General features: G+C 43.6%; 4 protein-coding genes and 1 pseudogene across 5 annotated transcripts; 4 read left to right on the top strand and 1 right to left on the bottom strand.

Annotated features, from left to right (window-relative positions):
- Positions 1-36,616: 36,616 nt before the first annotated feature.
- On the top strand, positions 36,617-37,648 carry LOC121538918 (B2 bradykinin receptor-like). Its single transcript, XM_041847078.1, has one exon. It carries the CDS (start codon positions 36,617-36,619, stop codon positions 37,646-37,648), a length of 1,032 nt encoding a protein of 343 aa, XP_041703012.1.
- Positions 37,649-41,339: 3,691 nt separating this feature from the next.
- Positions 41,340-42,401, top strand: LOC121538917 (B2 bradykinin receptor-like). The gene has a single exon (XM_041847077.1). It carries the CDS (start codon positions 41,340-41,342, stop codon positions 42,399-42,401), a length of 1,062 nt encoding a protein of 353 aa, XP_041703011.1.
- A 9,573-nt stretch (positions 42,402-51,974) lies between these two features.
- On the top strand, positions 51,975-52,598 carry LOC121538915 (annotated as a pseudogene).
- Positions 52,599-63,361: 10,763 nt separating this feature from the next.
- LOC121538914 (psychosine receptor-like) lies at positions 63,362-67,570 on the top strand. The gene is made up of 2 exons (XM_041847076.1): positions 63,362-64,285; positions 67,448-67,570. Exons 1-2 carry the CDS (start codon positions 63,362-63,364, stop codon positions 67,568-67,570), a joined length of 1,047 nt encoding a protein of 348 aa, XP_041703010.1.
- A 29,920-nt stretch (positions 67,571-97,490) lies between these two features.
- Positions 97,491-143,818, bottom strand: LOC121539464 (potassium channel subfamily K member 10-like). 2 transcript variants are annotated; one of them, XM_041847980.2, is made up of 7 exons: positions 143,556-143,818; positions 129,621-130,033; positions 101,237-101,354; positions 100,447-100,607; positions 99,262-99,454; positions 98,691-98,833; positions 97,491-98,345 (listed from the first exon to the last, which is right to left on the bottom strand). In XM_041847980.2, coding segments are annotated over exons 1-7 (1,629 nt in total). In that variant the 5' UTR covers positions 143,557-143,818; the 3' UTR covers positions 97,491-97,745. The 2 variants fall into 2 exon arrangements, with proteins under 2 accessions (XP_041703914.1, XP_041703913.1); XM_041847979.2 differs by lacking the exon at positions 143,556-143,818 and adding an exon at positions 142,916-143,221.
- Between the last annotated feature and the right edge of the window lie 361 nt (positions 143,819-144,179).

Raw genomic sequence — 144,179 nt, 5'->3', positions numbered from 1 at the left:
GGGCATTGACATCCGAGTCTGACTAGAGAGCATAAGTCAATTAGATGTGGGAGAGACCACTTACAAGTAGGACATACAATCATACAGTTGAAGTCGGAAGTTTACATACACTTAGGTTGGAGTCATTAAAACTTGTTTTTCAACCACTCCACAAATTTCTTGTTAACAAACTATAGTTTTGGCAAGTCGGTTAAATCAAGTCGGTTAGGACATCTACTTTGGGCATGACACAAGTAATTTTTCCTACAATTGTTTACAGACAGATTATTTCACTTATAATTCACTGTATCACAATTCCAGTGGGTCAGAAGTTTACATACACTAAGTTGACTGTGCCTTTAAACAGCTTGGAAAATTCCAGAAAATTATGTCATGGCTTTAGAAGCTTCTGATAGGCTAATTTACATAATTTGAGTCAATTGGAGGTGTACCTGTGGATGTATTTCAAGGCCTACCTTCAAACTCAGTACCTCTTTGCTTGACATCATGGGAAAATCTAAATAAATCAGCCAAGACCTCAGAAAAAAAATGGAGGACCTCCACAAGTCTGGTTCATCCTTGGGAGCAATTTCCAAACGCCTGAAGGCCATGTTCATCTGTACAAACAATAGTACGCTAGTATTAACACCATGGGACCACGCAGCCGTCATACCGCTCAGGAAGGAGACGCGTTCTGTCTCCTAGAGATGAACGTTCTTTGGTGCGAAAAGTGTAAATCAATCCCAGAACAACAGCAAAGGACCTTGTGAAGATGCTGGAGGAAACAGGTACATCCACAGTAAAACAAGTCCTATATCGACATAACCTGAAAGGCCGCTCAGTAAGGAAGAAGCCACTGCTCTAAAACCGCCATAAAAAAGCCAGACTACAGTTTGCAACTGTACATGGGGACAAAGATCGTACTTTTTGGACAAATGTCCTCTGGTCTGATGAAACAAAAATATAACTGTTTGGCCATAATGACCATCGTTATGTTTGGAGGAAAAAGGGGGTTGCTTGCAAGCCGAAGAACACCATCCCAACCGTGAAGCACGGGGGTGGCAGCATCATGCTGTGGGGGTGCTTTGCTGCAGGAGGGACTGGTGCACTTCACAACATAGATGGCATCATGAGGAAGGAAAATTATGTGGATATATTGAAGCATCATCTCAAGACATCAGTCAGGAAGTTAAAGCTTGGTCGCAAATGGGTCTTCCAAATGGACAATGACCCCAAGCATACTTCAAAAGTTGTGGCAAAATGGCTTAAGGACAACAAAGTCAAGGTATTGGAGTGGCCATCACAAAGCCCTGACCTCAATCCTATAGAACATTTGTGGGCAGAACTGAAAAAGTGTGTGCGAGCAAGGAGGCCTACAAACCTGACTCAGTTACACCAGCTCTGTCAGGAGGAATGGGCCAAAATTCACCCAACTCATTGTGGGAAGCTTGTAGAAGGATACCCGAAACATTTGACCCAAGATAAACAATTTAAAGGCAATGCTACCAAATACTAATTGAGTGTATGTAAACTTCTGACCCACTGGGAATGTGATGAAAGAAATAAAAGCAGAAAATAAATCATTCTCTCTACTATTATTCTGACATTTCACATTATTAAAATAAAGTGGTGATCCTAACTGACCTAAAACAGGGAATTTATACTAGGATTAAATGTCAGGAATTGTGAAAAACTGAGTTGAAATGTATTTGGCTAAACTTCCGACTTCAACTGTACGTCAGTAACGTCTCATGTTTTGTGGTCACTTATTTGGAAGACTGATTAGAAAAGTGCTCAGCCATTCTCCACTCCACAGCCAGATGATTCATGCACTCCAACTCTTAATGGAATACTTCCCTAATACACTTTAGTTTTGAGTCATAAACAGACTAATGACTCCATCCATAGGAAGAGAAATGTTTGAGAAAAAGACTGAGAAAGTCCCTTTCAGACATGATGTTACCCACTTTCCTCCAGCCACACCCAGTCTGCTAAAACACAGTCTACCCACAATGCTAGTAAAAAGCTGCTTGACATTGCTTACAGAAAGTTTCAGTTTCACACCATCTTGGAAGTTCCAGTAATAGACCTCCCAACATGATTAACCTCTTAAGGATCGGACACTTTTTTTTTCAATTTTCGCCTAAAATTACATACCCAAATCTAACTGCCTGTAGCTCAGGACCTGAAGCAAGGATATGCATATTATTGATACCATTTGAAAGGAAACACTTTGAAGTTTGTGGAAATTTGAAATGAATGTAGGAGAATATAACACATTAGATCTGGTAAAAGAAAATAAAAAACTAAAAATAATGTGTTTTCTATTATTTTTGGGTTCCATCATCTTTGAAACGCAAGAAAAAGGCCACAATATAATATTGCAGTTTAGGCACAATTTAGATTTTGGCCACTAGATGGCAGCAGTGTGTGTACAAAGTTTCAGATTGCTCCAGTGAAGCATTGCAATACTGGACTATTTTGTATCAAGTTTGCCCAAATGTGCCAAATTGGTCAATTGATACATTTTCAAGTACATAACTATAGAGAACATACATAAATGATATGGTATGTCATACATGATGGATCATTAGCTTATACACATCTAGATGGCCTGGCGGGGTGGGTGTGGAGCCAGAGACAGCAGGGGTTCAAACTGTAGAACCCAGTTCCTACATTTGAATTTAAAAATGGATTTTATCAAACAAAAACTATGCTACAATTTATCTCTGGGACCCTTAGGATGACAAATCAGAGCAAGATTACTGAATGTAAGTACATTATTTACCTTCAGAGGTGAATGTATCAAACCAGTTGCCGTGATAAGTTTTGTTGTTGTTGTGCAATCTCCTCAAACAATAGCATGGTATTTTTTCACTGTAATAGCTACTGTAAATTGGACAGTGCAGTTAGATTAACAAGAATTTAAGCTTTATGCCCATATAAGACATGTCTATGTTCTGGAAAGTTTGCTGTTACTTACAACAGTCATGCTAATCACGTTAGCTCAACCGTCCCGTATAAGGGACACAGATCCCGTAGACGTTAACTAATATATTTCTAATATAGTCTTGAAGTTGATCTTGCAATGCTGGTATGATAAAGATTTAATGTCAGTGTCAAAAGAGTTCTAAGATCACATGGAAAATACCACAGAGGCAGACCAAAGTACAGTCAAAGGTTCTTTATTATAAATTCAGCTTTTACAACAATGACAATACTGTCACACCCTGATCTGTTTCACCTGTCTTTGTGATTGTCTCCACCCCACTCCAGGTGTCACCCATCTTCCCCATTATCCCCAGTGTATTTATACACAGTATCATTACAGCCCAATGGCTAGAATTTATGGCTGTAGGCTAACTATGTACACCGGGACAAACTAACACAGCAGTTGATGTGTTTAGAAATTATACTGAACAAAAATATAAACACAACATGTAAAGTGTTGGTCTCATGTTTCATGAGCTGAAATTAAAGATCCCAGAAATGTTCCATACTCACAAAAAGCTTATTTATTTACATCCATGTTAGTGAGTATTTCTCTTTTGCCAAGATAATCCATCCACCTGACAGGTGTGGCATAAAAAAGCTGATTAAACAGCATGATCATTACACAGGTGCATCTTCTGCTGGGAACAATGAAAGGTAAATCTAAAATGTGCAGTTTTGTCAAACAACACAATGCCACAGATGTCTCAAGTTTTGAGGGAGCGTGCAATTGGCATGCTGACTGCAGGAATGTCCAACAGAGCTGTTGCCAGATAATTGAATGTCCATTTCTCTACCACAAGCCGCCTCCAATGTCGTTTTAGATCATTTGGCAACCGCAGACCACGTGTGACCATGCCAGCCCAGGACCTACACATGGCTTCTTCACCTGCGGGATCGTCAGAGACCAGCCACCCGGACAGCTGATGAAACTGTGGGTTTGCACAACCGAATAATTTCTGCCCAAACTGTCAGAAACCATCTCAGGGAAGCTCATCTGCGTGCACGTCGTCCTTACCAGGGTCTTGACCTGACTGCAGTTCGGCGTCGTAACTGACTTCAGTGGGCAAATGCTCACTTTCGATGGCCACTGGCACGCTGGAGAAGTGTGCTCTTCACGGATGAATCCCGGTTTCAACTATACGGAGCAAATGGCAGACAGCGTGTATGTTGTCGTGTTGGCGAGCGATTTGCTGATGTCAATGTTTTGACATGGTGGCAGTGGGGTTATGGTATGGGCAGGCATAAGCTATGGACAACGAACACAATTGCATTTTATCGATGTCAATTTGAATGCACAGAGATACCGTGACGAGATCCTGAGGCCCATTGTCGTGCTATTCAGCCGCCGCCATCACCTCATGTTTCAGCATGATAATGCATGGCCCCATGTCGCAAGGATCTGTACACAATTCCTGGGCGGCAGGTAGCTTAGTGGTTAAGAGCGTTGTGCCAGTAACCGAAAGGTCGCTGGTTCTAATCCCCGAGCCGACTAGGTGAAAAATCTGTAGATGTGCCCTTGAGCAAGGCACTTAACCCTAATTGCTCCTGTAAGTCGCTCTGTATAAGAGCGTCTGCTAAATGACTTATTTATTTAAGTTGAAAATGTCTCAGTTCTTCCATGGCCTGCATACTCACCAGACATGTCACCCACTGAGCATGTTTCGGATGCTCTGGATCAACGTGTACTACAGCGTGTTCCAGTTCCCGCCAATATCCAGCAAGTTCGCACAGTCAATGAAGAGGAGTGGGACAACATTCCACAGGCCACAATCAACAGCCTGATAAACTCTATTTGAAGGAGGTGTCGCGCTGCATGAGACAAATGGTGGTCACCAGATACTGACTGGTTTTCTGATCCACAACCTTTTTTCTTCTTTTTTTTAATGGTATCTGTGACCAACATATGCTTATCTGTGAAACCCATAGATTAGAGCATAATGCATGTATTTCAATTGACTGATTTCATATGAACTGTAACTCAGTAAACTCTTTGAAATTGTTGCATGCTGTGTTAATATTTTTGTTCATTGTATTTTGGGGAGGGAGGAGGTGATAGGGAATTGGCAACAGCTGTCTCAATGTCACCTTTGTCCATGCCAATCTGTGGAATCACAGCACACCATGCAAGCAACCAAAACAGTCCATGCGATACAATTCGATTTCACATGTGCGAATGTAAGAAATTAAGTGAAAGGCAGTCGTTGTAAACAACACACAGCACACATGATCAAAAGGCACTCATAAATAGGCATGATATCAACAAATAAGACATGCTGATATGTAATATAAAGAGAATGGCAGTCTCTAGTTTAGCAAGAGTCAGTGTCACTTGTGACATCAGTGAACCATTAAGGTAAGGGTTAAGTTAGGTTTACTGGAAAAGAGGCCATTCTTTATCAGTATCATATTCTATGTCAATCAGGTTTAGATTATAATAAATACCACCAAATACAAAATCCACCATCATCCAGACAAATTGTGTGTTTGTTTGGATATATCCAAGTATGTTTGTGTAACTATGGTCAACCTGTTCATCAACATCTTGGGATTCACTGATCATTGTTTAGAGGAATATGGACAACAGCAAACAGACAGGAAAATAAAGAAGACTGGACATTTAAACTCTGAAAACACTTCTCAACCACAAATCTCAACCACACCACAAATATCTAATTGTCTGCCCCCTCCATTATCCTCTAAAGCAGTGAATTCATGGCGGACCATCTGATATTTTCTAATACGTTTCTGATAAGTTTCAAGGGTACTATATAAAGACACAACAATGAATTAAGTTATATTTATAGAAGCCATTCATAGAGAGGAACATAAAGAGATACACTACATGACCAAAGGTATGTGGACACCTGCTTGTCGAACATCTCATTCCAAAATCATGGGCATTAATATGGAGTCTGGGAAGGCTTTCCACTAGATGTTGGAACATTGCAGCGGGGACTGGCTTCCATTCAGCCACAAGAGCATTAGTGAGGTTGGGCACTGATGTTGGGCGATTAGGCCTGGCTCGCAGTCGGCGTTTCAATTCATCCCAAAGGTGTTCGATGGGGTTGAGGTCAGGTCTCTGTGCAGGCCACTCAAGTCCTTCCACATCGATCTCGACAAACCATTTCTGTATGGACCTTGCTATGTGCACAGGGGCATTGTCATGCTGAAACAGGAAAGGGCCTTCCCCAAACTGTTGCCACAAAGTTGGAAGCACATAATCGTCTAGAATGTCATGCTGTAGCGTTAAGATTTCCCTTCACTGGAACTAAGGGGCCTAGCCCGAACCATGAAAAACAGCCCCAGACCATTATTCCTCCACCAAACTTTACAGTTCGCACCATGCATTTGGGCAGGTAGCGTTCTCCTGGCATCCGCCAAACCCAGATTTGTCCGTCGGACTACCAGATGGTGAAGCGTGATTCATCACTCCAGCTTTACAACACTCCAGCCGACGCTTGGCATTGCGCATGGTGATCTTAGGCTTGTGTGCGGCTGCTCGTCCATGGAAACCCATTTCCATGGACGAGCAGTTTTTGTGCGAACAGTTATTGTGCTGGCGTTGCTTCCAGAGGCAGTTTGGAACTCGGTAGTGAGTGTTGCAACTGAGGACAGACGATTTTTACGCGCTACACGCGTAAAAAGTCCCGTTCTGTGAGCTTGTGTGGCCTACCACTTCGCAGCTGTGCTGTTGTTGCTCCTAGAGGTCTCCACTTCACAATAACAGCACTTACAGTTGACCGGGGCAGCTCTAGCAGACAGAAATTTGACGAACTGACTTGTAGGAAAGGTGGCATCCTATGACGGTGCCACGTTGAAAGTCACTGAGCTCTTCAGTAATGCCATTCTACTGCCAATGTTTGTCAATGGAGATTGCATGGCTGTGTGCCTGATTTTATACAACAGCAACGGGTGTGGCTGAAATAGCCAAATCCACTAATTTGAAGGGGTGTCCACATACTTTTGTATATATAGTGTCGTGTCTATTTGTGCAAATGCTTGCAAGTTGCCGCAGAATTGGTCACAAGTCTGGAAGAAAGTACTGCATCTCTATAGCAGTGTCAATGGGGCCTGCGGGCAGTGCATAGAGTTACAGTACACTATCCATGGAAATGCACCATTTACCTTGTGGCTTCTACCATCTGTTTCAAACATTGTCTTGATAAAAGGGTAGCACTTAACAGGAACAAGGTGTTTGAGTCACCCTTTGACGTTTTAGCTCAACAGTGTGGTGTTTGAGACATGCACTCTCTAGGACATTGTTATTCAGACAATGTTTTCCCCAGTTGATATATGCAGTGATTAAGTGTTTTTTTCACCACATACCATATGTGTGTTGTTTTATTACTGTGTTACTCATGGACACCATATGGTCACCTGCAGAGCGCAAACATAAATATAATTTAATCATATTGCACATGGAAGACTTGTTAGCCAAAACAAACAACATAACATTAGGTGGCTGAAAAAAAGTAGCCGGTTGGTCTCAACAAAGATTGCTAATTCATTTTTAAGTGGGACTAATAAGGGGAAGTGTCATGCGGTTGCTGCATTTGATAGGGAAATGAGTGTCCGTTCCCTTGCAAAGTTGAGCATTTATTGACGGCACTTAAAGCACGGTGCTCCATTGGATGTTTTTTATGCACTGAGAGCATGCACTAAGCACAGTTTATTGACTTTTCTCGCAATGATGAAGAGTGTTAAGTATTGCGGTCATTTTGAAAGTCAATGGATGAACTGATTGAAATTCACTACTTGAGAAACCCTTAGACATTTGGCAATTTCCTGATATGAAACTATGATCAGCGTCTTAAGAGGATTTCCAATCAAATCACTGTAGTTGCTGGCATAAAATGTGAGTGTTTGATTTTCAGGTTTCCGTCAACTTTTGTGAAGATCTCATTTCGAAAGGAAAGGACAGAGAAAAGTGGAGGAAATGGTTGCCAGACCAGGAAGAGTTGTATGTCACCAGTGAAATATTACATTGTTGAGTGGCAGGTTGAAGCCTACTGTGGGCCCACCACATGTAGGACCTGTCACATGAGACAGGAGCAATGTTCCCTCTAAGCTGCACGAGTGCGAGGGGGATGAAATATCAGCATGCAGAGAAGCACGAGATTGAACTTCACTCAACTTTCTAGAGTTTTCGCCTTTAGTTAACACTATCAACGTTTTGCTCTGCTGTGAGAATTGTGCTCGAATCAACACAATATTAGCAACTTTCAATCAGTGGCGGTCTGTGCCGTTTATGATGAGGGAGGATGATTTTTATTTTCATGAGCATGGCCTTATTTATTTTACAGCATGTTGGATGACTGTCATTCATATTCCATTCACCCAGTTCAATGTAACCTCGATAGGTTTATGCTACTACATGATACTCTAATTTTCCCTATACCCATCATGAGGTTGCTACAACCTAGCCTATGAACGAACGTTTACAACGTACACTACCGTTCAAAAGTTTGGGGTCACTTAGAAATGTCCTTTCGAAAGATAAGCATTTTTTTTGTCCATTAAAATAACATCAAATTGATCAGAAATACAGTGTAGACATTGTTAATGTTGTAAATGGCTATTGTAGCTGGAAACGGCTGATTTTTTTATGGAATATCTACACAGGCGTACAGAGGCCCATTATCAGCAACCATCAGTCCTGTGTTCCAATGGCACGTTGTGTTTGCTAATCCAAGTTTATCATTTTAAAAGGCTAATTGATCATTAGAAAACCCTTTTGCAATTATGTTAGTACAGCTGAAAACTGTTGTGCTGATTAAAGAAGCAATAAAACTGGCCTTCTTGAGACTAGTTGAGTATCTGGAGCATCAGCAATTGTGGGTTCGATTACAGGCTCAAAATGGCCAGAAAAAAATAACTTTCTTCTGAAACTCGTCAGTCTATTCTTGTTCTGAGAAATGAAGGCTATCCCATGCAGGAAATTACCAAGAAACTGAAGATCTCGTACAACGCTGTGTATTACTCCCTTCACAGAACAGCGCAAACTGGCTCTGGACAAATGCATTAGAGTGTCTAGTTTGAGAAACAGGCGCCTCACAGGTCCTCAACTGGCAGCTTCATTAAATAGCACCCGCAAAACACCAGTCTCAACATCAACAGTGAAGAGGCGACTCCGGGATGCTGACCTTCTAGGCAGAGTTGCAAAGAAAAAGCCATATCTCAGACTGCCCACCTTAATCTTGTATTTTTATTGGCCAGTCTGAGATATGGCTTTTTCTTTAGAACTAATAGAACTAATGTGTTAGCAAACCCACTACAATCATGCAGTAACGTTTACAGTGTATAGTCAGTAAGCAGTTAGACCGGCGGGCCCCGGTGGCAATAAATTAATAAAACCAAAAGCTTACCTTTACTTGGAAGAGTTCCAGTGTTGTGTTAGATAGTAATCGCCAGCTAGCTAACATAGCATCCCTCTGTTTGAGCCGGGTGTTTGAGTAACTAAACTAGTCAGCTGCATTTGCTAGCTAAGTAAGTGAAACTGAAAATGAAAATAAATGACAAAATCTCTCTCTTGCTCTCTCTCTCTTGCTTGTTTAAAACTGTTCAACTATTGTCACGGATCCCCCCGTTACTGCTGCTCATTCCATTCACCAGCTCCGGAGGTCTACGTCACCGGCCTTCTAGGTGTCACTGACATGGATCATTACCACCAACCCCGGATTGTCTTGTCTCATTACGCACACCTAGTTCTCATTCCCCCTGATTAGTGTATGTATATATGTGCCCTCTGTTCCCCATTGTCGATTATTGTCCCATGTCCGTTGGTCTCGTGAGTACCGTGTATTGTGCTCTTGTTATTACGTGTCTCATCCATTTAGAGGTTTACACCTCGCTCTTTTGTTTGGGTTACAGCCCTATGTTATACAGTTGAAGTCTGAAGTTTACATACACCTTAGCCAAATACATTTAAACTCAGTTTTTTACAATTCCTGACATTTAATCCTATAAAAATTCCCTGTCTTAGGTCAGTTAGGATCACCACTTTATTTTAAGAATGTGAAATGTCAGAATAATAGTAGAGAGAATGATTTATTTCAGCTTTTATTTATTTCATCACATTCCCAGTGGGTAAGAAGTTTACATACACTCAATTAGTATTTGGTAGCATTGCCTTTAAATTGTTTAACTTGGGTCAAACGTTTCGGGTAGCCTTCCACAAGCTTCCCACAATAAGTTAGGTGAATTCCTCCTTGACAGAGCTGGTGTAACTGAGTCAGGGTAGAAGGCCTCCTTGCTCGCACACACATTTTCAGTTCGGCCCACAAATGTTCTATAGGATTGAGGTCAGGGCTTTGTGATGGCCACTCCAATACCTTGACTTTGTTGTCCTTAAGCCATTTTGCCACAACTTTTGAAGTATGATTGGGGTCATTGTCCATTTGGAAGACCCATTTGCGACCAAGCTTTTTCTCCAAAAAGTATGATCTTTGTCCCCATGTGCAGTTGCAAACCGTAGTCTGGCTTTTTTATGGCGGTTTTGGAGCAGTGGCTTCTTCCTTGCTGAATGGCCTTTCAGGTTATGTCGATATATGACTCGTTTTACTGTGGATATAGATACTTTTGTACCTGTTTCCTCCAGCATCTTCACAAGGTCCTTTGCTGTTGTTCTGGGATTGATTTGCACTTCTCGCACCAAAGTACGTTCATCTCTAGGAGACAGAACGCGTCTCCTTCCTGAGCGGTATGACGGCAGCGTGGTCCCATGGTGTTTATACTTGCGTACTATTGTTTGTACAGATGGATGTGGTACCTTCAGGCATTTGGAAATTACTCCCAAGGATGGACCAGACTTGTGGAGGTCTTACATTCTTTTTCTGAGGTCTTGGCTGATTTATTTTGATTTTCCCATGATGTCAAGCAAAGAGGCACTGAGTTTGAAGGTAGGCCTTATAATACTGCCACAGGTACACCTCCAATTGACTCAAATTATGTCAATTAGCCTATCAGAAGCTTCTAAAGCCATGACATCATTTTCTGGAATTTTCCAAGCTGTTTAAAGCACAGTCAACTTAGTGTATGTAAACTTCTGAACCACTGGAATTGTGATACAGTGAATTATAAGTGAAATAATATGTCTAAACAATTGTTGGAAAAATGACTTGTGTCATGCACAAAGTAGATGTCCTAACCGACTTGCCAAAACTATAGTTTGTTAACAAGAAATGTGTGGAGTGGTTGAAAAACGAGTTTGAATGACTCCAACCTAAGTGTATGTAAACTTCCGACTTCAACTGTATATATATACGTGTTTGTTTAGGGCTTCGTCCCCGTTGTTTGTTATGACGTGCCTTGTGTTGGGTGGAGAAATAAAAACCCTAATACGTATTCCTGCGCCTGTCTTCCTATCATTATACTACGTGACAGAATATTCGACCCATAAATGGAGACAGCGGGAAAGGCCGAGCTGGCGACCATCGCAGAGACAGCAGCATCACGAGAACTGTCTCTCCAGACTCGGCAGCGCTGGACAGACTTGGACAGCGTGCTGGCAACCATCCTGCGGTTGGAGGAGAATGTGCAGTCTCTCTAGTCTCTAGCACCGGTTCCGGCATCAGTCCCCACACAACCACTACCTGCCTCCATCCCATCTGTGCCGGTCCGCGGAATACCCCTGTCCCTCCCAGAGCGCTTTGACGGCGCGTCAGCGAGATGCAAGGGATTCCTTCTGCAACGCGACCTGTACCTCGCTCGCTACGCAGAGGCTGTCTCCGGGAGAGACAGGGTTGCCACCATCATCTTGGCACTGACCAGACGGGCCCTGGACTGGGATGCCGCGGTCAGGGTAACGGGCGGACCCGAGATCGAGTCCTACGAGCGCTTCACCCTCCTCTTCCGCTCGGTGTTTGATCATTCTGTGGAGGGCCGAGAGGAGGGTGAGCATCTACTCCGACTACGTCAGGGATCTAGGACCACCTCGGAGTTCGCCCTGGAGTTCCGGACCATTGCGACCTCCACCAGATGGAACGAGTCGGCTCTGGTCACCGTTTTCCGCAGTGGACTGCAGGAGGATGTACAGATGGATTTAGCTTGCCGTGATGACAACCTGTCACTCGACCAGCTCATCAGCATGGCGATCTGGTTGGACAACCTCCTGCGGTCCCGACGAAGACCTGCGCGGAATCCGGAGCCCATGGCTACACCTGCTCCGTGGCCAGAGCCGATGGAGGTGGGCTCTGCACATTTGGCTAAGGCAGAGTGTAGGAGAGGGAGGAATCTGGGCCTCTGCTCCTATTGTGGAGAAAGGAGTCCTTCCTCCCCGACCTGCCCTCTATCCACTAATAGGTGAGGAGGTGACAAGCCAGGGAATTCCCTTGCTACAACCCAGATGGGATGCAAGATCTCCTCTACTTTTCTGTCAACTCAACCAGTGTGTTTTCCCATTAAATTCCCTGAATAACCTAGCCCCTCACTCCCATTAGCTCTGATTGATTCCGGAGCTGCCGTGAATCTTTTAGATAGCACACTGGCCACTGCATTACGCATCCCCTACAGTCACCCATTCCGGTTCGAGCCCTGGATAATCGTCCAATAGGGACTGAGCTCGTACATCACATCACTGTTCCCGTTTCTCTGCTGACCCATGACACTCATTTAGAACAGATCACCTTTTTGATTATAGACACCCCCACGCACCCCGTTGTTTTAGGTCTCCCCTGGTTGAGTTGGCATAACCCTGTTATTTCCTGGTCTGAGAGGAGACTGCTAGGTTGGTCGCAGGAGTGTAAGGGGAGGTGTCTCACGGTGTCTGTCAACGCCACTACGGTGGAAAGTCCGGACCACGCTACTCAAGTGGATTTACCAGAGGAATACCAGGATCTGCACCGGGTTTTCTCTAAGACCCAGGCTACACACCTGCCTCCTCATTGCCCCTGGGACTGTGCCATTGACCTGCTATCTGTCACAGCCCTCCCGAGAGGACACGTCTATCCCCTCTCCTGTGCGGAGACCGAGGCCATGGAGACCTACGTACAGGAGAGCCTCCGGCAGGGTTTTATCCACCCCTATATGTCACCAGCCTCCTCAAGTTTATTTTTTGTTAAGAAGAAAGATGGGGGACTGCGCCCCTTCATTGATTATAGAACACTGAATAAAGCCACCGTTAAGTTCAGCTATCCTTTACCCCTCATCCCAACCATCATCGAACAAATGCACGGGGTGCAGTACTTCACGAAAATTGACTTGAGGAGCGCCTACAATCTGGTGCGCATTCGTGCAGGCGACGAATGGAAAACTGTATTTTCCACGACCACGGGGCATTACGAGTATCTCATAATGCCCTTTGGCCTGTCTAATGCTCCTTCAGCCTTCCAGGCCTTTTTTTAACGAAGTATTTCGGGACATGCTGGGATGGGGCGTAGTGGTTTATATAGACAACATTTTGGTCTATTCTGCTGACCGAGCCAAGCATGTCTCGTTAGTCAGGTCTGTGCTGGGAAGACTGTTGGAGCATCATCTCTATGTTAAACAACAGAAATGTTTGTTTTTCCAGCGGAGGGAGTGGAGATGGAGGAGCAATGCGTCAGCGCATTCAGGTCATGGCCCATCCCCAACTCCGTGAAAGCTGTCCACCGATTCCTGGAGTTCGCCAAATATTTCCTGAGGTTCATCCGGGGCTTCAGCACGGTGGTCGTGCCTCTTACCTCCCTGCTGAGAGGAGGTCCCCAACGGCTTCGTTGGATGGTGGAGGCGGAGAGGGCGTTCGAGACGCTGAAGGCTTGCTTCACCACTGCTCCTCTGCTGGTACATCCCGAACCCTCACTCCCATTCATCGTCGAGGTGGATGCCTCCGAAGTAGGAGTCGGGGCAGTGCTGTCCCAGTGCACTGGAACCCCTCCAAAACTGCAGCCCTGCGCCTTCTACTCCAAGCAGCTGAGCCCCGCCCAGAGGAACTACGATGTAGGGGACCGGGAACTCTTGGGGTCAAGAAGGCTCTGAAGGTGTGGAGGCACTGGCTGGAGGGGTCCAAACACGCTTTCCTGGTGTGGACGGACCACCGCAACATCATGGCAGCGAAGAGACTAAATCCAAGACAGGCCAGGTGGGCTCTATTCTTCACCAGGTTCCAATTCACACTTTCCTATAGTCCAGGCTCGAAGAACGTGAAGGCGGACGCCCTGTCTCGCCTCTATGACACAGAAGAGAGGCAGGGAGATGAGACCCCCATCATCCCTCCGTTCCGTATCATCGCGCCAGTGGTGTGGGATGTGGACGCCGACATACGGCAGGCCCTGCGTACGGAACCCGCACCTGCACAGTGCCCGGAGAACCGTGCCTACGTGCCAACGGGTGTGCGGGACCCCCTCCTTTCCTGGGCGCACACAATGCCTGTGTCGGGTCATCCTGGGATAGGCCGTACCATCGCCTGCCTGACTGAGAAGTACTGGTGGCCCACCTTGGCTAGGGACGTCCGGTTTCACGTCTCTTCCTGCTCCATCTGTGCCCAGTTTAAGACACCCAGACACCTCCCTTATGGAAAGCTCCTTCCCCTGCTGGTTCGACAATGAGCCTTGTCTCACCTCTCGGTGGACTTTGTCACTGACCTTCCCCCCTCCCAGGGGAACACCACCGTTCTCTACGTTTTGGACCGGTTTTCCAAAGCTTGTCGCCTCCTTCCTCTGCCTGGACTCCCGTCGGCCATGCAAACCTCAGAGGCTCTTTTTACGTACGTCTTCCGACACTACGGGATCCCGGAGGACATTGTGGCAGATTGTGGCCCTCAGTTCACCTCACACATATGGAAAGCGTTCATAGAACGCCTGGGGGTCACAGTCAGTCTCACCTCTGGGTACCGTCCTCAAGCTAATGGGCATGTGGAGAGGGTCAATCAGGAGGTGGGCAGGTTCCTGAGGTGTTACTCAGGACCGGCCAGGGAAGTGGGCAGATTTTCTACCTTGGGCTGAGTACGCACAGAATTCCCTCCGCCACTCCTCCACTAACCTCACTCCTTTCCAGTGCGTGTTGGGGTATCAGCCGGCCCTGGCACCTTGGCATCCGAGCCAGACCGAGGCCCCTACGTTGGACAAGTGATTTCGGCGCGCTGAGGAGATTTGGAACGATGCGCACACTTGTCTCCAGCGGGCAGTGCGTCGGCACCCCTCCAGGTGTCGCCCATCTTCCCTATTATCCCCAGTGTATTTATACTTGTGTTCTCTGTTTGTCTGTTGCCAGTTCGTTTTGTTTCGTCAAGCCTACCAGTATTTTCCCCCTTGCTTCTGTCTTTTTCCAGTTCCTGTTTTCTAGTTTTCCCGATTCTGCCTGCCCTGAGCCTGCCTGCCGTTCGGTACCTTGTCACACCACCCTGGATTACTGACCTCTGCCTGCCCTTGACCTGTCGTTTGCCTGCCCCCTGTTTTTGTAATAAACTTTTGTTACTTCGACACTGTCTGCATCTAGGTATTCTCCTGAAACGTGATACTATATGCAAATAGCCATTGCCATATATGGATCTGTGCCATTCACTTTGAACTGGACAGCATGAGCGGTCATGAGTAGATGCGCTTCTTTTGAGATCAAAGCGAGAGCTGCATGTAGCCACCTGTGCAAATGTGTTCATATTCTTTGCTAGTTAGTGAGTTATTAGCCCAGTTATAGCTAATGTCTTGTCAACAGTGGGGGAGTGGTTGCTTCCTACAAGAGCACAAAATGTGTGCATTTCTAGCCATCTTTGGAAAGCAAGTCAGGTAAAGAGCTTTTTTATGTCTTAAAGAGGCAGTTTCCATGTTAAAATGTTATGGGATGCATTTTTCTCCATTGTTTTTGATGGTAGGCCACTCTGGTAGGCCTACATTATAATCAAATAGCCTCCTTGGCCAATGTTAAAACTGTAACTTAAAGCGGGTACAGACTCAGTGTTCACAGTAAACGCGCGCCGGAAGTTGCACAGAATGTTTGATGTTCAAGTTTGCACTCAACAGACCTGAAATTTGCTCAGTGCCAGAAATTGTTTTAGGGAACATTGGACAGGAGGATGGGAAATAAGGTCCCACTGGGCACACCACGTAATTTAAATGTGGAGAATTGGGTAATATTTGGTTGATACGTTGATCAATGAGACTACAGCCTATTTTCACCAACTCAAAAAGATAGTCAAAAGTTTGTTGAAATCCAAATGTGTTATAACTATGCTTTCAACCATCTAAAAGCACAACAAAATTCCAATGGAAAATCAATGTCAGATTCTTTGTTAAATTGTCACCTAAATGTGATGTCACTTCGCTTTCAACCATTTAAAAGCACGACAAAGTTCAAATGGGAATACAATGTTAAATATTTTGATTATTTATACAACTTAATGTGTTATCACTGTCCTTCATGTACTAGCACAGACCTGTGACATTTGCATTCTATCTTGAACATGCACACTTTCTATGATTACATAAGACATTTATTGTTACAGTAACCTCAAAATGTGGCCAGGGAGGTGTTACTAATTTTTAAGTTTAATAAATGCTGTTACATTGTAATGTAGTGAACATTACGCCATAATCCAGTCCGTGTATTCATACTGTGGGATTCCAGTTTGACGTTTTACAGTAGCCAGAAAGCGGGCGTGATATTAATTAATTTAATTTCTAATTTAATTTGCCATTTAGCAGACGCTTTTATCCAAAGCGACTTACAGTCATGTGTGCATAAATTTTTACATATGGGTGGTCCCGGGGATCGAACCCACTACCCTGGCGTTACAAGCGCCATGCTCTACCAATTGAGCTACAGAGAACCACCCATATGCCATGTGAACCATGTAATGCCAGCATACTTCTGAGTAAAGTTAAACTAAAGTATATGAACGCCCCGACCTCAGTTCTTCTAAACATAATATTGAATTGTGTTTGGTTGACAATGCAGCAAAAAATCAACATTTAAAGGAGATGTATCTACTGCTTGGATAGTTCCACCCGAGCCACTGGCTTAATAAACTGTGAAATCGGGGAGGGGACTATGTCGAGAGTGTGCAAAGCTGTCATCAAGGGTGGCTATTTGAAGAATCTCAAATATAAAATATATTTTGATTTAGCACATGTTTGGTTACTACATGATTCCATATGTGTTATTTCATAGTTTTGATGTCGTCACTATTATTCTACAATGTAGAAAATAGTAAAAATAAAGAAAAACCCTTGAATGAGTAGGTGTGTCCAAACTTTTGACTGGTACTGTATATATATACAAAAATGGCACTAAAACTACTTCCATATACTTCCATTCATATTTTAAACTGGTACCTTCAGACGAGTTCCATGATGCTTGTGCTCGTGAGAGTCTCATCTTTCCACAGAGTGGTCATATTAGTTTTATAGGCCAATCCGTTCGGACACTACATACATTTTCGTGAGAAGACCAATTTTCAGGATGTCTCATGGTCTGACAAACACCGTTGTAGCTCGTCCACCTTCCACCGCAGTTACGGAAGGCCGCCATTGGTGGATGCGGTGGATTGAGATGCAGCCCATGCAAAAACATTGATACTGTATCTCTAGCTTAAACAGACAGATTTTGATGGGATTTTTTGTATTATACAAAATAGCTGTTGATGACTTCCCAAATGCTATATAGGCCTGAATAGCATAATTGATTATATATGATTGATAAAGTATGGTTACATTTCATTTGCTCTGTTAAACCTACCCTTTGGAATGACTTTGATAGCAACAGTGAATCTATTAAGTGGAGATTTCTCAACTATCATTCTCACGATAAAAGGGAAAGGGGGATACCTAGTCAGTTGCACAACTAAATGCATTCAACTGAAATGTGTCTTCTGAATTTAACCCAACCCCACAGTCGGTGACAAATGTCAAAGCTAAGCAGAGCTGGGCTTGGTTAAAACCCTGAATGGGAGACCAAAGGGTAGCTGTAGATATATGAACTCTCCAGTAGGAGGTGCTGCCCAGCCTTTTGTTTTTTTCTGATAGTGGATATAACGTTGAAGATCTGACGTTGTTTTAAAAGATACAAATTCAACATATTTTATACAGGGTTTGTCAATAGAATGTGTTACCATGATGACATAATCCTGTGGTTGAAATTTCACCCTCATAACAATGGACTTGTATTCCATGTAGATTCCACGTCACAATATGTTGACAAATTAACAACGTTGACTTAACCAGTTTGTGCCCAGTGGGGTGGTGTCAAGATCCCTGGTGACGTGACAGAGACGCCTGTTAGTGTGTTAGAACCATTGGCCACATGGCTCCCCTTCTCATGTAGGGGACAGCCCCCAGAGGTTAATGGCCACTCTCTTCTGGCACTGATCATTACTCACACTGACCACAATCTCACATGGGGGAAAAAACAAGACCATTCTTGTTCAAGGTCATGTGTTATTGTTTGATGTCAAATTTGTAGTGTGTGTAAGGGGTATTTTTCAACATGTTCTTCAACTGGTGATTTAATGTACTGTACAGTAAATGTGACTTGTATTGGGTGACACAATAGGTCTTGCATCTACATAAATCGCGTCTGACATTTTTATTTGTTTTAAACACACCCATAAATAATTGTTTTCTTAGAGACCACTACCAGACAGTCTGTGGTTACGCTAATTGCTGGCTATATTTGCACTAAGTGCTGCAGCAACATTGAGGCGGAGAAATACCAAGATCACTTTGCTTTGGGTCAATATCAAACCAATTTAGTCTTAGTCTGCTTGGTGCCCATGCATGGATAAAGAACAGCACAAGTACCATGGTGAAAAGCACTTAGGGCTCTATTCAATCTGCATCACTGAAGTTCAGCTTTACAGCGTAAGTGAAATTTAAAGGCAATGTTCCCGGTTTAGCATGTCGGCTCAATCAGAAATTACCTTTACATTTCTATTGCGGAATATGTAATGCGTCAACTTTACAGAATTAACAAAGCCCTTAGTATTAGATTAATTGGAAGTTTCATGACAATTTAATTCTGCTGCTCTATAGATTGCTCCATATGGAGAAGAAACGTTAGTGGGCGTGGTGTTTGGGAAACGTTTGTGAGTCCTGAGCTCGAAAAGATCAGAATTGGGGTGCCTGTGTAAACGCAGCCATAGAAACTTTCACCAGGAGAGTCAACATCCTTTCTCAGGTTTCCTCAATATCTAAGATGAGTAAAAGTGAAAATGTTCAGGTCGTAGGCTGTGGTAGGTTGAATCAAGCTTCTTCTTTGGCTTCTGGAAACAAGCCAGCTACTAAGCTAACATATGGAATTGTTTTAAGATGGTCATACCAAAGATAATTTAGCTATTTGATTTTAGGGCCCCTTTAGGTATAAACAAAAAAATATATATTTTGAATAAAACATTGAATTTGGCCTTACTGCTATTAGCTCATAGAAATGCCTTCATAAGCACTACATAAATGTGTTACAAAGCATCTATAACTGTATCTCATGCTTTATAAAGGGTTCATAAATGTGGCATAACTGTGTGAAGACATCACCAATGCAGAGCCATCATCCCATTTAAATACCTCTCACACCCTACAGTAACCTGTGGATCATGAGAGAACCTTCATAAATCAGCAGAACATTAACCTATTTATTGACACGTTAATACTTAGTTTGAAGTGAGACACCTTCGGTCATTAATAACACATCCATAAAGACTATATCACATGACGCTGTACTTAATTTAAAGTCAGACCCCTTTGGTCATTTATAACACATGCATAAATGCCTTGTATCATATGACGCTGTACCTACTATAAAGTCAGACACCTTTGGTCATTCATGACACATACAGAAAGGCTTAATGATGTAAACACAAATGTATTAACACTTAAGTATTTGTTTTATCAGCTAAAACAAATAAACATTAAAAACATGTTTAAACCATACATTTTATTTTATTTTTTACATAAAACAATACAAACACATTAACTTTAAAAAAGTCCAACAATGCAATTACATTGAACATTACACAGGGCTGTGAACAGTGTAGCTTGTCCCTGAGCTGGCGGACGAATGTTTATTGCCTTTCTGCCTACTGGAGGTACTGCATGTTGGTTTAATCCTTAAAAGTAACAACAAAGAAAGTTAGCAGGTCTGTTAGGAAATCCCTTTGTCACACCATCTGGATAAGTGCATTTCTGTGCTGTGCCGGAATTACTCTAAATGGGGAGATGGGACACTCCATTCGATTCCTATTATTACTGTAAATTCCTCTTTCATTTACAAATCTTATGATGTGACTATGAGACATGACTGTATAGACGTGTTGGTTGTTTAGTAACAAAACCGACGCATGCGCAACTATGGGTCAAAACAGACGGGGTTGATTTAAGCTGAAACCACACAGAGATAAAATGTGCATGCGAGAGTAGAGAGCGTAAATTCACATACACTGCATAGTGTATGCTTAATTGTCATGAGAATCCATAATAAACAGTTGTATTTGTTATGTTCGCTATGTAGCCCTTGTGAATTATTGTTGAGTGTTCCTTTTGACTCAATTTATGTCATATGGGAGCCACCGTACCTGCCTCCTGCTTTGTTGGCACTCGAACGTGAGGGGAGTTGTAGCTCATACACCATAGTAGTTTATAAAGTATTTAGCTAATCTCGTTCTTCCTACATAACAGTATTCTCTCTTGAATGGAGGTCCTGGAGTTTCCCAGCTGTAGCCTGCCTAGGCTGTATGCCTGTACTCAAAATCAACAAAGATAGCCAGAAAAGTATTGTTTTCAAATATGTATTATTGGCACTGGCAGCTAAACTTAAACACTAAATAGACAATTTTTAACTATAAATGTCACAATTCCAGATGTAACAATGCACAAACAGTCTATTAATACTGTAAAATTAACAGATGTACAGAAAACTCATGTGAAGGCCAAATTACAGAGGAGGAATTTCTTGATGCAATTAAAGCCTTTAAACCCGGGCTGGATGGCATCCCAGTTGAGGTATACCAAACCTTTTTTGATGTACTCAGAGGACCGTTATTATAATGTTTTAACCATTGTAGGCTGATGATTCATGTTTTATTTTAAATCCACAATTTGGATCTAGATAATTTTTCTAACCTCTCTGGATTACAACCAAATTATGATAAGTGTACTATACTTTTACATTACTGTGTAGTTTACGAAGAAAATGGTCTGACGGTGAAGTGGACATTTTTCCCTTTATTCCGATTACAACCTTTCACTTGAAAATGAAATAATCTCCAAAATATTGCTATTTTTAAAACAAGCCATAGAAAGTTGGTTGCAATTTCAGTTTAATCCACCAGAAAAGACAGAACAAATATTACAACAAATATTTTGGATAAACTCAAATATACTAATTGATTAGAAAAATGTTATTTTTGGAAAAAATGTTTATAAACGGTATAGTCTTTGTAAATGATATCATAAATAGGACTGGTGGAGTTATGTCACACATGCAGCTAACGAAAATAATAATTTAGGCAGGTTACCTTTGCTTCCTTGGGCACAGGGACTATGGTGGTCTGCTTGAAACATGTAGCTATTACAGACTCGGTCAGGGAGTAGGATTCAATCTTAGTCCTGTATTGACGCTTTGCCTGTTTGATGGTTCGTCTGAGGGCGTAGCGGGATTTCTTACAAGCGTCCGGATTAGTGTCCCGCTCCTTGAAAGCGGCGGCTCTAGCCTTTAGCTCGATGCTCATGTTCCCTGTAATCAATAAAGGAAAACTACACAAAAAAATCTAAATTTCTTAGTTTTTCCCAGAACTCAAAAGTCGTCCTCTGATGTGGTTTAAGAATAGTTGTGAACACAAAAAATCTAATTTGGTTGTAATTCTATATGAGAAAACGTGTGAGGAAACCAGCATTTTTGGGGGTGGGGAAATCCAAAACGTAATAACAAAACCGAGAAAACGGAATTTGGGAAAAAATAACAGAATTAGGCAAAAAACTTCAACTTAAACTAAAACATTTTTTTTTGCTGTGCATGACTGTACTTTAGATTGTGTGTCATCCTGCAGCACAGCATTTTGGGAAAAGTTGGAAGTCAGGTCCAATATTGGCTATATACCCAAGAGGGAAAGAGGTTGGGCAATCCTAGAAACGTTTATATAACGTGTAATATAATATACATAATTTAGCAGATGCTTTTATCCAAAGCGACTTACAGTCATGAGGGCAAAATGTTTTACTTGTGGGTGGCCCCGGCAATCAAACCCACTATCCTGGCATTGCAATGCTCTACCAAGATGCATGACAAGGTTATAAATGCTTTGCGAAGCCTCAATTTAATATGATTTATAAAGCCTTTATTAAGCGGTGCTTATGCCACCCTTTATAAAGCACAGGTTTATGTCATATTTGACATAGTGAGTTATGTCACATTTGACATTGGTGGTTATGTCACACAGTTATGGCACATTTATTAACCATTTATAGAGTATGACATACAGTTATAGATGATTTGTTGACACATTTATGTAGTGTTTATGAAGGCTTTATGAAGCCTTTATAAGCTGCACATAATTTAAAGCGGGACCGAGATGGTCAACAAGACAAACCAGATAATTTCAAGTGTCTTCATATTTCACAATCAAGTGATCTTGTTTGAATTTAGGATGTAAAAAAAAATGGGGAAAGATGGAAGAAAAAAGTGCACAGATTTAGTGACATCACTTCCATTATGGACTCCTTCCTCCTTTAAGAGAGTGAGTTGGTGCCGACCACAGGGTAGAGGAGCCTGGAACACTGTGGGGAAACATCTTGACTGGACTGACCAGACGCACAGCACATCTGGATGTACACTTAGTCTAGAGGACTCTCGCTCCAGCCAACAAGGTTTGTAAGATTAAGTACTGTAAGTTTTATATGTCAAACATGGGCTAGTGTTTTTCACTAGTGTAAGAACATTTATAAATATTGAAGAACTGCCGATATAATCACAGTAAACTGTTCGTTTTGATCATATTTAGGGTAAACTTAATTGAATTTCTGCCTCTCCTCTCATTTTACAAAAGAGAGGATTACTGTGTGAAGGTTTATTTTGTCAGACTTTTAATCACTTTCCAGACTTTTCTTTTAGTTTTGTCTGTTTTGTCATGTTGCAGCTGATGAGGATACTGGTATGTGAAACAATGACAACAGGATAAGGTGTAAGCCTACTAGCTGCTTGTATCATAATGCTTAGAACAATTATTGAACAATGTTTTGGCTCCCAAATGTTTCCATAACAAGAAACACTGATCATCAAATCAGATTGATGCGCCGAATACAACAGGTGTATACTTTACATTGAAATACTTTCCCAACAATGCAGAGTTTAAAAGTAAGAAAAGATGAGCAAATCAAAAATGTTTTACAAGGAAATAGTAACACAATCAAATAACAATCATGATGCTATATACAAGGAGTATTGGTACCGAGTGTGCTCCTAATCTCAGCTCATTACCTGTATAAAAGACACCTGGTAGCCAGAAATCTTTCTGATTGAGAAGGGGTCAAATAAAAATGCAAATCAATTCATAACATTTTTGACATGCGTTTTTCAGGATTTTTTTGTTGTTATTCTGTCTCTCACTGTTCAAATAAACCTACCATTAAAATGATAGACTAATCATTTCTTTGTCAGTGGGCAAACGTACCAAATCAGCAGGGGATCAAATACTTTTTTCCCTCACTGTATGTTGTTGTAGCCTATATAGGATCTTTTCTTGTCCCTACATTTTTTTTTACAATAGGGTAGCTTTTCAAGCTGCATACCCGGGGACTGGGAGGGAGCACACTCAGTGTAGCCACGGGAGCGGACATAGTGTAGGCTATCTATGATTTCGTTATCTGATCAACTTTTTTCTTTCTTTCGCTGTGTAAATTGACTGGATATTCACTGCAGTATTAAGCCTAACATTGAGCTTATGAATTATGGGCTAATATGCATAAGCTTCTAACTTCGGCTATAGGCTACATCCAGCGCTGGTCCTTGCCGTTCTGCCTCACTAGGCGATACCAAAAAATGCAACCCCTGCTAAATTAGAATAGTCCCAGTAAGCAAAATTACGTTGAAAATACTTCTAAAATACATATTTCCCAGACATTGAAGTTAGGTTCAATTTAGGTTCTGAACGAAAGGTGAAAATACCTATTTTCCGTACATTTAAAATACATATTTTCCAGGACGTTGAAAAGGCATCCTTTCCGGATGTTGAAAAATATGTATTTTCCGGAAGTTGAAAATATGTATTTTCCGGATGTTGAAATCAGGCTAGTTTTTGGCTCTGAATTAAAGTTTAAAAGACGTAATTTATTGACGTCTATGTTTGAGCCAAATCAAGGCTGGCCCATACCGGACAAAATCTGAACCAAACATAGACGTCTATGATTGGTTCAGATTTGATTCAGTCTGGACCAAAATCAATGTCCGTGGAAGTTAAAATCAAGGCCGGTCTGGACCGCACCAAAATAATATGCCCAAAAGGCGTCGCCGTCAGTCCGGTCTGGACATGACCAAATAAAGACGTCCAAAAGAAATCGGCTAGTGCTTACCATGGAATTTTATGAATGCCCATACATGTGGTAGGCCCACCATTTGTGAAACAGGCCATTGCATTGGCTTTATTAGTCCTGATTCCTGTGACTAATCAATTTGGCTATTTAGGTTGTGAATATCAGCTACCCAATTTTATCAGGAGTTATCATGAGCCTATTTGCAATGTGTTTACACAGCAGGAAATGCAGCAGTATTTTCTTTTTCGCTATGATCAACTTGTCAAAAATGGATGGATACAAACTTGACACCACTGATCATTACAATGGGGTGAAACTCCTGAAACAGTTGTGATTGTCTATTCCATATTGTACATATACGGGACACCGATCCCGTAGAGGTTAAGAATAGTCTGATGGGTGATAATATCAGCCTATCACTTGTGAATGATGTATTATCACATGTGAATGATGCCCAGCTTGTGCATTTTTGTTGTTGACTTTTTCAAATCATAGTCGCACACCTCATATATCCTAGCCCATAGGCCTATATGTTTTGATAAGGTTTGTATCACAACTAAAGTGGCCAAATAACTTCTTAAAATGTAGCACATTAATCCGCTTTATAACCGGTGTCGAGCCTAACTGGCGTACATAGGCTGTTCATGAGTTTCAAGTTTGGGGAAGATAATTTTCACCATAACAATGCACCTTTATGCATTATCGCATTTGCCGTCACTTTCCAGAACAGTGTTTCCCCGCTAATTGATTGCATTTTGGAACATTCACACTTATAGCCTACTGCTGTGTACGCATTGCTGTGCTTATAATGTGAAAAAAATTGCCTAATAGTTTATCAACATTTTAAGCTAAATGATCAGCCTCATTGCATTTAAAAGGTTTTTTGATGCGAGTGGTTGTATTAATTTGGGATCTATCGCATCCCACAACTGGCAGTATGTTTGGAATATTTATTTATTGCACAGAAGGACAAGTTGACCAATAGAATAGGTCAACTTTTATACTACGGGGATAGTAGATTGACATAGGCTAGTGCTTTTGCTGTTCGTTAGGCCTAATCATCTTGTTGGCTGACGAAAAGTAGGCTAAATATGGACAGTTCTAACATCAATATGCGCCTCCGAATTCGATAAGAGGGACGCGCGCAGTTGCGTCCCCAATGTGTCACGTGACGGCTACATCTGAGAGAGCCATGTGAGTGAGAGGTGCTTCGGAGCACTGCAGCCGGGAGAAGGGAATTATAATTAGCCTATTATATTCAGCCCAATGGCACAACGGCCACACCATTTTTTAGGGGGCATTATGGCCACACAAGGGGGATGCCACAGGGAAATTTGAGGCTTGGTGAGAATATTATCAAGTGCTTGTCAAATTCTAAATGAGAGACTGATGATGTGTGTGCAGCTTGCGACTTTTTTCAAATCATCATTAGTGTCCCATCATGCAGCCTTGTATTAACCTCTACGGGATCGGTGTCCCGTATATGGGACGGTTGAGCTAACGTGCGCTAATGTGATTAGCATGACTGTTGTAAGTAACAGCTACCTTTCCAGAAAGCTTAAATTCTTGTTAATCTAACTGCACTGTCCAATTTACAGTAGCTATTACAGTGAAAAAAGACCATGCTATTGTTTGAGGTGAGTGCACAACAACAAAAAATGTATCACAGCAACTGGTTTGATACATTCACCTCTGAAGGTAAATAATGTACTTACATTGTCACGCCCTGGCTCTGGGGACTCTTAGATGTTGAGCCAGGGTGTGTAGGTTCTATGTTATAGTTTTCTATGTTTTGTTCTAGATCGTTTAGTTCTATGTTGGCCAGGGTGGTTCCCAATCAGAGGCAGCTGTAGCTCTTTGTCTCTGATTGGGGACCATACTTAGGCAGCCCGTTTTGCACTAGTCGGTGTGGGATCTTGTTCCGTAAAGGTTTGTGTATGTAACCTCAGGACTTCACGTATCGTTTATTGTTTTGGTTCGTTGTGTGTACAAGTAATAAAGATGTACGCTTACCACGCTGCGCCTTGGTCCGTGTCTTCCGTCAACGATCGTGACATACATTCAGTAATCTTGCTCTGATTTGTCATCCTAAGGGTCCCAGAGATAAAATGTTGCATATTTTTGTTTGATACAATACATTTTTATATTCAAATGTAGGAACTGGGTTCTACAGTTTGAACCCCTGCTGTCTCTGGCTCCACATCCACCCTGCCCGGCCATCTAGATGTGTGAAAGTTAGTGTATAAGCTAATGATCCATCGTGTATGACATTCCTGGGAGTGTGTAAACTTAAATTTTATATTACCATACAATTTGTGTATGTTCTCTATAGTTATGTACTTGAAAATGTATTCACTGGATCAATCTCAAACTTTGAACACATACTGCTGCCATCTAGTGGCCAAAATCTAAATTGCGCCTAAACTGCAATATTATATTGTGGCCTTTCTCTTGCATTTCAAAGATGATGGAACAAAAGAAAATAAAAGAAAACACATGTTTTATTGTTTGTATTATCTTTTACCAGATCTAATGTGTTATATTCTCCTACATTAATTTCCACAAACTTCAAAGTGTTTCCTTTCAAATGGTATCAAGAATATGCATATCCTTGCTTCAGGTCCTGAGCTACAGGCAGTTAGATTTTGGTATGTCATTTTAGGTGAAAATTGAAAAAAAGGGTCCGATCCTTAAGAGGTTTTAAGAGGTTAAACATCAAAACATATAGCCCAACATTTGTATCACGACTAAAGTTATATAAATAACTCTAAATTAAGCATATAGGAGTACCTATTTCTTTGTTAACCGTTCAACACAGAATAGCCGCATGTGTGCACTCCCTCAAATCTTTTGGAGAAAATAACCTTTATATTTTATAAAGCTATGTTCAATTGTATTCTTCATACTATAAAATAATTTTAAAATAATGCCACAGAATTCTAAGAAATTCTTGTTTGCTATATGAACTAGTGTAGGCCACAGCCATAGGGCATAGCCAGATCAGGGCCTAACACAAGGACAACTCAGAGTATGCTATTCTGTTCTTCTGAAATAGACTACATTTTCTTCATATCATGCTTCTTTAGACCTCTCTAAAATAAATAATGGATGTATTGTGATGGTGTAGGCTATATTAAATGGATTTAGACTTTTTTAAATGTAGATGTTCTGAAGGTCTGCATCAGTGGCTTGTAGCCTATGTGTGTAAGCCAGGAGAAGCTACACTTGTTTATGCTAATTAACGGTCAATTACCGTGAGACCGGCAGTTATTTGCTTGACAATCACCAGCTGACAACATTTCATGACTGCCACAGCCCTATGTAAATCAAGATGTTTTTTCTATTTGCACTCACACACTCACACACACACACACACACACACACTCACACACACACACACGAGAGAGAGAGAGAGAGAGAGAGAGAGAGAGAGAGAGAGAGAGAGAGAGAGAGAGAGAGAGAGAGAGAGAGAGAGAGAAATCAGAACCATGGAAAGCCACATCATCTTTAGCATACCTTGATTGGACTAAGTTGTTTTTGATATATTTTTGTTGTCACTGTATTAGACTAAGCATAGGTGACTTGATGATGTTGAAATGTTGAAGTTGAAATGGTGCTGGAATAGTGGAGGCAGCTCCTGCTTTCTTTGGGACTTGTGGTAACTCTCCGTGGTTCTAAATCAATATTTGTTTAGTGGTCCGAAAATGTTGGAAAGATTAACTTGCTTGACCATGCTGTAGGTCATGTAACGGTTGCTCTCTGCTTTTGTGATGAAACAAAGGTATGGTTGAATTTATTCTGCCACTGTGTCTTCTTATTGTCTCGGCCTTAGGCCTATATATCACAGATGCAAGGCTTATGAACTAAGAGGTTAAACAGCAAACAATGCAATGAATATGTTAGTTTTTTTCTGGCTTGGCTTCCCCAGCAATTTTACCCACACTCCGCTACTGTACACCATATGAGTGGCCTGCTAATGTACCTTTCTGGAACTTCTAAACTGTGGAGAATAGACCCAAACTGATCCAAATGGTTGCATAATCAGGCCCAGGCTGTTGGCCTGTGCAGTTATTTCGGCATGAAACAAAACAGGACATGTGAGCGGTTATTCAAATTCACTAGATAACAATAATAAATTCCTCATTGCACTGTGTTGTTTTAGCCCAGTTATAATCCTTTTCTTGTCTAAAAACGGAACGTAGGCCTAATCAATAGTGATTCTTTGCGTGCCCGGGGACCACAGAGCGCAGCCTGGAGGAACGCACTACATATCTGCCATTTCATAATCTGTTAATTTATTTTTCTTGCACTTTGACAGGTAAATATTTAGCCCATAGCCCTAATATTTAGAATCCTACAGGACTGGTTCCAAAATCTGATAGGGTTTTTCTATTGGATTCTTGTATTGGAATCATATAGGATAGAATCTCATAGGAGTCCAATAGGACTGGTTCCAAAATCTGATAGGATTTTTCTATTGGAATCCTATAGGATAGAATCCCATAGGAGTCCAATATGACTGGTTCCAAAATCTGATAGGTTTGAATCACTTTCATATTGTGGTTGTGTGTTGAAGAGGTTCAGAATCTCAGGGAATTATCACTGGTGTGAGTAGGCAAAGAGATGGAGATTGTGCTCCTGCGAGACATGGGAGAAAGATTCAATACCAGTAAACTGAAGAACAATCTTGATTGCAGTTTAACATAAATGTTCAGGTTTCTGTGCCATATTTAGTTATGAGATTGTTCAATAAAGCTACATATTCTATTATTTCAGATTATTTGCCTAATTTCCTTTACGTGGACAGTGTGTGTTACTAAATTCCACAACCTCACGTTGATAAAATATAGAATTTGGCCTTTACTAATATAGCCCAGAGAAACACATTGAATAACACATTCATAAATGGCAAAAATGACAGTGAAAAAATAAAACATAAGAAACAAGGTTTTTTACGTGTTTGTCCTATATCTAGGAGATATAAGAAAGCTCAGGAAATATATATATTTTTTACACATATTTAACCACTTTTTGGGGTAGGCACAAAACTACCTTCATACTTCCATTCATTTTTAAACCAGTATCGGTTACCTTCAGACGAGTCCCGTGACACTTGTTTGGGGGTCGTAGAGCAAAACGGAGAACATCATCTTGTTCGTGAGAATCTCCCCTTTCCACAGTGGGGTTACATTAGTTTGTAGCCAAACGGTTTGAACGCTACAAACTGACGTTCGCACATCAATGCTACCGACTTCAGATGAGTCTCTTGACACCATCGTGAGAGTTTCCCCTTTCCGTAGAGTGGTCATAATAGTTTGTAAGTCAAACCGTTCGGACGCTACAGACGTTTTCGTGAGAAGACTGATTTTCGGGATGTCTCATGGTCTGACAAACACCGCTCTAGCTCTGCCACTTTTCACCGAAGACGCAGAAGTGCGACATCGGCGGATGCGGAGCATTGAGAAGCATCCAAAGCAAAAAAAATATCTAGCTTAAACTGACGGATTTTTATGGGTATTTTTTTATTATGTTACTTAGATTGACTCACCAGTGCGTCAATCTACTCTAGGGAGCTAAACTAGCAAGTCTGTTTGTTTGCTTACCACATCAACTACTGTAGCTTTCTAGTAAACTTGCTGACTACTTCAGTGGATGTGGAACACATTTCTACCGGCAAATGAACACACAAATGAACACATTATAGCCATGGTATAAAAGGGATAATCAACTCAGGGCTCAACGCGTTCTCTGGAAAATAATACATCTCTGTGGAAGGTCAGTTCCACTCCGCTAGCCCGTCATGGAACACACCTTCTACATCATTCATTATTTTCCATAGAATGCATAGACCCTCGTTGATCATCTCTTCTTGTTGTATTGTACTGGAACTTATGACAACAAACTATAATTAATTGGGATCAATTAAGAAAAACGTTCTAATAGAATTCTGATTGGGGTGACAAAATCCTGCAAGACTTTGCAAAAAACTATAGGATCCAATTGGATTACTTTTGATTTTCATTGTGGGAAAAAAGTAGTCCAAAAGGATTCTGATAGCGGTGACACCAAATCCTATAGGATTGTGAGAATCCTATAGGGTCCAATAGGATTACTTTTGATTCCCAATAGGGAAAAATAAGTCCAATAAGATTCTGATACAGGTGACACAAAATCCTATAGCACTGCTAGAATCTTATGAGATCCAACAGAATAACTTTTTATTTCCAATAGGAAAAAAGTAGTCCAATAAGATTCTGATAGAGGTGACACAAAATCCTATAGGATTGTGAGAATCCTATAGGATTCTATTGGAAAAATCACTAATCCTATAGGAGCTTTGGACTAGGGCACCTCCAATGTGTCTGTGCTCCCAGGGTTATGTGGGAATGTCCCTCCCCGGAGAAAGCCACAGATAAGGTGTGCTTGACCCCTGTGTTAGCACACAGTTGGCCAACCATCCAAACAATGTCATAAATCAGGATTGAGTCATCACACTGGGCCTCAGCACCTGCAAGTCACCTTCTATCATTCTTCCACTACACCTCTGACACCGCCTGGTATAGAGGTCCTGGATGGCAGGGAGCTCGGCCCCAGTGATGTACTGGGCCGTATGCATTACCATCTGTAGCGCCTTGCGGTCGGATGTCAAACAGTTTCCATACCAAGCGGTGATGCAGCCAGTCAAGATGATCTCAATGGTGCAGCTATAGAACTTTGAGGATCTGAGTGCCCATGCCAAATCTTTTCAGCATCCTGAGGGGGAAGAGGCATTGTTGTGCCAGCTTCACGACTGTGTTGGTGTGTTTGGACCATGATAGGTCCTTAGTGATGTGGACACCGAGGAACTTGAAGCTTTCGACCCACTCAACTACAGCCCCGTCGATGTGAATGGAGGTGTGCTTGGCCCTCCGTTTCCGGAGTCCACATAGATGTTGAGGGTGAGGTTGTTGTCTTGGCACCACACTGCCAGGTCTCTGACCTCCCTGTAGGCTGCCTCATGGTGTTGGTGATCAGGCCTACCATCGTTGTGTCGTCGGCAAACTTAATGATGGTGTTGGAGTCATGCGCGGCCACGCAGTCATGGGTGAACAGGGTATGCGTCCTGGTAACTTTCATGAATACTACATTTCTTTCTCTACCTGTCTTTTAGTTCCTGTCCATATGATATTTACAAGATATGCACATAAAGATATGCATAAGGAATAACACACTGAAGCAACCACTTAGCCACTTGTACTGTTCTCTAATAAGACAACTTCCTGATGATGACTTTCAGACACAGTATCTCTGACTAAATAATAAAAAAGTCACAGGGAACAGCAAAGTTCAATATTGTGCCGAGTTATTAAAGCACGACTGCCACTATAAAGCAACTAATCCCTTTGAAAACGGCCTATGTGACATCGATATGAGTCAGAAACATTTATTCTAGGGTCAAAATTGACTACAAAGTGTAAATAGGATAATTTTGGTCATGAAGTCAGTCTCGTCTAAAACTAAGTTTGGAACCTCAGTGTGTCACAACCAGTAAATGAAGGTTGGGTTTGGATCACAATTATGTAGACCAAGCCTCCACAGCCAAAGTTGTATGGTTTGCATGCCTTGCCGAAGGACATTTTTTACATTTTAGTCATTTAGCAGACGCTCTTATCCAGAGCAACTTAGCACATACATTTTCATACTGGCCCCCCATGGGAAACGAACCCACAACCCTGGCGTTGCAAGCGCAATGCTCTACCAACTGAGCTACAGGGGACCTTAGTATGCAGAATCAGTTGTTGGAGTTCATCGGTCCCCATGCCTGCACCAGTAATGCTAGCTTGGTGTGCAACGACCGGGGGTGGTGAGTATAACCAAAGATACTGGAATATAATGACCTCTGGTGTAACTTAGCTAACAACGTTAGATAACGTTATTGCTGGTTATGTAGGTAGCCATCTTTTGATAAAGCGAGGCAGGCTAGCTAACGTTAGCGTACCTCATTACAACTTAGGTCGTAGCGCATACAAGTTTGTGTATTGTCTAGATACTGCTGGTTATGTAACATTATCATTTGATAATGCTAGCGGGGCAGGCTAGCTAGCTAGCTACAAGCTAGCTAATGTTGTGAAAAGTTATATTAAAAAATACCTGGTTTGATAAACTAGTAGGTAAATTACCCAGCTAAGCAGATACAAGTAGTAGAGTAATTTTGGTTGTGAAGTGCATTATCAAAAAGCTTTGTCCTTTCTTTTCAACAAAATGCAATTTACCACTTGGCTGTCTATTGTATCACCCTGTCACAGGCCCTCCCAGTCAACACCACCTCCAGTTTCCATTGATCATCCATTAGATGTTTCTACAACAGGTACACACCTGCCTATGTAAGGTCCCACAGTTGACAGTGCATGTCAGAGTAAAAACCAAGCCATGAGGTCAAAGGAATTGAACGTAAAGCTCAGAGACAGGATTGTATTGAGGCACAGATCTGGGGAAGGGTAGCAAAACATGTCTGCAGCATTGAACATCCCCAAGAACACAGTGGCCTCCATCATTCTTAAATAGAAGAAGTTTGGAACCACCAAGACTCTTGCTAGAGCTGGCCGCCCGGCCAAACTGAGCAATCGGGGGAGAAGGGCCTTGGTCAGGGAGGTGACCAAGAACCCGATGGTCACTCTGACAGAGCTCTAGAGTTACTCTGTAGAGATGGGAGAATCTTCCAGAAGGACAACCATCTCTGCAGCACTCCATCAATCAGGCCTTTATGGTAGAGCGGCCAGACGGATGCCACTCCTCAGTAAAAGGCACATGACAGCCTGTTTGGAGTTTGCCAAAAGGCACCTAAAGACTCTCAGATCATGAGAAACAAGATTATCTGGTCTGATGAAACAAGATTGAACTCTTTGGCCTGAATGCCAAGCGTCACATCTTGAGGAAACCTGGCACCATCCCTAGGGTGATGCATGGTGGTGGCAGCATTTATGCTGTGGGGATGTTTTTCAGCGGCAGGGACTGGGAGACTAGTCAGGATCGAGGGAAAGATGAACGGAGCAAAGTACAGAGAGATCCTTCATGAAAACCTACTCCTGAGCGCTCAGGACCTCAGACTGGGGCGAAGGTTCACCCTCCAACAGGACAACGACCCTAAGCACACAGCCAAGAAAACGCAGGAGTGGCTTTGAGACAAGTCTCTGAATGTCCTTGAGTGGCCCAGCCAGAGCCCGGGCTTGAACCCAATCTAACATCTCTGGAGAGACCTGAAAATAGCTGTGCAGCGACGCTCCCCCTCCAACCTGACAGAGCTTGAGAGGAACTGCAGAGAAGAAAGGGAGAAACTCCCCAAATGCAGGTGTGCCAAGCTTGTAGCGTCATACTCAATAAGACTCGAGGCTGTAATTGCTGCCAAAGGTGCTTCAACAAAGTACTGAGTAAAGGGTTTGAATAGTTAAGTAAATGTAATATTTCAGTTTTTTTTATTTATAAATGTGCAAACATTTCTAAAAACCTTTTTTTTTGCTTTGGGATTATAGGGTATTGTGTGTAGATTGATGAGGGGAAAAAACAATTTAATACATTTTAGAATAAGGATGTGACGTAACAAAATGTGGAAAAAGTAAACGGGTCTGAATAGTTTCCGAATGCTCCGTACATTTTGGCTTCTCCAAGTTTTTGTCAATATGACATGCCTAAAATGAGAACATATTTTTTCATTTTAGTTTATTTTCATTTAAATACCGTAAAACTTCAATTAATAGCCCTGGCGTTTCTTTGCTTAAATCACTGAACACAACAGGGTTTTATTAGAGACAGGCTTCTATTTGAAGCAGGCGTCTATTTCCTTAATGCACACAGCTTTTGCTAATTTGTATAGTTCCAGCATTCACTTCCAGCATTTTAATCAATTTCTTCATTTCTAGCACTAATGTGTTATCATTTACACACGGTGTCATGTTTCTTTCATCTTAGTATGCCTCCATTTCAAAAACAAAAATAACTTGACAGAATAATTATTCTCCTCTTTGACTGTGCATTTCCGGCAGTTCTAACTTTCACCACTAGAGGGTGAGTGGCCTATTTCTAGAGGTCTGTACTCCCGAAATTGTGTTTGTGCTTGCCAGTTAGCTAGTAGTTCTCAGCTGTTAGCAGCCAATGGCTAGCAGTTTCTTACTTGCGATAAAACCGGATGATTGTCATCATTTTTTCAGAGTCATTACTGAATTATTTAATGTAACAAATCAAACATTAAACCTCAAACAATTAATGGTAATTCATGCTAACAATTAACTTACACTGAGGGAAAAAAGTATTTGATCCCCTGCTGATTTTGTACGTTTGCCCACTGACAAAGAAATTATCAGTCTATAATTTTAATGGTAGGTTTATTTGAACAGTGAGAGACAGAATAACAACAAAAAAATCCAGAAAACGCATGTAAAAAATGTTATAAATTGATTTACATTTTAATGAGGGAAATAAGTATTTGACCCCCTCTCAATCAGAAAGATTTCAGGCTCCCAGGTGTCTTTTATACAGGTAACGAGCTGAGATTAGGAGCACACTCTTAAAGGGAGTGCTCCTAATCTCAGCTTGTTACCTGTATAAAAGACACCTGTCCACAGAAGCAATCAATCAATCAGATTCCAAACTCTCCACCATGACCAATACCAAAGAGCTCTCCAAGGATGTCAGGGACAAGATTGTAGACCTACGCAAGGCTGGAATGGGCTACAAGACCATCGCCAAGCAGCTTGGTGAGAAGGTGACAACAGTTGGTGCGATTATTCGCAAATGGAAGAAACACAAAAGAACTGTCAATATCCCTCGGCCTGGGGCTCCATGCAAGATCTCACCTCGTGGAGTTGCAATGATCATGAGAACGGTGAGGAATCAGCCCAGAACTACACGGGAGGATCTTGTCAATGATCTCAAGGCAGCTGGGACCATAGTCACCAAGAAAACAATTGGTAACACACTACGCCGTGAAGGACTGAAGTCCTGCAGCGCCCGCAAGGTCCCCCTGCTCAAGAAAGCACATATACAGGGCCGTCTGAAGTTTGCCAATGAACATCTGAATGATTCAGAGGAGAACTGGGTGAAAGTGTTGTGGTCAGATGAGACCAAAATCGAGGTCTTTGGCATCAACTCAACTCGCCGTGTTTGGAGGCGGAGGAATGCTGCCTATGACCCCAAGAACACCATCCCCACCATCAAACATGGAGGTGGAAACATTATGCTTTTGGGTGTTTTTCTGCTAAGGGGACAGGACAACTTCACAGCATCAAAGAGACGATGGACGGGGCCATGTACTGTCAAATCTTGGGTGAGAACCTCCTTCCCTCAGCCAGGGCATTGAAAATGGGTCGTGGATGGGTATTCCAGCAAAGGAGTGGCTCAAGAAGAAGCACATTAAGGTCCTGGAGAGCCTAGCCAGTCTCCAGAAAATCTGTGGAGGGAGCTGAACGTTCGAGTTGCCAAACGTCAGCCTCGAAACCTTAATGACTTGGAGAAGATCTGCAAAGAGGAGTGGAACAAAATCGCTCCTGAGATGTGTGCAAACCTGGTGGCCAACTACAAGAAATGTCTGACCTCTGTGATTGCCAACAAGGGTTTTGCCACCAAGTACTAAGTCATGTTTTGCAGAGGGGTCAAATACTTATTTCCCTCATTAAAATGTAAATCAATTTATAACATTTTTGACATGCGTTTTTCTGGATTTTGTTGTTGTTATTCTGTCTCTCACTGTTCAAATAAACCTACCATTAAAATTATAGACTGATCATGTTTTTGTCAGTGGGAAAACGTACATAATCAGCAGGGGATCAAATACTTTTTTTCCCTCACTGTAGACCCAGCATTTATTTTAAACAGGCGTTTATTTGCTGAAATATGTGCAGTTGCACGGCTATTAAAAGGGACATGCGGCTATTTAAGACTGCGTTTAATATAAATTTTACGGTATCAGTTTCAAGTGTTACATTTAACCCTGCAACCACTTTCGGTTGAATTGTAATCAATGGGTATGTCCTAAAATTGGAGATACAGTGTGTAATGGTAGCTGTGATATGTATGTTGTTTGTATAAAAATATTATTAATCTAAATCAAATTATCTTTTCAGAAATAAGCAAAAGACTGAAAGTGTTACTTTGTGCCCTGGTCTCCCCTTTCTACCATGTACCCCCGTCCCCCTCCTTGAACAACCACTGTTACATTTACACAACATATTCTCTACAGCTCCAAAATGGACATCATCACCAACTCCATAGACATGACTGGAAGCAACAGTACCAACACCAGCCACTGCCCTTACGCTGAGGAGTGGTACTGGCTCCACACCATGCAACCGGCCTACATCCTGGCCACCAGCATACTGGGGATTCTGGATAATGTCTTTGTCCTGTTGGTGTTCTGCCTGCATAAGAAGGCCTGCACCGTAGCAGAGATCTACCTGAGCAACCTGGCTGCTGCTGATCTTCTCCTGGTCTCCTGTCTCCCCTTCTGGGCTGTCAATGTGGCCAACGGCTTCGACTGGGCCTTTGGCCCCCTGCTGTGTCGCCTGGTCAACGTGGGCATCAAGATGAACGCCTACAGCAGTATCTACTTCCTGGTTCTGGTCAGTGTGGACCGCTATGTGGCGCTGGTGCATACTATGAGCCACGGGAGGATGAGGAGGCCCTCCTACGCCAAGCTGGGCTGTTTGTTAGTGTGGGGCTTTGGCCTGTTGCTGGGCACCCCTACCATGCTCTTCAGGGCAGTGAAGTGGTTCCCAGACATCCAGGTGACCGCCTGCTTCTTGGACTACCCCAGTCCCAAGATGGAGGTGGTGTTCGACGTGATGCTCATTGTGTTGGGGTTTGCCATCCCTGTGTCAGTGATCTCCTACTGCACCTGTCAGATCATCCACGCCCTGAATAACCAGGCCATGGAGAGGATCAAGGCGGAGCACACAGAAAGGAAGGCCACTCTGCTGGTGCTGGCTGTTCTCCTGACCTTCCTGCTCTGCTGGGTGCCCTTCCACCTAGTCACGGCCCTGGAAGTCCTCCAGAGGGCGGGCGTAATCTCAGGCTGCCACCTGAGCAACAGTCTGGAGATCTGCAAACAAGTGTTCACCTACCTGGGCTTCTTCAACAGCATGCTCAACCCAGTCCTCTACGTGATCGTGGGGAAGAACTTCAGGAAGAAGGTCAAGGATGTGTTCAAACAACTGTCTATGAGGAAGAAATGGCCACCAGATCACTACGATCGCAATAGTCATCCACACTCAAAAAACTGACTTGAGTTTAATGCACATGAAGGGCCGGTTTCCCGGACTAAAAGTTTGTTCAATGGAAATTCTCTTAGTCCTGGACTAAAAATTATTTCAGTCCAATATTAGGCTTAATCTGTTTCTGGAAAACCAACCCAAAAGGGAACAAGTTATAACTTTTACCTCTATGACCGAAATTGACACTGGAGCACTCAGCCCTCTGTTGAGTTGACTGCATTCTATTTAAGTATACTAATTGCCTTCACAGTATCAATGTGCTTTAACTTAGAAACCATGCTTCAGTTCAGAATGTATTTATCAACACTGTATATGTTATCTAGGATGGCTGGTTCTTTTAATTTTGTGCAATATATATAAATACTACACAGTATATTTGTGTTCTGTCAAATATGCTGTGTAAATAGGAACTTATTGTGTTCTAAAAATGAGTCAGTATTTAGTAGAAATGTACATTGAACAGTTTTTGTAAATGGAGCGGTAGTGGCTAGTAAGCCGGTGACGACGAACGCCAAAACCTGCCCGAGCAAGGAGGAGGGGCATTTTGTTACTTTTGAGAACATTATTTAACCCCCCTAAGGTCAATGTCCGGGCCTCTGTGGAAATCTAATTAGCATTAAAAATAAAAATAAAAATATGTCAGTTTAAACTAGAGATATCTGTTATTTTGTCTCAATCCACCACATCCGCCTATGTCGCACTTCCGCATCTGCAGTGAAAGGTGACAGAGCTAAAGCAGTGTTTGTCAGATCATGAGACATCCGGAAAATCGGTCTGTAGCGTCCAACCGGTTTTGCCTACAAACACGATGGTGTTCTCCGTTTTGCCTACAAACACGATGGTGTTCTCCGTTTTGCCTACAAACACGATGGTGTTCTCCGTTTTGCCTACAAACACGATGGTGTTCTCCGTTTTGCCTACAAACATGATGGTGTTCTCCGTTTTGCCTAAGACCTCCACAAGTTTCAGAAGACTCGTCGGAAGTCGGTACAACCGATCTGCCAACATGTATGTAGCGTCTAAACTGTTGGGGCTACACACTAATATGACCCCTCTGTGCAAAGGTGAGACTCTCACGAACATGTACATGTCGGTTGTTGTTGTGCTCTAGGACGCCCACAGGCCTCACAAGACTCGTCTGAAGGTCCCCATGTACCAGTTTAAAAAAATGAATGGAAGTATATGGAGATTGTTTAATGTAGATGTCCAAAAATATGGGCTTAAATACATGTAAAAAAAAAAAAAAATGTTTCATGCTCTTTCTTATACCTCTCAGATATTGGAGAGACACTTCAGAACAAACTTCCTTTTGGTATATTTTTGGGACTATCTGTTGTACCATGTAGTGAATCTGTTATTCAATGTGTTTGTTTGGTTTAATAGCAATAAGGCCCAAAATAATTTGATCAAATATTGTTTTTATATTTTATTTCATACTTCAAGGGATCTTAAAACTCTAAATCAAATAGTTAAATGATGCTTGGTATGACCTTCTTAAAACAATTCCATATAGCTTAGTAGAACCCTCCTGCTTGGACAGGGCTTAGGCTCTGCTGGGTTAAAACAAACCAACTATGTCTGTCTTGTTGAATCATTTTAAATGCATGTCAATGTGAGACGACCACCTAAAACTAAACACAGAGCGGCCCAGATGAACTCTGGGTTAGTGATTTATAGTGTTTTCTTTGACTAAATGTCTGAATGGCTAAATTAGTGAATGTGTCACAGACTTTCCAGTGGTGACAAAAGTTGTGTCCCTTTGTGTGGGCAGAGAATATTACACTCTCTTATAATTTTTTCCCAAACCCAAACTTTATTGGTTAGACAGGAGCGACTGTGGTCAGGGGCCTGATAACCAACCTGATAACCAGCAACGACGAGTCAGCCAATAGGGAGGAGGTAAGTGAACTGGCATTGTGGTGCCAGGACAACAACCTCTACCTCAATGTCAGCAAAACAAAGGAGTTGATTGTTGACTTCAGGAGCAGAGGAGGGAACACTGCAGTAGAGAAAGTCAGCAGTTTTAACTTCCTCGGCATCCACATCACCGATGACTTGACATGGACCAACAACACCACCACTCTTGTCAAGAGGGCGCAATAGCGCCTCTACTTCCTAAGGCAGCTGAAGAAATTCGGCATGCCACCCCGGGTCCTCTCCACTACTACCGCTGCACCATCGGGAGCATCCTGACCAGTTGCATCACAGCCTGGTATGGCAATTGCTCCATCCACAACTGCAAGGCCCTCCAGTGGGTGGTGAAGACGGCCCAGTACATCACTGGGGCAGTGTTCCCACCAATCAAGGACATCTACTTGAAACTGTGCCTGAGGAAGTCCCGCAGCATCATCAAAGAGCCCACACACCCCAGCCACGAGCTGTTCTCTCCCTTATCGTTGGTCAGACGGTATCGGAGCATGAGGTCTGATACCAACAGGTTCAGAGACAGTTTCTATCTACAAGCCATCCGACTGCTGAACACTTGAACTGGACTGACCACCTGCACTGACTCTCCCCACCTTAGCATACACACACACACAGACACACATGCATCTGCTGTGACCAGACTCTTATTTACTATTGCTAATACTGCACAATTTAACCCATAAGAGTCTAAGCCCTGTCTAAGCCGGGGGAGGGGGGTTCTACTAAGCTTTATGGAATTGTTTTAAGAAGGTCATATCAAGGATCATTTAGCCATTTGATTTTGAATTTTAAGACCCCTTTGAAGTATATCTCTTTTTTATATATATAATGTATGATTTTTCTGGGGGGGAATTTCTGCTATTAGCCCATACAAAAGCATTGAATAACAGATTCACTACATGGAACAACAGATAGTCCCAAAAGAAAATCAAAAGGAAGTTTGTTCTGAAGTGTCTGTCCTTTATCTGAGAAATAAGAAAGATTAGGAAAGATAATTTATTTTATTTTTTTACATGTATTTAAACACTTGCCCCCCAATCACCCCTTCCCTTATACATGTGTTAATATTGTACTATAAATTGTGCCTCCCTGTATTTTATGCTAAAATGTTTATTCTATTCTACAGAGCCATTTACTTGATGTTCGTATTCTTATCTTTTCTTATTTCTTATTGGTGTTGCATTGTCGAAAAGGAACATGCAAGGAAGCATTTCGTTGGACAATGTATACCACGTCTATCTTGTACATACGACTAATAAAACTTGAAACTGAAACCATTGTGTGGGTGAAGTAATTGATGAGGCACAGAGAGGAAACATTTTGCTGCCGGGTCAAAAAAGTGTGCTACTCTTAGGTACTTCAGTCAAAAAGAGTGTGCTAGGTGTAGACAGAGTCAGTCCACAGAGAGTGTGCTCCATGTCATCCAGATAACCTAGAAGGGCCATCTGTTGCCTGCAGCACCATTTAGATGACTGTACATCACAGTGGTTTATGTAAAGAGATGAGGTGTGCTTCACAAGGCAACAGCACGCAGAGCCTGTGTACTCTCACTAATATCAATATTAGCCCTTCCATTCTCTTCCTCCCAAGTCCATTAGCACATTAGTCATTTTATTTTGAGCCAGAGGGTAGCAGTTTACTTTACTTTGAAATGAGAGAAGTAGTGGTACACATGTTCAATAGCATTGACATAATGAAAAGCTTTTGATGTTTTATAATATAAAATTGTGCTCCAACATTGACACACACAATCTCTTTTCGGTCAGCTCTCGAAATGGTCTCAAACTGGTCGGGGGACCCTCTCATGGAGGGTGTGCTCATGGCCGAGGACGAGTGTAACCACACAACAGCCTGGGAGTGGGTGTACTCCATCCAGCCAGCTTACATGTCCGTCATCTGCCTGCTGGGAATGGTGGGCAACACCTTCGTGCTGTGTGTGTTCTGCCTCCAGAGAAGACACAGCACAGTGGCAGACATCTACCTGGGGAACCTGGCTGCTGCAGACCTCCTCATGGTATCCTGCCTGCCCTTCTGGGTGGTGGCAGTCGTACAGGAGTTCCATTGGCCGTTTGGTGAGCTTATGTGTCAGCTGGTGAACATTGTCATTGGGATGAACTACTACTGCAGCGTCCTGTTCCTTACACTGGTGAGTGTGGACAGATACCTGGTGCTGGCCCGTCCCCTGTCGTCCCAGGGCAGAGGGAGAAGACCAGCCTGGGCCAGTGGGATCTGCCTGGGAGTCTGGGTGGTGGGCGCTCTTCTCAGCCTTCCAGCCCTGCTCTTCCGATCCGTCCAGTTCTTCCCCCACCTGGGGGTGGAGGCATGCTACATGGCATACCCCCACGACGGCTGGAGGCTGCGCTACAACCTGACCATCAACATAGTGGGCTTTCTGGTTCCTGTACCCATTGTGTCCTTCTGCAGCTACCACATCATCAGAGTCTTACGGGACAACCAGGCGAGCAGGGTGAGGAGCACGGCGGCAGCTGGCACGGAGAGGAAGGCTGCCCACCTGGTGCTTATCGTCCTGGCCATCTTCATCCTCTGCTGGCTGCCCTACCAGTTTGTCATCTTCCTGGATACCCTGTATCACTATGAGGTCATCTCTGGCTGCGGCTGGGTGGATGCATTAGACATCAGCACTCAACTGGCTACCTACCTGGGCTACAGCAACAGCTCACTGAACCCTTTTCTGTATGTGATTGTGGGGAAGCACTTTAAGCAGAGGGCCAAAGGGGTATGTAGACAGATGATGTGCTGTGAAAAGGGAAGGAAGTCCTATCATACTGTCAATCTAAACTCCACCATTAAGTACACAGACTCCACTAAGGTATGATTTATAAACCCTAAATAACAATGTCATTTTAAAGCACATATTTCTGCACTAGCATCACTTTTTTGTGTAACAGTATGATAATACTTGTGAATGTGTTTTGTGTTTATATTGTATTTAGCTTTTGCTACTGTGTGTTTTCTATACCTGTATCTCAAAAAGGTTTCTCAGTGATTTGATATTTTACAGGCAGGATGGTTTAGACATTTTTATACATTAATACAAATCAAACATTTGTAAAGTCCTTGATAATAATCTATTTTATATGATAAGTGAATGTTTTCTGACCAATACTGTGGAATAGTTATTGAATAGCTAAACTGCACAAATTGCAATGACTTGTTTGGTACTTACCATGAACAATTCCATGTGATATGATTGAATGTAGTTATGGACAGGTCAGAGTAATAATCCAAATATACCCTCACATTGTCATAATGTGTGAGAAAGGGATTAAGAGGACATTCTTATTCAACTCTAAGGTGATGTCTAGCCAGCAAACAGACATTGTTTGTCGTGATGAATATCGGCCATACAGTATAACAGAACAGCATGCCTTCAAGTTGAGAAGCTAAGTATGTTTACAGAGAGTATGACTAATTGTTTTTTGAGTGTCTAAGAGAGAAAGATCAGAGGGGTGTAGTCTGTACTGTATATATCTGTTCTGTACACTAAAGTGTATGTTTTGGTCTATGTAGAAATGAACCAGAGTGAAATAAGACAGACACATATCAAGTGGACCTAAAGCATGGACCTACACTGAGTGTACAAAAAATTAGGAACACCTTCCTACTATTGCGCTGCAACCCCTTTTTCCCCTCAGAACAGCCTCAATTTGTCGGGGCATGGACTCTACAAGGTGTCGAAAACATTCAACAGGGATGCTGGCCCATGTTGACTCCAATCCTTTCCACAGTTGTGTAAAGTTGGCTGGATGTCCTTTGGGTGGTGAACCATTCTTGATACACACGGGAAACTGTTGAGTGTGAAAAACCCAGCAATGTTGCAGTTCTTGACACACTCAAACCGGTGCGTATGGCACTTACAACCATACCACGTTCAAAGGCACTTAATTATTTTGTCTTGCCCATTCACCCTCTGAATGGCACACATACACAATAATAATATAATAATCTATGTCTCAATTGTCTCAAGGCTTGAACATCCTTCTTTAACCTGTCTCCTCCCCTTCATCTACACTGGTTGAAGTGGATTTAACAAGTGACATCAATAAGGGATCATAGCTTTCACCTGGATTCACCTGGTCAGTCTATGTCATGGAAAGAGCAGGTGTTCCTAATGTTTTGTACACTCAGTGTACAGTCCCAATAGAATGTTTCTGTAAAAATATACATTACAAGTACACTCTATAATCCAGAAACATTATTTTCTTGTGTTACTATTACATTTTTATCTATTTGTTAATTTTATTACTTTTTAATTGCATTGTTGGGAAAGGGCAAGTCTACACTTGTTGTATTTGGCACATGTGACAAATAAAATGTTATTCAATTTGAAACAACTCATGATGAAATATAAACAGAGACTGTTCTATGATTAAGTTTAAATCTACTTGAGAGAAAGGGGGAACAGAAAGGAAATCATAGATCAAGCCATCTACTTGGCCCTCGGCCTGCAATTATGTACAGTTGAAGTTGGAAGTTTACATACACCTTAGCCAAATACATTTAAACTCAGTTTTTCACAATTCCAGACATTTAATCCTAGTAAACATTCCCTGTCTTAGGTCAGTTAGGATCACCACTTTATTTTAAGAATGTGAAATGTCAGAATAATCCTTTCAACACATTCCCAGTGGGTCAGAAGTTTACATACACTCAATTAGTATTTGGTAGCATTGCCTTTAAATTGTTTAACTTGGGTCAAACGTTTCGGGTAGCCTTCCACAAGCTTCCCACAATAAGTTGGGTAAATTTTGGACAATTCCTCCTGACAGAGCTGGTATAACTGAGTCAGGTTTGTTGGCCTCCTTGCTCGCACACGCTTTTTCAGTTCTGCCCACACATTTTCTATAGGATTGGGGTCAGGGCTTTGTGATGGCCACTCCAACACCTTGACTTTGTTGTCCTTAAGCCATTTTGCCACAACTTTGGAAGCATGCTTGGGGTCAATGTTCATTTGCAACCAAGCTTTAACTTCCTGACTGATGTCTTGAGATGTTGCTTCAATATATCCACATAATTTTCCTTCCTCATGATGCCATCTATTTTGTGAAGTGCACCAGTCCCTCCTGCAGCAAAGCACCCCCACAGCATGATGCTGCCACCCCCGTGCTTCATGGTTGGGATGGTGTTCTTTGGCTTGCAAGCCCCCACTTTTTCCTCCAAACATAACGATGGTCATTATGGCCAAACAATTATATATTTTTGCTTCATCAGACCAGAGGATATTTCTCCAAAAAGTAAGATCTTTGTCCCCATGTGCAGTTGCAAACCGTAGTCTGGCTTTTTTATGGCGGTTTTGGAGCAGTGGCTTCTTCCTTGCTGAGCGGCCTTTCAGGTTATGTCGATATAGGACTCGTTTTACTGTGGATATAGATACTTTTGTACCTGTTTCCTCCAGCATCTTCACAAGGTCCTTTGCTGTTGTTCTGGGATTGATTTGTACTTTTCACACCAAAGTACGTTCATCTCTAGGAGACAGAACGCGTCTCCTTCCTGAGCGATATGACGGCTGCGTGGTCCCATGGTGTTTATACTTGCGTACTATTGTTGGTACAGATGAACGTGGTACCTTCAGGCGTTTGGAAATTGCTCCCAAGGATGAACCAGACTTGTGGAGGTCTACAATTTTGTTTTCTGAGGTCTTGGCTGATTACTTTTGATTTTCCCATGATGTCAAGCAAAGAGGCACTGAGTTTGAAGGTAGGCCTTATAATACTGCCACAGGTACACCTCCAATTGACTCAAATTATGTCAATTAGCCTATCAGAAGCTTCTAAAGCCATGACATAATTTTCTGGAATTTTCCAAGCTGTTTAAAGGCACAGTCAAAATAGTGTATGTAAACTTCTGACCCACTGGAATTGTGATACAGTGAATTATAAGTGAAATAATCTGTCTGTAAACAATTGTTGGAAAAAGTACTTGTGTCATGCACAAAGTAGATGTCCTAACCAACTTGCCAAAACTATAGTTTGTTAACAAGAAATTTGTGGAGTGGTTGAAAAACGAGTTTTAATGACTCCAACTTAAGTGTATGTAAACTTCCGACTTCAACTGTATATGTTCTTACACCTCTTCCAAAAAGCTCCAGACCACTTTATAGAGGTTATAATAATGTTCTAAAATAATTCTAAAAGGAAAGCCAAAGACATTCTAAAATAAATGTGTTTGTACACTTGGACAACAAGCTCTTCACTTGACAAAATACATGTTCTCTCCTTGAGTATTCGTATATACTGACTTGACCTTTGGCGCTTCAGGAGGCAAACTGAAAATGTCTTATAAACAAGTTGACATACACGGTGGGACAAGGGTGTCGAAGAATGCTGTATACAGAACCAAACTTTCCAGCAGATCTCTCCCTAACTCAGTGAGTAGCTTAAAGATGAACAACACCACAAAACTCCTTACAAAAATAAATTAACACTAGGTAAGCAATTTATTACATTACCTTAAAAAAGATGGCTTTGTGAGCCAGGCATCTGAATAAAGTAATTATATAGAGACTAACGTAGTTTAATACAAATGAATACTTATAGACCAAAACACTGAGACTTCCACTTTTTAGAGGTTATTCAACTTGACAAGAAGAAAGCATAGTCATTTGATCAGCCATCTGTATTTTTAAGGATGTTCTACACAGAGTTGCACATTATAAATATTTTATTAGTTACTAAATCACATTTTAGAAGAAATATTAATAAAAAAAATGTGTGATCAATTACTCCAAGGACTCATGTCATGTCTTTATTAAAACATCATGCTTAAATCCCTCTTTTGTCAAACAACACCAGAAATACTAAACATATCTGTGGATTCTGCATACTTAAGCAACAGCTTAAGTGACTAATGGTGACCCTACAGGGGAGTTTTGAAGAGTTTGGACTTCAGCATAATGTTTTGAAAGATATCTGGCTACAATGTTCAGGAGATTGATTACAGTGTTTTCCCCATTTGGCTTCTATTTCCATGCCAAATACAGTATCCAACTTCAGTGTCACAATATTTACATGAATATTGTTGTTTTTTAGTGGATAATAAGCACAGATAAGATATTTTCATTTATTTTCCTTTGAGCACAGAGCTGATGGTCCCCATGGCAATGCTACTGTCAGAAAACATTAGCACAATACTTCCCACCATCTAGACTCCGCTCCACAACAGAATGGATCCTGGTCCACAGCATCGTCCCTCCCTACATCTATTCATTGGTGGTCTGCCTCATCCTGTGGCTGTTTGGGCTGCTGATGTGTCAAGGTGTGCTGTAGGTGTAGTGGCGGAATCAATTGCAGGACGCAGACGGATAATCCAACAAACTTGTATTGAGCCGAAAACACGGCAAAACGGACAACTCTTGCCCGAAGGCGAAATACGCACGAAGGCGAAAACGAAACAGAACAGCGCACAAACAGGTGCGTAACTCCAGCGCAGTGGAGAGAAGCTCAACCGAGCGAAAACACATCTGACACAAAACAATATTACACAACACCTGACACACACAACGGGATCTAAATAGGACACTAATGACACTGAATGAAAACAGGTGTGACAACACTTAGACAGAAGCAAACGAACATGAAACATACAACGGTGGCAGCTAGTACTCCGGAGACAACGAACGCCGAAGCCTGCCCGAACAAGGGAGAGAGGCAGCCTCGGCCGAAACCGTGACAGTACCCCCCCCTTGACGCGCGGCTCCAGACGTGCGCTGACTCGGCCTCGGGGACGACCCGGAGGACGCGGAGCCGGGCGCGTCGGGTGTCCACGATGGAATTCCGTCAGGAGAGACGGGTCCAAAATGTCTCCCTCGGCACCCAGCACCGCTCCTCCGGACCGTACCCCTCCCACTCCACTAGATACTGGAGACCCCCATCCGACGTCTCGAATCCAAGATGGACCTCACGGAGTACGCCGGTGCCCCTTCGATGTCCAATGGGGGCGGAGGAGTCTCCCTGATCTCACTGTCTTGGAGTGGGCCAGCTACCACCGGCCTGAGAAGGGACACATGGAACGAGGGGTTAATACTTTTATATTCAACAGGTAGCTGTAATTTATAACACACCTCGTTCAACCTTCCCAGGACTTTAAATGGCCCTACAAACCGCCGACCCAGTTTCCGACAGGGCAGGCGGAGGGGCAGGTTCCTGGTAGAGAGCCAGACTCGATCACCAGGTGCGTACACCGGTCCCTCACTGCGGTGGAGATCAGCGCTCGCCTTATGACGTCGGAGGGCCCGCTGCAGGTGGACGTGTGCAGCGTTCCATGTCTCCTCCGAGCGCCTCGCCCACTCATCCACCGCAGTAGCCTCGATCTGGCTCTGCTGCCAGGGTGCCAGAACCGGCTGGTAACCTAACACGCATTGGAAAGGGGTTAGGTTAGTGGAGGAATGGCGTAGGGAATTCTGGGCCATTTCGGCCCAGGGAACGTACCTTGCCCACTCCTCCGGCTGGTCCTGGCAGTATGTTCTAAGAAACCTGCCCACATCCTGGTTTACACGTTCCACCTGCCCATTACTCTCCGGGTGGTAACCCGAGGTGAGGCTCACCGAGACCCCCAACCGCTCCATAAAGGCCCTCCAGACTCTGGAGGTAAATTGGGGACCCCGATCAGACACAATATCCTCGGGTACCCCGTAGTGCCGGAACACATGGGTGAACAGGGCCTCGGCAGTTTGCAGGGCGGTAGGAAGGCCCGGCATGGGGAGCAAACGACAGGCCTTAGAAAACCGGTCCACAACGACCAGTATGGTGGTATTCCCCTGTGAAGGAGGAAGGTCAGTAAGGAAATCCCCCGAGAGGTGGGACCATGGTCGTTGTGGCACGGGCAGGGGTAGTAACTTACCCCTAGGCAGATGTCTAGGCGCCTTACACTGGGCGCACACCGAGCAGGAGGAAACATAAACCCTCACATCCCTTGCCAACGTGGGCCACCAGTACTTGGCACTAAGACAGTGCACTGTCCGGCCGATACCCGGATGTCCAGAGGAGGGTGACGTGTGAGCCCAATAGATCAATCGATCCCGAACCTCGAGCGGAACGTACTTTCGACCCTCCGGGCACTGTGGTGGACTAGGGTCGGTGCGTAACGCCCGCTCGAGTTCAGCATCGACCTCCCACACTACCGGTGCCACCAGACACGACTCCGGCAGTATGGGAGTGGGCTCCACGGACCTTTCCTCCGTGTCATACCGCCGAGACAGCGCATCTGCCTTACCATTCTGTGACCCAGGGATGTACGTGATCTTAAAAGTAAACCTGGTCAAGAACATATTCCATCTTGCCTGGCGAGGGTTCAGCCTCCTCGCCGCCCGGATGTACTCCAGGTTACGGTGGTCCGTCAAAATGAGGAAAGGGTGTTGAGCCCCCTCAAGCCAGTGCCTCCACACCTTTAAGGCCTGTACCACGGCTAACAGCTCCCTGTCCCCTACGTCATAGTTCCGCTCCGCCGGACTGAGCTTCTTAGAATAAAAAGCACAGGGGCGGAGTTTAGGTGGCGCGCCAGACCGTTGTGAAAGCACGGCTCCTAGACCGGCCTCTGACGCGTCCACCTCTACCTGGAACGGCAAAGAGGGATCCGGATGCGCCAGCACCGGGGCCGACGTAAACAGGTCCTTCAGCCTCCCAAACGCCCTGTCCGCCTCGGCCGACCACTGCAGACGCACCGGACCCCCCTTCAACAGAGACGTGATGGGAGCTGCCACCTGTCCAAAACCCCGGATAAACCTCTGGTAGTAATTCGCAAACCCCAAAAACTGCTGCACCTCCTTCACAGTGGTTGGTGTTTGCCAATTACGCACGGCCGACACCCGGTCTACCTCCATCTTCACCCCTGACGCAGACAACTGATACCCCAAAAAGGAGACCGACTCCTGGAAAAACAGACACTTCTCTGCCTTCACATACAGGTCGTGCTCCACCAGCCTCCGCAACACTCTGCGCACCAGGGCCACATGCTCGACACGGGTAGGCGAGTACACGAGAATGTCATCAATGTACACAACCACCCCCTGCCCCTGCATGTCCCTGAAGATCTCATCCACGAATGATTGGAAAACTGACGGAGCGTTCATCAACCCGTATGGCATGACCAGATACTCGTAATGGCCCGAGGTGGTACTAAAGGCTGTTTTCCATTCATCGCCCTCCCTGATGCGCACCAAGTTGTATGCGCTCCTGAGATCTAATTTTTGTGAAGAAACGCGCCCCATGCAACGACTCAGTCATGGTCGCAATCAGCGGGAGTGGATAACTGTACTTCACCGTAATCTGATTGAGACCACGGTAATCGATGCACGGGCGCAAACCACCATCTTTTTTCTTCACAAAAAAGAAACTCGAGGACGCAGGGGAAGTGGAAGGCCGTATGTATCCTTGTCTCAGAGATTCGTCTATGTAAGTCTCCATAGCTTTCTTCTCCTCTTGAGACAGAGGATACACATGGCTCCGTGGGAGCGCAGCTCCTGCCTGGAGGTCTATCGCACAATCTCCCTGCCTATGGGGCGGCAACTGCGTCGCCCTCGCCTTACTAAACGCAATAGCCAAATCCCCATACTCAGGGGGAACGTGCAATGCGGGCACCTGGTTTGGACTCTCCACCGAGGTAGCCCCCTACGGAAACGCCCAAACATCTACCCACACACTGAGCAGACCACTCCATCAGAGCCCTCTCCTGCCACGAAATGGATGGGTTATGGGTACTCAACCAGGGCATGCCCAGCACCACCGGATACGCAGGAGAGTCAATCAGAAATAGCTGAATCATCTCCTGATGACCCCCCTGCGCACACATCCTAAGTGGCGCCGTGACCTCCCTGATCAAGCCCGTACCCAACGGACGGCTATCTAGGGCATGAACGGGAAAGGAACATCAACAGGAAGAAGGGGAATCCCTAACGCTAAACAAAACTTTTTATCAATAAAATTCCCAGCCGCGCCTGAATCTACCAGCGCCTTATGCTGGGAATGAGGTGCTACCTGTGGAAAACGCACAGGCATACAAAAATGTGCAACAGAGAGCTCTGGGTGAGTGGGCGCCTACTCACCTGGAGGGAATCCCCAGTGCGGGACCTGTCGTCCTCTCCCCTAGGAGGCCATCCCCAGCACCTAGCCGCGGTGTGTCCTCCCCGACCACAGTTGGTGCAAGGGATGGACCCCCCTAGCAAGCCGACCCCTCCTCTCTCTAGCGCCAGCACCCCCGAGCTCCATGGGGCACGGCTCGGAAGCGCTGGAGGGTGAAATGGACGGACCCCCTCGGAACGCCCGCGGGTAGCTAGCAGGTTATCCAGCCTGATGGACATGTCGACCAACTGGTCGAACGTGAGGCTGGTGTCCCTACAGGCCAGCTCCCGACGGACGTCCTCTCGTAGACTACACCTGTAGTGATCGACGAGGGCACGATCATTCCACCCTGCATCTGCCGCTAGAGTACGGAATTCGAGGGCGAACTCCTGAGCACTCCTCCTCCCCTGCCGGAGGAAGACCAGACGCTCCCCCGCGTCGCTCCGGGGATGGTCAAACACCGCCTTGAAGCGGCGGGAGAACTCGCTGTACGTGATGGTGTCCGCGTCGATCCTCCTCCACTCCGCGTTGGCCCACTCCAACGCCTTCCCGGACAGGCAGGAGATCAGGGCGGACACGCTCTCATGTCCCGAGGGCGCCGGATGCACGGTGGCCAGGTACAGCTCCACCTGGAGAAGGAAACCCTGGCACCCGGCTGCGGTCCCATCGTAAGCCCTCGGGAGCGAGAGTCGGACTCCTCGGGTTTCTGGTGCGGGACTAGGCTGACTGGCCGATGGTGCTGGCACGGAGGGTGGCGGTGGAGGCGTCCCCCAGCCTCGGATGGTGGTGATCACCTCCTGCAGGGCGGTCCCCATCTGCAGGATCTGGTCCCCTTGCTCCCGGACCCTGTCCTCCAGAGTCGCCTGGGCTGCTGCGGCTCCTGCTGATTCCATAGGTGGTGTAATATTCTGTCAAGGTGTGCTGTAGGTGTAGTGGCGGAATCAATTGCAGGACGCAGACGGATAATCCAACAAACTTGTATTGAGCCGAAAACACGGCAAAACGGACAACTCTTGCCCGAAGGCGAAATACGCACGAAGGCGAAAACGAAACAGAACAGCGCACAAACAGGTGCGTAACTCCAGCGCAGTGGAGAGAAGCTCAACCGAGCGAAAACACATCTGACACAAAACAATATTACACAACACCTGACACACACAACGGGATCTAAATAGGACACTAATGACACTGAATGAAAACAGGTGTGACAACACTTAGACAGAAGCAAACGAACATGAAACATACAACGGTGGCAGCTAGTACTCCGGAGACAACGAACGCCGAAGCCTGCCCGAACAAGGGAGAGAGGCAGCCTCGGCCGAAACCGTGACATGATGGGGGTGCTGGCGACGATTCACATAAAGGTGATGTTTGTTGATGAACTTCAGACAATGGTGTGTATTCTGGAGTATCCTGAAAACTCAGGGAAATCTTGGAAGCTGGCCCACAACCTCCTGATGAACATTGTGGGCTTTATTCAACCTTTTGTGGTGATTATTTCCTGCAGTTGTAACATCTTTAGAGCCCTGAGGAAGAGGAGGGAGAGTGTTTACATAGAGGATAGAAACTACAGGAAGGCCACAGTCCTCGTTTACGCCGTGACGATGCTGTTCCTTGTGTGTTGGAGTCCCTTCAAACTCTTCACCCTACTCGATCTACTGTGTGAAACAGAGGTTTTGGACGAGATGTGGGATCATACCCTGGATATTGGAACCCAGCTTTCAACCTACCTAACGTTTCTGAACAGTAGCCTAAACCCTGTGCTGTATGTATTTTCCGGTCTGTATTTTAGGAGGAAAGTTAGCGCCATCTACAGGAGAACTAAGAATCGCAGGAGTTCTGCTACAACTGAAAGCTGAAATGCCTGTGTATCAACCTATCACCACAGGGTTGATCAAATCAAACATGTTGTAATACAGACATGGCTTCCTGCATTTTCCTGCACATTTGTCATTTGATATCATGTAGTTATTGCACACTAAATGGCATTTTCAATGAATAACGCAATTTATCTAATGTATCCACATCAAATGTGTGCAATCTAGAACCACATTGTGTAGGCCTATCAGGTTTAGATTGTGTAGGAGATATGCTTGCAGGCACGGAAATTATAGTCTCAAAAGTAAGATAATGGCGATGTTTTCTGAAGTGTATATTGTGTACTCACAGTGTCACAATGTCAATTTGAATGCTAAATGTAACTTTTCCAGTCCTTTCTCTGAGACAAGCAAGATAGATTGTAGATTCCACTAGGGAAGATCATGGGGGTGATAGATTTGAAATGTTACACCCTAATCGGATCTGCAAACCTATAGTTTCATCAGCTGTTCAGGTGGCTGGTTTCAGGTGAAGAAGCCGGATGTGGAGTGTCAAGAGGTGAGGTGTATGTGGTGTGGAAGTCAGGCGCAGGACACCGAAGCTCAGTCCAACAGAGTTTACTAAATATCCGAAAGGCAACGATACACATAAACGGCCTCAAAAGACAAACAGAGGCGAGCAATTACGCAACCATGCGTAAACAATAAAACAACAAACAGGGAACAAAACACGCAGCACTACGGACAGGCGAACAACAACACACAATCTAACCAATACAAAACAGGGAACTTATAGGACACGTAATCAGCACACAAACAGACACAGGTGTACAAGACAGACCAAAGCAATCACACACGAAACATCCAACGGTGGCAGCTAGTACTCCGGGGACGGCGAACGCCTTTGCCTGCCCGAACCAGGAGGAGGAGCAGTCTCGGCCGAAACCGTGACATGGAGGTCCTGGGCTGGCGTGGTTGGATGTGGTCTGCGATTGTGAGGCCGGTTGGACGTACTGCCAAATTCTATAAGACGGCGTTGGAGGCGGCTTATGGTAGAGAAATTAACATTAAATTATCTGGCAACAGCTCTGGTTGACATTCCTGCAGTCAGCATGCCAATTGCATGCTCCCTCAAAACTTGAGACATCTATGTCATTGTGTTGTGTGACAAAATTGCACATTTTAGACAAAACTGCACATTTTAGAGTGGCCTGATATCGTCCCCAGCACAAGGTGCACCTGTGTAATGATCATGCTGTTTAGTCAGCTTCTTGATATGCCACACCTGTCAGGTGGATGGATTATCTTGGCAAAGGAGAGATGCTCACTAACAGGGATGTAAACAAATTTGTGCACAACATTTGAGAAATAAGCGTTTTTTGTGTATGGAAAAATGATGGGATCTTTTATTTTAGCTCATGAAACATGGGGCTAACACTTTACATGTTGCATTTACATTTTTGTTAGGTATATTTGTATCTTGATACAAATATTAATGATTCCCAAGACATCTATAAGAAGTCAATTCATAGTCATTTAATGATAACATTACAAGACCAAAGTGTGGAGAGTAGTCTTTCTAGCTGTGCTTTTTTGCTTTCCAGACTGGTTCTGGTAGCTCATGTTTGTATACATAGCGTTTTAACTTGGGTGTATGACCTCCCTCCAACCACATTCTGTAACTATTTGCATTCTGTAGGTATAGAAGTCAATTTTTAGATGTCAAGTCGTTGATCACACCCAGGGTAACCACAGTGGAGAGACGTTCCAAGCAATAAACTGCAGATGAGCCAGCGTCTTGTCTGTTGCTTTTCCTAATAGCTGTGGTTTCTACACCACAGTGAGGTTTACACCATAGCCTATGAAATAATATAATCCCCACCACAAATCAACTAAAATGTATGGCTCAGTCTCTGAAACACAAATAAGAACGCAAAATAGTATCTGTCAGTACAGTTCAGTTTCAATTCCAGGTAAGATACAAAAAAAAAATAAGAAAATCTCCAATAAATCCAGAAGGGAGGAAAGGAAAATGAAGATTGATCTTACCAGTTCAAGCTGCACAGTTCAGTAAAAATTGTCCAAAGGAAATACACAAAGCAAAAACCCCAAAAGGTAAAATAACCAAATAGTCACCAAACATTCTGGTCAGGATTCTAAGTCAGACTTATACACACAGAGTGAGCATTTGTGACTGCTGGATGCCTGGCTGACGCAGACCGTGGCTTGCTTCTGTATCCCAACCAGGGCGTGGGCGAGAGCATCCGGAACAATGTTGCACTGTCCTTTTCTGTAGGTGACATGGAACTCAACCTCCTGTAGTCCGATCGTCCATCTTACCTTCTTGAATTGGGTTTTTGATGGTTGAACACACAGGCCATGGCTGAGTGGTCCAGAATGACCTCGAACTTCCTCCCTTCAAGGAAAGGCCGCCACTTTTCCACCGCCCAAATGACTGCTAGGTACTCTCGCTCAGAAACAGAGTAGTAGACAGCAGAGTTCAGCAGTCTTGATCCATAGGCAATAACTCGCTCACCGTCATCAATCTCTTCTGTCAAAACAGCACTAAGACCAATGGCATTAACATCTGTTTGCACTTTGAAGGGCAGGTAGAAGTCAGGGTAGAGCAGCACTGGTGCTTTGGTTAGGGCCTCCTTCAAGTCCTCGAAAGCCCTCTGGCGCGTCCTTCCTGTTCAGAGCATTGAGAGGAACAGAGCGGTCTGCGTAGTGAGGGATGAAGCGATGATACCATCCTGTCGAACCTAGAAACCTCTCCACTGCCTTGACTGACTTAGGTGTTGGAAAAAACTGGACAGCCTCAACCTTCTTTGCCTGTGTCGTGATTTCTGCAGTGGACATCCCATGTCCAAAGAAGGAAATGCTCCTCTGGAACAGGTTACACTTCTTCAGTTTCACCATGAGCCCAGCTTTATGCAACCTGCTGAACACAGCTTTCAGGTCTTCCGGGTGTTGTTGCTCTGAGCGGGAGTACACCACAATGTCATCAATGTATGCAAAGCAACACTTCCCCTTCACATCTTCAAGGGCTATTTCCATGAGCCTTTGGAGCAATGCTCCAGCATTTTTCAAACCAAAGGGAAGAGCGAGAAACTCAAATAAGCCCCCCGGAGTAACAAATGCCATCTTCTGGATGCTGTCAGAGTCCATGCACACCTGCCAGTATCCGCTCTTGAGGTCGATAGTGCTGAATACTGTTGCTCCATGTAAGGACTCCAGTATTTCCTGAATTTGAGGCATGGGGTAGGCGTCAAAAGGGTTCTTCGCATTGATGCCTCTGTAATCAACTCAAAACCTTGTTCCTCCATCCTTTTCTTCACAAGCACTACAGGTGAGGCACGGGGGGATGTAGATCGTCTGACATTGCCGTTGCTCAACATGTCCTTGACCTGTCTGTCCATGAACTCCTGCTTCTGCAAAGACACTAGGTAGGCCTTCTTCTTTATGGGGACCTCATCAGCTGTTATGATGCAGTGAGAGACAAGAGTAGTGCATCCAACAGAATTTGTGCAAACAGTGGCCCACTCATGCAACAGGCTGTCAAGCTGCGCACAAATCTGTGAGCTGGTGTCCGCCCCACTAACCAGCTGCTGTATTAAGGCTTCAGATTGCTCACAGGGTGACGTGGAGACATTGGCCCACAGCTTCGTGCACAGCTTGACAGCCTGTTGCATGAGTGGCCTACTGTTTGCACAAATTCTGTTGGACTCACTCCTCTTGTCTCTTACCGCATCATAACAACTGATGAGGTCCCCAAAGTCACCTTAGAGCACATAAATATGATTTATGAACTGCAAACCACCCATGTTTAATTGTTGAGTTCACCATTCACGCTCTCAGCACACAGTTCTCTCTCTCACCTGCAGTGCTGATTTCATGTGATAGCTCAGATGAAATTTAAGACAAAGAAATGCTAGAGACTACGAATATTTGACATTCACTTCATGATGCTTAGCTAAACAGTCACATCCCTGGTGCTTGAGAGAATGCAGGTTCTTGAGCAAAAGCCATGAAATTCCTGATGAAATCTTGACTTTTAAAACCATTTAGGCTAATGGGTTTTTTCTTGCATTTTTGGGGGAGGAACTGTTCCATTTGTCATTGTGCACAGGTAATATGCATGTTAGTAAATGAATATGTAAATACAGTTGAAGTCGGAAGTTTACGTACACCTTAGCCAAATACATTTAAACTCAGTTTTTCACAATTCCTGACATTTAATCCTAGTAAAAATCACCTGTCTTAGGATCACCACTTTATTTTAAGAATGTGAAATGTCAGAATAATAGTAGAGAAAATTATTTATTTCAGCTTTTATTTATTTCATCACATTCCCAGTGGGTCAGAAGTTTACATACACTCAATTAGTATTTGGTAGCATTGCCTTTAAATTATTTAACTTGGGTCAAACGTTTTGGGTAGCCTTCCACAAGCTTCCCACAATACATTGGGTGAATTTTGGCCAATTCCTCCTGACAGAGCTGGTGCAACTGAGTCAGGTTTGTTGGCCTCCTTGCTCGCACATGCTTTTTGCCCACAAATATTCTATAGGATTGAGGTCAGGGCTTTGTGATGGCCACTCCAATAACTTGACTTTGTTGTCCTTAAGCCATTTTTCCACAACTTTGAAAGTATGCTTGGGGTCATTGTCCATTTGGAAGACCAATTGAAGACCAAGCTTTAACTTCCTGGCTGATGTCTTGAGATGTTGCTTCAATATATCCACATAATTTTCCTTCCGCATGATGCCATCTATTTTGTGAAGTGCACCAGTCCCTCCTGCAGCAAAGCACCACCACAGCATGATGCTGCCACCCCCGTGCTTCATGGTTGGGATGGTGTTCTTCGGCTTGCAAGCACCCCCTTTTTCCTCCAAACATAACGATGGTCATTATGGCCAAACAGTTATATTTTTGCTTCATCAGACCAGAGGACATTTCTCCAAAAAGTACGATCTTTGTCCCCATGTGCAGTATGCAAACCGTAGTCTGGCTTTTTTATGGTGTTTTGGAGCAGTGGCTTCTTCCTGGCTGAGCGGCCTTTCCGGTTATGTCGATATAGATACTTTTGTACCTGTTTCCTCCAGCATCTTCACAAGGTCCTTTGCTGTTGTTCTGGGATTGATTTGCACTTTTCGCACCAAATGGCGTTCATCTCTAGGAGACAGAACGCGTCTCCTTCCTGAGCGATATGACGGCTGCGTGGTCCCATGGTGTTTATACTTGCGTACTATTGTTTGTACAGATGAACGTGGTACCTTCAGGCATTTGGAAATTGCTCCCAAGGATGAACCAGACTTGTGGAGGTCTACACATTTTTTTCTGAGGTCTTGGCTGATTTCTTTTCATTTTCCCATGATGTCAAGCAAAGAGGCACTGAGTTTGAAGGTAGGCCTTGAAATAAATCCACAGGTACATCTCCAATTCACTCAAATTATGTCAATTAGCCTATCAGAAGCTTCTAAAGCCATGACATAATTTTCTGGAATTTTCCAAGCTGTTTAAAGGCACAGTCAACTTAGTGTATGTAAACTTCTGACCCACTGGAATTGTGATACAGTGAATTGTAAGTGAAATAATCTGTCTGTAAACAATTGTTGGAAAAATTACTTGTGTCATGCACAAAGTAGATGTCCTAACATGCATGAGAGCACCAGCTGTTCCGGATGACTATGTGATCATGCTCTCCGTAGCCAATGTGAGTAAGACTTTTAAGCAGGTCAACATTCACAAGGCCGCAGGGCCAGACGGATTACCAGGACGTGTACTCCGAGCATGTGCTGACCAACTGGCAAGTGTCTTCACTGACATTTTCAACATGTTCCTGACTGAGTCTGTAATACCAACATGTTTCAAGCAGACCACCATAGTCCCCGTGCCCAAGCACACTAAGATAACCTGCCTAAATGACTACCGACCCGTAGCACTGACGTCTGTAGCCATGAAGTGCTTTGAAAGGCTGGTCATGGCTCACATCAACACCATTATCCCAGAAACCTTAGACCCACTCCAATTTGCATACCGCCCCAACAGATCCACAGATGATGCAATCTCTATTGCACTCCACACTGCCCTTTCCCACCTGGACAAGAGAAACACCTACGTGAGAATGCTATTCATTGACTACAGCTCAGCATTCAACACCATAGTGCCCTCAAAGCTCATCACTAAGCTAAGGATCCTGGGACTAAACACCTCCCTCTGCAACTGGATCCTGGACTTCCTGACGGGCCGCCCCCAGGTGGTAAGGGTAGGTAAGAACACATCTGCCACACTGATCCTCAACACGGGGGCCCCTCAGGGGTGCATGCTCAGTCCCCTCCTGTACTCCCTGTTCACCCATGACTGCATGGCCAGGCACGATTCCAACACCATCATTAAGTTTGCTGACGACACCGATGTGACAGCCTATAGGGAGGAGGTCAGAGACCTGGCCGTGTGGTGCCAGGATAACAACCTCTCCCTCAACGTGACCAAGACAAAGGAGATGATTGTGGACTACTGGGAAAAAAAAGAGGACTGAGCACGCCCCCATTCTCATCGACGGGGCTGTAGTGGAACAGGTTGAGAGCTTCAAGTTCCTTGGTGTCCACATCACCAATGAACTATCATGGTCCAAACACACCAAGACAGTCGTGAAGAGGGCACGACAAAGCCTATTCCCCCTCAGGAGACTGAAAAGATTTGGCATAGGTCCTCAGATCCTCAAAAAATTATACAGCTGCACCATCGAGAGCATCCTGACTGATTGCATCACCGCCTGGTATGGCAACTGCTCGGCCTTCGACCGCAAGTTACTACAGAGGGTTGTGCGTACAGCCCAGTACAAAACTGGGGCCAAGCTTCCTGCCATCCAGGACCTCTATACCAAGCGGTGTCAGAGGAAGGCCCTCAAAATTGTCAAAGACCCCAGCCACCCTAGTCATAGACTGTTCTCTCTGCTACCGCACGGCAAGCGGTACCAGAGTGCCAAGTCTAGGTCCAAAAGACTTCTCAACAGCTTCTACCCCCAAGCCATCAGACTCCTGAACAGCTAATCATGGCACCCCATCTTTTCACGCTGCTGCTACTCTGTTAATTATTTATGCATAGTCACTTTAACTCTACCCACATGTACATATTACATCAACTACCTCAACTAGCCGGTGCCCCCGCACATTGACTCTGCACCGGTACCCCCCTGTATATATAGCCTCCCTACTGTTATTTTATTTTACTTCTGCTCTTTTTTTCTCAACACTTTTTTGTTGTTTTATTTTACTTTTTTATTTAAAAATAAATGCATTGTTGGTTAAGGGCTGTAAGTAAGCATTTCACTGTAATGTCTACACCTGTTGAATTCGGCGCATGTGGCCAATAAAATTTGATTTTATTTGATTTTATTTGATTTAACCGACTTGCCAAACTATAGTTTGTTAACAAGAAATTTGTAGAGTGGTTGAAAAACTAGTTTTAATGACTCCAACCTAAGTGTATGTAAACTTCAGACTTCAACTGTACATAAATAGAGTAAAGGACTAATCAAAACATTATTCACAAGAGTACTTCTGTTGAACTTTCACCATTCTAATGCGGGCAATTTTGAGGAAAGCCATTGTGCAAATATCTTCCTCAATGGAGCCAGAAATGTGGCACCTAAACAAATGTTGTTTGACAGCAAAAGTAAAACACACCTAGAAGAACAAGATGTTACCAAGATGTTATTTTCAGTAGATAAGAGGGCCAAATATAACACATCATTATCATTTCAATCTGTCTCTCTCTATCACTGTTGAGATCGTCTGACATGAACTTGCATGGTTAGGCATGTGTCCTCTCCAGATCTGCCACATACTTTACATCCTATCAGTTTACAAGACATTTAGGTGGGATTTTAAATCAAGTTAGGGGTTGACATAATTGCTAAGTGAGTGACATTCAATTATCTGTAATATGGACCATCAGGAGTATTAGCCATCTGGGGCTCCAACAGCTCCAACAGAGCTACAACAGCTCTGTTTACAATCATTTCACCTTGTTTACAGTCTTCAAAACCATCGCTTTGTGATGTCTGCCATTATGAAAAATGAAAGCTTTTTCTATTTTCACCCAATGCTATAGAGGAGATTAATACCATTAACAGGAAGCAAATTAGGTTCTAGTGTCCTGCTTCGTGGTTCAACTATGCCAATAGACAGAAATGTGGCTATAGCTCCAACGTAAAATAATAAATAATGTTTGTTTTAAATGTCATAAAATGTTTTCCATATTATGAATATTATTATTATTATCCTAATGTACTTTTAACAAAACATATCTGAGAAATATGTCTACTGTTGGACAGGCATCTGTGTGAGAATACAAGGCCCATCTGTTTTCTTCTCCCAACCTTTTCTCTCCTGCTGTGAGTACATGGAAAAGGTCTTAGTGTAACAATTTGCGTGATCAAATGTTGACAGAGGAGACAGAACAGTGGGTCGATGCAGTAAGGCTGTTAGTCCGCTCTACCTCAATGAAACAAAAGAGGAAAACAACATCACATTACCTTCCACAAACACACTCCTAAACAATCCATGCACACCATTAAGTTACATTATGTGTGCTTGTGGGGCCACTGTTTTTTCAGAGGCAAATCAACCAGATAAGATTCCTACTTGTCAGTTTGTCCTTTTCAGGTAAGTCTTCATGGGGAAAGGAATAGGGAAATGTGCTTCAAATGCATACGTAACATTTACAGTATTTATTTATTTATTTGGATACCCATTACTCAACTAACCACTAAATTGTAATTTAGTAGTTTAACAACATTCTAAATGTAGAACTAAAATTAAATCCCAATTATTTTGTTATTGATAACAAAATAAGTAGTGTATGCCCTGAGAACAGGTGACTACAACACAGAGCATGCAGAGGTCAAAGATGGACCCAACAGCAGCACCACACAATCAGACCAATTCTAACATGTCTGACTCCTGCATTAAAGACAACTGGGTGGACCGCCACATATACCCAGTGGCGTACTCCCTCTTCTTCATCGTAGGCTTCCCCGGCTAACTGCCAGTCTCTGTAGGTGGCCTGGCTGCTAATGAGGAAAGGCAACAACTTGGCCGTGTACCTGGTCAACCTGTCAATCTCAGACCTCCTCTTCACTATCTCCATGCTGGTGTGGATGGAGCTGGCCCTGGGTCGGCCCGTAGGGGACACCCTCTGTAGTAGGTTGTCTGTGGTGATGTACAACAGTTTCTACATCGGGTCTGGTCTCCTCTGCTGCATCTCAGTGGATCTCTATCTGGCTGTGGTCTACCCTCTTTACTGGGTCCGGCAGGTGCTTACTGCAGTGGCAGTGAGTGCTGTATTGTGGTGTGTAGAACTGTCTATCCACATCTACCTTCTTCACCACACGGGGGCGCTGCAGGGCTTCTCCCCCAGACGGTTGTGTAAGGAGGCCCACGTGGCTCTGACCCGGGTAGCTCTAGGGTTCCTGGTGTCACTCCTTCATCATGACCTTCTGCTTCCACCAGATCGTGTTGGCGCTCCGGGGCAGTGCCTCCATACTGGCTTGGGAGAGGAGGAATGTCAACCTCCTGCTGCTGCTCCTCCCGGTGACATATGTGGTGGTCTTCACCCCTTTCCAGGCCGTCATGTTCCTCAGAGGGGTGCTGGAGCCAAGGGACTGACTGTAGCATGGGCATGAAGCTCAGGGACCCATACATGATGCGAAATGACTAAAGTGCTGCAAAGATGCAAGAGGGACCAGTCGGTTAAAAAAGTGCAAAAACATTTACACAATCACATAAGCTATTGATAAATCCATATAAAGTATTTTACAGTGAAAATGTAATGTAAAAATTGCTTTATGCTATCATGATTGTTGTCAGAATTGGGACCTGTAACTAGCTTCTCTTGTATACGTGTGTGACCTCACATTGTAGACAGTAGCCTCCATGATAGAGTACTTAACCAACCTTATTTGCAGCAAAATATTCAACTGATGCCTTGTTAGGCCATAATAGTACTGTAAATGTGTTGTTTAAGCATCCACTACTCTATAAAAATGTTGTTAAAATGTTTTTTATGCAAATGTATAGCTATTCAAACCCTAACACATATTCCTGTAAAGGTACAATGCCTGAATAGTATCTGTTAATATAAAGATATGGTATGATATTTTCTACAACTCCTTAATATGGAAAACCTAAGTATATCTATGTACACACTCTGGATCATTACCCATTGTTTGACTTTTATATGGAAATTTGATTAGATAAATATCATTAGGAAGTTCCCAATATGGCTTGTTCATAATCCTTTATCACACTGCAAACAATCATGTCAACACAAGCTAAACTAATATAACCAGTCTATATTGTGAAACCAATACTGTAGGGAGAGACAGCATGTAGTTAATGGCTCAACATAGACATTTTAGCTAAAGCTACAGTGTGGTCCACTAGCCCTCTCTCTGTCTGTCATGTTATGGATTGAACTTAATATACATGTATATATATACGGTAGTAAACGTCTCAGAAGCAGTGGGTTTTTTTCTTCCTGTTTGTCTGAGCTTGTTTAGCAATCATCTGAATGATAGTACGTGTTGTGTCAACTGTGTCTGTGTGGAGGGTTATAGTTTGGGAGATACATCAGCAAATGTTGACTTTAAGCTACAGTATAAGTACGGGCCAATCGGCTGCTCTCCTGTATAAACCGTGAGTATTGCTTTTTCTATAAAAAATCAGACTGATTCTTATTTGCTTTAGAGATATCCTTGCTATGTTCCATATGCAAGCTTTAAGGGGGATGTTTACTTTCTTGAGTAAATAATGCACAGTCTTGAAATTATTTTTGCTACACTTCAGAAATAGAGTCATGTTGTGTTGTATTGTCTTGTTTCCCAAAAGGTGAGTGGCCATGAATTTCACTGTTGGAATGGAGAATTTCAGCCTCAACACCACAAATGACTCAGACAAACTGTGTTATCCAGCTGACTACCCTGAGGAGAGGAAACCCTTTTTCTTTCTGTACCTGGTCATCATTATCATCGGGATTCCCTCCAACTCCTTCTCCCTCTATGTGTCCTGGCAGCACATCAGACAGAGGAACGAGCTGGGTGTTTATCTGTTTAACCTGGCTCTGTCTGACCTCCTATTCAGCGTAGGTCTGTCTCTGTGGGTGGACTTGCAGTGGCGCGGTGTCTGGCTTCGCGGGGAGGCCGTGTGCGTCCTCTGTGTCATCTTCCTCTTTACAAACTTCTACACCAGCGATGGGCTGCTTTGCTGTATTGCCCTGGACCGTTACCTGGCTGTGGTCCACCCGCTAAAGTACCCAGTCCTGAGGAGGATGAACACGGCCATGGTGATCAGCATGGCTGTCTGGGTGCTGGTGATCTCCTTCAACGCGGCCACAATCACCTGGATAGACTCGTACGACTCGGAGGGTAAGAGGGCTGTGTGCTTTGACGTGTTCCCTCTGAGGGACAGGCTGGCGCAGGTCAACGTGACTCGCTTCGTCCTGGGTTTCCTGTTTCCTGTCCTGCTGGTATCGTTCTGCTGCCGGGGCATCTGTATGGCAGTCCGCTCCAACCGGGCCACGGAGGAGCAGGAGAGGAGACGGGTGTCAAGACTCCTGGGGGTGGTGCTGCTTACCCTGGGGCTCTGTTTCGGACCCCTCCACGTTATTATGCTCCTGCAGGGGCTTCTGGAGCACTGTCGGAGCCCCTCCTGGCTCTTTCTGCCTTATAAGATCAGCATGGTCATGTCAGCTCTCAACAGCCTGGCTGACCCCTTCCTCTACTGTTTCATCACCAGACTGGGCAAGGCCAATGTCACACAGGTGGTACACTTCCTCCAGGGGAAGAGAGAGGGGAACGGTCAGGAGGTGGTGTAGTGTAGTGATACTCAACCACAAACCAGAACAGTTAAGAGAGAGAGACTCATACTGTTTTGTGAGTGACAAATATTGACTCATTCTTTGTCAAGACTCCGTTCCAAAATGTATTATGTAAGGTGTTAGATTATACCAACGTGGATACATACTGTGCTGTGGTTTGCAAGCATTTCGCTACATTCCGCAATAACACCTGCTAAACATGTGTATGTGACAAATACAATTTGATTTGACATTTGATTTGATCATTGTGCCAGGCAATCAATACTAAGACATGTGTTTCTGAAAGGAACCGTTCAAGGATGATGTGAATGCATTCATCCCTCCTTGTGACACTACAAAAGGATGAACTTCATTCCACTTTCACTTCAGGTTTTATCTTGCTGTTAATACATTTACAGACTAGTGTTTCAGAGGTGACCAAGTATACTAATAGCACCAAAAATAGAACTTGACCACATCACTCGGTCAGCATTCTTATTTGACCAAATCCTTGTCATAACTGTCAACCTTCATGCTGTCCCAGTGTTTTTGCTTTATCATGAAAAAATGTAACACTGTTTAACAGTGACAGTAGAGCAGCATGTAAACTGTGGTATCGGAGGCCATCAAGTAGCAGCATTGGGAAAGCAGTGGGATCTCTATTTTTATGTATTTGGCACCCTCTTCTTTGCTATATGTGCAGCCACTACACACTGGCGGCAAAGACTCTAAAACAAGCTAGCTGACTGACAGCTGCTTTCAACCAAAATCATATACAGTGCCTTGCAAAAGCATTCATCCCCCTTGGCGTTTTTCCTATTTTGTTGCATTACAACCTGTAATTTAAATGGATTTTATTTGGATTTCATGTAATGGACATACACAAAATAGTCCAAATTGGTGAAGTGAAATTGAACAGATCATAAAAAAATATCAGAAACTTTGAACATCCCACGGAGCACCATTAAATTCATTATTAAAAAATTGAAAGAATATGGCACCACAACAAACCTGCCAAGAGAGGGCAACAAAGAGACAAAAGATAACCCTGAAGGAGCTGCAAAGCTCCACAGCGGAGATTGGAGTATCTGTCCATAGGACCACTTTAAGCTGTACACTCCACAGAGCTGGGCTTTACGGAAGAGTGGCCAGAAAAAAGCCATTGCTTAAAGAAAGAAATAAGCAAACACGTTTGGTGTTCGCCAAAAGGCATGTGGGAGACTCCCCAAACATATGGAAGAAGGTACTCTGGTCAGATGAGACTAAAATTGAGCTTTATGGCCATCAAGGAAAACGCTATGTCTGGCGCACACCCAACACCTCTCATCACCCTGAGAACACCATCCCCACAGTGAAGCATGGTGGTGGCAGCATCATGCTGTGGGGATGTTTTTCATCGGCAGGGACTGGGAAACTGGTTAGAATTGAAGGAATGATGGATGGCGCTAAATAAAGGGAAATTCTTGAGGGAAACCTGTTTCAGTCTTCCAGAGATTTGAGACTGGGACGGAGGTTCACCTTCCAGCAATACAATGATCCTAAGCATACTGCTAAAGCAACACTTGAGTGGTTTAAGGGGAAACATTTAAATGTATTGGAATGGCCTAGTCAAAGCCCAGACCTCAATCCAATTGAGAATCTGTGGTATGACTTAAAGATTGCTGTACACCAGCGGAACCCATCCAACTTGAAGGAGCTGGAGCAGTTTTGCCTTGAAGAACGGGCAAAAATCCCAGTGGCTAGATGTGCTAAGCTTATAGAGACATACCCCAAGAGACTTGCAGCTGTAATTGCTGCAAAAGGTGGCTCTACAAAGTTGTCACGCCCTGACTCTAGGGACTTGTATTTGTTGAGTCAGGGTGTGTATTTTCTGTGTTGGGTTTGTCCATGTTTAGTTTCTAGATCGTTTAGATCTATGTTAGCCAGGGTGGTTCCCAATCAGAGGCAGCTGTAGCTCGTTGTCTCTGATTGGGGACTATACTTAGGCAGCCGTTTGGCACCTGTTAGTTGTGGGATCTTGTTCCGTAAAGGTATGTTGTTTGTATGCTAACTTGGACTTCACGTTTCGTTTGTTGTTTTGTCGTGTGTTTAGTCGTTAATAAATATGAATGTACATCACGCTGCGCCTTGGTCCTTCTCGTTCATGAACGATCGTGACAAAAGTATTGACTTTGGGGGGGTGAATAGTTATGCACGCTCAAGTTTTCTGTTTTTTTGTCTTATTTCTTGTTTGTTTCACGATAAAAAATATGTTGCATCTTCAAAGTGGTAGGCATGTTGTGTAAATCAAATTATACAACCCCCCCAAAAATCAATTTTAATTTCAGGTTGTAAGGCAACAAAATAGGAAAAATCCCAAAGGGGGTGAATACTTTCGCAAGCCACTGTAGGTAGCACACAGGAGGACATTTTTCTCAGTTTAGATCATTTCCTTTTGAATTTCTAGCCAAATGTAAAACGTTCCTGTTTTGATTAATTTAATAGAGTGAGTTAGGTCTGCTCTATACCAAATTAGTATACCCCCTGAGTCCCTTCCCTGTTTCACACCTGGTAGTTTGGTGTATGGGACTACCAGCTCTCTGTAACCTAGAGGGCAACCAGTGGGTCCATCTCCTCTATACCATGTTTCTTGTAGGATGACAATGTCTGTATTTCTGATTTATTTGGTGAAGTCCAGGTTCCTGCTCTTTAGGCAAAAGGCAAATGACCTCAGGCCTTGGATATTCCAGGATGAGATAGTGAAGGCTTTGTGCTCCATAAAGTGTCCAATGTTGTTAGTCGTGTGGATTGGCCTCAGACCAGTAGGTGTGAGCAGAGCCTGCTGAGCATCTGGTACATGCCATTGGCTTGGGCTAGTGTAAGAGTGATTGGGCCTGTTTGCCTGCTCACGGCCTGGTCGTGTGTGACTTTCATGTTGAGGCCCTCTTTGCGGAAGTGGGGGGCATGGGGTGGGCAGGAGGGGCATAGGTCTGATCTGAGGGGGCCTAAATGGGGTGTGGGCATGGTTGACTAAGGGGGTGTTGATTGGTTGGGGTGGGGGTGTGGATGTGGCTGGTCTCTCTCATATAGACATACACACACACACTCCATGATGGTGATTTCTCTTGTCTCGTTCGGTCACCTTATCAGTCGGATACTGCGATAAAAGACAAGCACTATAGGATGATGGATGAAAAGACTGTAACCTACACAGGTGATCACACTAAAACTGCTCTGGATTTCAACAGAGGTGAGAGCAGAGAGGAGTCTTAAGAAGCTGTTAGTTAATGGTTAAAATACAAGAGACTGAATATGTGAACTAGCATTCTATTAACAATTAATCATCACTTTTTCTTATTAAGGCAGCAAACTGCCACTACAGCTTAAAGTGAATGAGTCTGGCCATTGATGCCTTGTGTCATGATTCTATTTAGATTAGCTCAGATTTGCATCGTTAGGATTACATTTATTGACTGTCATAAATGTCAAGGCTAAAAGGAGAACCGGAAAAATATGTTTTTACTCATCACCATGACGCCACTTTTAATTATTTGGATTTCAATTATGCATTACTTCTATCAGAGATGGATGACTCAGTTTCTCCATGATCCATGTTTGATCACAACAGTTGGAGCTGATGAGCATTTTATAAGGGGAATAATAACGCCTCATGCTTCTATTATCCACTTCCAGTCTCATTGCTGGCCATATTAGCAAGCCAATATCAGAACCCTAGAGTCATGTTCTTACAAGACAGAATATGATAAATATTCTAGTATTTTGTATTTTATTCAGAGCAGCAGTTACTCTTCCTTGGGTCCACACAAAAAATAAAACATGCCATAATACAGAACATCAAAAGACAAGAAAAGCTCAAGGACTGAAATACACACATTTAAAATAAGAACAATAGAACCAATAAAGGTCCTACTTACAGTTACACACATTACTGACCTCACATCAGTACATATACAGTGCCTTCAGAAAGTGTTCATACCCCTTGACTTATTCCACATGTTGTTGTGTTAACAGCCTGAATTCAAAATGGATTTTAAAACTATTTCTCATCCATCTACACACAATAGCCCATCATGACAAAGTGAAATCATGTTTTTAGAGATTTTTTCACATTTATTGAAAATAAAATACAGAAATATCTCATTTACATAAGTATTCACATCCCTGAATCAATACAGCGATTACAGCTGTGAGTCTTTTGGGGTAAGTCTCTTAAGAGCTTGCATACCTGGATTGTATAATATTTGCACATTATTATTTTAAAAATTCTTCAAGGTCTGTCAAGTTGGTTGTTGATCATTGCTAGACAGTCGTTTTCATGTCTTGCCATAGATTTTCAAACCAATTTAAGTCAAAACTGTAACTATGCCACTCAGGAACATTTAATGTAGTTTTGGTAAGCAACTCCAGTGTATATTTGTCCTTCTGTTTTAGGTTATTGTCCTACTGAAAAGTGAATTTGCCTCCCAGTGTCTGTTGGAAAGCACACTGAACCAGGTTTTCCTCTAGGATTTTGCCTGTGCTTAGCTCTATTCCATTAATTTTTATCCTAAAAAAGTCCTTGCCGAATACAAGCATACCCATAACATTATGCAGCCATGATGCATGATGCAGCCACCACTATGCTTGAAAATATGGAGCGTGGTATTCAGTAATGTGTTGTGTTGGATTTGCCCCAAAAATACCATCTTGTATTCAGGACAAAAAGTTTTGCCCTGCAACATTTTTTCCCAGTATTACTTTAGTGCCTTGTTGTAAATAGGATGCATGTTTTGGAATATTTTAATTCTGTACAGGCATCCTTCTTTTCGCTCTGTCAATTAGGTTAGTATTGTGGATAAGGCTGTTGCGGTGACCATATTACCACCACACCAGCAGTCATGAGTCATTACCACAGTAAAACCTCACGTGACTGTTGAGTCATGGTAATATCATTTTATGCACTCTGGACATGCTTTGGTAGTACCCAATTTGCTAATGACCATCGGGTCCTAATGGCATGGGACTCAGGGCTCTATTGTCCCTCAAACCAGTCTGGCATCAATGCAAATGCATTCGAAAATCACATTGTGCTTTTAAAGATGAACTGAAACTCTAAAACAAACCATGATATCATGTTATCATATATATTTAATAACATTCCGTGAAAGGAAACTTTTAAAAAACGGCAGAAAAGCAAAATATTAGACTTGTCCAACACCTCGTAAATACTTGTAAAATGTAGGTCGCCGCCATGTTGGAATGATGTATACGACTAATGTAATCGGAATGGTAGCGTGAGATTGCGTCTCAAGCCCCGCACATCAACACACCGTGGTAAATTTAAAAATGGAAGGAGAATGGGTTGTGGGAAGATGGCGTGTCGAGTGCAGTTAGTGAGAAAGATGAGTGGACAACAGTGAAGTCCAAGAATGGAACAAAAAGGGCTAAAATTGTTGTGGAAAATGAGTCTGATGAATCGTTGCTTGTTGGAGTCAGTTTTTTTGGATAAGGATGTTTATTTGGGAAACACTTTTGAAGTCACGAGGATGGTGAAGAAGGCTTTGGGGAAAATGGATGCAGTCAAAGTAACCAGGAGTGGTTTGGTGTTCATATCGTGTGTATCTAAAGAGCAAAACGGGGAGTACATTGTGGCTTGCGAAATTATTGACGCATGAAGTGGACAGATTTGATTTTCGGAGCAGGGCACCGGACAGTGGCGGTTCTAGACACATTTTACTAGGGGGGCCAAGGAGGGGCCAGTGTTTAATCAGGGGGGCACACATAAAAAAACTGGCAACACATGATATTCAAAGATTATAAACTTTATTTTACTTTAAAATCATATGACATTTATTATAACACGTATTTTGTACAAGAGTGCAGATGCAAGAGAGATAGTGCCATAAAAATGAAAAAATAAATAAATTAAAAAAATTTAAAAAGTACAGGGTACAAATACAGGGTTCATATTCAATGTGAACAAAACTCCAGGATACAACAAAGGGTACAACAATGTGCCATTTCCTATTTATGGAAGCCCCACTACTGTGGACAGTTGATTCCACATTTTGTTTTAAGAAAGAAAACTTTCTGAGTGATTTATAAACAAAACACACTACCCTGTATCCATTTAGGTAAAATAAACCAAATCAGAAAAGAAATTCAATTCAAAGAGGCTTTACTAGCATGACCATATTGACATACAGTATTGCTAAAGTACATAAACAGGGAAACGTGTTACACATTAACATCCAGTAGTCCAATAGGATGCAGACAATAAACATTAAGTTAACATTCGTTTAAAAGCAACAATCATGTCAACACAATGTAGCAATATGAACAACACTGATGGATATCAGCAACAACATGAAAACAAGAATATTACAGGTGTCTGTGTGTGTGTGTGTGTGTGTGTCTGTGTCTTTGTGTACTTCACTGTCAGTTGATGAGCAGGTGTACAAAAAAAGGCTTTACAACATATATGGGCAAGTCCATTTAGGACAGCACATTTCCACCATAGTTCACATTAGGAAAAAATGACAGCATGAATGCTCACTAAACAAACATATACTACATATACCTTTTTATACACATTTTTTTTCAGTAATTTTTTAAGAGTGAAAGGGAAGTAAGCAATCGCTCATCATAGGATCATACATATTTCAGTTACAATATTAGTTACAATATTAGTGTTAGTTAGATCATCATGTCAAAGCTGGACCTGCAAAGTCTGAACGACACAAGTGTGCAATGATTGGAGTGATTTTGTTTCTTTTTTTCTTGCTTTGCTTGTTTTCAAAAGGAAAAATCATAGTTGGTAAAAAATAAAATAAACTTTCGTTGAAAGGTATCACACTGTATAATTTACAAATATCTAAAGAGGTTTAGTGGATGCCATAAAACATCTGTGGAGCTTGAAGATTTGTAGTACATAGATGTTTGGCAGAGATAATTCAAAATAATAAAATCATAAACTCTATCTATCTATCTATCTATCAGAGAGAGAGAGAGAGAGAGAGAGAGAGAGAGAGAGAGAGAGAGAGAGAGAGAGAGAGAGAGAGAGAGAGAGAGAGAGAGAGAGAGAGAGAGAGAGAGAGAGAGAGAGAGAGAGAGAGAGAGAGAGAGAGAGAGAGAGAGAGAGAGAGTGTTTCCTTAGAGCAGTACATGCAGCAATCACTTAATGGAGTGATGTCATAATGGACCACAAAACTTTGGGGATGTGGATGGAAAGTTACAGGCAGGAGAGGGGAACCAACAGAAGCAGGTCTTGAGACATGAGTTTGCCCCTTTTTGAAAACCTCTTGAGAGAGGATTGGTGGGATATATATACATACATACAAACATACATACACTCTAGTAGTGTGTGGAACTACTGGTACTGTGAGGAAAAAAAAGATAGATGATGTAAAATGAAAAATAAAACAAGCTTCAGCTTCTTAAGACACGGTGGGTTCATCTAAGTAGACACATGTAACTTCATGTGGACACCAGACTGTCTTTGTCTACACATCTAACTTCATATGGACCCCAGACCGTCTCTGTTTACACATGTAACTTCATATGGACACCAGACTCTTTGTCTACACATGTAACTTCATATGGACACCAGACTGTCTTTGTTTACACATTTAACTTCATATGGGCACCAGACTGTCTCTGTCTACACATGTAACTTCATATGGACACCAGACTCTTTGTCTACACATGTAACTTCATATGGACACCAGACTCTTTGTCTACACACGTAACTTCATGTGGACACCAGACTAACTCCATTCATTTTACCGGTGGTATTGAGAACAGATAAACCCACCGTGTCTTAAGAAGCTCAAGCTTGTTGTTTTATTGTTCATTATATCTATTTTTCCTCACAGCGGCACTCATACGCTACTAGCGTATATATCATATAGATACACTACAGCAACAGGATACGGCGGTTGTGCTGTCTGGCAAAACGGTCCACAAATACATCAAGATCCAGAGCCTTGGCCCTTCTGGACTCTATGCTCAGGACACCAAGATCACTGAGTCTCTCATCACTAGTGGTGGACCGCAGGAAGGTTTTTATCAGTTTCAGTGTGGAGAAACTGCGTTCGCAAGAGGCTGAGCTTTTGGGTGCGCCACTCTAATTTACCCGTGTAGAACGTTGCCGTGTAGAGCGTTGCATTAGTTCCGCTTTTGGCGCTCGCGTGTAAAATAGTTATAAATTCATAATTTTTTATTTGGTCAGCACGGGGGGGCCACAGGGGTGGCCAGGGACATTTCCAGGGAGGCACGGGCCTCCCCCGGCCTCCGTGTAAAACCGCCACTGGCACCGGAAAAAGGTGTTATTAATTGTACTGCACAAGTGTCCAAGAAGCTGGACTTCATTATATCTGCAGCCAGAAGTTTTTGGGCCTCCAAGACATAACTGCAGAAGCACTGCAAGGACTACTGTCGCCAGGAAATGTCTCGCCATCACAGATTAAACAGGCTGATTTAGTTTAATTAACATTTCGTTATTGAAGATTGTATGGATTTTTTACATTCTTTTCCCCCCCGCATTTTTGCCTTTTCGGATCTTTATTATCCACCTGTAGAGTAAGGGGCAGAATGCACATATAATTGTTGCGAATACCGAATACCAAAGAAGAAGACCGACCCATCCAAGCTGTCCTTGTTCATCCCCTGGCATATGACTTTGAACCTGTACGTCGTCGTCCCCTAGTAGTACCTTCAGGTCCTTTTGCGCAAGAAAATGTAGTTGTAGAGAGATTACACCACAGACTGAACAATTGCGAGTGGTGCACTTGTGGCAACTGCACTGCGATGCCCACTGTCCACAGAGTCGATTGATTGCAAATAAGCAGCCCTACATGACCTGGGTGTCAGTGGTGGACCAGGACAACTACCTTGTATTGTTAATCACAGGCTCTTCACCACGCTCTGTGAAGAGCGAGACCTTTTGGAGGTGGCCATGCTATCCCTGAAGGACGTACGGGCAGAAAGTTTGGAGTGCCCTATAAACCGCAGGTACCGTAACGTTACTAGGCATTATTTACATTTTAGAAGCGCTAGTTAGCTAGTAAGGAGCTAGCGAGCTAATTATAGATGATCCTGCATTGGCACAGCGCTGTTTGATCGTATTGATGTGTATTGATTGGGTGAAAGTGGAGATGTCATACACGTCAGGTAGTAAACAAAACCTAGAGGCAGTGCGTTTGTTTGCTAGGAAAGCTAGCTAGCTAAATAATTAAGTGAAGTCTGGTAAATTATGTCGCCCCACAAGTTGCCAAGATAGTTAGTTAGTTAGTTAGCTAGTTGTTTACAACCACTCTACAGTCTTGCTGGCTACTGTAATGACAGGAGCGTTTGTTGACATTTTACAGATCGTGACGCGATCCACTTAAAATGCCTATTATTTGTAGGCTATTGCATCCATTCCAAGATCGCACACAATCTGATAATCTATAATTAGCTATTTTCTTATTACCATACTTTTGATTACTGTTACAATCATAAGGATTCTATTGTACGGACCTCATGAATTTCTTACAATAAGGGCGCACTTAATAATCATTATGCATGTTTCAGTCTTTACAGATTGACTGCTTATTGTGTAATGATGTAATTAATGTGGTTCTCTGTAGCTCAATTGGTAGAGCATGGCGCTTGTAACGCCAGGGTAGTGGGTTCGATCCCCGGGACCACCCATACGTAAAAATGTATGCACACATGACTGTAAGTCACTTTGGATAAAAGCGTCTGCTAAATGGCATATTATATATTATTGTAATGAATAACTAAATAGCTATTACATATGAATGTCTTCATGCTAAGTGTCTTTATGCAATATAATTTAATCCGCCACCATCAAATTGTTCCCTATAGAGCAGGGTTCTTCAATTCCGGTCCTGGAGGGCCGAAACACTTCTGTTTATTTCTACCTGGTAGTTAATTGCACTCACCTGGTGTCCCAGGTCTGAATTAGCCCCTGATTTAGAAGGAGAGGATGAAAAACAGAGGTGTCTCGGCCCTCCAGGACCGGAATTGAAGAACCCTGCTATAGAGTATATACGAAAGGCTGCCTCTTTCGAGCTGTTTTCATTTTAGGTATGATGTCTCTCCCTGCAGAGTGCGCACGCGAGCACCTTCTTTACACGCGCCACACTCCAGGTGCATGCCAGGACAAGTTCACAATTATTGTAAAGAACTAATGGTGCTTTTCAACTGGGAACTCAGGGGGGGAAAGCAAGTAAAAATCATGACGTCAGTGATCTTAAGGTCGGAAAGTCTAGAAAGGTGCCAGAGTTTTCGACTTGGAATTCTGAGTTGGATGACCGTTCCGAGTTCCCAGTTGTCTTGAACTCACTGAAGGTGGAAGTCGGAGATTTCATAGTTCCCAGTTGTTTTGAAGGCGGCATAAATTATTGGCGCTCCAGGCTGTTTGTACATTACAGTGGTTCCTTTCGTGTGCGTTGATGAACAGTAAGTTGCTTTCCATGTCACTGTTTATAATGTATTTCTCCTGTAGATTTGTTAGCCAGCACACCATATGTCCCTCAGAGTTTAGATGTATGTAATACCGTTTATGTCAGCAGCTACGTGTGTTAATTAGATAATTAGCCAAGTAAGCTAGCAATATGTATCTGTAGCATGGCTAGCTCCCTAGCACTTCATAATGTGTATATGCATAGAGAAGGTGTAAATTATCAATCCGCGTGTACACTGAGGTTAGTTTAGGTATTACCCTGAATCCAGGGGCAACAGGTGGGCTTCATAGCCACAAGCCATTGTCGCAACACTGATTTTCGCTTGAGTGGTAGGGCATGGTAGTGGACTCCTGTTCTGTAAAATTACTACAGCCTGGGGCTATACAGTCAGACCCCCCTTTACGCCTCTTTTGCGCTGGTTCTGTCGAAGCCATTTTGAGCTAGATGTTATCTAAAGAAGCTGTCAGCGAGACGTGAACACATTGTAACTGCTAGCTGTCAGTGAGAAGTGACAATGCAGATGACGTCACCGATTTGACTGTTTCAAGATGGCCGCACCCTGTAGCTGAGTGTCGGTCAGTGAGCAGAGCTGTGTTCGAATACTCCTACTAACCGCACTATTTGTGACGTAAATTTAGTATGTAGTATGCTTATTGGTCATAGTATGGATATAGTTAGTATGCCAAAAGTTGCCGGATGGAAGTAGCTAGCAAGCTAGCCAACGTTAGCCAGTTAGCTTGGGTGCTTAACTGCCATTGTGAGGTCAGAACGCTCGGATCAACCCAACTCCTCGACCAGAGCGTCAGAGAGCGAACCGCTCTGAATTTACGAACGGACAATCTGATTTCGCAATGGATTCACGAACGCCCAGAGCGCACTCTGTCACTCCAGATTTAATTTACCAACACACCCGAAATCGTAAAATGTCTAGCTAGTCAGTTGTTATGCTAACAAGCTAGCAATAGGTTGCATAGCAACAGCATCAACTTCCGGTAGACAGGCGAAGCGCTAGTACACTCAACTGAAACGATACCGATCGTTTACAGTGTACTAAAATTAACTAATAGTATATACTAATTAAGTATGTAGTATACAGTATGTTAGTATGGGTAATCATACACAGCTATGGTCTTTGTGGATGTTGTTTCAAAGCCTTACACAACAAAATGGACAGCACTATCTAAGGTGATGATAAATTCAAAACCCTCATGCATATTAAAGCTTATGCATATGCATAGGCTTATGAGCCGAAGCACCCCCCCCCCCCCCCCACACAAAAAAAAAAAAACTGAATAAAAATTATGATTCTGATGTTATACAATACATAGTCTACCGCATATTACACATGGCAGAAAAACATAAAACAAAACTGATTTAAGATGTCTTTGGTACATAATTGGTCTAGCCTATAGTCCAAAATTAAACAAATTTGAGTAATCACCTTTGAGTATGGACTGTAATATTATGCATTCTGGATGGACTGGTTACCTTATGCTATGCTGCAACATTTCTGGGAGAGAAACTATAGCCCTAGGCAATGCTGTTGGTTCATTGATTGTGCAGGGTGGCCTACAGTTAGCCTACAATTAATTTTTATTTGATTTTGAATAGCCTAGTAATAGGGATTTTTAAAATATTTTCATAATTAATTGGGTGACACATTACCTTTAGCTATACATAATATCTCACCTCCATGCATTTCCATCTCCTCTCTCTCCTTTATTCCTTTCTCGAGCATGCAGAGGGGCTGTCAACAGTTTAGTGAAATATGTTTTCTTGTGAAAACATGTTACTATCGATGTTCCCGAACAGATTTCACTTTGTTTCCTAAATTAAGCACTGGGTAGCTGCAGGAACAGGGTTGGAGAGCCCATGACATACAGAGCTTGGGAGGAATAATACCTGTTGCGCAGCGAGAGCATGCTCCTCAAACAGTGGTTGATGCGTGGAGTGAAATAAGTGTTCTTATATTTATTTCTCAGCTGCTCATACTCCTCTATAAAACCAAAGTAGCCTACTCAGCATCATTGAAAAGCGGACCGGTGGTAAAGCGTGCGGGCCTCCACTCACTATTCGAGTGCATAGGGATGACATTTATTTTCCCCCTGACCCTTTTCCTGCCCATTTGATAATGAGCCATTCTAAATCAATACTAATTTTACATATTAGTAAAGGCAAGATTCAATTGAGAATAGTCTGATGGGTGAAAATATGATCACTTGAGAGAACCGCTGTGCAGCCTGAGGCAAGGAACAGAGTGCAATATTTTTTTGCTACTTTCTCAAATCATCAATAGCCTGTAGTCGCATCATGCAGCCCATATATGTTTTGATTTCTAAGACATTCTAAGGTTTGTATCATTCTGTCACGGTTTACTAAGCCAGAACCCAGAAGCAGACCAGGACAAGGTAAGTGGTGTCAAAGGTGAGTGTTTATTTAACTGATCCACGGGTGATGTTGAATAATCCAGGGAACAGAGCGGGCGGCGTGGATGAGTTGTAGAGGGTGCAGTGGTTGGTCCAATGATGGCTCGGCAGCCGCCGACCATCAGGCAGAGGTTGGGTGAAGGTTCCGGACGAGTGACTGTAGGGAGAACAAAACGGAGGTAAGCATACAACAAGCAAACAAGGTGCAAAACAACAAAACTAATGCTCTAAGCTCTAGGACTGATCCGCTGATAAACATACTGTTCATGGCTAACGATCCGGCAGGGAATGGATGTCAGGTCAGAGCTTATGAAGGTGATGATCAGGGCCAGGTGTGCAGATTGCTGATGGAATGCAGGTGTGGAAATCAGGAGAGCTCCCGCCTAGCAACGTAGCCCGGCAACCAGGCAGGGAGCGTTCCAGAACCCTCGGGAAACTGGAGATCCCGAGCAGAAAAACTAATACACAGACAGGAACCGACTCAGACTGCCGGAATCGTTACACATTCACAACTAAAGTTGCGAAATAACTCTAAATCTAGCATATAGAACTTCAAATGATCACTTTTACGCTCAACATAGCCACTTCATATGCGCACTCTCTCAGGAATGGGAAAAATATCCTTTCTATTTTATTCAGTTAAGTTCAATTATATTATTCTTACTATAAAATCATATAATATAAAATAATGGCACGGGACTTCTAAGCATATCATGTCAGCTAAATGAACAAGCCTACGGCATGGAGCATAGCCAGATAACATACAGTAGCCCAACTATTTTCTTAATTTACATTTTAGTCATTTATCAGACACTCTTATCCAGAGCAACTTACAGGCGCAATTAGGGTTTAGTGCATTGCTTAAGGGCACATCTACAGATTTTTCACCTAGTCAGCTCCAGGATTCAAACCAATGATCTTTCGTTTGCTGGCCCAATGTTCTTAACCGCTAAGCTACCTGCCGCCCCCAAATCGTAATGCCCGCTAGGCTACCTGCCACCCCGTATCATAATGTTCTTATTGGGATGGTATATATTACATTTATTTAATATACTTTTTTAAATGTAGATGTTCCAAAGGCGTGCATCAGCAGCTTGTATGTGTGGAGGCCTGGAGATGCTAAACATGTTTATGTTAATTAACGGTCAATTACCGTGAGACCAGCTGACAACATTTTGTGACTGCCACACCCCTAATTGTGGAGTAACTACAATGTTGTTGATCAATCCTCAATTTTTCTCCTATCACAGCCATTAAACTCTGTAACTGTTTTAAAGTCACCATTGGCCTCATGGTGAAATCCCTGAGCGTTCCTTCCTCTCTGGCAACTGAGTTAGGAATGACGCCTGTATCTTTGTAGTGACTGGGTGTATTGATACTCCATCCAAAGTGTAATTAATAACTTCACAATGCTCAAAGAGATTATTTTTTATATTTTTACCCATCTACCAATAGGTGCCCTTCTTTGCGAGGCATTAGAAAATCTTCCTGGTCTTTGTGGTTGAATCTGTGTTTGAAATTAACTGCTTGACTGAGAGACCGTACAGATAATTGTATGTGTGGGGTACAGAGATGAGGTAGTCATTACAACATCATGTTAAATACTATATTATTGCACACAGAGTGAGCATGCAACTTATTATGTGACTTGTTAACCCAAAACCAACCACTACATTTGCTTAGGGTTACACCTTCAGATGGTATACTGTAAATGGAATCGTGGTCTGTTGTTCTCTCTCTTATCCTGTATCCAGTCCATGGAGGAAGCTTGTATGATCAATTCTCATTCCCTAGGTTTCTAGGCCTCTGGCCTAGAAGGCATCTCTTTGTTCATGCTTTGTCTTGTAAGTTAACCTTAGGATCTATATACCTATAATTATGCTTTGTTTATGTTAGTATTGCCTTGTAACTTAAGCTTTATGCCTTTTTATGGGAATCCATTCATTTTACGAAGTTATTAAATAATACTTGCTTTGATATTCGCTTCATGACCATTCCTTGATCTTAGTCAGCTAAATCCATAATACTTGATAGCAGCACATGGTTTAACTATAATATTTCATGGAGTAAGATAAATATTTTAATATGCTAATTGTTTAGTCTTATTATGAGTCGCATGTGAGGTGTATATAATATACATATAAAATATTACCCTACTACATACCTTCCATTGAATAATACTCTATTGTGTGGGAGTTCTATTGGATAAGTAACTCTCCAACCATTTGATGGCAGGTGATGTAAGAAGTTAGTTTATTCAATAACAAATTATGATCAATAACATCAAAGGCTGCACTAAAATCGATCAATACAGCTCCAACTATCATCTTATTATAAATGTATTTTAGCCAAACATCAGTCATCTGAGTCAGTGCTGTACAAGTTGAGTGCTCTTCCCTATATGCATGCTGAAAGTCAGTAGTTAACTTGTTCTATAAAAAATAGCTTTGTATTTGTTCAAACACAATTCTCTCCATCAGTTTACTAAGAACAGGCAGCAAACTGATTGGGCGGCTGTTAGAGCCAGCAAAGGGTGCTTTACTATTTTTAAGTAGTGGAATTACTTTAGCTTTCAACTTCAATAAACGATGGAGATGAATTGGGTTTTCTGTCAATAATATAATTGAAGGTGCTCCGAAGTCTTTTCCCATTATATTTTTGTCATTTATCTTGTTTTGGTAATACACACTGAACAAAAATATAAACGCAACATGTAAAGTGATGGTCCAATGTTACATGAGCTGAAATAATAGACCCCAGAAATGTTCCATATGCACAAAAAGCTCTGTTGCGCCTTCTTCATCACACTGTCTGCGTGGGTGGACCATTTCAGTTTGTCGGTGATGTGTATGCCAAGTAACTTGAAGCTTTCCACCTTCTCCACTGCGGTCCCGTTGATGTGGATAGGGGGGTGCACCCTCTGCTGTTTCCTGAAGTCCACGATCATCTCCTTTGTTTTGTTGACGTTGAGTGAGAGGTTATTTTCCTGGCACCACACTCCCAAGAAGAAAATTCTCTTGGGAGATAATACGGTCGGCATACCTGCAGATTCATGCAGGGTAGTAATGTCATGAGTTGGGATTATGGTTCATTGTTTATCTAGCTAGCTAGCTAACGTTAGCTGGCTGGCTCACTAGCTAATGTTACGCTTATTACCTTATTATTCGTATGTCAGAGCCATTTGCCTAGGTAGATATAGCCTAATGTTAGCTAGCTAACATTGAACCTGGTTGGTTAGCTACCTGCAGATTCATGCAGGGTAGTAACGTCATGAGTTGGGATTATGGTTAATTGTTTAGCTAGCTAGCTACATGTCTTAACAAAATACTCCAATATGCAAGTAACCATTTCGGGTGCGTTCGTAAATTCAGTCTGGCCATCTACTCCGATTTCAGAGCACTCTCGTCAGTGTGTGCCAGAGTGCAGAATAACTGATTAATTTCCGAACGCTCAACACCCGTTGAATATGGCCGGTGTTAGTAAAGGTCGGGGAAAAAAGCGTAATTAAATTGTTGCCAGCAGCACAGTTAGTTGGGTAGAGTTTGTGTGTGCCGCCATGTTTGTTTTTCTGCCTCAACCAAAGATAAGAGGTGACAAGATGAGTTGGGTCTGTTTGCAGCATGCATGTTGAAGGCGAAGGGGGTTTGTCGTCTACCAGCTTTCACTTCCCCAACATTCACTTCCGGAAGCTTATTTGAAAGATGAGTGAACCCAGAGATATTAGAGAAAGGAGATAAGAATCCCATTGGTCAATGAATGGAGGAACGTATAACGCCCCACCCAGCAGACTGTCGACCAATCGCATTCACGTTGTCATGCTACACGCGGTTCCTAAGCTAATTGTCATGCAATCCCTTCTCAAAGTATAAGTCAAGAAACCTGCCTATTTTCCTCGAAAGTACGTAATGTCACGATTCCAAAGCTATACGATATTACAGAGAAGACGTTACTTATCTCATATATCTCGGAAAATATTTGTAATGTACTTCTTGTTGACGAAATCCATGCTAATGTTAGGTTTTTGAGCTAGTGCCCAATTGATTCCCATCCACTCCTTGAAGGAGAGCTCTCCTTGTTCCAGAATCGCCCAGAATGCACCGCACAGCCCATTGACGAGGCCTGGGCAACGTACACAATGGGCGTTATGCCGCATTCAAAACAACTGGGAACTTGGAAATCTCTGACTTCCGACCTCAGTAAGTATTTGACCCCTCTGCAAAACATGACTTAGTACTTTGTGGCAAAACCCTTTTGGCAATCACAGAGGTCAGACGTTTCTTGTAGTTGGCCACCAGGTTTGCACACATCTCAGGAGGGATTTTGTCCCACTCCTCTTTGCAGATCTTCTCCAAGTCATTAAGGTTTCGTGGCTGACGTTTGGCAACTCGAACCTTCAGCTCCCTCCACAGATTTTCTATGGGATTAAGGTCTGGAGACTGGCTAGGCCACTCCAGGACCTTAATGTGCTTCTTCTTGAGCCACTCCTTTGTTGCCTTGGCCATGTGTTTTGGGTCATTGTCATGCTGGAATACCCATCCACGACCCATTTTCAATGCCCTGGCTGAGAGAAGGAGGTTCTCACCCAAGATTTGACGGTACATGGCCCCGTCCATCGTACCTTTGATGCAGTGAAGTTGTCCTGTCCCCTTAGCAGAAAAACACCCCCAAAGCATAATGTTTCCACCTCCATGTTTGACAGTGGGGATGGTGTTCTTGGGGTCATAGGCAGCATTCCTCCTCCTCCAAAAACGGCAAGTTGAGTTGATGGCAAAGAGCTCGATTTTGGTCTCATCTGACCACAACACTTTCACCCAGTTCTCCTCTGAATCATTCAGATGTTCATTGGCAAACTTCAGACGGGCCTGTATAAGTGCTTTCTTGAGCAGGGGGACCTTGTGGGTGCTGCAGGATTTCAGTCCTTCACGGCGTAGTGTGTTACCAATTGTTTTCTTGGTGACTATGGTCCCAGCTGCCTTGAGATCATTGACAAGATCCTCCCGTGTAGTTCTGGGCTGATTCCTCACCATTCTCATGATCATTGTAACTCCACGAGGTCTGATCTTGCATGGAGCCCCAGGCCGAGGGAGATTGACAGTTATTTTGTGTTTCTTCCATTTGCGAATAATCGCAGCAACTGTTGTCACCTTCTAACCATGCTGCTTGGCGATGGTCTTGTAGCCCATTCCAGCCTTGTGTAGGTCTACAATCTTGTCCCTGACATCCTTTGAGAGCTATTTAGTCTTGGCCATGGTGGAGAGTTTGGAATCTGATTGATTTATTGCTTCTGTGGACAGGTGTCTTTTATACAGGTAACAAACTGAGATTAGGAGCACTCCCTTTAAGAGTGTGCTCCTAATCTCAGCTCGTTACCTGTATAAACGACACCTGGGACCCCAAAATCTTTCTGATTTGAGAGGGGGTCAAATACTTATTTCCCTCATTAAAATGCAAATCAATTTATAACATTTTTGACATGCGTTTTTCTGGAGTTTGTTGTTGTTATTCTGTCTCTCACTGTTCAAATAAACATACCATTTAAAATTATACACAGATAATTTATTTGTCAGTGGGCAAATGTACAAAATCAGCAGGGGATCAAATACTTTTTTCCCTCACTGTATTTGACCAAGAAGGAGAGTGGAGTGCTGCATCAGATAACCTGGCCTCCACAATCACCTGACCTCAACCCAATTGAGATGGTTTGGGATGAGTTGGACCGCAGAATTAAGGAAAAGCAGCCAACAACAATAATATAATATGCCATTTAGCAGACACTTTTATCCAAAGCGACTTACAGTCATGTGTGCATACATACAGTGCTCATCATATGTGGGAACTCCTTCAAGACTGTTGGAAAAGCATTCCAGGTGAAGCTGGTTGAGAGACCGCGATGAGTGTGCAAAGCTGTCATCAAGGCAATGGGTGGCTACTTTGAAGAATCTCAAATATAAAATATATTTTGATTGAACAATTTTTTTGGTTACTACATGATTCCATATGTGTTATTTCATAGTTTTGATGTCGTCACTATTATTCTACAATGTAGAAAATAGTAAAAATAAAGAAAAACCCTTGAATAAGGAGGTGTGTCCAAACTTTTGACTGGTACTGTGTATTTGATCTGTTTTTATAAACTCAACCAAGTTAACCCAGATGGTACACTTTTGAGGGGCAACTGCTAGCAACAACATTGAGTGGATATTTTGAAGAGTGCACATTCACGGGTTGGTAACTAGAGCATATTGATTGTCCAACTTTTCTGATCTCGGACACCCAGCACATCTGTCCACGAGAGATTATGACATTGTGACAGTTGTTACTGAATTGGCTGCAGCTGAGAAGAAACAAAACACGAAATTGGTGAATTTTGCTGAAACAAGCATGATAACAAGCATTTGTTGTCAGCGTCAATATTGCAGATAGATTTTAACTTCCATCAATATAATTGTCTGTATCACTTCCAATCCCCCATGTTTTTTTTGTCGCACATACACTACCGTTCAAACGTTTGGGGTCACTTAGAAATGTCCTTGTTTTTGAAAGAAAAGCATACTTTTTTTTCCATTAAAATAACATCAAATTGATCAGAAATACAGTGTAGACATTGTTAATGTTGTAAATGTCTATTGTAGCTGGAAATGGCTGATTTTTAATGGAATATCTACATAGGCGTACAGAGGCCCATAATCAGCAACAATTAGTCCTATGTTCTAATAGCACGTTGTGTTTGCTAATCCAAGTTTATCATTTTAAAAGGCTAAATGTTGTAGTTGGGGATGGACATTTCTGAATTTTTGGTGGCCTTCCTAAGCCAGGATTCAGACACTGCTAGGACATCAGGGTTGGCGGAGTGTGCTAACGCAGTGAATAACTCAAACTTAGGGAGGAGGCTTCGGATGTTAACGTGCAAGAACCCAATGCTTTTACGGTTACAGAAGTCAACAAATGATAAAGCCTGGGGAGTAGGAGTGATACTGGGGGCTACAGGGCCTGGGTTAACCTCTACATCACCAGAGGAACAGAGGAGGAGTAGAATAAGGATACGGCTAAAGGCTTTAAGTACTGGTCTTCTAGTGCGTTGGGTACAGAGAAAAAAAGGGGCAGGTTTCCGGGCGTTGTAGAATAGATTCAGGGCATTATGTAGATGACTAACAGGGGGTGCTGTTTTGAAGCCACCGTGCCTCTATCTTGGCACTCCCCCACCATTGCAAAAAAATATTTTGGAAGCTATAGAAATGCATTTATTGATGTTTACGTTTGTTTTTTTGTTTTTACTTTTATTTTATTATAGACACCTTAATGCAGTGCTGTAATGGTGCCAGTGGAAGTAGGTATACAAAAATGTTGCCAAATATCTTCCAAATGGTCCGCCCGTCGAAGGATAGGTGCCCTGTGTGAAAAATGATATGAGGAACAATGATATACAACTCTGAATTACCTAACATTATGAAGCCCATATTGATCTTTCACATTCAGGCCAACCTAAGCTGCACTGTGCTAATAGTAGGCATACTCTGCTGTGATTATTCGCAAATGGAAGAAACACAAAATAACTGTCAATCTCCCTCTGCCTGGGGCTCCATGCAAGATCAGACCTCGTGGAGTTACAATGATCATGAGAACGGTGAGAAATCAGCCCAGAACTACACGGGAGGATCTTGTCAATGATCTCAAGGCAGCTGGGACCATAGTCACCAAGAAAACAATTGGTAACACACTACGCCGTGAAGGACTGAAATCCTGCAGCGCCCGCAAGGTCCCCCTGCTCAAGAAAGCACATATACAGGCCCGTCTGAAGTTTTCCAATGAACATTTGAATGATTCAGAGGAGAACTGGGTGAAAGTGTTGTAGTCAGATGAGACCAAAATCGAGCTCTTTATCATCAACTCAACTCGCCGTGTTTGGAGGAGGAGGAATGCTGCCTATGACCCCAAAAACACCATCCCCACCGTCAAACATGGAGGTGGAAACATTATGCTTTGAGGGTGTTTTTCTGCTAAGGGGACAGAACAACTTCACCGCATCAAAGGGACGATGGACGGCGCCATGTACCGTCAAATCTTGGGTGAGAACCTCCTTCCCTCAGCCAGGGCATTGAAAATGGGTCGTGGATGGGTATTCCAGCATGACAATGACCCAAAACTCACGGCCAAGGCAACAAAGGAGTGGCTCAAGAAGAAGCACATTAAGGTCCTGGAGTGGCCTAGCCAGTCTCCAGACCTTAATCCCATAGAAAATCTGTGGAGGGAACTGAAGGTTTGAGTTGCCAAACGTCAGGCTCGAAACCTTAATGACTTGGAGAAGATCTGCAAAGAGGAGTGGGACAAAATTCCTCCTGAGATGTGTGCAAACCTGGTGGCCAACTACAAGAAACGTCTGACCTCTGTGATTTCCAACAAGGGTTTTGCCACCAAGTACTAAGTCATGTTTTGCAGAGGGGTCAAATACTTATTTCCCTCATTAAAATGCAAATAAATTTATAACATTTTTGACATGCGTTTTTCTGGATTTTTTTGTTTGTTATTCTGTCTCTCACTGTTCAAATAAACCTACCATTAAAATTATAGACTGATCATATCTTTGTCAGTGGGCAAACGTACAAAATCAGCAGGAGATCAAATACTTTTTTCCCTCACTGTATATCAGACCGTATACCATGGGTTTAACATTTATTTTTACTGCTCTAATTACATTGGTAACCAGTTTATAATAATAATAATAATATGCCATTTAGCAGACACTTTTATCCAATGCGACTTACAGTCATGCGTGCATAAATTGTTTGTGTATGGGTGGTCCCGGGGATCGAAGCCACTACCTTGGCGTTACGTGCTCTACCAGCTGAGCTACAGAGGACCACATATAATAGCAATAATGCACCCCCCGCCCGAGGTGCCTTATTGCTTAAATATACCACCACGAACCACTGGGTTTCTTTATGCTCAGTAGCTTAGCCTACCGTCTGATAAAAGCAAAGGAACTGAAAGGGAACAGACCAGAAGATAATAATGTTAGATAGATTGGCTAGAACAGACAGACATTGATAATCAAGTTGATCTATATGCCAACTACTACTAATAATGATCAGATAATTACAATGTATCTAACACCCATAGATTATTTATCCAGCCAACATCATCAGCCAACGCCTCCCATCTCCCCAAGGTGATAGTGTTTTGTCAGCACATTGACTTTTCCCCGGGTAGTCTGAGGCACCTGCTACTGCTTCATTGTTACCATTGATTACTGGTCTCAAGATGTAAATAAATACACTAATGAAATGTAAATAGATGGTGAAAGAGCACCAGCCAATCCATCTTGGTTCATCAGTGGAGAAGAGGAAAGGAGAGTGGGAAAGAGACGAGGGAAGGCGGGCAAGTGGAGGACACTTCAACCTTGAAGGCAGTGGCAGCCCCCACCTCTCTCACAACCCAACCCCTTCTATTAGATAGGGAGAGAAAGCCATACATTCTATTCTATTCGGTGTCCTTGATTAATTTCCTTTCTGGTGCAGTCAGCAGGTTTTTACTAGATCCAGCATGAGACCCCACGCGTGACCCCAGCTGTGTCAGAGTCCTGGGGTCCAAAGTATTATCAGCAGTTAGCTATGTGCTACACAATGTCAGGAGATGTTCTTTCTGTCGTTACCAATGTAACATTTGTTTAGCATTAATCTGTTTATTTTAACTGGTATCTGTAGATACCTTATTTGTTTTGTAAAGCCTGAACTTAAAATGGTGTTTGAACTAAAAAAGAAACATTCAGTATGTAAGCTACTAAGCAAATTCCTTTCAAACCATCTTCTCTACTTTTTCTCTCTGGTTCCTCACAAGGCCATCCTTTCTGTTGGCAGGTATTACTCTGAAGCATCTTCAACACATGCAGTACAGCATGAGAGTGATAATAGACTGCTTGGAAACCACCTTTCAGATCCTATTAATAATGAGTTTCAGGAACACCCCAGGAAGATTCCCTAAATACAGAAGTCAGTGTGTCTTTGAAAAGTCTTCACACATTACAGTATACTTACATCAGGCATAGGCTATGGTCATACAGTAGATCTATCTCTATTTTTCCTGGATTTACTAAACTCACGGTCAACAATGTGACCGGAATTATTTAAATATTGAAAAAAATCTGTCTACTGACAGAAACAACATAACACAATCTGAAGTCATATGGGTCTTACAAGCAATGGAAACGATATTGGGTGTGATACGGTGGGAACATGTGGGTCTGAGCAAGTGTGATGTCATTAATGTTTGTTGAAATGTACAGTACCAGTCAAAAGTTTGGACACCTGCTCATTCCAGGGTTTTTCTTTACTTTTACTATGTTCTACATTGTAGAATAATAGTGAAGACGTCAACTATGAAATAACACATATGGAATCATGTAGTAACCAAAAAAGTGTTAAATGAATCAAAATATATTTTATATTTGAGATTCTTCAAAGTAGCCACCCTTTGCTTTGCACACTCTTGGCATTCTCTCAACCAACTTCATGAGGTAGTCACCTGGAATGCATTTCAATTAAAAGGTGTGCCTTGTTAAAAGTTAATTTGTGGGATTTCTTTCCTTAATGCATTTGAGCCAATCAGTTGTGTTGTGACAAGGTAGGGGGGTATACAGAAGATAGCCCTATTTGGTAAAAGACCAAGTCCATATTATGGCAAGAAGAGCTCAAATAAGCAAAGAGAAATGACAGTCCATCGTTACTTTAAGACATGAAGGTCAGTCAATCCGGAAAATGTCAAGAACTTTGAACGTTTCTTCAAGTGCAGTCGCAAAAAACCATCAAATGCTATGATGAAACGATTAGTTACCGGAGTGTAACTCCAGTTCTATGAGTGGAGCGGAGCCCCATAGGGGAGCTCTGCTCCTAATGGTTTACCCTCTGCCCTAAGGCAGCAGCAGCCTGAGACAAAATTATGCACACACCTACAGCCAATAGGAGTACAGGTGTCCCTATAAGAGGGGGTGCCTCCCCTCAATCAGCCTCCCGAGATATTTTTCTTCAGCGAGACTAGAGAGGGTCGGCAGGGCCTTAAGTCCTATGGGGCTCCGCTCCACTCATAGAACTGGAGTTACACTCCGGTAACTAATCGTTCTATATCGTGGAGCTCCGCCCCATAGGGGAGCTCTGCTCCTAATGGTTTAAGGCGGAGCGTAGCGCTCCAAAATGTACTCCCTGCCGAGCCTAACACTTCCCCATCGAAACGGAAAGTCAAGCCTAGCAATGGCTGCAACCGAGTCCCGCAGTACTGCAACTAAAAACCCCTACGGGCGTCACAATATACCGCGTCATCGGTTAAAAAAACCCGCCCCACCTAGTCCAATGGCAATGCCAATGACTAGTGGGCAGATCACCAGAATAGAAGCCATACTAATCTGTACTAGCAGATAGATGTGCCTCAATATCCTGTGAAAACACTACCGACCACTAATGGAATGACATCAAGTGTCACTCTACATTATGAACGCGGTAGACCGCCTCACTCACTCAATGGAATCCCAGAGATTAGTGGGCAGGAACAAAAACATGAGTCATACTAACTGAACAAGCAGATAGATGACCTCATATTCTGTTAATCAACGCATGCCTCTACTGTACTGATCCTGTCAGTCAGGATTCATGTCACAAAATATGTTTTCTTATCCAAAGCGGACCTGATGGAAACCCAGTCCATAGTCCTGCTTTTCCCTCTCTTCCTAGCTCCAGATCTCCCTTCAGCTATGCTGAGTACAGACCGAGCCAAAGAGTTAGAAAACACATCTGTCAAAAACACGTCTTCCTAACCAAAGCGGACCTGATGGAAACCTGAGTCCACAGTCCTGCTTCTCCTCTCTTTCTTGCTCAAGATCTCCCTTCAGCCACGCTGAGTACAGATCGAGCCAGAGAATTAGAAGACATATCTAAGAGATAGAAACGGATAAATGGAGACGGCGTCGACCAGGATGCTGCTCTACAGATATCCTCTACTCCTGTTCCTCTAAAAAGGGCAGTAGAAGCCGCTACTCCACGAGTGGAGTGAGCTCTGATACCCTGAGGCAATTGCCGCCCTGCTACCTCATAAGCTGCCTCAATGCCTTCACAAAGCCAGTGAGACAGCCTCTGTTTTGAAAGTGGTCTACCTAGTGCAGCCGCACCGTGACACACAAACAACTGAGGCGATGACCTAATCGCTGCTGTGCGCTCGACGTAACACGCCAAAGCGCGTACCGGGCACAGGCGATGGAGCTTCTCCTCACTCCTCTCTCTATGAGGAGGAGGAGAAAAAGCCCACAGCTCCACGGTCTGTGACCTATATGAACTCTTAATAACCTTCGGCACAAATGCCGGGTTAGGACGTAACACTGCTCTGCTCAGGTCACCATTGATGGCCAGGCAGTCAGGTCTCGTCGAAAGAGCACACAAATCACTGACCCGCTTAGCTGTAGTCAAAGCGAGCAACAGTGCTGTCTTGATAGACAGCATCTTGAGGGGTATTTGATTCAATGGCTCGAACGGCGACTTACATAGCGCTCGAGTACCAAAGCCAAATCCCACTGAGGAAGCGTGACTCTAGGTGTTGGCCTAAGTCTCCGCGTTCCTAATAGGAAGCGTTTCACTAGAGGGTGACTAAAGACATTGTCTCTGCCAAAACCCTCATGACAAGCTGAAATCGCTGCTGCAAACACTCTAATCGTGGCAGGCGATTTTGCTTATCAAACATGAGCTGCAGAAAAGAGAGAATACTCTCCACCTGACAGCTCATGGGGTCCACACCTTGTGTGACACACCATCGTGAAAACACGTTCCATCTACTGGCATACATCTTAGAAGTGGAACTGGCACGTGAACCCTGTATGGTCCTGATCACTGCATCAGATAACCCACGGCGCTCTAGCCTGTCCCTCTCAGTAGCCAGGCCTTCAGTGGTTGGCCGATTATGGGCAATTTCCCTATCGTGCCAGCCGCCTGAGACAACGCGTCCCGTCAATGTGGAATTGGCCAAGGTGGTCCAATCAACATCTGACTCATCTCCGCAAACCACAGAGCCCCCGGATGATCGGGCGCTATCAGTATCACTGACAGCCCCCCTGACCTCACCCTGGCTAGCAGTGGGAGAATGCAGGACAGCGGAGGGAATGCATACAGGAGAACTCTCGGCCACGGTTGGTGCGCAAAGGCGTCCCTTCCCAGTGGCGGTTCGTCCTGTTCCCTCAGAGAGAACCACAGAGGACATTGCGCGTTCACGCGTGACGCGAATAGGTCCACCTTGGCTCTCCCGAATTGTTCCCAAATCTGGAGAACAATGTCTGGATGCAGACACCACTCGTCGTCTCGAGGACCCCCTCTTGACATGAGGTCTGCTCCTACGTTCAAGTAGCCCGGGATGTGTGCTGCTCTCAATGAGCGAAGGTGCTCGTGAGCCCACAGCCACAATTCCTCTGCCGCCCGATGGAGAGCAGGCGACCTGACTCCACCCTGGCGATTTATGTGGGCTACTGTGGTCCGGTTGTCTGACCAGACCAGCACATCGCGACCCCGAAGGGTAGACGCGAAGTGGGTCAGAACCAGTCGAACCGTTTCCAACTCCAGGAGGTTGATGTGACGACCTGATTGAGGCCACACACCTCCTATCGCTTGTGTCTGACATGTCCCTCCCCATCCCGTCAGGGGACGCATCCGTGAATACTGGGATGTGAGAGGACACCTTTCCTATCGGGACTCCGTGCGTGAGAACGCGCAGTTTCTCCAATAGTTTAGGTCTGCACTGAGCGAGAGGGGGAACCACCACCAACCGATGACGTTGACGCAATGGGTCTAGTCTTAGTTGGGCGAACCATCGCTGCGTCCTGCGCATGTGCAGGAGTCCCAGCGGAACCACAGAGTGGGCTGGACGACATGAGACCCAAAAGTGACATGATCGACAGCGCCGTCACCGTGTGATTCGGACAACACTTCCTTAGGGCTAGCAACAAGGCTACCCTTCGGGGTCCGAGATTCGAGCCCTCATCCTCACAGTGTCTAGCTGTATCCCCAGGTAGACAATCTGATGAGTGGGCCAGGGCGCGCTCTTTTCCAATTCACAGCGAACCCCAGACTTGTGAGATGCATCACTGTCTGTGTTGTGTGAGTGATCGCCAGCTCTGCTGACGGGCGAGAACCAGTAGGTCGTCCAGGTAGGCTAGTAGCCGTATTCCCTGACGACGCAACGGTTCCAATGCCGCCTCCACACACTTGGAAAATGTGCGAGGTGCCAGGGCGTACCCAAATGGCATCCTCGTGTATTCGTACGCCACCCCTTGAAAGGCGAACCGCAGAAACTTCCTGTGACGCGGCTGAACCGGCACATGAAAGTACGCGTCCTTTAGGTCTATGCTCGTACAAAAGTCCCCTCTCTGGACACATTCCAGCAGACGTTTTGTCGTTAGCATTCGGAAGGGCCGTTTGGTTATGCTCTCGTTGAGAATGCGTAAATCCAAAATCGGCCTCACTCCCCCCGTCTTTTTGGGCACTAGGAAATAAGGCGAATATAGCCCTTTGTTCTTTTGCTCCCGGGGAACTACTGTCACCGCCTCCTTCGCCAAAAGTTCCGTAATCTCTGTCATCAGAGCGGCCACTTTGTCTGGCGTTTTCATCACCGTCTCCACCACTCCCTGAACGGGGTGGGGTCGGTGGAATTGGAGAGCATAACCCTTCTGCAACGTCTGTTCTAGCCAGCGTGAGAGGGTGCAGCTTCTTCGCCACTGCCAGCAATGCTGAGAAAGTGGCTGGGCGCGAAGCTGTGGTGCATCCAGTAGGAAGGACCTGTATTCCTCTATGGCCCTTACCGCCACTGTTCCCCAACATTGAAGTGGTGGAACAGCCCAAGGTGGGCCTCCCCGTGAAAGGGAGAGGAAATGCGTTCTGAGAAAGAAAGAGGAGTAGGGACGTCGGTTAAACCCGTAACCGTCGTATTCCTGCCCTCCTTGAACGCATCGCGGGTCTGAATTGCACTGACCGAGGCCACAGCCTGCGGCAGGGCACCATCTCCAGCAAGCGAGTGGGGCTGAACGGCTCTTAGAGTGGTAAGGAAGAGAGGGTGAGATTTGAACGCTCTCAGACGTATTATGGAAAAGAGGCTCTTTTTTGACAAAGTCAGGTGGAGCCAACTCTTTATTAAACACATCAACAAAAGCATTTACATCAGCACCCGTCCCTTCAACCGAAGGGTGGGGGGGAACAGTGGGCGCGTTCAACACCATCGATGCGTCCTCCATCCTCTCCCCCGCGTCCCGTCACGTACGCCTCCTCTTGCCTCCCTTGGAGGGCCAGGTCGGCGTCCTCGTCACCTCCCTCGCCGGCTGTAGTGGGGCTACCGTAGCTGCTGGGAGGGCCGAGCCCGCTCCCTTGCTGCTCGTGGCCGCCGGATGACGCCGATTACGCCGCCTCGTCGTAGATCCCGGTCTACTTAGAGGGGCGGAGGTAGATGGCCTTTGGGGGAGGAGGGGGGCCGAGTCGTCCTGCCAACGGCAGGTGCTTGGCCAACTGCTTCTTCTCCTCCTCCAACTTCGAAAAACGCTCCGTCGCTTCTCTTTGACTGCGACCCCAAAGAGGCCGTCGTCGGAGAGGGGGGGCGTTCAAGAGAGACGTCCTGTCTGCCTCTTTCATGGAAGTCAAAGACAACCAGAGGTGTCGTTCCCCCGACCACCGAAGTGGCCATGGATCTCCCCGCGCAGACTGCGGACGCCTGTGTAAGGTGGAGTATGGCGCCAGAAATTCTGGACGCCTCCTCCACCTCCTCCGGTGCCATCTCTGTCTTACCCGTGGTTAAACGGGACAGAGAGGCCGCCAAGAGGGCAATGTTGTTAGCTGCTGCTACAGCTTGGGCTCCCAACCCAAAAGACTTCTCTAACAGCGACGCTGTGAGTCGGTCCTTCTGGGATGGCAACATGGCCTTCTTGGAAGAGGGCCAAGGGCTCGAACCCGGTACGAGATATGGCGCTCTCTAACCTGGGGATTCCCTGACCCTGAAGCCTTCCTTCCACTCTCGTGAATGGGAGGCACCCCCTCTTATAGGGACACCTGTACTCCTATTGGCTGTAGGTGTGTGCATAATTTTGTCTCAGGCTGCTGCTGCCTTATGGCAGAGGGTAAACCATTAGGAGCAGAGCTCCCCTATGGGGCGGAGCTCCACGATATAGAACTGGCTCTCATGAGGACCGCCACAGTAAAGGAAGACCCAGAGGTACCTCTGGTGCATAGGATAAGTTCATTAGAGTTAACTGCACCTCAGATTGCAGGCCAAATAAATGCTTCACGGAGTTCAGGTAACAGACACATCTCAACATCGACTGTTCAGAGGAGACTGCGTGAATCAGGCCTTCATGGTCGAATTGCTGCAAAGAAACCACTACTAAAGGACACCAATAAGAGACTTGCTTGGGCCAAGACACACGAGCAATTGAAATTAGACCGGTGGAAATCTGTCCTTTGGTCTGATGGGTCCAAATTTGAGATTTATTGGTTCCAACCGCCGTGTCTTTGTGAGACACAGAGTAGGTGAACGGATGATCTCCGCATGTGTGGGTCCCACCATGAAGAATGGAGGAGGAAGTGTGATGATGTCGGGGTGTTTTGCTGGTGACACTGTCAGTGATTTATTTAGAATTCAAGGCACACTTAACCAGCATGGCTACCACAGCATTCTGCAGCGATACGCCATCCCATCTGGTTTGCGCTTAGTAGGACTATCATTTGTTTTTCAACAGGACAATGACACAAAACACACCTCCAGGCTGTGTAAGGGCTATTTGACCAAGAAGGAAAGTGATGGAGTGCTGCATCAGATGACCTGGCTTCCACAACCACCCGACCTCAACCCAACTGAGATGGTTTGGGATGAGTTGTACTGCAGAGTTAAGGAAAAGCAGTCCAGGTGAAGCTGGTTGAGAGAATGCCAAGAGTGTGCAAAGCTGTCATCAAGGCAAAGGGTGGCTACTTTGAAGAATCTAAAATCTTTTTTGGTTACTACATGATTCCATGTGTTATTTCATTGTTCTACAATATAGAAAATAGTAAAAATAAAGAAAAACCCTTTAATAAGTAGATGTGTCCAAACTTTTGACTTGTACTGTATGTGTATGTAAATGTTAAGTTGTCTATTTGTTTTTGTCTATGTATGTTTTTTGTTTATTTTCAAATACAATATATATGATCAGATTTGACTTCTAAAACAGATTTACTAAGCCACTCTGGTTCTTAGAAAGGTAATTGTCATGGTAAGCCATTTTTATGATAGAATACAATAATTAGAGGTTACAACCAGTACGTATATTATTCATTATCAGGACTACATGCTTTTCAATCAATCCAATATTTTTTGTTGTTGTTTTGATATGATGAGTGAGCCTAAGTCCCGACAGCAACAGTTCCTTCTTTGACTATGCAGAAGACCAGGGGGACCAAAGACAGAATCCAATGTTCCACCGTAGAGGAACATAACTAGACTACCAAAAATCCAATAATCATGTGTTCCATTATGAAATAATGGGGAGGCTACCTCACTCATACCAAAAACCATTATGTAATTGTATTTGACAGACTAGAAGTTGTATAACCACCATTCACATAATTAGTGTTTCTGATTACTGAGTACCCACTGGCACAGACGTCAATTCAACGTTTAGTTTTGAAATCAACAAAAAATGACACCATGTCGTTGGATTTAGGTTAAAAGTTTGGTGAGAAAAAAATATATATCCCTTACGTTGATGAATTTAGAGAATCAAAAAAAAATATCCATGTTGTATCAACGTCATCACATTGATTTATTTGGTTGAAATTACTTGGAAAAAACATTGATTCAACCAGTTTTTGCCCCGTAGGTAAAGCTTTAGGAAGCACATCAAGGACAAAGACATAGCAAAGGACCAAAAACATTAGTCATCTGTAAAGTGACTGCAACCCATAGGGTAAAGTTCCTGCCTCAGTATAGGTAAATGCAATACTTGATCTGATTGTGTGAGGGGAAAAACACCAACACGTACAGTTGAAGTCAGAAGTTTACATACACCTTAGCTAAATACATTTAAACTCAGTTTTTCACAATTCCTGACATTTAATCCTAGTAAAAAATCCCTGTGTTAGGTCAGTTAGGATCACCACTTTCTTTTAAGAATGTGAAATGTCAGAATAATAGTAGAGAGTGATTTATTTCAGCTTTTATTTCTTTCATCACATTCCCAATGGGTCAGAAGTTTACATACACTCGATTAGTATTTGGTAGCATTGCCTTTAAATTGTTTAACTTGGGTCAAACGTTTCGGGTAGCCTTCCACAAGCTTCCCACAATAAGTTTGGTGAATTTTGGCCCATTCCTCCTGATACAGCTGGTGTAACTGAGTCAGGTTTGTTGGCCTCCTTGCTCACACACGCTTTTTCAGTTTTGCCCACACATTTTCTATAGGATTGAGGTCAGGGCTTTGTGATGGCCACTCCAATAACTTGACTTTGTTGTCCTTAAGCCATTTTGCCACAACTTTGGAAGTATGCTTGGGGTCATTGTCCATTTGGAAGACTCATTTGCGACCAAGCTTTAACTTCCTGACTGATGTCTTGAGATGTTGCTTCAATATATCCACATAATTCTCCTTCCTCATGATGCCATCTATTTTGTGAAGTGCACCAGTCCCTCCTGCAGCAAAGCATCCCACAGCATGATGCTGCCACCCCCGTGCTTCACGGTTGGGATGGTGTTCTTCGGCTTGCAAGCTGCCCCGTTTTTCCTCCAAACATAAAGATGGTCATTATGGCCAAACAGTTCTATTTTTGTTTAATCAGACCAGAGGACATTTCTCCAAAAAGTACGATCTTTGTCCCCATGTGCAGTTGCAAACCGTAGTCTGGCTTTTTTATGGCGGTTTTGGAGCAGAGGCTTCTTCCTTGCTGAGCGGCCTTTCAGTTTATGTCGATATATAGGACTCTTTTTTTCTGTGGATATAGATACTTTTGTACATGTTTCCTCCAGCATCTTCACAAGGTCCTTTGCTGTTCTAGGATTGATTTGCACTTTTCGCACCAAAGTACGTTCATCTCTACAGATCTCTACATCTCTACAGTTTGTACAGATGAACGTGGTACCTTCAGGCATTTGAAAATTGCTCCCAAGGATGAACCAGACTTGTGGAGGTCTACAATTATTCTTCTGAGGTCTTGGCTGATTTCTTTTGATTTTTCTGTGATGTCAAGCAAAGAGGCACTGAGTTTGAAGGTAGGCCTTGAAATACATCCACAGGTACACCTCCAATTGACTCAAATGATGTCAATTAGCCTATCAGAAGCTTCTAAAGCCATGACATCATTTTCTGGAATTTTCCAAGCTGTTTAAAGGCACAGTCAACATAGTATATGTAAACTTCTGACTCACTGGAATTGTGATACAGTGAATTATAAGTGAAATCATCTGTCTGTGAACAATTGTTGGAAAAATTACTTGTGTCATGCAGAAAGTAGATGTCCTAACCGACTTGCCAAAACTATAGTTTGTTAACAAGAAATTAGTGGAGTGGTTGAAAAACGAGTTTTAATGACTCCAACCTAAGTGTATGTAAACTTCGACTTCAACTGTATATGTGGCATATAGTGGACAAATATAATTGTATTCCCTTTACTGTGAAAAATAAATACATTAATTGCAGAAATTGATATTACAGACATGCTGTGTGAAATACAAAATCATTCATAAAAAATCTTAATTGACAGAATAAAGTAACAAAATGTCACACTAATAAATCGTTCCTATGATGTACAGAATGAAAGTAGTTTAAAATGAATCGTTCCTTTTGAGATCAGATTGACCCCAGCCCTAAAACCCCTTATTTTTTTCTAGTTCCACCAGCAGTACAGAAAGTAAATTCAGTACATTTTATTTTGTTAAAATTACAACAAACAGGACAGCTTGCCCTGAGCATTTAAGTTTTTATACCTAATTTTGACTGCTTTGGAACACCAATTTAGTGTCAAAACCATATACAATCAGAGTGTAGTGTAGGGGTTGTTTGTTATAAAATATTAGTAGATTATCCTAGGGCATAACCAATGTAGGATTAATTGTACACGGTTTATTTCAGTATATTGCATATTGATCCAATTCCCTCTCAAGTCATATTCGTTGCAGTCCATTCATCAGCTGGGCAAAGATCGAAAGACATTCACCCCCCGTGCACGTTTTGTTTTTTACCCAAGGACTACACAGATTCAAATAACCAACTCATCCTCAAGCTTTGACTATTTCAATCAGCTGTGTAGTGCTAGGGCAAAAACCAAAACATGACCCAGGGGGGGCCCCAGGACCGAGTTTGGGAAACCCTGCACTAGTTCACTGGGTTACTTGCTCACATAAGCCTCGGGTAAAAAAGAGAAGCTATCCCACATTGTGTCTGCTTTTATTTGTCGGATATGGTTGGGGGTGGGGTGGGGTGGGGTTGGATAGCAGGTAGGGTGCTCTGAAAAGAAAAAACAACAAGGCACATTTTGAGACATCAAAAAAGGCCCCTTCTCTCTCACTATTTATTTGGCCTCAGCGCTCGTCTGCGTACTCTAAATTTGTCAAGCTGGTGTTGCCCTCCTTCCTCTCGCCCCCTTCCTCCTCCTCCACCTCCATCTCATCCACCTCTCCCTCCTTCTCCTCTCCCTCCTCCTCCCTCCTCCTCTCCATCTCCTCACAGGCCCTCCGCACATCCTCAGGAATGTTCCTCTTCAGGTCGCGGTTCTTGTGTCTCTTGGCCAGCTTGGTGAGGGAGCGGAAGCGGAGGTTGAAGAGGTTATCCTCCGATGACGAGGCCTGCTGTGTCTGCTCGCTGCCTCTCCGCTGGTCATAACAAAGCTCCCCTGCCCCTTTCAACCTCAAGTTATTCAGCTTGGTGTCGATGCTCTCCTGGGAGGAGGTTTTGAAGCGGCCCTGGTCCAAGCTGGCAAACACGGCCCTCTTCTCTGGGGAGAGCATGTCCAGGGAGTGGGCCCTCTGCTCCAGGCCCAGCTGCCTGCGCTCCATGCTGCGGATGGTGGCGGCCCGCTGCAACTTGTCGTGGATCTCCACACTCAGCCGCCGCCGCGTCTCCCGGAACTCAGCCCGCACGTTTGCCTTCCACTCAGCCGCATGGACCTTGAACTCCCCCACCTGCAATTACACAAAGATGGAGTCATTAGAGGCAGGAGGGTGGAGGGGGTGCATTACCACAGTATCCATCCATACTGTATGTACAGATCAATAGCTTAGTAAGCTCACTATTAACACATCAGCCTGAACACTAATGACTGCATATCTAACCACTTCTCCCACACAACTGTCTGTCTCAGTGTCTCAGGGGCTCCAGACAGGGGCATCAACAAGGCATAATAGCAAAACAGACATGGAATAAAGGTGGGTAGGGTAAGAGCCGAGCCTAGTAAGGAGTGACCTTTTAGTTTCCACTGCTTTAGATAATGTAATGACGGGCACTGTAATTGAATGAGCAGCACCAACCTCCTCTTTGGTCTTTTTGGACAGCACTCTGAGCCAGTCTCCGATCATGCTCAGGACAGCAGCGAAGTAGGCCAGGCCTACCAGGATCCAGAACCAGACCAGAGGCTTGTACCACTTCATGTACTCGATCTTCCGATCCCCACCTGGAACAACAGAGGAAGAGTTGTTACATTGGATGCCAACTATTGGATTATGTATGTATGTATATGCCTGTTACCACCAAATTATTGTCAACAATAAAACATTTATCACAAAAAAAAAAAATTCATTACAGACAGATTAGGAGGATAAGGGAGTTGGAAAGGTTCAGTTTGACAAACATTGAACAGTCATTTGGAATTGGGTTTGAAGAGACTTGATGTTGTATCAGCATTCTTTTGGGTTATTCTTGCCATAATATTCCCATAGATAAGATTTCCTGACATATAATTATCGGCAGTCACTTTTAGCATCATTAGTCAAGGGATTATCAATGTAATGCAGACACAGCAAAACAAAAGCAAATAAAACCTTAATTTCAGAGAACTAAAGACACAGTACATAAACCTGTTCTACTGTAACACTATCATACCTGCCACATAGTCCCCGATGCCAATCGTTGATAGCGTGATGACGACAAAGTAGATAGCATCCAGAGTCGTCCATCCCTCGATGTGTTTGAAAATGACCGCCGGGATGCCGATGAAGACTATGCACCCGGCTATGATGAAGAGTATGGTGGAGGTGACTCTGATTTTGGTCTGGCTGATCTGTTTGTGTTTTTGCTGAAGTACAAACATGACATGGTCAGAGGACGACTGCAAGTCAACAATCACAAAGTTGTCAAAAAAGTATATAAAATAAATTAGCTATACACAGTACATTTCCAGCTCAAAGACACAGTAAGCTTGAAGAGATGCAGTTTCATCAATTACCTCGTGTCAATACCCATTAGCCAAAACACTCCAGAGCACCCCAGGCACCAAGAAAGAAAACCATCCAAAACCACCCTTCCTTCCATTGATCCAGCAGGAAAATCCTAATTCCCAAACTCACTTTATGTCACAGAAACTCAAGCCCCCTGGGGCTTTCAGTAGTCTGAAGAGGGGCTCAGCTCTGTGCTCATCTCCTGCCTGACATACAGCCTGCTCACATAATCTCAATCAGGTCCTGGCCCTCTACCTCCCCTGCCTCCACACTCCATCAAACACCTCTGCCCTCACTACGAAGAGCACATCGTAATCTCAGCCTCAGCTAGCCTGACTCGTGTTGACTCCTTGGAGGGGGAACAAGAGTCCAAAACCACTGAGCCTGGCCTAATACCTGGATATCTGGAATAGCTTTTACAGGGATGACTGTATCAAAGGCATTGTGCTGTTCACAGTGAATAGGGTGATTATAGGTTGGAGGTAATTTGCCTGGTTTTCACGGTGGGTAGCATATTGGTTTACGAAATATTTATCAACCCCTACAAAAATGTCCATTAATTATAATATTTCAAATTTACTGTTGCTGCAGGATTATTTTCCTGCTGTAGAAAACAGGCTCAAATTAAGATCCTACATCTGTGTATAACATGCCCCAAATACTCATTTTCAAAGACCCCTTTCTTCACAAAATAAGTCATCAAACATGGTGTCTAAGTTAATTCTAATAAACTGATCAAAAGTTGGTTTTAGTTAACTTGAAATATCTCTGAAAGCATCATGTGCTTATGCAGTTCCAGTAAATCCCCTGTACATAACACAACCCAAAATGCTCAAGTAATCCAACTTACCCTGTATATCTTCTCCACCCTCAAGACGCTCTTGACAAATATGGTTCCCAGCTGGTCTCCGATGCCAGCCAGGAGGAACCCAAACAACGGGATGCCAAATATGGCGTACAGGATGCAGAAGATCTTCCCTCCCTCCGTGCTGGGCGCTATGTTCCCGTAACCTGTCACAGTGGTGTTTTGTTATGTAAGGCCTGAGTTATATTCCTGCAGTTGGAGGTCGGAGGTAAATAAGCACTAAGAGAGGAAATAATCAGGTTGGGCTCAGAGAACATGACATGAATTACAACTTGCAGTGAATGGAGAAACAAAACTAGACGGGATGACTAAACCAGCACGGTGGGATGTGTGTACCTCTCCACAGTGAGCAAAGCAGTGTAATTGTGTGAACAGATTAAATGGTATTCATTTGTTCTACTAAAAAGACACCCTAGTGCCACTGTTCCTTCCCATCTCCTGATAGAATGCTATTATCATCAGTAAATGATGTACTGTGAAGACACGCTGGGAGACTTGAACACGCACACACACAGACATTAGCATAAAGTACATCCTGTGAATGATGCATTATTTTTCCAATCTTTGTTTTCTCCATTTCCCAGCAAGCTCATGATAAATAGCACACATTACATTACAGTTGTGTAATGCTGACAGAACTGCACTTGAAGTAGCGAGTCACAGCACCCGTAGGTTACCTCATAGCTTTCACGTCAAAGTAGAGCAGTGATATTGCTTTATTCTACTCAATTAAGAGGAGCAAGTAATTAATTAATAGGTTGGTGATGGAGATTACCTATCGTTGTGATCACAGTCCCAGCGAAGAAGAAGGCACTGCCCAGATCCCAGTGACTGGAGTTGTAAGACGTGTCTCCGATCGGACTGACTCCTGCACTGACAGCGTCTATGGAATGCTAACAAAGAGAGAAACAGACACAGCATAGGGTTAGTTATCTTAACTGGTAGGCTACATAGCAATTCCATACAGTTCAATGTGTAGTTAATCTGCTTAAACATACAAATGATGAACAAAATGAACCCAGAATCAACCACAGTCAAGCCCTTTGATATCTTGGCACCAATGGCATTTAATTGCCACTATAAACTCATCATGGCGTAAACAACCGCCCCCTGTGTGTGCCATACACAGCATGGGTTATGCAATGTACTTGAGAGTGAATGACTGATGATTGTGCTGACCTCTTCAGATGAACCTTGAAGGTCACCAGTGGCAGGAGGATGGATGGATGGTGGGGAGGGAGGGAGCAATGGAGTGAGGGATGGCCGAATAGACAGATGGAGGGGGAGGCAGTGAGGAGTTAGGCAGGACAGGGTGGGGTGGTGATCCGGATTTCCACTGTCCAGATGGCTAGCTGTGTGCTTGTGGCGTGCAAGGCAGACAGCAGCCGAGGTCCGCCACAGCACTCCTGCACTACTTGTTATGATGAGTTTCTCGGGTATCAAAGAATCAAGGATGCAAGGATATACTTAGACATTGTTGGGTTCTATTTTTCTCATAATTGGATCTGTATGTGATGAATAACTTAGAAGGAATGCATTAATGAGGAGCATAGGTTTGTACTATACTGATATAAATTGTTTCACATAACAGGCTGTGATTCATGTAAGGAACGTTAGGGGAAGGATAGATAAGACTTGTATTTCTCACAGATACGAACACTGCTTCTTTGTGATCTGTGAACCTTCCAAGGACATGGGTACTGCAAAAAAAGTGCTGACTCTACAGGTTATTATGATAGCAACTTATGCCTGGGAACGGTGGAGCGCCAAGGGGTGGAGCGCCAAGGGGTTGGGACTAACCCGTGCGCCAACGGATTGGCTGAGTAAAGTCTAAACCACACTCAGTCCTTTACTCTGATTGGCCAACAGAAGAGGTGGGAACTCTCTGTCAGAGTATTTGAGAAAGTACCTGTAAACAATGGTTTAGTTCTCTGTCTGCCCTGCGTGGTTTTTCAGTGAGCCCGTATACGAACCTTCATACTTATCATACATACATTTTGCATATAATAAATTAAGCTTGGATTGAAGATCTCTTGATTCTTATTCCAATACCAGATTTGAATTACGCAATTTCTAACAACATTCTGTGGAGATTTCATACCAAGTATTTATTGAATCACGAGCTCGTGGGTTCATCTAACCAACGGACATGGCTTTGCCCTTCGTCAGTTGAACTAACTTGAACAAAGACACTCTACCTTATATACCCTTTATTACCATCTTCCTGGCATACATCTGGCAAGTCTCCATGGGCACTCCCTGTCCTTGATGTTCATCACTCTTTACCCCAAGTCAGTATCCTAAACATCACTCATGCTATCCTAAACATCACTAATCTACTTTGACATAATGGAATGTAGACTTCATGGCCCCAAACCACTCATCTCTTAACTCTTCCTCTGTCCTCACAACACTATGGCATGACATCATTATACCATAAAAACATCATATCACTACTGAACTGGCCAGGTGTGTGAGAGTCAGAGTCAGCAAATCTGAAGGGTTGGGTACCCAATGTCAGGGCACATCCATAAGGATCTGGTGGGGAGGGAACACTTCCTTTGTAATAATTACTATCAGGGCTTAGTTTTTACTGAGTGGTGGATGAAAGATGGCTGCATACCAAACGTCTGATTAGTCCATAATATCAACAACATTGAGGTATCACAGTCAACACTCACACCATACAACCCCATACTTAGCACATCCTTACAGGAATGCCAACTTCCTCTACTACAAAGACTGTTCAGATTGTCTGGTGGTTTGTTGTGCGTGTGTGGCCATGCTTAAAATACTAGTGTTTTGTTCCACTTTCTTTGGTATTTCTTCCTATACTCAGCGAACCCCCGCGGAGACAGTCACCTACAGGAATACTTTTATATTTTGTTCTGTCTCCGATCTCAGGTCTTATTAAGTCCGTTTTTTTCTCTCCTGCTCCTCCTCAGAGGCAGAGTATTAACATTAGAGAACTACAGTCTCCTATTGCCTCTCACTGTTTTCTTAATCTGTACTGTAGCAAGTATCCTAACAAAGCAGTACAATATCTACATTTTATCCATCATATAATCACAACGTTTATGTGTGTTATACAATAAGGACTTATTGTAGAAATGTAAAATATTTTTATATTTCCCTAAGGAACTTAAAATTGCCTTAGAATAAACTGCACTTCAGTAGAGCTATTTCAGAAGAGGGAATCGTAGATTAGAATGAAATTGCCTCAGCACTGTACTTGTAGCCTTCTTGATGGGAATATACAAATACCAGACCAACCCATGCCTGCCAAGTAAACACCTCCTCACTTCTCCTCCATGCTGTCAGGTGGTGGTGATGAGTACTCCCTCATGAATATGGATCTATCTACCCTGCTGTCACATATACAGAGAGAGATGGAGTAAACAGCACATCTTCAGTAGAGGAGCACTACTTTCTACACATCATTGCACATGCCCTCTAATATATATGCATGTGTTGGTAGTAAGAAACAGAACATCAAGTACGGTATGTGTATCGAATTGGGCTGCTTTCAGTATTAAAAACCTGATTACCTGGATTGCTACTACCACCCTGTAGCACTAACATCTGTAATCATGGCACACATCACCTCCATCATCCCAGACACCCTAGACCCACTCCAATTTGCATACCGCCCCAACAGATCTACAGACAATGCAATCTCAATTGCACTCCACACTGCCCTCTCCCACCTGGACAAGAGGAAAACCTATGTGAGAATGCTGTTCATCGACTACAACTCAGTGTTCACCACCATAGTGCCCTCCATGCTCTTCACCAAGCTCGGGACTGTGGGACAGAACACCTCCCTCTGCAATTGGATCCTGGACTTCCAAAAGGCCCGACCCCAGGTGGTGAGTGTAGGCAACAACACCTCTGCCACACTGACCCTCAACACGGGGGCTCCCAGGGGTGTGCGCTCAGCCCCCTCCTGTACTCCCTGTTTACCCACGACTGTTTGGCCACACATGACTCCAACTCCATCATCAAGTTTGCTGACGACACGATGAGACGGCCGGCGATGAGACAGCCTACAGGGGGAGTTCAGAGAACTGGCGGTGTGGTGCCAGGACAACAACCTCTCCCGCAATGTCAGCAAGACCAAGGAGCTGATTGTGGACTACAGGAAACCAAGGGGTGCACACCCCCATCCACATCGACGGGGCCAAAAGAAAGGCACTACAATGCCTCTTCTCCCTCAGGAGGCTGAAACGTTTTGGCATGGCCCCTCAGAACCTCAGGAAATTTTACAGCTGCATCATTGATAGCATCTTGACTTGTTGTATCACCATCTGGTATGGCAACTGCACTGCCCGCGACCGGAAGGCCCTACAGAGCAGTGGAGGCTCCTCAGAAGAGGAAGGGGAGGACCATCCTCCTCAGTGAATTTAATAAAAAACAAAACTTAGTTATCCTTTTTAGATAAAACTATACTAAATATATTCACGTCACCAAATTATTGATTAAAACACACTGTTTTGCAATGAAGGTCTACAGTAGCCTCAACAGCACTCTGTAGGGTAGCACCATGGAGTAGCCAGAGGACAACTAGTTTCCGTCATCCTCTGAGTACATTGTCTTCAATACAAAACCTAGGAGGCTCATGGTTCTCCACCCCTTCCATAGACTTACACAGTAATTATGACTGGGGCTGTTGCGGTGACCGTATTACCGCCACACCGGCGGTCACGAGTCATGAAGGCAGTCAAATTCCACGTGTCCGTTTCGTCATGGTAATTAGGCCTCTCTGATGCTGCTGATGGTCATTAGTAGCCTACCAAACTTGCTAACTGCCTGGTACTCAGCACTCAATTGTCCCTCTAATCACTCTGACATCATTGCAAATTTAATCGGAAATCAAATTAAACACTGAATGAGAGCCCATGAGCTCATGTTGCGCAACATTTCTATAGGCTATGCAATTGCGTGAGAAAACAGAGTGATGGCCTCTATTAAAAAGAGGAGGATCCCATCAGCTTTCTATAGGCTAAGCCTACTATATTTATTTCTCAACTTTCCTAATATTAAGCACATTGCTTATCTTTACAACAGGAGTATAGCCTACCTGGCTGGCATGAAAATGAACCACGGGAAAAGCGTCCTCCATTTGCTATTTAAGTGCATACAGTGGCTTGCGAAAGTATTCACCCCCCTTGGCATTTTTCCTATTTTGTTGCCTTACAACCTGGAATTAAAATAGATTTTTGTGGGGTTTGTTTGTATAATTTGATTTACACAACATGTCTACCACTTTGAAGATGCAAAATATTTTTGGGGGGTGAAACAAACAAGAAATAAGACTGAAAAACTGAAAACTTGAGCGTGCATAACTATTCACCCCCACAAAGTCAATACTTTGTTGAGCCACCTTTTGCAGCAATTACAGCTGCAAGTCTCTTGGGGTATGTCTCTATAAGCTTGGCACATCTAGCCACTGGGATTTTTGCACATTCTTCAAGGCAAAACTGCTCCAGCTCCTTCAAGTTGGATGGGTTCCGCTGGTGTACAGCAATCTTTAAGTCATACCATAGATTCTCAATTGGATTGAGGTCTGGGCTTTGACTAGGCCATTCCAATACATTTAAATGTTTCCCCTTAAACCACTCAAGTGTTGCTTTAGCAGTATGCTTAGGGTCATTGTCCTGCCGGAAGGTGAACCTCCTTCCCAGTCTCAAATCTCTGGAAGATTGAAACAGCTTTCCCTCAAGAATTTCCCTGTATTTAGCGCCATCCATCATTCCTTCAATTCTGACCAGTTTCCCAGTCCCTGCCGATGAAAAACATCCCCACAGCATGATGCTGCCACCACTATGGGATGGTGTTCTCGGGGTGATGAGAGGTGTTGGGTTTGCGCCAGACATAGCGTTTTCCTTTATGGCCAAAAAGCTCAATTTTAGTCTCATCTGACCAGAGTACCTTCCATATGTTTGGGGAGTCTCCCACCGTTCTTGTGATCATTTTGCTTGGAGCCCCAGATCGAGGGAGATTATCAGTGGTCTTGTATGTCTTCCATTTCCTAATAATTGCTCCCACAGTTGATTTCTTCAAACCAAACTGCTTACCTATTGCAGATTCAGTCTTCCCAGCCTGGTGCAGGTCTACAATTTTGTTTCTGGTGTCCTTTGACAGCTCTTTGGTCTTGGCCATAGTGGAGTTTGGAGTGTGACTGTTTGAGGTTGTGGACAGGTGTCTTTTATACTGATAACAAGTTCAAACAGGTGCCATTAATACAGGTAACGAGTGGAGGACAGAGGAGCCTCTTAAAGAAGAAGTTACAGGTCTGTGAGAGCCAGAAATCGTGCTTGTTTGTAGGTGACCAAATACTTATTTTCCACCATAATTTGCAAATAAATTCATTAAAAATCCTACAATGTGATTTTCTGGATTTTTTTTTCTCATTTTGTCTGTCAAATTTGACGTGTACCTATGATGAAAATTACAGGCCTCTCTCATCTTTTTAAGTGGGAGAACTTGCACAATTGGTGGCTGACTAAATACTTTTTTCCCCCACTGTATGCACGCACCACTTTTCCGTTATTTATTTTTTTGGACTATTTTGTGTATGTCCATTACATGAAATCCAAATAAAAACAATTTAAATTACAGGTTGTAATGCAACAATATAGGGGAGAACCTTACTTTTGCAAGGCACTGTAGATGACATGTCGTTTTTCCACGCTGCCCCTGTTTCGAGACAGGTGCATGATAATGGTCAATTCTAAATCAAAACAAATTTCACACATATATTATTTAGCATATGTAAAGACAAGATTAAATCAACAATAGTCTAAAGGGTGACAATATTAGCCTATCATTTGTGAATGATATATGATCAGTTGTGAATGATGCCCAGTATAAGGCAAGAAACAATGCCTTTTTTAAGCGAATTGTTCTAATCATAGTCGCACACCTCATGTAGCCTAGCCCTTAGGCCTATATGTTTTGATAAGGTTTGTATCACAACTAAAGTGGCCAAATAACTTCTTAAAATTAAGCACATTAATCCACTTTACAAGGGGTGTAGAACCTAACTGGCATACATAAGCAGCGCGTGAGTTTCAAGTTTGGGGAAGATAATTTTCACCATAGAAATGCACCTTTATATGCATTACATGCATAATCGCATTTGCGGTCACTTTTGATAATGGTGTTTTCCGCTAATGGAACATTTGTGCTTATATCCTACTGCCATGTGCACATTGCTGCGCTTATTATGTGAATAAATAGCCTAATAGTCTATCAACATTGAAAGCTAAACGTTCTGACTTTTTTTCAAATCATCATTAGAGTCGCATCATGCAGCCGTACATGTATTAAAAATCTAAACATACAGTGAGGGAAAAAAGTATTTGATCCCCTGCTGATTTTGTACTTTTGCCCACTGACAAAGAAATGATCAGTCTATAATTTTAATGGTAGGTTTATTTGAAAAGTGAGAGACAGAATAACAACAAAAAAAATCCAGAAAAACGCATGTCAAAAATGTTATAAATTGATTTGCATTTTAATGAGGGAAATAAGTATTTGACCCCTCTGCAAAACATGACTTAGTACTTGGTGGCAAAACCCTTGTTGGCAATCACAGAGGTCAGACGTTTCTTGTAGTTGGCCACCAGGTTTGCACACATCTCAGGAAGGATTTTGTTCCACTCCTCTTTGCAGATCTTCTCCAAGTCATTAAGGTTTCAAGGCTGACGTTTGGCAACTCGAACCTTCAGCTCCCTCCACATATTTTCTATGGGATTAAGGTCTGGAGACTGGCTAGGCTACTCCAGGACCTTAATGTGCTTCTTCTTGAGCCACTCCTTTGTTGCCTTGGCCGTGTGTTTTGGGTCATTGTCATGCTGGAATACCCATCCACGACCCATTTTCAATGCCCTGGCTGAGGGAAGGAGGTTCTCACCCAAGATTTGACGGTACATGGCCCCGTCCATCGTCCCTTTGATGCGGTGAAGTTGTCCTGTCCCCTTAGCAGAAACACACCCCTAAAGCATAATGTTTCCACCTCCATGTTTGACGTGGGGATGGTGTTCTTGGGGTCATAGGCAGCATTCCTCCTCCTCCAAACACGGCGAGTTGAGTTGATGCCAAAGAGCTCCATTTTGGTCTCATCTGACCACAACACTTTCACCCAGTTTTCCTCTGAATCATTCAGATGTTCTTTGGCAAACTTCAGACGGGCCTGTATATGTGCTTTCTTCAGCAGGGGGACCTTGCGGGCGCTGCAGGATTTCAGTCCTTCACGGTGTAGTGTGTTACCAATTGTTTTCTTGGTGACTATGGTCCCAGCTGCCTTGAGATCATTGACAAGATCCTCCCGTGTAGTTCTGGGCTGATTCCTCACCGTTCTCATGATCATTGCAACTCCACGAGGTGAGATCTTGCATGGAGCCCCAGGCCGAGGGAGATTGACAGTTATTTTGTGTTTCTTCCATTTGCGAATAATCACACCAACTGTTGTCACCTTCTCACCAAGCTGCTTGGCGATGGTCTTGTAGCCCATTCCAGCCTTGTGTAGGTCTACAATCTTGTCCTTGACATCCTTGGAGAGCTCTTTGGTCTTGGCCATGGTGGAGAGTTTGGAATCTGATTGACTGATTGCTTTTATGGACAGGTGTCTTTTATACAGGTAACAAGCTGAGATTAGGAGCACTCCCTTTAAGAGTGTGCTCCTAATCTCAGCTCGTTACCTGTATAAAAGACACCTGGGAGCCAGAAATCTTTCTGATTGAGAGGGGGTCAAATACTTATTTCCCTCATTAAAATGCAAATCAATTTATAACATTTTTGACGTGTTTTTCTGGATATTTTTGTTGTTATTCTGTCTCTCACTGTTCAAATAAACCTACCATTAAAATTATAGACTGATCATTTCTTTGTCAGTGGGCAAATGTACAAAATCAGCAGGGGATCAAATACTTTTTTCCCTCACTGTATAGCCCAACGTTTGTAGAACAACTAAAGTTACATTAATAATTCTACATTAAGCATATAGCAATACCTATTTCATGTTAACCGCTTAACATAGAATAGACGCATGTGCGCCTTCCCTCAAATCGTTTGGAGAAAATATCCTTTCAATTTTATTCAGCTTTGTTCAATTGTATTCTTCATACTATAAAATAATAGAAAATAATGCCACCGAATTCTAAGCAAATCTTCACTGCTAAATGAACTAGTGTAGCCCACAGCCATTTGCCATAGCCAGATCAATACCTAACATAAGGACAACTCAGAGTATTCTATTCTGTTCTTCTGAACTAGACTACATTTTCTTCATATCATGCTTCTTTAGACCTGTCTAAAATAAATAATGGATTTATTGTGAAGGTGTAGGCTATATAACATGGATTTATTAGACTTTCTTAAATGTAGATGTTCCAAAGGTCTGCATCAGTGGCTTGTAGGCTATGTGTGGAAGCCAGGAGATGCTAAATGTGTTTATGTTAATTAATGTCAATTACCGTGAGACCGACAGTTATTTGCTTGACAATCACCAGCTGACCAAATTTCGGAGGACGCCCTCCAACCTATCAATGCTCTTGCAGCATGAACTGACATGTTGTCTACCCAATCAAAGTATCAGATAATTAATCTAGTACTGAAAGCATAAACTACAGCTAGCTAACACTGCAGTGCATCAAATGTGGTGAATAGTTGACTCAAAGAAAGAGAAAGACAATAGTTGAACAGTTTTGAACAAATTAATTTCTTTTAAAATGAAGTTGAACCAAGAGAGAGAGAGAGAGAGAGAGAGAGAGATAGCTATATTTCATTGTATTTTTTGTTCACATTCACTTAGCTAGTGAATGCAGCTAGCTAGTTTAGCCTACTCAAACACCTGGCTCAAACAGAGAGGGATGCTATGTTAGCTACTGGAACTCTTCCAAGTCAAGGTAAGCGTTTGGTTTTATTAATTTATTGCCACCGGGGCCCACCGGTGTAACTGCTAAACTGATTTCTGCTGATTACACTGTACTGCATGATTGTAGCGGGTTTACTAATGTGTTAGTTCAAGTAGCTACGACAATGTAGGTAGGCTGTGTGTAGTGGTTAGCAGTTATGATATGAAGGTTTGGCTTGGAAAGGTTTCTTCGACCTGGTCACAGAAAGCTGATGTGTTGTGCACTGAAGTCCACAAGCGAAGGAAAAGGTGAGAGGAGGAGAGCACGTAGATGCGAGAAGGAATTCTACAATGAGCAAAATGATCATGCTGTTTGAATGTGGCTGCTGTGAAAGTGAACTGTGTTTGCGTGTGATCATGGGTGTATTTATTCCGCCAATTCTGTTGAAAAACGTTTCTTAAACAGAACGAAACGGGGAACAACATACCTGAATTTGTCCAATAGAAACTTTCGTTTGCAACTGTTTGACTAAAGATTACACTCTTGATAAGCTAGATGCAGGCAAGAGTGTGCAAGGCGGTATTGAATGTGTCACTGTCTGTCACCTTGAGTACTTAACATTTTATCTCGACCTCTGCACCTACATTGTAAATGTTCATTCATAGGCTAGGTTGTAGCAACCTCATGGGTATAGGGAAAATTAGAGTATCATATAGTAGCCTAAACCTATCGATGTTACATTGAGCTGGGTATGAATGACAGTCATCCAATATGCTGTAACAGAAATAAGGCCATGCTCATAAAAAAATATAATCGTCCTCCCTCATCTTAAACGTCACCGACTCCCACTGCTTCAGAGGGTGGTGCGGAGGGCCCAGCGCATCACTGGCAGCGAGTTCCCAGCCATCCAGGACATACATGACAGACGGTGTCTGAGAAAGGCCCGAAATATTGCCAAAGACTCCAGACATCCGAGTCATGGACTATTCTCCATGCTCCCATCCGGCAGGCGGTACCAGTGCATCAAGATTCAGGCAAACAGACTCCTAAACAGCTTCTATCCCCTGGCCATAAGACTGTTAAATGGCTACCAACTACTGCTCTCCCTCTCCGAAAGACTATCCACACTGACACTATGCCCATCCACAGGTCTCTACCCACTCAGACACAACCTATGCTGCTGCTAATATGATTATTGATTAGATTTATTACTCCATTTCGCTGCTGTCCATTGATTATTTATTGTTATTACCATTAGTAATTATCTATTTATTCTGCTACTGGTCACTATTACTCCTGTTTACATTTGCACTGAACAAAAATATAAATGCAACATGCAACAATTTCAAAGATTTTACTGAGTTACAGTTCATACAGTATAAGGAAATCAGTCAATTGAAATAAATTCATTAGGCCCTAATCTATGCGTATGGAACATTTCAGCTGATGAAACATTGGACCAACACTTTACATGTTGCGTTTATATTTTTGTTCAGTATATATATTGTGATGTCACGAGAGGCTGTGTCCTGGAGGGACGTTACATCCCCCTGAGATGGCTGCAAACCCAGACAGCTATGGCTCCATCTGCTGGTATGGTCGGGAACTCCAACCCTCTATGGCCAATCTTCCCACGCAGCTGAAACCAATCAGGAGCTGATGAGCTGAAGGTTTGGGAAGGGAAGAGACACAGTCTCCAAGCTGGGCTCTCTGGAGGACAAGAGTGCTGCACGTCCACTTCCATGAGGAATATAAGGATTTGGAGATACTTACCTTTGGGAAATACTCACCTTTGGATATATGCACCTGTGGAAATACGTGTGGGACATTTGGAAGGACGTTTTCTGGGTTGGCCACTAGCTGCAACGTGGAAGACAGTAAGACTGGGGAAAAGTTATCTGAGCGAGTGAGAATTATGATTCTGGATGTGGAAGAGACATCCCTGAACTGTTAACCCTTAAAGAGCCACAAGAGAACAGAATTTTGTTATATTTTCGTTAGTTTCCCAAGACCTTTAATAAAATCCTTGTTTTGGTTGAACCTGGTCTCCTTGCACTACTTGAGCAATCCCGCTGAAAGCTGTGTAGCCTCTCGTGACATCACAGATGGTGGAGAATACGGGCACGCTCAAGCGTTAATAGTGCATGTCAGAGGAGGATACCGAAGGTTTGATCACCCAGTTTTCCAAGTTGGCCGTAGGCTCCCCGCCGACTGAAATGGAGGACATATTGAAAGCCCTTGTTGCTGGCCAGCAAGCCCAGATGCAAGCAAACGTGGCTCTCTTGGAGGAGCAAAAGAAAGCCAACCTTCTGAAGGCAGAGGAATTGCAGTTGCAGAGACAGAGGGTGGTCCAAAATACCCGCCCAATAAAGGCAAGTGACTTTATATCTAAGATGGGAGCTACCGATGACATTGAGGCATACCTGCATGCATTTGAGGCCACGGCCACTAGGGAAGCCTGGCCCAAGCAACAGTGGGTTGGTCTGTTAGCCCCCTTTCTAACCGGGAAGCGCTGAATGCTGTCCGGGACCTGGGCCCTGACCAGGTTACTGACTATGATGCCCTGAAGTCTGAGATCCTCAGCAGATATGGACTCACAAAGTTTGGTATGGCCCAGCGCTTTCACAGCTGGACCTTCCAACCAGACCAACCTCCTCGGGCGCAGATGCATGAACTTGTCCGAATCGCAAGGAAATGGCTGGATCCGCAGAGGAATACAGCAGCGGCGGTGGTGGAGGCCGTTGTGGTGGATCGTTACCTACGCGCCCTGCCTTATGAGGCAAAACGGTTCATCAGTCAACAGGCCTTGACCACGGCTGATCTGACCGTGGAAGCTGTGGAAAAGTACCAGGCCACAGCGGAGATGCTGAATGCTTCCCGAAAAGACCCCAGGAGTGCGGCCCCACCACAAATGGGAAGAACCCGTCCAAAGGACCCCAAGGTCTCGAACCCAGCCACGTCAGGACTCATCCCGGCTCCAGGGGGAGCCAGAAACCAGGCGGGTCCAAGAAGAGTACACCAGGAGGGGGAAACTCGACAGTGTTACCGGTGTGGGGAGATGGGACATATCTCCTGGCAGTGTGGGAAACCAGCCGATGAACCTATGCCCACTGCGGAGTCCTCCAGCTCAGCACCCACACACCGTTTTACCTCGCTCTTGGGAGTCGTAGATGGCGGCCCAGATCGACCCCCCACCTGCCCGGTAACTGTGAATCACCATGATGTGGAGGCCTTACTGGATTCTGGTAGCCGGGCCACCCTGGTGCGTAAGGGATTTGGTGGGCCCAACGTGTCTGACCCCCGGGGAAAGTCCTCCCAGTTTCCTGTGTCCATGGGGACACCAGAGAATACCCCATTACTGAACTTACAATGACCAGCACACGGGGAACCATACACACGACGGCGGGGGTGGTTGATTCCCTCCCCGTCCCTGTCCTAATTGGACGAGACTGCCCAGCCTTTTACCCACTCTGGAGAGAGTCTCAGGAGAGGATAACCCGAGTACCTCGGAAACGGAGAGGCAAGACTCATCCTGGGAAGGCTCCGGTGCAATCCTCCGAGTTACTCACTCCCGCCCGGGCTCTGATAGGGATGGCAGGTGCCCAGACCGACACAGAGACGGAGTTACAGAATCTGGACAAAGAACTGTCTGGTCTGAAGGGGACCGCTGAGAGGTATCGTTTGTTAAAGCAACAGTTAGACATGAAGACAGAAGAGTTAGATATCCTCCAGGCTAAACTCCAACAGAGCTCCTTCCCTAAGCAACAGGAGGAGCTGGAGAGGCTGCGCAGGACCATCGAGGAGTGTGAGGAGACCCTGCGCAGTAGTAAGGAGGTCCAGAAGAAGGCAGAGGAGAAGTACAAGGTGTTGGAGAACAAGATGAAGAATGCGGAGGCAGAGAGAGAGAAGGAACTGAAAGCTGCTCAACAGAAGCTAAACTCTGCTAAAACCAAGGCTGATGCGTTCAGTAAGAAACTCAAGGAGAGACAACAGGAGGCTGAGTCCCTGGTCCTAGAGTTGGAGGAGTTGAAGAGAGAGCAGTCTGGCAAGCACCACGGCAATGCGGACGCCCTCTCCCGGCGTGATGCCTTCTTCGCTGCCTTTACCCCGACGAGGACGTCGGTCCCGAGGAGGGGGATGTGTGATGTCACGAGAGGCTGTGTCCTGGAGGGACGTTACATCCCCCTGAGATGGCTGCAAACCCAGACAGCTATGGCTCCATCTGCTGGTATGGTCGGGAACTCCAACCCTCTATGGCCAATCTTCCCACGCAGCTGAAACCAATCAGGAGCTGATGAGCTGAAGGTTTGGGAAGGGAAGAGACACAGTCTCCAAGCTGGGCTCTCTGGAGGACAAGAGTGCTGCACGTCCACTTCCATGAGGAATATAAGGATTTGGAGATACTTACCTTTGGGAAATACTCACCTTTGGATATATGCACCTGTGGAAATACGTGTGGGACATTTGGAAGGACGTTTTTCTGGGTTGGCCACTAGCTGCAACGTGGAAGACAGTAAGACTGGGGAAAAGTTATCTGAGCGAGTGAGAATTATGATTCTGGATGTGGAAGAGACATCCCTGAACTGTTAACCCTTAAAGAGCCACAAGAGAACAGAATTTGGTTATATTTTCGTTAGTTTCCCAAGACCTTTAATAAAATCCTTGTTTTGGTTGAACCTGGTCTCCTTGCACTACTTGAGCAATCCCGCTGAAAGCTGTGTAGCCTCTCGTGACATCACAATATATATATTACCATTAGTATATTACCATAAGTATTTATATATTCCTGCTACCAGTCACTTTTCAGCTCTGTTTACATGTACACTGAGTGCACAAAACATTAGGAACAACTTCCTAATATTGACTTGCCCTCAGAACAGCCTCAATTCCTTGGGGCATGGACTCTACAAGGTGTCGAAAACGTTCCACAGGGATGCTGGCCGATGTTGACTCCAATGCTTCCCACAGTTGTGTTATGTGGTGGACTATTCTTGAAACACACGGGAAACTGTTGAGCGTGAAAAATCCAGCAGCGTTGCAGTTCTTGACACACTAGGTGCCTTACTCTGGGCGCACACCGAGCAGGAGGAGACATACACCCTCACGTCCTTAGCCAATGTAGGCCACCGGTACTTTCCGGTCAGGCAGCGCACTGTACGACCGATACTTGGGTGACCAGAGGAGGGGGATTTGTGTGCCCAGTAGATCAGACGGTCACGGACAAGAGCAGGCACGTACTGCAGCCCAGCTGGACACTGAGGTGGAGATGGCTCTGTGCGTAACGCCTGCTCTATATCTGCCTCCATACTACCAGTGCCACAATGCAGGAGGCCGGGAGTATGGGGGTGTTGTCTCTGGGCCTCTCCTCTGTGTCGTACAGCCGTGACAGTGCGTCTGCCTTCACGTTCTTCATACCCGGGATGTATGATAGTGTAAAGTCAAACCGGGTGAATAATAGGGCCCACCTGGCCTGGCGAGGGTTCAGCCTCCTCGCTGCCCGGATGTACCCTTCCAGCCAGTGACTCCACACGGTCAGGGCTCGGACAACAGCCAACAGCTCCCGATCACCAACGTCGTAGTTCTGCTCCACTGGGCTGAGCTTTTTGAAGAAGGCACAGGGGCAGAGCTTGGGTGGCGTGCCCAAGTGTTGAGATAGGACAGCGCCTATCCCTACCTCGGACGCATCCACCTCTACTACGAACGGTAGTGATGGATCGGGGTGGGCCAGTACCGGGGCTGAGGTGAACAGACCCCTCAGGTTACTGAAGGCCCTGTAAGCCTCAGCAGACCAGCACAGCCGGGACGGCCCACCCTTTAACAGAGATGTGATGGGAGCTGCGACCTTGCCAAAGCCCCGGATAAACCTCTGATAGTAGTTGGCAAAGCCAATAAAGCGCTGCACCTCCTTTACCGTGGTTGGAGTCGGCCAATTACACACGGCTGAAATGCGATCTCCCTCCATCTCTACACCTGAGGTGGTAATGCGGTATCCGAGGAAGGAGACTGACTGCTGGAAAAACAGACACTTTTCTGCCTTGGAATAAAGGTCATTTTCCAACAGGCGGGCCAGCACTTTGCTAACCAGGGACACATGCTCTGCGCGCGTAGCGGAATACACCAGAATATCATCGATGTAGACCACTACACCGCGACCAAGCAAGTCCCGAAACAACTCGTTCATAAAGGACTGGAAGAAGGATGGAGCATTCATCAAACCGTAAGGCATCACCAGGTATTCATAATGCCCTGTGGTTGTGCTGAATGCTTTCTTCCACTCGTCCCCATTTTGGACACGCACCAGGTTGTACGCACTCCAGAGATCTAATTTTGTGAAGAAGCGCGCCCCATGCATTGACTCGATCAGAGACCACTAACCTTGTTCAGTGATCGGTAGTCAATGCAAGGGCGCAGACCGCCGTCTTTCTTCTTCACAAAAAATAAACTCGAGGAGGCGGGCGAAGTGGAGGGACGTATAAACCCCTGGCGCAGGGACTCAGAGATGTATGTCTCCATAGCCTCCATTTCAGCCTGTGACAGGGGATACACATGACTCCTGGGAGGCACAGCGTCTACCCGGAGGTTTATCGCGCAATCCCCCGCCCGATGAGGTGGTAATTTGGTCGCCTGCGTTTTGGAAAAACGTGTGCGCCAAATCGAGGTATTCGGGGGGAATGCGCACGGTGTAGGTACTGTCTGGACTTTCCACCGTGTTTGCACCAACGGAAACACAGAGACAACTACCCGGACACTCTCGCGACCACCCTGTGAGAACACTCTGCGGCCATGAAAAGGTGGGGTTGTGGAGTGCTAACTAGGGAATACCTAACACTACAGGAAAATAGGAGACTTAATAATACAAAAAAGTGACTTGCTCGCGATGAGTCTCGTGTGTAACCATAGTGACTGGTGCTGTAACCTCCCTAACAAGCTCGTGATCCGGGTCGGGCGGGGGTGGGAACGGGCAGCCCCCTCCCGGACGTCCTCTGGCCGCCAGCAGGTTGTCCAACCGGATGGCCATGTCCACCAGTTGAGTGAAGGACAACACAATGTCCCGGCAGGCTAGCTCCCTTTGGACATCCTCCCGTAGATAGCATCGGAAGTGGTCGATGAGGCCCTTTCGTTCCACCCGGACCCAGCTGCTATAGTCCGGAACTCCAGGGCGAAGGCCTGCGCAGTCCTCGTCCCCTGCCTCAGGTGGACCAGCCGCTCGCCCAACTCTCGACCCTCGGGCGGGTGATCGAAGACTGCCCGAAAGGGGCGAGCGAACTCCCCGTAGTTGTCCAACGCGGCTCCTCCTTCATTCCAGACCGCGTTGGCCAACTCCAGGGCTTTCCCCGAGAGGCAGGAGACGAGGGCGGACACCTTCTCCTGCTCCGATGGGGCCGGGCTGATGCTGGAATAGTAAAGCTCCAGTTGGAGGAGGAATCCCTGGCAGAGAGCAGCTGTCCCGTCAATCTCGTGGTCGGGATATACAGTGAGGGAAAAAAGTATTTGATCCCCTGCTGATTTTGTACGATTGCCCACTGACAAAGAAATGATCAGTCTATAATTTTAATGGTAGGTTTATTTGAACAGTGAGAGACAGAATAACAACAAAAAAATCCAGAAAAACGCATTTCAAAATGTTATAAATTGATTTGCATTTTAAAGAGGGAAATAAGTATTTAACCCCCTCTCAATCAGAAAGACTTCTGGCTCCCAGGTGTCTTTTATACAGGTGACGAGCTGAGATTAGGAGCACACTCTTAAAGGGAGAGCTCCTAATCTCACCTTGTTACCTGTATAAAAAACACCTGTCCACAGAAGCAATCAATCAATCAGATTCCAAACTCTCCACCATGGCCAAGATCAAAGAGCTCTCCAAGGATGTCAGGGACATGATTGTAGACCTACACAAGGCTGGAATGGGCTACAAGACCATCGCCAAGCAGCTTGGTGAGAAGGTGTCAACAGTTGGTGCGATTATTCACAAATGGAAGAAACACAAAATAACTGTCAATCTCCCTCGGCCTAGGGCTCCATGCAAAATCTCACCTCGTGGAGTTGCAATGATCATGAGAACGGTGAGGAATCAGCCCAGAACTACACGGGAGGATCTCGTCAATGATCTCAACGCAGCTGGGACCATAGTCACCAATAAAACAATTGGTAACACACTACGCCGTGAAGGACTGAAATCCGGCAGCGCCCGCAAGGTCACCCTCCTCAAGAAAGCACATATACAGGGCCGTCTGAAGTTTGCCAAAGAACATCTGAATGATTCAGAGGAGAACTGGGTGAAAGTGTTGTGGTCAGATGAGACCAAAATCGAGCTCTTTGGCATCAACTCAACTCGCCGTGTTTGGAGGCGGAGGAATGCTGCCTATGACCCCAAGAACACCATCCCCACCGTCAAACATGGAGGTGGAAACATTATGCTTTAGGGGTGTTTTTCTGCTAAGGGGACAGGACAACTTCACTGCATCAAAGGGACGATGGACGGGGCCATGTATCGTCAAATCCTGGGTGAGAACCTCCTTCCCTCAGCCAGGGCATTGAAAATGGGTTGTGGATGGGTATTCCAGCATGACAATGACCCAAAACACACGGCCAAGGCAACAAAGGAGTGGCTCAAGAAGAAGCACATTAAGGTCCTGGAGTGGCCTAGCCAGTCTCCAGACCTTAATCCCATAGAAAATCTGTGGAGGGAACTGAAGGTTTGAGTTGCCAAACGTCAGCCTCGAAACCTTAATGACTTGGAGAAGATCTGCAAAGAGGAGTGGGACAAAATCCCTCCTGAGATGTGTGCAAACCTGGTGGCCAACTACAAGAAACGTCTGACCTCTGTGATTGCCAACAAGGGTTTTGCCACCAAGTACTAAGTCATGTTTTGCAGAGGGGTCAAATACTTATTTCCCTCATTTTCTGTCTCTCACTGTTCAAATAAACCTACCATTAAAATTATAGACTGATCATGTCTTTGTCAGTGGGCAAACGTACAAAATCAACAGGGGATCAAATACTTTTTTCCCTCACTGTATGGATCCCTCTGGGTGCTGGGGTGTGGGTGGCTGGATCCGGTCGCCCAGCTGGTCCCTACAGATCGGGTCCTCTCCTCTCCAGGCGTTGGACGACCTGGAGAACCCGATCCATCACTTCTCCCAAGCTGGCTAGCATCGTCGAATGCTCCTGGACCCATGCCACGACTCCAGGCATGCGCTCCTCTCCTGCTGACTCCAAGGCGGGTGTGTGATTCTGTGATGGGTGATTTGAAGGAGTCAGGCGCAGGAGGGTTAATCACAGAATACAGAATTAATTCCGGAATACAGAGGTACTTGGAAATGCGTCAAACAGTCCAGTGCGCAAAACAGGCACACTGGAACCAAACAGGCACATGGGGAAAAATACCCTGGCAATACAAAATACACAGCTCAACCGAGCTACACTCTCCTCACATATAACAATCACACACAAGGACAAGGGGGCAGAGGGAACACTTATACTAAGTACTAATGAGGGGATATGAACCAGGTGTGTGTAATCAACAAGACAAAACAAATGGAATGATGAGATGAGGAGCGGCAGTGGCTAGAAGGCCGGTGACGACGAACGCCAAAGCCTGCCCGAACAAGGAGAGGTGGTAGCTTCGGAGGAAGTCGTGACAATCAGTATGTAAATTATTCACTTTTCCTCTCTGTCTTCCTGATTAATTTTAGTTCCTACAAAACCTCACCTGGATTAATCAATCTCCCGGGGGAGAGAGAGAAAAGGAAAGGACAAACATTAAATCGTATGAGACCACACCTTCAATTCAGAACTCCAATCGAAAAGCTCAATAGGCATGAGGATGAGATGTTTACTTTAAACAGAACCCGCTAACGACATCATTCAAACTGTATGGTTTGATGTCTGTATGATGAAAGGAATACATTAGTGTGACAAAATAGTATCCTTGCGACTCTATGCACTACTGGTAGACATTTGATTCTCTGCATGCTTAGTTAGAACAGGTTTTAACCCTACATTAAACCTACATATCATTAGAGATAAGTTAACCAATCATTCCACCTGGATTTAACCTTGACCCTGGGTTTAATCAATTGCCTATTTTGCTAAACAAATTAACTAGTGACTAGTGCCACAAACAGGTGGTGACTGCAACTTTACAAAGGGCATTGTAATGTTGCAGGAGTGTGTCTGTGCATGCCTGCAGGAGGAAACGCATGAGTAACTGGTAATACAACAACCCATTATAGCTGTGCAGTAAATTACAGCTTTTCCACCCGGTAAAGCCTTGGTTTCTCAAATGACTGCCTCACCTGGTTCACCAACTACTTCTCAGATAGAGTTCAATGTGTCAAATTGGAGGGCCTGTTGTCTGGACCTATGGCAGTCTCTATGGGGGTGCCACAGGGTTCAATTCTTGGGCCGACTCTTTTCTCCGTGTATATCAATGATGTCGCTCTTGCTGCTGGTGACTCTCAGATCCACCTCTACGCAGACGACACCATTTTGTATACATCTGGCCCTTCATTGGACACTGTGTTAACAAACCTCCAAATGAGCTTCAATGCCATACAACACTCCTTCCGTCGCCTCCAACTGCTCTTAAACACTAGTAAAACTAAATGCATGCTCTTAAATCGAACGCTGCTGGCACCCGCCCAACCGACTAGAATCACTACTCTCGACGGGTCTGACCTAGAGTATGTGGACAACTACACACACCTAGGTGTCTGGTTAGACTGTAAACTCTCCTTCCAGACTCACATTAAGCATCTCCAATCCAAAGTGAAATATAGAATCGGCTTCCTATTTCGCAACAAAGCCTCCTTCAGTCATGCTGCCAACCACGCCCTCGTAAAACTGACTATCCTACCGATCCTTAACTTCGGCGATGTCATTTACAAAATAGCCTCCAACACTCTACTCAGCAAATTGGATGTAGTCTATCACAGTGCCATCCGTTTTGTCACCAAAGCCCCATATACTACCCACCACTGTGACCTGTACGCTCTTGTTGGCTGGCCCCTACTACATATTCGTCGCCAAACCCACTGACTCCAGGTCATCTATAAATCACTGCTAGGCAAATCTCCACCTTATCTTAGCTCATTGGTCACCATAGCAACACCCACCCGTAGTATGCGTTCCAGCAGGTATATCTCACTGGTCATCCCCAAAGCCAACACCTCCTTTGGCCGCCATTCCTTCCAGTTCTCTGCTGCCAATGACTGGAACGAACTGCAAAAATCTATGAAGCTGGAGACTCTTATCTCCCTCACTAACTTTAAGCATCAGTAGTCAGAGCACCTTACCGATCACTGCACCTGTACACAGCCCTTCTGAAATTAGCCCACTCAACTACCTCATCCTCATATTGTTATTTATTTTGCTCATTTGCACCCCAGTATCTCTATTTGCACATCATCTCTTGCACATCTATCATTCCAGTGTTAATACTAATTGTAATTATTTTGCACTATGGCCTATTTATTGCCTTACCTCCAAAACTTGCTACATTTTCACACACTGTATATATATATTTTCTGTGGTATTTTTGACTTTTTGTTTTGTTTTACCCCATATGTAACTCTGTGTTGTTGTTTTTATCGCACTGCTTTGCTTATCTTGGCCAGGTCGCAGTTGTAAATGAGAACTTGTTCTCAACTGGCTTACCTGGTTAAATGGTAAGGTGAAAAAAAAGACAGTATAGGGCAAATCATATATTTACTATTAAAACCAACTGCCTGTGGACAGTATAACATTCAAAAGCTCTATTTCAGAGCTAAAGCTCTTAGATAGGAAAAACAACAGGTCTTGATTGGAGTGGATGACACCATGAAGTCATGAAGTCACATTGTGCCACACACACTGAGTCATACCAACCCTGCCAGGCACTGCCAATTAGGCCCAATGTCCCGGTGGGCACACAGTGGGTGGGCAGCAGACACACTTCAAGGACAAACATATACACGCATGCATGCACGCACGCACACACACTCTTCTCGTAATTGACATTTCGCAGCCGACGCCCACATCAAACAGTTTGACAACAGTGAGCTGGGCTACTGCCCATGGTCATCAGGATGAAAGATGGCTGAATGACAGGCTTGCCACAGCACTAATGGCCGGGATATAGAACCTGTTTGGGGAACAGACATTTTGATGGAGTGCTTATTTTAAGAGTGCACGCCCCACAGGACATCTCTCAAGTGAGCACAGTTACTGCTTTTACTGTAACCTCTTTTTGCTGAGCTTCAGACATGGTTTTATCTCTCAAATGAAGGCTAATATCTAGATGTGGCTTGTTATAGAAGATGGACATGTACTGTAAGTCAATGCATTTTGTTTGCTCTGTCATCAATTAAGGAGTGACTCAACCTAGGGCTGTGGCGGTCATTACATTTTGTCAGCCGGTAAATGTCATGGAAATGACTGCCGGTCTCACGTTAATTGACAGTTAATTAATATAAACACGTTTAGCATCTCCAGGCCTCCACACATACAAGCCGCTGATGTGCGCCGTTGATTTAAAAAAAAAAAAGTATAATAAATCAATTTAATATACACCATCACAATAAATCCATTATTTATTTTAGGCAGGTCTAAAGAAACAGTATGATATGAAGAACATGTATTTCAGAAGAACAGAATAGCATCTTTTGAGTCAGCCTGTACATGTACTGATGTGCGGCAGGTAGCTTAGTGGTTAAGAGCGTTGTGCCAGTAACCGAAAGTTCGCTGGTTCTAATCCCTGAGCCGACTAGGTGAAAAATCTGTCGATGTGCCCTTGAGCAAGGCACTTAACCCTAATTGCTCCTGTAAGTCGCTCTGGATAAGAGCGTCTGCTAAGAAATTCAGAATGTAAGTTATCTGGCTAAGTCCCAAAAAAAGCTTGCGCTCTACTCCTTGCCTCCGGCTCCACACACTATTCACAATTTAATCTTTACTAATATGTGAAATTAGTTTGGATTTAGAATGGACCATTATCAAAGGGGCAGGAACAGGGGCAGGGGAAAAATACATGTCATCCGTACTCACTCGAATAGCGAATGGAGGCTGCGTTTCCCGTGGTTCCTTTTCTATCATGCCAGGTAGGCAATGTGCTTAACATTAGCAGCTGAGAAATAAATATAGAAGCAGCTGGGATCCTCCTCTTTTTAGTGGCAACCATCAAAACGTTCACACGGGATTGCATATAGACGTGTCTGGGCTTATAAGAACACTTATTTCACACCACGCATCAACCACTGTTTGAGGAGTAGCCTTTGCTGCGCGACAGGTGATACAGTGCCTTCGGAAAGTATTCAGACCCCTTGACTTTTTCCACATTTTGTTACATTACAGATTTATTCTAAAATTGATTAAATTGGTTTTTTCCCCCTCATCAATCTCACATAAAACCCCATAATGATGAAGCAAAAACAGGTTTTTATAAAAAATTAAATAATAATAATATCACATTTACATAAGTATTCAGACCCTTTACTCAGTACTTTGTTGAAGGACCTTTGGCAACGATTATAGCATTGAGTCTTCTTGGGTATGACATTACAAGCTTGGAACACCTGTATTTGGGGAGTTTCTCCCATTCTTCTCTGCAGATCCTCTCAAGCTCTGTCAGGTTGGATGCGGAGCGTCGCTGCACAGCTATTTTCAGGTCTCTCCAGAGATGTTTGATCGGGTTCAAGTCCGGGCTCTGGCTGGGCCACTCAAGGACATTCAGAGAATTGTCCCGAAGCCTCTCCTGCATTGTCTTGGCTGTGTGCTTAGGGTCGTTGTCCTGTTGGAAGGTGAACCTTCACCCCAGTCTGAGGTCCTGAGCGCTCAGGAGCAGGTTTTCATCAAGGATCTCTCTGTACTTTGCTCCGTTCATCTTTGCCTTGATCCTGACTAGTCTCCCAGTCCATGCCACTGAAAAACATCCCCATAGCATGATGCTGCCACCCCTGTGCTTCACCGTAGGGATGTTGCCAGGTTTCCTCCAGACGTGACGTGACGCTTGGCATTCAGGTCAAAGAGTTCAATTTTGGTTTCATCAGACCAGAGAATCTTGTTTCTCATGGTCTGAGAGTCTTTAGGTGCCTTTTGGCAAAGTCCAAGCGGGCTGTCATGTTCCTTTAACTGAGGAGTCCCTTCCGTCTGGCCACTCTACCATAAAGGCCTGATTGGTGGAGTGCTGCAGAGATGGTTGTCCGTCTAGAAGGTTCTCCCATCTCCATAGAGGAACTCTAGAGCTCTGTCAGAGTGACCATCGGGTTCTTGGTCACCTCCCTGACCAAGGCCCTTCTCCCCCGATTGCTCTAGGAAGAGTCTTGGTGGTTCCAAACTTCTTCCATTTAAGAATCATGGAGGCCACTGTGTTCTTGGGGACCTTCAATGCTGCAGAAATTTTTTGGTACCCTTCCCCAGATCTGTGCCTCGACACAATCCTGTCTCGGAGCTCTACGGACCATTCCTTCGACCTCATGGCTTGCTTTTTGCTCTGACATGCACTGTCAACTGTGGGACCTTATATAGACAGGTGTGTGCCTTTCCAAATCATGTCCAATCAACAGTGGTGTAAAGTACTTAAGTAAAAATACTTGAAAGTATGTTGGGGTATCTGTACTTTACTATTTCTATTTTTGACTACTTTTACTTTTACTTCACTACATTCCTAAAGAAAATGATGTACTTTTTACTCCAAACATTTTCCTTGACACCCAAAAGTACTCATTACATTTATCAAGAGAACATCCCTGGTCATTCCTACTGCCTCTGATCTGGCGGACTCACTAAACACATGCTTTATTTGTAAATTATGTCTGAGTGTTGGAGCCTGCCCCTGGCTATCCGTAAATTTAAAAAACAAGAAAATGGTGCCATCTGGTTTGCTTAATATTAGGAATTTTAAATGATTTATACTTTTAGTTTTGATACTTAAGTATATTTGAGCAATTACATTTACTTTTCATACTTAAGTATATTTAAAACCATTTTTTTTGTTTTACTTTTACTCAAGTAGGTTTTTACTGGGTGACTTTTTACTTGAGTCATTTTCTATTAATAATAATAATAATAATATGGCATTTAGCAGACGCTTTTATCCAAAGCGACTAACAGTCATTTGTGCATACATTTATACGTATGGGTGGTCCCGGGGATCGAACCCACTACCCTGGCATTACAAGCGCCATGCTCTACCAATTGAGCTACAGAGGACCTATTAAGGTATCTTTACTTTTACTCAAGTATGACAAATTGGGTACTTTTTCCACCACTGCCAATCAATTGAATTTACCACAGGTGGACTCCAATCAAGTTGTAGAAACATCTCAGGGATGATAAATGGAAACAGGATGCACCTGAGCTCAATTTCAAGTCTCATTGCAAAGGGTCTGAATACTTATGTAAATAAGGTATTTCTGTTTTAAATTTTTTATTAATTAGTAAAAATTTCTAAAAACCTGTTTTCGCTTTGTCATTATAGCGTATTGTGTGTAGATTGATGAGGAAAACAATTTATTTAATCAATTTTAGTATAAGGCTGTAACTTAACAAAATGTGGAAAATGTCAAGGGGTCTGAATACTTTCCGAATGCACTGTATAGCCAGCAACACTACATACAGAATTTGGGTTCAATTGGTAGGTATCAGTTACAGTACATCTTTCATATTTGTTGAATGTACTGAGACTACATTCCTACCTAGCCAAACTAAATGGCTTGAAAACACAGATGACTGTTCGACACAATAAACTGATGTCTGGTACACAAACAACGCTCTCTTTCTACAGCTTGTTTTTACATAAAAGAAACATGAACTCTTCTATGACCAGTGACCACCAGCTTGTTTTCCTGATTTAGCAACGTGTGGGCGCAGTTAAAGAGCAACAAATCAATACACAGCCTTAATTAGTCACAATATTCAGCATAAGGAGATTTTCTAGAAGTCCAGCTGTTACAATGTTTTAGGTAAGGCTGTATTTCTTACCCAGACAAACACCTATCAAGTTATTCCCCCAAGTCTTATTGTTTTTCTGCTGACAGTTTTGTAACAGACGACTGCTGGTCGATTGTGTCACTTAACTAACATGATGCCTGAAATTAATGTACATGATGTGTCATTGTGCATTATACTATAGCATTGTGCATTATACTATAGCTTTCATGGCTATAGCTTTCAAATCACTGCTAGGCAAATCCCCGCCTTATCTTAGCTCATTGGTCACCATAGCAGCACCCACCCGTAGTCTGCGCTCCAGCAGGTATATCTCACTGGTCATTCCCAAAGCCAACACCTCCTTTGGCCGCCATTCCTTCCAGTTCTCTGCTGCCAATGACTGGAACGAATTGCAAAAATCTCTGAAGCTGGAGACTCTTATCTCCCTCAATAACTTTAAGCATCAGTTGTCAGAGCACCTTACCGATCACTGCACCTGTACACAGCCCATCTGAAATTATCCCACCCAACTACCTCATCCCTATATTGTTATTTATTTTGCTCTTTTGCACCCCAGTATCTCTATTTGCACATAATCTCTTGCACATCTAGCATTCCAGTGTTAATACTATTGTAATTATTCTGCACTATAGCCTATTTATTGCCTTACCTCCATAACTTGCTACATTTGCACACACTGTATATATATTTTCTGTTGTATTTCTGACTTTATGTTTTTTTTACCCCATATGTAACTCTGTGTTGTTTTTATTGCACTACTTTGCTTTATCTTGGCCAGGTCGCAGTTGTAAATGAGAACCTGTTCTCAACTGGCTTACCTGGTTAAATAAAGGTGAAATAAAAAATAATAAAAAAATATCATGGCTACACTCTTAGAAAAAAAGGTTAAAAAAGGGTTATTCGGCTTTCCCCATAGGAGAACCCTTTTTGGTTCCAGGTAGAACCCTTTTGGGTTCCATGTTGAACCCTCTGTGAAAAGGTTTTTTACATGGAACCCAAAAAGTTTCTACCTGGAACCAAAAAAGGGTTCTCCAATGGGTTCTCCTATAGGGACAGCCGAATAACCTTTTTAGGTTCTAGATAACACCTTTATTTTTAAGACTGTACTTACTGAGACCCTGGGGGTCTTATTGTGCTTACTGTAGGAAGGATGCCCTGACCATAGAATTAGGAATTATAATAGAAAAATATTAATTCAATAGGATGTCTATAGACCTGACCGGTCAGTCTGCACATTACATTTCCTTATGAATTAGAACCCACAGCAGACCAGGGGGTAGTCAGCAGGGTGTGTGTGTTCCCATGCACTGCATGAAAATAAGTGTTTCCAGGTATTTTACTACCTGTACACATTCAGTGACATTTGTTGTGAGCAGGAGGTGAGCGGTAATTTCTCAAATTTGTGTGCCGATCGCTGCACAGTCCTGACCACGCACTGACACAAGTATTTCCGGGATCGTACACTCCCGATTACGCATTAACAAGGATTTCTGGGATCATACACTCCTGATTATTGGGCATTAACGTAATCTGACATTTTCGGGTGTGTAAACTGCATGACACTCGCGCTTGCGAAGGGTTGTCACTAATTACCACAGCCACAAAGTCAAAATGGGTTATATTGTAACAATTCATGAAAACAAAAATGTGCTTTTGTTGTCTTAATTTAAGGTTAGAGTTAGACATAAGGTTAGCAGTGTGGTTAAGGTTAGGTTTAAAATCAAATTGTAGAAATAGGCAGGGTTTAGCCATTTGTGGCTGTGGTAACTAGTGACGAACCTTGGAAAGAGGAGACGTCATAGCGTCACGTCAGTACACACCCGACCAACTAGCTAGTACCACTCACGTTGGGGCGGGAATATTTGAATTTCAGTGTCAGTTAGCTAGTTAGATCCACTCATTGCCTTAATATTTAAAAAATTTGCACAGTCTTGTAAAAAAATGTCAAGCCTGTCTGCAATATTAGCTGTGATTTCAACGAGAAGACTTCAACAAGACTTTCAACAAAGTCGACTACAAAGGACTTCAAAAGAACCGAGGTAAGGGAACAATTTAGTCCTATGTTTGCTGTTCATTTCAATTATTTACTAGCTAGCTAGCTAACGTTAGTCAGCTGAATGAAGTACCAGAGATTCATATACATATTTTATCAAGCTAGCTAGCTACTTTGTGTGAAGCAAGCAGGAGTTTAGGGGTAAGAGTTGTTGCTAGCTGACGTTAGCTAAGCAAGTTAGCTGGCTAAGCTCGCTAGCGATAACAACCCTGACTAGCTAGCTAGTTCCTAACTCATATCTCATGACTCATGGACACAGCTGGAGGAATTCTAATGAGCTACTAAAGTAGGATTACAAATGTAACATGGATACAAACAACCCTATTTTACATTTCACTAGCTGGGCATCTACGTAACTCCTCAGATACATCTATGTACCTTTGCACTAAAGCTGCACACCCATAACTTTTTAGATGCGCCAATACCCAAGTCCATTCACTATGACACAATTGCTTGAGAACCTAGAATATATTTGAAGAGATTAGTGTTCATGTGAACAGACCAATACTTCTTGTATGCACATGTTGACCTTAAGAATTCCATGAGGATCCCATGATCATCTATAATAAACAGATCCCCTCATCTGCCAGATCACATAAATTATTAATTAGACCTAAATTAATTACCCATAACCATCACTATTCAATGTCCCAATGACCCCTTATGAAGGTCAGCCACACCACACACACGCATGCACATACACTTCATGGCCAAAAGTATGTGGATTTGGCTATTTCGCTACCTGCCCGAATGCATAGTGCCAACAGTAAAGTTTAGTGGAGAAGGAATAATGGTCTGGAGCTGTTTTTCATGGTTCGGGCTAGGCCCCTTAGTTCCAGTGATGGGAAATCTTAACGCTACTGCACACAATTACATTCTACACGATTCTGTGCTTCCAACTTTGTGGCAAAGTTTGGGGAAGGCACTTTCCTGTTTCAGCATGACAATGCCCCCGTGCACAAAGCGAGGTCCATACAGAAATGTTTGTCGAGATCGGTGTGGAAGAACTTGACTGGCCTGCACAGAGCCCTGACCTCAACCCCATCGAATCCCTTTGGGTTGAATTGGAACGCCGACTGCGAGCCAAGCCTAATCGCCCAACATCCCTGCCCGACCTCACTAATGCTTTTGTGGCTGAATGTATGTAATTCCACACAGCAATGTTCCAACTAGTGAAGAGTGAAGGCTATTATAGGAGCAAAGGGGGCACCAACTCCTTATTCATGCCCATGATTTTGGAATGAGATGTTCGATGAGCAGGTGTCCACATACTTTTGACCATGTTGTGAACCACCACCATCACCACCACCAACATTCACCTTGATGAGTGCCTCCAGCTCAGCAGGCATGACACAGCTGTGCCTCTGCAGGAATGAAGCTTTCTCCAGGGTGATGCTGTCCTTCTGGTTGCTCTCGAAGGGCTGCTCCAGGGCCCGGAAGGCCAAGCCGCCCCCCACCAAGTAGGCCACCACCACCACGAACACCGCCACCACTGTCTTCCACTTCATCACAGAGTGGAGGGCCAAGAGGTCGCCGGTGGTGTCCATGCTGGCCACCACGCTGGCGGAGCGGGAGGAGACAGAGAGCCGGGGTAAGGGGCAGTGGCCGTTGGCCCCCTTGGGATCACAGCACATCGGGTTCTGCATGGCCGCCCCACTGGCCTGGACCAGGCTGGACTGGACCATCCCTGACTGGACCTTCTTGGGAGGGACCAAGTTGGACTGGACCACCACTACACATGAGGAGAGAGAGTTAAAGTGTTAGCAAACCATTCTTTCATTAACCTGTAAGAATTTAGCTTATAGGAGCTAAATCGTGCATGTTCTTACAGGGCATTTTGACAGTGTTGTCATTGACCTTACTTGCCTTGAATAATACTCAAAAACAGCAAATGTTAAAGTAGCCCCACCTGTTTTGAGCCCCACATTTTTAGCAAAAATAAAATAAAATCTAATATATATATATTTTGGGCTTGCCTGTTTTGCATGTTATTGTGGCATTAATATGTGTCACATATCAGTTTGCAAACAATGTAAAAAAGATATACAGTCCTAGTCAAAAGTTTGGACACACCTACTCATTCAAGGGTTTTTCTTTATTTTTACTATATTCAACATTGTAGAATAATAGGTGAAGACATCGAAACTATGAAATAACATATGGAATCATGTAGTAGCCAAAAAAGTGTTAAACAAATCAAAATATATTTTATATTTGAGATTCTTCAAAGTAGCTACCCTTTGCCTTGATGACAGCTTTGCACACTCTTGGCATTCTCTCAACAAGCTTCATGAGGTAGTCACCTGGAATGAATTTCAATTAACAGGTGTGCCTTGTTAAAAGTTAATATGTGGAATGTCTTTCCTTCTTAATGCGTTTGAGCCAATCAGTTGTGTTGTGGCCCCATGTAGCTCAGTTGGTAGAGCATGGCGCTTGCAACGCCAGGGTTGTGGGTTCGTTTCCCACGGGGGGCCAGTATGAAAAAATGTATGCACTCACTAACTGTAAGTCGCTCTGGATAAGAGCGTCTGCTAAATGACTAAAATGTAAAATGTAAATGTTGTGACATTGTAGCGGTGGTATACAGAAGATAGCTCTATTTGGTAAAAGACTAAGTCCATATAATGGCAAGAACAGCTCAAATAAGCAAAGAGAAATGTCAAGAACTTTGAAAGTTTCCTCAAGTGCAGTCGGAAAAACAAGAAGCGCTATGATGAAACTAGCTCTCATGAGGACCACCACAGGAAAGGAAGACCCAGAGTTCTCTGCAGAGGATAAGTTCATTAGAGTTAACTGCACCTCAGATTGCAGCCCAAATAAATGCTTCACAGAGTTCAAGTAAAAGACACATCTCAACATCACTGTTCAGAGGAGACTGCGTGAATCAGGCCTTCATGGTTCAATTGCTGGAAAGAAACAACTACTAAAGGACACCAATAAGAAGAAGAGACTTGCTTGGGCCAAGAAACATGAGCAATGGACATTAGACCGGTGGAAATCTGTCCTTTGGTCTGATGAGGACAACCACCGTGTCTTTGTGAGACGCAGAGTAGGTGAACGGATGTACTCCGCATGTGTGGTTCCCACCGTGAAGCATGGAGGAGGAGGTGTGATGGTGTGGGGGTGCTTTGCTGGTGACACTGTCTGTGATTTATTTAGAATTCAAGACGCACTTAACCAGCATGGCTACCACAGCATTCTGCAACGATACGCCATCCCATCTGGTTTGCGCTTAGTGGGACTATCATTTGTTTTTCAACAGGACAATGACCCAACACACCTCCAGGCTGTGTAAGGGCTATTTGACCAAGAAGGAAAGTGATGGAGTGCTGCATCAGATGACCTAGCCTCCACAATCACCCGACCTCAACCCAATTGAGATGGTTTGGGATGAGTTGGACCGCAGAGTGAAGGAAAAGCAGCCAACAAAGTGCTCAGCATATGTGGGAACTCCTTCAAGACTGTTGGAAAAGCATTCCAGGTGAAGCTGGTTGACAGAATGCCAAGAGTGTGCAAAGCTGTCATCAAGGCAAAGGGTGACTACTTTGAAGAATCTAAAATCTAAAATATATTTTGATTTGTTTAACACTTTTTTGGTTACTACATGATTCCATATGTGGTATTTCATAGTTTTGATGTCTTCACTATTATTCTACAATGTAGAAAATAGTACAAATAAACAAAAACCCTTGAATGAGTAGGTGTGTCCAAACTTTTGACTGGTACTGTATATCATTGAGTTAATAAAGTCACATCCAAACATGGTCTCTTTTTTGTTTTCTTGAGTAAGGCAGCTCCAAAATGCAGCCTAGCTCAGTGCTTTCTGTGGTGGTGGGGCAAGCCAACAGAAAATACGGAGCGTTGCGCCGTGATTGGCTCAGTGTTCTGTCACTCATGGGGACACTACGTCACCGCCAAGTCTAAGGGTAGACTTAGAAAATTCAAGCCCCTTGGTTGCTGCCATATAGTTACATTAGAAGTTCCCTTCCAAGAAGGCTCAAGGTCATTGGCCACAGATGAAATGACATCAAATCACGTTACAGTGGCTTGCGAAAGTATTCACCCCCCTTGGCATTTTTCCTACTTTGTTGCCTTACAACCTGGAATTAAAATTGATTTTTTGAAGATGCAAAATAATTTATTTGTGTGAAACAAACAAGAAAAAATAAATAGAAAAAACATAACTATTCACCCCCCAAAGTCAATACATTGTAGAGGCACATTTTGCAGCAATTATAGCAGCAAGTCTCTTGGGGTGTGTCTCTATAAGCTTGGCACATCTAGCCACTGGGATTTTTGCCCATTCTTCAAGGCAAAACTGCTCCAATTCCTTCAAGTTGGATGGGTTCCGCTGGTGTACAGCAATCGTTAAGTCATACCACATATTCTCAATTGGATTGAGGTCTGGGCTTTGACTAGGCCATTCAAGACATTTAAATGTTTCCCCTTAAACCACTCAAATGTTGCTTTAGCAGTATGCTTAGGGTCATTGTCCTGCTGGAAGGTGAACCTCCATCCCAGTCTCAAATCTCTGGAAGACTGAAACAGGTTTCCCTCAAGAATTTCCCTGTATTTAGCGCCATCCATCATTCCTTCAATTCTGACCAGTTTCCCAGTCCCTGCCGATGAAAAACATCCCCACAGCATGATGCTGCCACCACCATGCTTCACTGTGGGGATGGTGTTCTCGGGGTGATGAGAAAACATAGCGTTTTCCTTGATGTCCAAAAAGCTCAATTTTAGTCTCATCTGACCAGAGTACCTTCTTCCATATGTTTGGGGAGTCTCCCACATGCCTTTTGGCGAACACCAAACGTGTTTGCTTATTTTTTTCTTTAAGCAATGGCTTTTTTCTGGCTACTCTTCCGTAAAGCCCAGCTCTGTGGAGTGTACGGCTTAAAGTGGTCCTATGGACAGATACTCCAATCTCCGCTGTGGAGCTTTGCAGCTCCTTCAGGGTTATCTTTGGTCTCTTTGTTGCCTCTCTGATTAATGCCCTCCTTGCCTGGTCCGTGAGTTTTTGTGGGCGGCCCTCTCTTGGCAGGTTTATTGTGGTGCCATATTCTTTCCATGTTTTAATAATGGATTTAATGGTGCTCCGTGGGATGTTCAAAGTTTCTGATATTTTTTTATAACCCAACCCTGATCTGTACTTCTCCACAACTTTGTCCCTGACCTGTTTGGAGAGCTCCTTGGTCTTCATGGTGCCGCTTGCTTGGTGGTGCCACTTGCTTAGTGGTGTTGCAGACTCTGGGGCCTTTCAGAACAGGTGTATATATACTGAGATCATGTGACAGATCATGTGACACTTAGATTGCACAAAGGTGGACTTTATTTAACTAATTATGTGACTGCTGAAGGTAATTGGTTGCACCAGATCTTATTTAGGGGCTTCATAGCAAAGGGGGTGAATACATATGCACGCACCACTTTTCCGTTATTTTTTATTTTTTTTACAATTTAGCTGTTGCCAAGGCTGCAGCTACTCTTCCTGGGGTCCAGCAAAAGTAAGGAAGTTATACATTTTAAAAACATTACAATACATTCATAACAGATTTCACAACATATTAAGTGTGTGCCCTCAGGCCTCTACTCTACTACCACATATCTATAACACAAAATCAATGTGTACGTGTGTATAGTGTGTATGTTATCGTGTGTTTGTATGCATGTGCCTATGTTTGTGTTGCTTCACAGTCCCTGCTGTTCCATAAGGTGTATTTGTATCTGTTTTTTAAATCTAATTTTACTGCTGGCATGAGTTACTTGATGTGGAATAGAGTTCCATGTAGTCATGGCTCTATGTAGTACTGTGCGCCTCCCATAGTCTGTTCTTGACTTGGGGACTGTGAAGAGACCTCTGGTGGCATGTCTTGTGGGGTATGCATGGGTGTCCGACAGACAGCTCGGTTCATTCAACATGTCAATACCTCTCACAAATACAAGTAGTGATGAAGTCAATCTCTCCTCCACTTTGAGCCAGGAGAGATTGACATGCATATTATTAATGTTAGCTCTGTGTACATCCAAGGGCCAGCCGTGCTGCCATGTTCTGAGCCAATTGCAACATTCCTAAGTCCCTCTTTGTGGCACCTGACGACACAACTGAACAGTACTCCAGGTGCAACAAAACTAGGGCCTGTAGGACCTGCCTTGTTGATAGCGCTGTTAAGAATGCAGAGCATCGCTTTATTATAGACAGACTTCTCCCCATCCTAGCTACTGTTTTATCAATATGTTTTGACCATGACAGTTTACAATCCAGGGTTACTCCAAGTTACTCTCCTCAACTTGCTCAATTTCCAAATTAGTCATTACACGATTTAGTTGAGGTTTACGGTTTAGTAAATGATTTGTCCCAAATAAAATGCTTTTAGTTTTTGAAATATTTAGGACTAACTTATTCCTTGCCACCCATTCTGAAACTAACTGCAGCTCTTTGTTAAGTGTTGCTGTCATTTCAGTCACTGCGGTAGCTGATGTGTATAGTGATGAGTCATCCGCATACATAAGTATGTCATTAGTAAAGATTGAAAAAAGTAAGGGGCATACAGTCGTGGTCAAACGTTTTGAGAATGACAAAAATGTTAATTTTCACAAGGTCTGCTGCCTCAGTTTTGATGATGGCAATTTGCATATACTCCAGAATGTTATGAAGAGTGATCAGATGAATTGCAATTAATTGCAAAGTTCCTCTTTGCCATGAAAATGAACTTAATCCCCAAAAAAACATTTCCACTGCTTTTCAGCCCTGCCACAAAAGGACCAGATGACATCATGTCAGTGATTCTCTCGTTAACACAGGTGAGAGTGTTGACGAGGACAAGGCTGGAGATCACTCTGTCATGCTGATTGAGTTAGAATAACAGACTGGAAGCTTTAAAAGGAGGGTGGTGCTTGAAATCATTGTTCTTCCTCTGGTAACCATGGTTACCTGCAAGGAAAAATGTGCCGTCATCATTGCTTTGCACAAAAAGGGCTTCACAGGCAAGGATATTGCTGCTTGTAAGATTGCATCTAAATCAACCATTTATCGGATCATCAAGAACTTCAAGGAGAGTGGGTCAATTGTTGTGAAGAAGGCTTTAGGGCGCCCAAGAAAGTCCAGCAAGTGCCAGGACCGTCTCCTAAAGTTGATTCAGCTGCGGGATCGGGGCACCACCAGTGCAGAGCTTGCACAGGAATGGCAGCAGACAGGTGTGAGTGCATTTGCACGCACAGTGAGGCAAATACTTTTGGAGGATGGCCTGGTGTCAAGAAGGGCAGCGAGGAAGCCACTTCTCTCCAGGAAAAACATCAGGGACAAACTGATATTCTGCAAAAGGTACAGGGATTGGACTGCTGAGGACTGGGGTAAAGTCATTTTTTCTGATCAATCCCGTTTCCGATTGTTTGGGGCATCCGGGAAAAAAGCTTGTCCGGAGAAGACAAGGTGAGCGCTACCATCAGTCCTGTGTCATGCCAACAGTAAAGCATCCTGAGACCATTCATGTGTGGGGCTGCTTCTCACTCTCACAATTTTGCCTAAGAACACAGCCATGAATAAAGAATGGTACCAACACATCCTCCGAGAGCAACTTCTCCCAACCATCCAAGAATAGTTTGGTGACGAACAATGCCTTTTCCAGCATGATGGAGCACCTTGCCATAAGGCAAAAGTGATAACTAAGTGGCTTGGGGAACAAAACATCGATATTTTGGATCCATGGCCAGGAAACTCCCCAGACCTTAATCCCATTTAAGAACTTGTGGTCAATCCTCAAGAAGCAGGTGGACAAAAAAAAATCCACAAATTCTGACAAACTCCAAGCATTGATTATGCAAGAATGGGCTGCCATCAGTCAGGATGTGGCCCAGAAGTTAATTGACAACATGCCAGGGCGGATTGCAGAGGTCTTGAAAAAGAATGGTCAACACTGCAAATATTGACTCTTTGCATAAACTTAATGTAATTGTCAATAAAAGCCTTTGACACTTATGGAATGCTTGTAATTATACTTCAGTATACCATAGTAACATCTGACAAAAATATATAAAAACACTGAAGCAGCAAACTTTGTGAAGACCAATACTAGTGTCATTCTCAAAACCTTTAACCACGACTGTAGACACATTGGACATAAACATTACACAACAAGTTGGAAATCGCAAATTCAACAATGAGTGGTTTGGAAGAAATCGGTGACAGTGGCTAACTGCAAGCATTGCAACTGGGAAGTCGGGAATAAACGAGCTCCGACTGGGAAAATATGTTTTGAACGGTCATCCAACTCGGAATTGTAAATCCGGCATCTTTCTCTTTCTTTGATGACAAAATTTGCCTACGAAGGACCGCCGCGCCACCTTCCTGTTTAAGTGAGCACAGCACAACAAGGTGAGTCCAAAAATGTATTGTATGCTGCTGCATAAATGATGTAATATGCCAGGGAGATATGTATACTGTAGCTAAGAAAGTAATACTAAGTGTATATTGTGTAGTAAGCTGTTAGTAGCCCATGTGCCTCACCCTAATAATTTGGTCTATTTTCACCTCTTAATTTCGCCTACTGTTCTAACTTGGTGGTGCACATATAGCCTATAACCTGTTTTAGAGAAATGTAATCATTGAATATTGTAAGAGCTTTCATTGTCTGCTTATATGCCCCCTTTATTTATCATACGGTTCTGACTTGGTGTACAGGGAGAACACTGTAAGAACAGCCCATGTTCTGAATTCTGTCGCTGTACAGTGCCTTGCAAAAGTATTCATCCCTCTTGGCATTTTTCTTATTTTGTTGCATTACCTGTAATTTAAATGGATTTTTATTTGGATTTAATGTAATGGACATACACAAATAAACTTGTTTCAAAAAATTCTACAAAATAAATAACGGAAAAGTGGTGCGTGCATATGTATTCACCCCCTTTGCTATGAAGCCCCTAAATAAGATCTGGTGCAACCAATTAGCTTCAGAAGTCACATAACTAGTTAAATAAAGTCCACCTGTGTGCAATCTAAGTGTCACATGATCTGTCACATGATCTCAGTATATATACACCTGTTCTGAAAGGCCCCAGAGTCTACAACACCACTAAGCAAGGGGCACCACCAAGCAAGCGGCACCATGAAGACCAAGGAGCTCTCCAAACAGGTCAGGGACAAAGTTGTGGAGAAGTACAGATCAGGGTTGGGTTATAAAAAAATATCAGAAACTTTGAACATCCCACGGAGCACCATTAAATCCATTATTAAAACATGGAAAGAATATGGCACCACAACAAACCTGCCAAGAGAGGGCCGCCCACCAAAACTCACGGACCAGGCAAGGAGGGCATTAATCAGAGGCAACAAAGAGACCAAAGATAACCCTGAAGGAGCTGCAAAGCTCCACAGCGGAGATTGGAGTATCTGTCCATAGGACCACTTTAAGCCGTACACTCCACAGAGCTGGGCTTTACGGAAGAGTGGCCAGAAAAAAGCCATTGCTTAAAGAAAAAAATAAGCAAACACGTTTGGTGTTCGCCAAAAGGCATGTGGGAGACTCCCCAAACATATGGAAGAAGGTACTCTGGTCAGATGAGACTAAAATTGAGCTTTTTGGCCATCAAGGAAAACGCTATGTCTGGCGCAAACCCAACACCTCTCATCAGCCCGAGAACACCATCTCCACAGTGAAGCATGGTGGTTGGCAGCATCATGCTGTGGGGATGTTTTTCATTGGCAGGGACTGGGAAACTGGTCAGAATTGAAGGAATGATGGATGGCGCTAAATACGGGGAAATTCATGACGGAAACCTGTTTCAGTCTTCCAGAGATTTGAGACTGGGATGGAAGTTCACCTTCCAGCAGGACAATGACCCTAAGCATACTGCTAAAGCAACACGCTAGTGGTTTAAGGGGAAACATTTAGATGATGTTCTCTTTAAGGAATACCTGGAATAGTATAACAGTAATCCTTCTACCCCCCCATTAAAAATAAAATATAATAATCATAATTTTAAAATATATATATAAATGTGGGTGGTTGTCCCACTGGCTATCATTAGTTGAATGCACCAATTTGTAAGTTGCTCTGGATAAGAGCGTCTGCTAAATGACTTAAATGTAAATGTAAAAATCTAAATGTCTTGGAATGGACTAGTCAAAGCCCAGACCTCAATCCAATTGAGAATCTGTGGTATGACTTAAAGATTGCTGTACACCAGCGGAACCCATCCAACTTGAAGGAGTTGGAGCAGTTTTGCCTTGAAGAATAGGCAAAAGAGACATACCACAAGAGACTTGCAGCTGTAATTGCTGCAAAAGGTGACTCTACAATGTATTGACTTTGGGGGGGGGGGTGAATAGTTATGCACGCTCAAGTTCTGTTTTTTTGTCTTATTTCTTGTTTGTTAAAAACAAAAAAATATGCATCTTCAAAGTGGTAGGCATGTTATGTAAATCAAATGATACAACCCCCCAAAAAATCCATTTTAATTCCAGGTTCTAAGGCAACAAAATAGGAAAAATTCCAAGGGTGGTGAATACTTTCACAAGCCACTGTACATTTAAAAAGTGCTGAACAAATAGTTATATTGATTACGTCCGTCGTAGCTCGCTCATTAATGTCTTAATCGAAATTACGGATTGCCTCTTATTCGCTTGTCGTCCCCTTTATGCCATAGTTTGTACATCTCAATTGTTAGTAGAAACAACATTTGTTTAAGCAAGTCAGCCATATCAGCTATGTTTTTTTTTAAGGCAGTAAATGAACTATTTCGCTGACAGACAAGGCTCCGCTGATAGCCAGCTGTAGCAGTGGTAAGGTGTTAGGACTGCTGTTAGGACATGTAGGCCATAACAGTTTGTGGGTACCGTTTGTCACTGTTATAGTGCAATGAATGTATTGTTTGCTGGCATGCATCCCACTTATTGTTTTTTTGCCCCACCAAGATTTACATACTAAAATTGCCACTGCTGATGCCCCATTCCATCCTAGGGTAGCATAGCGTTTCATCTCTCTCTCTCAGAGAACCCAGCAGGCCATTGCGATATGTAATAATGTTACCACAGTGAGAATTGTTTTGTATTCAATCCTCGATTCTAATTTCCACAGCCGTGTCTAAACCGCATTATGCGGTGGGTGTTTTGATATCAAGGGAAGGATAAGTTGTTGTTGATACACAGACACTGAGAACATTGACAAAAGTGTGCTTAAAAAATGTAACCACCTTCTTCTCCGAAAGCAGGATTCGATCTCTCTAATAGACAAGCGTGGCCCGTAAGAGAGGGGGATAACTGCCACTGGGTCATTGCTTTGCGAATGGGGTGGGTCACCCAAGGTGGGGGATTGTGTCAAGGAGGCATCCATATTTAGATCATTTTATGTATAAATGGTAAGAGACCCCCCCCCCCTCATCCTATGGGAGATTGTTCTGACTGAGCCCCAGAGGGGGTGGGAGGGGCCTGGCTGGGTTTCACCATGATGCAATACCTAACGCTCTGTTTTTAAAAAGAGCTCATTGTTCATAGAGAGGTGCTTCTTTGTTTAATTTGAGAGATTGACTGGCTATATACAGTGGCTATGTAACGTGCTAGCCCAATCTAAAAAATAAAGTGACACAATCTAAAAAGCCCCTGCCAGTATTCTAGAAGCAAATCTCTTATTGTACAAGAGAGATGTTTGTGTAATTCCAACAAGAAGCCTTGGTCGCAGGATATATGTCATACTTTGCATACTATATGTAATACATTAATTTAATACATATCTGAGAGAATATGCGTGATTTGTGAAGAATTGTATTTTTCAATATAAACTGTAGACCTTTTGTGTATTTCACTGTATTATACAGTTACTATACTACCACATACTATGTTCCTGGAACAACTGTCTAGCATCCTTCAGTATGAACACCAACACAACCCGTCATGAAGACTCAAGGACATCAAGGAAGTTTCACTCACTTACAGGGATCGAAATCATGTTAGTCTATCCTTTGACATGGATCACAGCTTAAATGGATCAAAACAAACTGATGTTATCAGGATGGGAACACATAGCCAGAGATTTACCAACATCAACACCAACATGGCCACTTTGAGTTACCACATTACCGGTGCCTAGCAAAACATTCTCAAGCTATTTTTAGGACATTAAGGGCAGTTTGCCGGACACAGATTAAGCGTAGTCCTGGACTTAAAACAATTTTCAATGAAGACTCCCCATTGAGCTTGCTTTTTAGTCCAGGACTAGGCATTCGGGAAACTGTCCCAAAAAGAGTAACTTCACAATTAAGGAATTCCCAATGAACTTCTTAGGGTGGGTGGGTTTATTTTTAGGAAGACATTTTGTGTAATATTTTCAGACTTGCAAGCTACAGAGAGGGGCTTGCTGATGGACATTATAGAACATCCAACCCACCCATTCAAGTGTCTTGACTCATCCTACAAAACCATTAACTCTCTCTCTCTCTCGTTACCAGAGGAATCCATGATGATTGGTGATCATGATATGATCATACCTCCAATATCTCATGCTGAGCCACACAAATTGCAAGTGTAAAATCTGATACCTAAACTTTTTCTATACTGTTGTGGCACAGTAACCTGACAACTCACACTAAATTATTCCACTGCTCTGCCTTTAGCTCATAAAGAATAGTAGAGCATCCCTATATAGTTCCCATTATGGCATCTGTGAGCACACTGCAGAGGGTGGCATTCAGTTAAGGGTCAGGGAGGTACTCAAATCCAGACCAGAGAGCTAGATGGAGAACTCTACTGCCCAAAAGCCTGCTTTAGCATGGGGCGCGGCATTGAGGACTTTCACCATTTTTAAATAGTCAACTGGGTGGGACTTCCTATGGGTTAAGGGAGGATCACATGAATCCATCCGGGTCATCAGGAGGGATCAGCCACAAAGTTTATAATCCCAGAGGCGCAACATCTCGAGACGCTTGCGAAGCAGACCAAGCAGACCAGGTCGGGGTTTGGGGTTTGATAAGTCAATGAGAGAAGTGAAACATTCTTCCTTAGTTTTTTATTTTCTCGAAATCTAAACGCTCAACCTAGGTTCGAGTCAATGTCTTAAAGGGACACTTCAGGATTTTGGCAATGAGGCCTTTTATCTACTTCCCCAGAGATGAACTCGTGGATACCATTTTTATGTCTCTGTATGCGGTTTGAAGGAAGTTGCTAACTAGCACTAGCGCAATTGCTAACTAGCGTTAGCGCAATGACTGGGAGTCTATGGGTATCTGATTGCATGCTAGCAGATACCCATCAGCAGATACCCATAGACGTCCAGTCATTAGTTAGCATTGGCTCACGAAACCTACCTCTAACTTTGTTAATACTGGACACAGAGACATACAAATGGTATCAACGAGTTAATCTGATTTTGGGGGAGTAGATAAAAGGCCTCATTGCCAAAATCCTGAAGTATCCCTTTAAGTAGTTGAATATGTTATTACTCCAACCTCAGGAAAGTGACAAACTAACAAGTTTTCATTTTCGTCAAAATCAACTTTATATCGAAAGATTCCCTTTGATTTGATGGGCTGCACATGTGCAGTTCAGCGCGAGATGACTGTTAGACCCGATTTTGTGTTTCTGCGCATGAGCTTAGCTAGCCAACATCGTCATGACATCGCCTACAAGTGTGATAGGCATAAACTGCTTCTCCAATAGAAATACCCTATCTTCATACTGTACTGACTTTGGATCAGCCAATGAATTACACTAGTGAGCAAACATTCCATAACTGCAGGTGGCAGTAAATCACCAACCTTGGCTTTATACCTGTTCAAACAACATACTATACAGGTGGCAGTGTGCACCCTTTCAGTTTCTTTGCCAAGTCAATGATGTAGTAGAAGAAGAAAATGTACTACTTCAAAATGGAGATGGCCTCAATGGCGCTGCCCATGCTCTCACATACGCCATAATGGGACAGATACAATGATGCGATGTCTATCATAAGTCTATGATCCAGACTCATTGGGGAGAAGAAACTAACGTCCGTGGGCGTGGCGTAGTGTTTGGCTGGAGCAAGGAGTCTGGGTAGCCAGGCAAGTGGCACAGTGGGAGGCCAGAATATTGATTTATTCAGCCTAGCAGCTGTAGATGGGGAACACCTCATGAAAGGAGTCTGTCTGTGTGGCTTCAGTATGGAGATTAAGAGCGGAGGACCACATTCAAATACTGAATCAGATAATAGCATGTGGAATGTCAGTAGAAAGGCTCTGTCTCTGCCCAGTAATTCCCAATTGTCCTGAATGGCATCTCCCCAGCAGCTGTCCTATCTCCGCCTCTATCTATCCCTAACGAAGAGCACACTGTAGCCTACCACAAAGCTGAGCACACAAGGGATGGAGAAGAAAGAGATCCACTCCCAACCACCTTGCGTCATAAAAAGCACTGCCTGATTATAAATGGCATTAAAGCTCCTATTGTAGATGAAATAAACACAAAATAAATCATTTGAAAGAAAGTCTATAGCACATATATTCACAGTTTAACTGATTTTGTCCAAGTCACACAGTAAAGATGCTGAGACAACTGTATACCCAGGTTCTTCAGTCAGCATAGGGCATCCTTGCACAAAGCTATCCTTACACAAACTCCACTTTTAGAGTAAAATTTACATTTACTAACCTTGTTGTTCGGGTTCCCAATTGACTTGTTTTCTAGGGTTTTCCAGTGGGAATTTCATAGCTATTGTTCTTCTCAATAAACACAAAGACCATAGATCTGCTCAATAGCGCTTGAGAAAATGTAGAAAAATAAACCAAATCTGCCAGCGCCCTTGTCACAAATCTGTGTTATTGTTGCTTAGAATGGCATAACAAAATATACCGGGAGAGTAAGGCGAAAATTGCATTGTCTGGAGCAATGACTGGGTCTTAAGACATGGATGTAGCCTATCCTTCTCTCAGCTTGACATGGGCGGATGCACCCCAGCGGTGCACGCCTGGACACATTGATCGTAATGAGGTTTATTTATGTGTACTGTCTGTCGCACCACTCAGGACCACCCTATGGGCTACAACACATTTCACACGCCAGTCCACTTGTAGAAGGCTCGGAACAGAAGTGGACAACGAACGCATTTAGAACAACACACATTCACAAGGATGAGGATGGCACCCTCAACAAAGGAAGAACGACGTTTATTGTATAGTAGTCTATCTCTCCATCAATGGACGCTTTTTAAAAAGTTCCAATGATATTACCACTAATACTGTAGGCTCATTATATACATGCTAATTAACAAATATGTAAATGTATTACTTACTATTTTGTGCCAGGGAGGGATAGCGCCTATCCTCCTTGTTCGGTTAAGTCCCCACTCCACTCCAATCACGATTGGGTACCGGCGTGTAGGAACGTGGCACGGGAGTGAAAGTCATAAATGTTGTATTCAAGCATAGACGACTAAAAAAATCATTACATTATCCGATGTTGGAGAAATCATACATAATATATCAAAATGAATAGCCTACCTCGAGACCAGTAATCTCTGCAACACTGTCACTGTGCCCCTTAAAAAGATGGCATTAAATCTTGTGCTGTGTTATTTTGAGGTTCTAGATTAACAGCACTTCTTTAATAGGGATGCTTGAAATGCATTTAAGATATAAAACGCGCATTCAGTCAGTAGGCTACATTTTGTTTACATGACATTGAAATTAAATCAAATTATTGTTATTTTTGCAGTGGATCGGCCTTGCAGAACCAAGCACTGTTCCACGGGTATGTTAATAACATCAAAAAGTCCTATGATTTGCATATTATGTTATGTTTTGAATTATGCATTTTAGTAGTGCAATTGCATATCATTCAACCTCTAGTGAACACTTTAAAAAAAAAAAGGAATTCAACAAATAAATGGCTAAATCATAATTTCATTTCATTCTGA

This window comes from Coregonus clupeaformis, chromosome 25 (assembly GCF_020615455.1).
Source record: "Coregonus clupeaformis isolate EN_2021a chromosome 25, ASM2061545v1, whole genome shotgun sequence".
Lineage (NCBI taxonomy): Eukaryota > Metazoa > Chordata > Actinopteri > Salmoniformes > Salmonidae > Coregonus > Coregonus clupeaformis.
This window is presented reverse-complemented; position numbering and strand designations above follow the sequence as displayed.

What these genes read in the sequence shown, in the direction of transcription:
- LOC121538914 (XM_041847076.1), top strand. Translation starts at nt 63,362, where the DNA reads ATGAATTTCACTGTTGGAATGGAGAATTTCAGCCTCAACACCACAAAT. An exon ending in AGGCCAATGTCACACAGGTG is followed by an intron (nt 64,286 to 67,447) that starts GTACACTTCCTC and finishes TCACCTTATCAG; the next exon opens with TCGGATACTGCGATAAAAGA.
- LOC121538918 (XM_041847078.1), top strand. Translation starts at nt 36,617, where the DNA reads ATGGACATCATCACCAACTCCATAGACATGACTGGAAGCAACAGTACC.
- LOC121539464 (XM_041847979.2), bottom strand. Translation starts at nt 142,973, where the DNA reads ATGAAATTCCCACTGGAAAACCCTAGAAAACAAGTCAATTGGGAACCC. An exon ending in AGCTGGAGGCACTCATCAAG is followed by an intron (nt 101,355 to 129,620) that starts GTGAATGTTGGT and finishes TCTCTTTGTTAG; the next exon opens with CATTCCATAGACGCTGTCAG. An exon ending in CATCGGGGACTATGTGGCAG is followed by an intron (nt 98,834 to 99,261) that starts GTATGATAGTGT and finishes CTGTTGTTCCAG; the next exon opens with GTGGGGATCGGAAGATCGAG.
- LOC121538917 (XM_041847077.1), top strand. Translation starts at nt 41,340, where the DNA reads ATGGTCTCAAACTGGTCGGGGGACCCTCTCATGGAGGGTGTGCTCATG.